Source organism: Eublepharis macularius, chromosome 14 (genome assembly GCF_028583425.1).
Source record: "Eublepharis macularius isolate TG4126 chromosome 14, MPM_Emac_v1.0, whole genome shotgun sequence".
NCBI lineage: Eukaryota > Metazoa > Chordata > Lepidosauria > Squamata > Eublepharidae > Eublepharis > Eublepharis macularius.
In genome coordinates, this window is record NC_072803.1 from 42,702,320 (window position 1) to 42,843,618 (window position 141,299).

At 45.3% G+C, this 141,299-nt stretch overlaps 3 protein-coding genes across 3 annotated transcripts; 2 read left to right on the forward strand and 1 right to left on the reverse strand.

Annotated features, from left to right (window-relative positions):
- Positions 1–18,483: 18,483 nt before the first annotated feature.
- ENTPD2 (ectonucleoside triphosphate diphosphohydrolase 2) lies at positions 18,484–58,478 on the forward strand. The gene is made up of 9 exons (XM_054998092.1): positions 18,484–18,627; positions 43,935–44,052; positions 45,809–45,959; positions 47,690–47,849; positions 50,559–50,786; positions 51,531–51,800; positions 53,369–53,488; positions 54,070–54,204; positions 55,096–58,478. The coding sequence occupies exons 1-9, from the start codon at positions 18,493–18,495 to the stop codon at positions 55,297–55,299; spliced, it is 1,521 nt and encodes a 506-aa protein (XP_054854067.1). The 5' UTR covers positions 18,484–18,492; the 3' UTR covers positions 55,300–58,478.
- A 3,833-nt stretch (positions 58,479–62,311) lies between these two features.
- NPDC1 (neural proliferation, differentiation and control 1) lies at positions 62,312–107,676 on the forward strand. Its single transcript, XM_054997874.1, has 9 exons — positions 62,312–62,511; positions 93,265–93,405; positions 97,742–97,837; positions 98,137–98,313; positions 98,888–98,954; positions 100,577–100,661; positions 101,560–101,639; positions 102,934–103,030; positions 105,990–107,676. The coding sequence occupies exons 1-9, from the start codon at positions 62,412–62,414 to the stop codon at positions 106,065–106,067; spliced, it is 921 nt and encodes a 306-aa protein (XP_054853849.1). The 5' UTR covers positions 62,312–62,411; the 3' UTR covers positions 106,068–107,676.
- A 19,037-nt stretch (positions 107,677–126,713) lies between these two features.
- FUT7 (fucosyltransferase 7) lies at positions 126,714–127,739 on the reverse strand. Its single transcript, XM_054997254.1, has one exon. The coding sequence runs from the start codon at positions 127,737–127,739 to the stop codon at positions 126,714–126,716; it is 1,026 nt and encodes a 341-aa protein (XP_054853229.1).
- Between the last annotated feature and the right edge of the window lie 13,560 nt (positions 127,740–141,299).

Here is a 141,299-nt window from a genome sequence, read left to right on the forward strand (position 1 = left end):
TGTTTGAAAACATTCCATGGCAGCTCAGCTGTGAAATGAAGATCAGGGCCGAGGGAGCTATTGCCCTCTTTTTTGTTTTTATAGTCTTCGGATACAGGATTGAGGAGGCAGGCATCTCCTATCCTTATACCTGAGGAAGGGAGCTTAACTCTCAAAGGAGTATAACTTGGAAATCTTATTAGTCTTTAAGGTGCTATTGGACTTGAATCTTACCCTGCTATCCTTATATATTTGGTTCAAAATCTCTTATTTCGGTGCAAAGATCAATGTGAAGTTTCATTTTTGGATTCCTCTCCACACAAGCTGTCTTGTACCTAAGTACTAATATGCTGTATGAATATTTTTCCCTTTTCCGGCTGCTGTGCCCTATTTTATACTTGGAGCGCTCCAGCTAATATGTTTACAGTCTGAACTTCTGTATGTAGCTGTGATCTTACATGTAGCATTTTTAACGGTTGTCTTTTATGTTTTTAAATATACTTTTTGTATAAATGTGATTGTGGAAGGTCATTAGTCTTCACTCCAATAAAAGCAGAACTGAAGCTCAATGCATTTTTCTGGATAAGTAGAGACTGAGCAAGAGTTTGGCTTTGAACAGAACGAGCAACAGCGGGAGCCGACCCCAGGACACAGTTTGGTATTGTCTTTATGTGGGTATGTAAATTGTATTTTTATTGTACTTTTGTATTGTACTTGTAAGTTTCTTTGGGTCCTGTTAGGGAGGAAAGTGGCTAATAAATACAATTGTGGACGAAATGTCGTAACCCACCTAAGGTTTTCTGACCTTGCCCTTGGATTGCTGAGGTTGCCAAGGAAGAGATCCTGGTTCCTGCCACCAGAGGGCACTGCTGTTGCAATGAGAAGAATTGGCAGTTTGCAGAATAAATTAGGTGAAGAGGATCGACACAACCCTCTGGCCAGTTCCGTCTGGAGCCTGCCCAGCTAGTAACTCACAACTTTCTTAAACAAAAGCTTTCACTAGGGCTGCCATCCAATTGTGCTAACTTGCTGGTTCGGTACACAGATCCCTGTTTCTCTTGGGGGAATCAAATGTGAATTTTTATTTTCACTCCATTTTTCTGTTTCTTCCCCCTGAATCTATTCAGCAGAGTGTATATCTTTCCCAGTATTATCGGTGCATCAGTAATTCAGCACTGTACATAATATTATGCATAGAAATGATATACATTATAACCTATAAACACACACTGTTAAAGAAACACAGGTATGAGCTATGCAATTCTGTGGCAGCACAAAATTTGCGGTTGTATATTCAAGCTCGATTCTGCTCCCACCGAGTCAGGCCCCTAGTCTATTGAGGTCATTATGGTTTTCTGGCCTGGCAGTGGCTGTGCAGGTTATCAGGTGAATCTCTTCCACGTCATTTACTTGATCCTTTTAGCTGGAGAAGCAAAACAGAGCAGGAGTTTTGTGGCACTTTCTAATCCCATGTTAACTGTGATGTGAGCATTTGTGGACTATAGTCCGCTTTGGCAAATGTGTGAGGTTATTATTTTTGATATCACTGTGAATGAGGCTCCAGAACAATTATACATGAAAGAGGTCCTGGTCTGTTTCCCTCATCTTCTGAAGTGAGGTGGGTCTCCACAAGACATCGGGATCTTGTCTGCTGTGGCACCATGCCTCTGGAACTCCCCCCCCCCCACCACCACACATGTCTTGTCTCTTCTGGCACTGAGTTTTTAAAAAACGTTTCAAGTGAAAGCACTTTTTATCCCACCTCCCCTTTTCTGATTTATGTGTTTCAGTTTGCCATCCATATTTTAAGCATCTTTATCACTGCTGTAACTTTGTGAAATTATTTTTATATTGGTGTGACATTGATACGTACCTGTTCTATTGAGCTCCACTTCTGATGCTTATCAATATTTCTTTCTGAACCAAAGAACTGTAGTTTATATGGAACTGTGGCTGTGGTTTGTTTTTGTTAATAGTTTTTTTTTTGTAAATGACCACTGGATTGCAACAGCCCTCTATCAGGATTTGAGCTTCTGTGGTATAACTTTTATTTAGTTACTTCATTTATACTCCATTTTTCTCCCCAGGGGGCACCCAAACTGGCTTGCAACATTCTCCCCTTCTCCATTTTATCCTTACACCAATCCTATGAGGTAGGTTGGGCTGAGAGTGTTTAGCTAGCCCACCGTCACCTAGCAAGCTTCTGTGGCCAAGTAGGGATTCAGACCTTGGTCTCCCAGATCCTAGTCCGACACTCACCACGGCACTATTTGCTGATCTCTCTCCAAGCTGGAGCATTCTTCCTATTTCAGTCCTCTGAACTTTTGCTTGCTTTCTAAAGCTGAGAATTCTTTTTTTTTTTTGCAGAACTTTCATTTCCTTTGTGAGACCCTTTTCTTCAACCCCAAGGAGGTCACAGGGTGATTCCTTCCACATATGCAAGAATGGGCTTCCTTTGTCCCCTGCTCCCATCCAACATCTAGGGTGTTCTCAAAGATTTGAATGGATTCGTTTCCCCGTTTCTCCCCCTCCCTCCTTACTTGATTCTCCACTTCTCTCAACAGTCTGTGCCTTCTAGAGGGCAAAGAACGCGTTCAGTTCCTTCTCAGTCTAATTCACAACTGCATACTTTTCCTGAGTTCTCTAAGTCTGTGGAACACTCAGCCTGTCTGGGTAATGCTGTTTTGTTGCTCTACTAAGAGGTATTTGATCACTAGGCTTCCTGTTAGTGGAAGCAATAAGGCTGGTGAGGGGAAAGAGGGGCATAAGGAACACCGGCGCGACTTCAGTGGATTCTGCTTAGGACTTTACAACCAGTGAGCTCGTTGCAAAAGTAAGATTCGAACCTGTGCCTTTCTGGTTTCCAGCTGCCATGCGGGTTTCCTCAAAGAGCAGTGGCTTGCAGTCTGGACTCTTCTCAGTGCCTTCATCTGTGGCTTATTTAGTGCTACCCACACGTGATAGGAAAACGCCTGAAAGATCTGGCTGTGTGGGAACATCTCCCCACCCCGGACAAACTGAGGGAGCTGTTGATTAAGTATTGCACAAGTATTTTGGTGCAATCCCCTCCTTGGAATCTACATTAGGATTGGTGCGGTTTAATTTGTTCATAAATAATCTTGAATTGGGGGCAAGCAGTGCAGAGATCACCTTTGTGCATGGCCCAACAACGTTACTCCTGACGGGAAAACCCAGAGTGAGTTGTGAAAAGTTGGGGAAGTGGGCAGCCACACAGCTTGTGAAACGTGTGTTGAGGCAAAAAAACCCCACGACATTTACACTGGTCGTCTCTAGCCAGGAATGTGGCTCTCTGAAAATGTCAGCTCATTGGGCAGCACTGGTAGCCAAAAACGCAGAAGAATAAAATGCAGGGAACAGACCCCTCCCTCAAGCCCTTCATTCTGTGGGGCGAGAATGATCCCAGAGGCACGGAGCTGGTCAACACTGCAAAGAAGAATACTGGCTGAGATGATCCAGCAAGCGGCTTATGCTTTTTATCCATACTCCCCTCCTTGCTGTTGGGAAGTTCTGGGATCCTGCTGGCAGCTGTCCACACCTCCCTCAGGAGGGGATGTTGCACAGGTCAAGAACTAAGTGTCGATAGGAAAGAGCAAAAAGGGGCTTCATTCATTAGCAGGTCCACGGAGACACGCAGCTTCTGCCCAAGGCCTGAAACAAGATCTTTTCCCAGAACTGTTCTTGATGCCTGTCCAGTCCTTTTTTGCAAAGTTCCTCAGGGAAGATTTCATAAGCCTCTCTTGGCGGAGGTGCTACTAGCATTTGGAAGTTGAGACACTGATGCTGTTGCCACCTGGTGGTTTGAAAATGGCAGCTTTCCTCGAAGGAGTGGTTGAGCAGTTATGGCCCGCTCTGCTTCTGGCAGCTTATCTATCTACCCTTTGAATTTCTTTTCTAAGTTGAGCATACTGTCTCTCGGCAGCGTGTCATAGGATGGAGACAAGGGAAGGGCTGAGCCTCCGGGGATGGAGAAGCACTTGCGCTTTGCATGCAGAAGATCAGTCCCTCGCAACTCCAGTTAAACCATCTGTCAGAAACTGCTGCAGAAGGCCTTTCTCTGCCAGCCAAGAAAGACAACTGAGATCTTTGATGTGGTGCAATGGTTAGAATATTGGACTTGGATTCAAGAGACCTGGGTTTAAATCCAAACTCAGCCGTGAAGCTTACTGAGTTACCATGAGTGGATTGGTCTTTATCTGCCTAACCTATTTCAGATGGTTGGTGTAAGTAAGGTTGCCAATCTCCAGGTAGCAGCTGGTGATCTCCTAGAATGACAACTGGTCTCCAGACTACAGAGATCAGTTCCCCTGGAGAAAATGGCTGCTTTGGCGGATAGAATCTATGGTATTATACCCTACTGAGGTCCCTCCCAATCCTCAAGCCCCATGCTCGCCAAGCTCCACCCTCAAAATCTACAGGAATTTCCCAACCTGGATCTGGCAACCCTAGGTATAAACCACAGTTGTCACCATGAGAACAAAGTAGTTAGTTAGGGGCTAATGCTAGGTCATTTCGTTAAAGAAATAGAAGAGGGAAAAAAGAAGATAAAACAGCAAATTAAGATTAATTTCTGTCATGTTTCGTTTCCTCATTTTTCTCTCTCATTTTGTTGGAAAAAGTTCATGCTGGTTCCATGTAAAGTGAGAACTAAGCAGAAGACGACACCTAAATATTTTTATATTTTTATTTATCTTCAATTTCTATTCCGCCCTCCCCAAACTGGCAGGCTCAGGGCAGATTACATTCTATAAAACAGCACATTAATGACTTAGATTTTACAATTTTGACAGGAAAAATATGAATGTTCTCTTGAGTTATCATGCCTACAAACAATTTAATTGCCTTCTTGGATCTTATCATCAAAGGCCAATCAGATACCTCTGGGAAGGCCAAGTGTAAGTCACAAGAGATCTCCCTGTCCTCCACGCCACTATCAGGTACGCATGGGTGCACTATTTATGACTCTGGATGTTTTAGCACATCTAATAACATTTGACATAAAAGTGTAAGAAGATCCCAGCTGGATCAGGGCAAGGTGAAATCCTTCTGAGTTGGTATGACTAATAATTGCTCTAATAGTTCAACCAGCTGCTTCTCTTGCAAGAGTTGCCATCTTCTTTTTGAGTCATGCTTCTATGCTGGGAATGACAGGCTACCATGCAGAAATGGGAAGAGGCAGTTTTTTCCAGCACAGAGCAAAAGCAATGGGAAGAAATTCAGCTCTTTAATAGCTGCATGTTTAGAATCTGCATCTGGTTAAAGGTGCAAGAACCAGGATGGAAGAGATTGGCAAACACAGGTTGTGGCAGCAGTTGATCCACATTTGCAGATACATCTTTACACCTACCTAAATAAATAAGCCACCTGCAATTCACTTGTAAGTCCTCCCTCCTTTCCTCTGAGATGACCTTTGTCTTTTCCTGTTGCAGTTCTGTCCTTAAAAGTACAAGCACATCTTGGGCAAAGACCCAGTTAATTAACAAACAGTGCTTTGGGCATAAGAGATCAGTGAAGCATATTTTCCATGGCTCTCTTCTTTTTTTTAAATTCACAACTCAGAAAATCAACATACAAGATGGAATGGGGAGATGACCCATAATGAAGCCTGGATGTTGTTTTGCAAGCTCTTCAAAATCTGTATTCTTCTCTCAAAGATCCCAATTAAACATAACCGTTCAGCCTCATTTGGGAAAGATTAAGTCACTTTGTATTTCCAGGAAATCTGGGTGTGGCATCGAAGGGCTTTTATATGCAATGTAAATGTGTTGAGCATTTCACATGCTGGCAAAAACAGGCTCTGGGGAGCTGTATTTTTTAAAAAAAACTTGTGGGACAAATTTGAATCCTGTTTCATATAGAAAGGAATGTACTAAAGCTTTCAGTGATGATTTGGTGGGGTCCAATTGTAATGGGTGATGGTCAGTCGAAATTGATGGCTCCGTATCTTGGGGAGAGGTGCCAGAACTTCATTTGGTGAAGCTGCAGGTTGGGGTGTCGATTTGTTGGCCACACAACTGGACTTGCGTAATTGTGATTCAGCCCCTCTTGCTCCAGCCGCTACCATCTGCTTGCCTGCTAGTTGAGTTTGTATCCCACCCTTCCTCTCTGGAGCTCAGAGCAGGGTACATCTTGTTCCTTCTAAGAGGTGGTGGCTGGCCCCAGGTCACCTGATGAACTTCATGACTTTGGCAGGGATATCAATCCATTCAAAGCCCATGAGAACAACCCTGCTGGATCCAATCAAAGGTCCATCTAGTGTGGTGTATCAGACTATGATCTGGGAGACCCAGGTTTGAATCCCCGCTCTGCCATGGAAGCATGCCTGGGTGACCTTGGGGTAGTTACTCTTTCAGCCTAACCTACCCCACACCGTTGTTGTGAGGATAAGATGAAGGAGAGAACAATGAAAGCTGCTTTGGGTCCCCATTGAGATTAAAGGTGGGGTATAAATGAAGTAAATAAATAAAATATGTTTCTGAGATGCCTCAGAAGGCCTATGGATATGGAGACAATAACCGTCCCCTCTTTGCACCCCCAGCAACTGGAATCCGGTGGTATATGCCCTTGGAACTTGTAGCATCATGGCGAACAAGTCACTTGCCACTGTTGTGCTGGATCAGATCCTTAAGATGCCACCCCAAACTGCCAAGAAAATTCTTTATTTTCATTGGGTCTGATGAAGATCACAGTGTGTCTCCAAAGCTTGCCAGTCTTTTGACTAACCATTGTCATGCTTCTGGGCACCGAGAATAGGTTGACAGGCCAGGATCCCAGTGACTTTTGTCTTCAGCTTGGTGGCAAAGTTAGCTGCACTGGAGGGGATGAGATACTGTGGAAGTGAAGGAGTTGGAGCACAATGCCTCAAGGGACAGTAGGAGAATGGTGGGAGAGCTATTGATCTTCTCTGGAATGAGAAACCTTCCTTGCTTACTTCACTGTGTCCGTGCAGGAATGTTGCTAAGCCAGAAGAAGTCTGGCCTCTTTTGCCGTTTGTTTTTAAAAAATGATCTATTCTCACTCTTTCTCCCTCCCTAGCCCCGTCCTTATTTATAATTTCTTCTCCTTCCTTCTCTTTCTCCATCTCTGCCCCTCAGAGGGCCAAAAGACCTCACCACAACTAAGGATAGGTTTATCAAAGTGTGCCAGGAATGGAGAAACTGGATGGAAAAATTTCTTCTCCAAATACTAGAATTTAATGACACCCATGAAAGTTAATGGGCAGAAGTCCTGACAGGAAAAGGAAGCGCAGTCAATACATAATTAACTTGTGGAACTCACTGCCACACGATTTAGTGTTGGTGGCCAGCAGCTAAAGCAAACAAGATATTGGGAGGTGTTCCATGTAAGAAAGAGCCCCATGGCACAGAGTGGTAAGCTGCAGTACTGCAGCCCAAGCTCTGCTCACGACCTGAGTTCGATCCTGGCGGAGGCCGAGTTCAGGTAGCTGGCTCAAGGCTGACAGCCTTCCATCCTTCCAAGGTCGGTACAATGAGTACCCAGTTTCCTGGGGGTAAAGTGTAGATGACTGGGGAAGGCAATTGCAAACCACCCCATAAAAAGTCTGCCAAGAAAATGTGATGCAATGTCCCCCCATGGGTCAGTAATGACCCAGGAGACTGACTACCTTTACCTTTACCTCCATGTAAGAAGCTCCCAGTGCCTTTTCTTTTAAATATCTGATATACTTTGCCCTTATTTGAATCAAGACCATAGAGGGTATCGGTTGCAAATCAGCACTCTCCTGGTTCGAATCCCACTACTGCCATGAGCTCAGTAGGTGGCCTTGGATAAGCCACTCCTCTCAGCCCCAGCTCCTCAGACTAACTTGTTTTCTGCTCTGAGTGGTATATAAGCACAGTTATTATTATTGTTTATGTTCAATCTCAGCATTCTTTGAGCTCGGTTGGATTTCTGCTGGTATTCAGTTCTCTGCAACTTTGCACTCCCTATTGCGTTGTTTATTGACAGTTCCAATTGTTGATCATATTGACTCACATTGTGTCATCCTGCCTTGAGTCTTAATGGGAAATGTGGACTATAAATAAAGTAAGTGAAATAAATAAATACCCAGGGTATCCCAGACCCTTTTAAACGGAGGGGTAAGTCAGAATGATATTTTCACCATAACTCGCAACAGCCCAAGCTATCTCAGTGAAGAAGCCTGTGACTCTTCACTTCCCCGATACATCAGATAAAATCTACACTTCTGGATGAATCAAGGGGAGTGGGTCTTACTTTTGCACATCATGCGCAGGCACTGCAGTCGTGATTGTGTAAATTAAATTTATGCCTCCAGGCAGTAAATAATTCAGTTTAAAAAAGCAACGCGAAACGGGATATAACCAAGGCTGGCACACCCGTTGCCAACTGCCCAGGAGATTTTGCCTCCACTGCTTTCCTCCTGGATTGTTCTGCCTGTAAAGGAGAAGAAAAACAAGCTGCAATCGTTTTGAATTTTGGACATGGATACTTACCTTATACTAGGATTCAAATAGACTTCTTGAATGAATAGATGGATTGTGAACCGGAAAATCTGCAATGTTTGAAACGGTAGTAATATAATGCACATACACATGTGCATTACAGCACTTGTACTTTGTTAAAAATAAAAAAAAACATATTACATATTTATTTGGGTTTCTTAGGACTAGTTGGGTTCTTCTGGTTGTATTGCTCTAGTAAGAGACTCTCCTTTTTGGTTGCCTATATGTGACTGTGTAAACGACAACTGGTCTCAGACTTAGATACCATGCGGGCCAGACCTGAACAGCCTCAGCTGCTGGTCATATGTGGAGGGCTGGAGGTTGCCCAAGGCCTCTTCTGGCAGCGGTTGGTAGAAAACAAGTTATAAAAACATCCGTGCGAAGGCACTGCCAAGCGGGTGTGGAAGGCTGTGCTGAGCTCCGGCCAGCTCCTGCACGTGCAACCCCTTTTGTGCACCCCTTCCTTCTGAACAGCCCTGTCTCCTGTACATGTATCTCTTTGCTGAACTTTTATGACCTGCTCACCCATCACCTCTCGTTTGGATCATCCTGTTGACCTTGGCTTAGTGCGTCCTGCTGTTTGGGACAGGGCAGGAAGGCCCCAAGAACTGGTTCTGGATGTGGCAGGCCTGGAAGAAAGAAGCAAAATGGAACAGAATGTGGGCCAACTATCTGGGTTCTAAGGCTGCCAACTCCAGTTTGAGACATTCCTGGAGATTTGGGGGTAGAATATGGGGAGGGGAAGGAGATCAGCATGGTATAATTCTATACATTCCATCCTCCAAAGCAGCCATTTTCTCCAGGGGCACTGATCTTTGAAATCTGGAAATTAGTTGTAATTCCAGGAGATCTCCAGGCCCACCTGAAGGCTGGCAACCCTACTGGGTTCTCCGGGTTGCCATTTTTAAAAAAAGTTTTAAAAACTGGAGAAAACAGCTGCTTTGAGGGATGGACTCTATGGCATTATACCCTGATGAACTCCTTTCCCTTCCTAAACCCTGCTGTCCTAAGCCTCTGCCCCCCAGATCTCCAGGAATTTCCCAGCCTGGAGTTGGCAACCATCGTGACCACGCTTCCCCAGAGCTCTGGTTGGTCAGCAGAACGCTGGCCTAATGCACCATTGGTCTCATTCAGCAAGACTTTTCCGGCATTCGCCCTCATGGAGTCTGGAGTTAGAGGAGAGGGTTGGGTGTATTCTAGGGCGGGAATTAGATTTCACTGGGCACGACGGCACCTTGTGTAAACTCAAGAGTGCATCCTAGGACACTCCCTTAGAATTTACAAGCTGCACAATGATAGCATCCTGCCCCCGAAAGCCAACAATCTGAAATTTGACATAAAGGAGATAGCAAAGGAGAAGTATGCACAAGGAGTCTGAATGGGGCTGCTACGCTACTGTATGGTTGCCGATGGGCCTGGAGAAAAATGTCCTGCTCCATTTTAACAAAACAGAGGTAAACAATATTCCACTATGTTTCTCTTAAAGGAAGTAGCCTATGCTACTTTGGTACTCGGAAGGTATAAGCCCATAGCTGCAGTTTGAGAGCAACAGCTGAATTGCAAGCAACGGACTTGAACCCTGAACCTGAAGGGAAGCGCAGCAGCTGCTGTTCAGAAGAAGCACATTAACTCTTGTCTTTAGCTTCCGATTCACTGCTTGGCCGTGCCCTGCCACTCACTTGCACCCGAGGTCCTGCCTAGTCCTTTGCTTTGGACCTGGTCCTGCCCAGCCACTCACTACACACCGATTCTATATTCTAAAGGCTAGAAATTCATACGTTTGGAAGTGGCTGCTTCTGCCTATCACGTTTTAATCTCACCTTCCTCCAAGGCACTCAGTCAGCTTCACAGCTGAGTGGGGGTTTCACCTGGGTCTCCCCAATTCTAACGTGCTACAGTACCCTGTAGACCAGTGCTTGAGAGCCGAAATCTTTTGAATCCTATCTGTATTGGAGTGATGGAACGCAAGTGATTGCGTGCACACTGGTTCAGCTTGGGAACGGCCCTTCCTATTTTGCTGTGTTCCTTCCATCTGCTCCTTCTCCTCCTACAGTTTAAAGCAACAGAGGCCCCGCTGAGAATTCAACGTCTTATATATATATCTTTCTTCTAAGGGAAACTGACCTTGTGTTTAGGGAAGGAGCAAGACAATGTGTTTTGAGACTAAGGGAAAATTCTGTTGCTGTGATGCTGGGAGCAAAGCCAGGAAAATGGACGGCAAGGTTATGCGTGTACAGACTCATACACAAACACACACACACACCCCTTTGCAACAGGGACCACACAACCACAATCATTTCAAAGTTGAAAAAAGGGACAGACATGCAGTGACCAAGTTCTCACATGGAGGCTTACTGTGCCCCACACCTCACAACTGCAAACTGTTAAGGGCCCCACTCTGTCCATTGCCTGCTGTATTTCTTGACTGAACCTTTGCCAGTCCTCAGTGGTCTTAGTGATTCTGGGCCCCCAGCCTCACTGTTTCCCCCACCAGAAGCAGCCTGGCCCCAGGCAAGGATGGGTTGAGCCCCCTTGGGATTTGGGTGTACGGTGCTGTGTGGGCAGCCTGAGCCCCAACTGGGCTGCTTGCCACCAATGTGGTGAACGGGCAGAGTGCTCACAGGTGCAGTGAGGTGGTGGTGCTTGCCAGAGGTACAGTGAGCAGGCAGGTGAGTGGGCTGCTTGCTGGGCCATCAGCACTGCAGTGAGAGGACTGATAGGATGCTTGCTGCCAGCACAGCAAGGCATTTGCTGCCAGCGCAGTAAGGAGGCAGGCTGTTCACTGCTGGCGCAGCCAACCAGCCATCCCAACTGTGGAAGCCTGCTTGCCTCTTCCTCTTTTCTCCCTTCCACAGGGTATTGTCATTTTCAGGCCCTTTTTGCCTCCCATCTTGCCCTTGATTGGTTGCAGACCCAGCTGCTGCCTTGAGGCCACCACTATCCACCATGGCTACAGACAGGCTGGCCAGCGGCAGTGTTGTGGCCACTGGGTGGTCAGGTGCCCTCTGCTATCCCCCAAGTGTGGGATTCGGAGCAGCTAGGATTGGCTAGGACCACTCCTGCCAATCCTGCATTGTTTCAGAATCCAAGAAAGAAGGTGTTTGTAGAATGAAGATACTTGAGAAAAGCATAATTGCCCTACAATCTAACATCAAATATATGTCTCAGTGGCTGCACATTGCATGAAATGATAGGCTGTGTGCACCAGATGGCACCTTACTGTCCATGCGCAGCCATTCACACACATGAATTAGAGACAAAAGAAACCCATCCCCATTCAAAGATGTAACAAGACTGCAAAGTGGGAACTGGACCCTGAAGAATGACCACTCCAGGAATTTATACTAACATGACAAACCTAGGGACAAATTCTGGACAGTAATTTTCTAGGGGACCAAAAATAGGGATTGGCCGACAATACATAGGAGGAGTCGCTACAGTGAAAAAGGGGGATTTGTTTCCAGTGGCATCTCAGAGACCCGCCAGATTTTCAGGATGTGAGCTTTTGAGAGTCAAAGCTTCCTTCATCAGACATATGAAGAAGACATGAGAAGCAAAATTCTGCATCAAGGAAATTCTGCATCAACCTGAATAATAATTATGAATGGCGTGAAGAGAACAGACACTTCTGCTCTCGTAATCATAGTACTGGCTTTGGAGCTGTGGCTGATAAAAGCCGTAGGAAGCAGAGTGGAGGAGAACAACATTTTGCAACCTTTGGGCACTGGAGTCCGCATCCCTTTCTCTGTGGTCTAGAAGAAGCCTGATCAAACTGGCAGCACAGAGGGGAAGTGGCCGAGGCGCCTGATAGGCTGTTGCTCTTGAAAAGCATTTATGCATTTCTATTTTTTAAAAAATCCAGCTCTTGCAAGTAGGCAATTCTCCCCTCCCCTTAGGAACAACTTGTCTACCTTTAATCATAAAAGTGTCTGTAAAATGACCATGCGCTCCACGCATCTGAAGAAGTGAGATCTGACTCATGGGAGTTTATGCTGGAACACAGTTTTGTTAATCTTTGAGGTGCCACCAGACTTCGGTTTAATTTTGCTGCGACAGGCAAACATGGTTTACCCCCTGAAATTAGTATAATTAGCCTGTGATAGCTGTACGAATCCACCATGAGCAGAGGCAGTATATAGGCAGTACAAGCAAGAGGACAAGGTTCCCCTCTCCACGCCTATCCTGCAGGTCTCTCGGAGGCGTCTGGCTAGATTTTTGTCTTAATGCCCGCAGGGAGATTCTGATGTTCTTATGGTGGGAAAAATCTCCTGAGCGAGCCTTCCCAGGCTCTGCCATCTTTGCTGCAGGGCACAGTTTGCCAGATGCCTCTTCTGTTTTCTGTGTGGTCAATACATTGAGACCCATTGTCTCCTGGCCCTGACCATCCTGCCCCTCTGGGCTTGGGTCCAAGACAAAAAGCCAGCTGTGGGGCAGGCTGCACAAGACTGGGGGAGTTTTCATCAGCCAGTGACAAATTCTTTCCACAAAAGCCAAATCCAGTGAATTGGGGATATGTGGTTGGCAGGCTAATTATGGAAGATCAAACTACAAACCAAGATATTATGGAGGAATTGCTATAATTAGCCCCTTCATTATCAACCAACCGGGAGGGAATATTTAATTGCTACAAAGACGGTTCTGTTCTCCTTCCCTGTTGGCAGTGTTTGGGCTCTCTGGTGATGTTTGGGTGTGCCTTTTGTGTTCCAGTTTGAAATGCTGTAGAAAGTGCAGTGTCCTGGAGGTTAAATGAGTCTGCCACCATTTGTCCTTAACAGATTACCAGGACTTGTGTGAGTTTCACCCTCTGCTCAGGTTTTTATAGGAGGATTTGCTTCCCAGTTTCCACTGAAGTACAACAGGCTGCTTTAACAAGCAGGGCCTTCTCAGTTGTAGCACCTTAGATAATTCTCTAAAGAGGCCCAGAAGGGATTTGGAATGTGCTCCCCGTTCTATTCTTTTCTGCATCCCTGTAGGTGCTATCAGTGAGCTGGTACAGCATGATGGCTAAAAAATTTAGCTGTGATCTAGGAGGTTCCCATTTCGAATTTTGTCTCTGCTACCAACTATCTAAGTGGTCCTTGGCAAGTCCACTGACTCTGTTATGCAATACTTGAGATACAATGCCTTTCAGGGCTGGAAGGAGAACAAACTGAATTTGAATCCAGGTAAGATGGCAACAATGCTGGCTGTAGGGGCAATGCTTTAAACAAGATTGTTCTTCCTCCCATGGCAGGAAGCTTTCATGGAAAAAGTGCTTGAAAGTTCTTGCTGAAACCTGGTCTCCTGTTCAAGAAACAAGTATGCATGATAGAATTTTTTTTCTCCCCAGCTACCTCTAGTTAGGAAGCTGGCCTCCTGTTTGCAAACATCTGATCCGGCTATGCTGATCCATGCTTCAGTAAGGCTGAGGCCAGATTACTGTAATACAGTCTACATTGGGCTGCCCTTGAATAGGATCCTGAAGTTGCAGCTTGGGACTAGCCGACAGGACCATTTTGCTCCTATTCTGGGGTCTCTTCACTGGTTGCCCAATGGTTTCCAGGTCTAGTTCAAGTTCTGGGAATCACCTTTAAAGCCCTTCATGATTTGGGGCCCACATACTTAAGAGGACCACATTTTCATGTGTGCTCCTGCGTGGCACTGGCTACTCTTCCCACCGAAGTCTATCATCAGTTCCTCCGTTGTCTAAGAAATGTTCCGCCAAAGTCAGGCACAGGCTTTACGCTGGCTGCCTCAGTCCTTTGGAACAGCTTCCTAGAAGAGATGGGGGGGCAGGTTCCTACCCACCAGGCTTTCTGGGAAGCATGGGATAGAGAGCTTTGGGGACAGCCTGAGCCCACACCAAAGAGGAAGACCCTGCTGGCTGAGGCATATTTTGTTTTTAGTCTTGTTTTCAATATGTCATTTTAATGTGTTTTATTAAATTGCTTTGTATGATTTTTACTGAGGTCCCTCCCTCCCCAAATCCCACCCCCAGGCTTCATTCCCAAACCGCCAGGCATTTCCCAAACTGGAGGTAGCAACCTACCTGACATGCCTGGGAGAAAAATGGGTATACAAATGTTTTAAGTAAATAAATGTCTGCAAAGCACTTTTGAACACTGAAACTATCAAAATGCTAAATGTTGTGAACTGTTCCCCGCTGATGTAAATCTTTTCAGCCCTCCCATCACATCTGGAGAGGTGGGGGGGGGAAATGTGTTTTCAAGATATTTTAAACATTCTGGAAGATATATCCTGTCTCAAAGGAAGTCCTAGGAAGCATCTTTCAATGGGAGAAGAAAAGGAAACCAGCTGTGTTGAAGCCTGCCAGGGGAGTGTCCCAGGACTGACTATAAGATTTCTCCAAGGACAGCTGGAATATCTGAAAGCCTCTTATTGTATTTCATTCTTGCGTTGGTATATTTCCAACATTTCTCCTCCCTTGCCTCTTCTCTTCCAAGGAGCTCAATACAGTATAATAGAGAGTAGTATGTATAGTGGTCAGTGGTTCAGACTGGGAGACCCAGATTCAGATCCCCCCCTCTGCCACAGGCACTTGCTGGGAGACCTTGGGCCAGTCATTCTTTCAGCCTAACCTACCTCATTGGGTTGTTTTGAGGGTAAAATGGAGGAGGGGAGAACCATGTTCCACCACCCTGAGCTAAGTGTGACAAGATAACAATGTACTAAATAGACTAGGTTAGTCTCAGCGTGGCTGACTGGCCAGAGGTCAACCAGGGAGCTTTAAGGCCGAGCAGGGGCCTCAAGGCAGGTCTTCAAATTTAGCAAGCCCTGCCATGTTTACATCCCCCCTTTGCTTTATCTCCAAGAAGCTCAGATAGCATACATGGCAGATTAGGCTGGGAGGGAGGAAAAAAGGCTGGCCCAAGGTCCCTTGCGAGTAGAATTTGAACCCGAATGTCTCTGATCTGTCCAATATTCTGTGTCTGGGGCAGGCTGGGAAGTGAACGCGGCCCAGAAGCAAGCCCAGTTGAGCAGCCCCAGATTATATACATAATTTTAACTGTGTAAATTGGATGTTTTTAGAATTGTTAATTATAACAACTATCTTATATATTTTAACCTTTTCTGTATTTTGTAATCCGCCCTGAGCCTGCTGGAAATGTGGGGAGGGTGGAATAAAAATCAAAAATAAATAAGTGCTGCACGCCAGCACTCAGGGGAGGGCCACTCAGATGAAACCCGGTGAGTTGACTGCCATAATGGCTGCCACTGAGGGGACTGAGCCAAGCAGCCTCCACTGGCAGAGCTGCTGAGTTTTAGCTCTGCTTGCTTCTGGCCACCGGTGGCCCTCCAGGGCAGTGACTTGCCAGGACTTTTCAGTGAAGCGGGCAGTCCACCCTTGTCCACTTCCCAAACTGGCTCTCCGATTGCATTGACCAATTGAACCTGATTTTGCTTTTATTCACTTGTATTCACCCAGCTTTGGGAATACACTGACCTGGCTTGTTTGCTGCCTGTTTTCCTTGTTAAATCATTGTTGCTTTTCAAAAATATTGTTATGGTATCTTGTATCAGGGAAAGTCTGTGTGGGGCTCAGCGTTAGAGCATCTGCACTGCATGCAGAAAGCCCCACTCCCGTTATCAATCCCTGGCACCTCCCGATAAAAGGATTGGGCCGCAGGTTATATGAAAGACCTGGACCTGAAACCTTGGAGAGCTGCCACCAGTCAGAATAGGCAGCATTTTTATTTCATTCATTCATTCATTTATTTATAGTCTACCTTTCTCATTGAGACTCAAGGCGGGATTACACAGTGTGAGATTAGTACAGTCAATATCAAGAACATTTCCATAAACAATGTCATAGGGAAAAGAGATACAAGTTCACAAAGACATAGTATTAACAGGAATCCAGTACAACATAGTGTTGAAGTCTATGGTTCCTAATTCATTAGCGGATCATATGAGATCCCCTCCCTACAATACAGCCCTCCTCTTAAAAAGCCTTTTTGAATAATTCAGTTTTGCATCGTTTGTGGAAAGCCAGGAGAGGGGGGCTCTCCTGATCTCCTCAGGCAGGCCATTCCCCAGGGTGGGGGCCCCCACAGAGAAAGCCCCTGTACGGGCTGCTGTCGATTTCGCCAATGTTCAGGGTGGCACCTGCAGGAGACCTTGTTCAGAAGAGCAAAGCTGCCATGGAGGAGCATAGGGAGGGAGGCGGTCCCGTAGGTATGCCTTGAAGGGTATGACTAGGCATGAAGGCAGCTTAATGCATTTTTAGCATATTCAAAGCCACTCTATTTTTAGGGAAAGGGCAGGGGTTAAAATTTTAAAAACAAAGACAAAATAAATTAATAAACATGTCTGTAGTTATTGGAGGGGATGTGGCACGGTATAGCCTGTTCTCATCCAATCTCAGAAATTAATCAGGGCTGGTACTTGGATGGGTGACTGCCAAGACTCTGCAGAGGAAGGCACTGGTAAACCACCTCTGCTTCTCATTTGCCTTGAAAACCCCATGCTGGGGTTGCCTTAAGTTGATTGTGACTTGACGGCACATACAGACAGTTATTGATTGGGCACTGAAGTGGACTCCTGCCTTTTGGATTCTTGGAGGAAGAATCACTCCCAAATCAACCCCTATTGTTTTTTTAACACAGGCTCAGAACCTCTGTCCAAAGAAAGAGTTAATCCTACATGGAAGGTGCAAGCAAGGAAGGATGGCATGTCACAATTTCTAAGCCGAAAGTTTTTTGAAAAACTCATAAAAAATATGGTTTATATGAATGTTGCTTAATCTTTGGTTTTAAAGTCTCTGCTGCTCTGTTTTTGCTGTTAGGTTTATTGTTTTATTCTTGGCAACGTTCACTTTTGACCTCCTCTTGCTGTAGAACTCTTAGTGCCAGAAAAACCCTACAGGGCCTCAATCAGCTAGGTGGCAGGGTTTAAGTTTTTCATGGGAGAAACCTCACCTCAAAACAATGGGATTTTTAAAAAAGATGCTGGTGATTCTTTTGTGAGAGCCAATGCAAAGCAGCATGAGACAGAACAGTGAATCAGGAAGGAGTCCAGAGTTCGAATGGTGCCCCTGCTAGGAATTCATGAGACAGAATTCATGAGAAAGCATGAGACAGAATTGTGAATCAGGAAGGAGTCTAGAGTTCAAATGGTGCCCCTGCTAGGAATTCATCAGATAGCCAAAAGCAAACTAAGTACTCCCAGCCTCCCCAATTTCCACCTAAAAACACAATAAGTTAATATCAGTTGGCCTACCCAGGGTTGTTTTAAGCATTGCTGAGATGGTGTACATGAATCCTCTAAAATAGTAAAGGGTCCAGTAGCACCTTTAAGACTAACCAACTTTACTGTTGCATAAGCTTTCGAGAACCACAGCTCTCTTTGTCAGATGCTGTGGTTCTCGAAAGCTTATGCTACAGTAAAGTTGGTTAGTCTTAAAGGTGCTACTGGACTGTTTTGCTACTACAGACTAACAGGGCTAACTCCTCTGGATCTATGAATCCTCTAAAGCGCTCTTTGGTTGCCTGAGATGTGGGGCCTGGGTGTCTTGACTGCAGGGCTGTTTTTCCCTTTGTGCAGACTGAAACAACAGCGACGCTCACACAAGCAAACAAAGTGAAACCTTCCAAAGACCAGCTGCCATTTTTGAAAAAAAGCCTCAGGCAAAGGGGATCCAACCCCAGGGCCAGCACCTTGTTTCGCACAGCGGCCAGCCAGATGTCTCAGGAAGGGTCACACAAACAGGGCGTGAGGACAATAGCCATCCCCGTGGAGTTTGTCTCCAGCATCTGGTATTCAGCGGTAGACTGTCCCTTCCCAAAGAGGCTCCGCCTCATCCTACGCTTGCCGGGCGGCGGATCAGCCGGGGCTTTCCTCTTCTCTATTCAGGCTAGCTGGCCGCCTCTGCCCGGAGGAGGAGCTCACCTGCCGCTTTCCCTGCGGGACCAGCCCTGTTCCGCCCCGCCGGGCCGGAGGCGGAGCCGCGGTAGTGCTGCGCTTCTCAGAGCCGCAGCCGCGGCAGAGCCCAGGCGCTCCGCGTTGCAGCAGCATGGCCGGCGGCGGCGGCGGCAGCGGCGACAAGAGGGTGGCGGCGGTGCTCGGCGCCGTCTCCTTGGCGGCCGCGGCGGGCCTCCTGCTCCTCTGCCTCCCCGCCAAGAACCTGCGCGACGCGCCCGCCTTCAAGGTAAGCCGGGGCGCGCCTGCAGCGCCCAGCGCCGCCAACCTGAAGGCAGCCCGGCGCGGCGGAGGCGCAGAGGGTTCGCGCGCTCCCCGCCTGGGGCTGCTGCACCGACGCCCCCCGGTTCGGGGCTGGCCGGTGCGCTCTGGAGGCAAAGAAGAGCGCCCTGGAGCATGTGCTGAGAGGCCGGGTTTCTCCGCCCCCTCCGGATTCAAACCCGCTTTCTCTCTACCCCACTTTCTTAAGCCTTGAGGAGGGGGGATGCACAGCCTTCGTGTGCCGATTCAGCCCTCAAACTTATTTCCTTTGCTTGGTCTTTTGGAGCATGTGGGAAGACATGAAAGAAGGAGCGCCACAGAACATGTGCAAAGTGCATCCCCCACCCCCGCGCAATGTAGAAATGGCTTGATGGGTAAGAACAGAGGGCTGCTCTGCTGACCGTCCTGTGTCTGGTACTGGCCAAACAAATGCACCTTGGCAGCCTCCAAGCAAGGGACAAAGGCACAGACCTCCTGTTGTTGGTTGCCTGTATGTGGACTTCAGAGGTATATTACCTCTGAACACGGAGGTTCCATTTCGTTATCCTGACTTACAGCTGTTGCTAGACCTCCTTCCATGAGTTTCTCTAATCCTCTTATGTTATTTGTCTCAATGCATAAAGCACAGTTCACCACGTTACATCTCCATTGGCGGCGGGGAGGGGAGGGCGGGAATTGTGATTGCTTAGGAGGATGCGATTTTTAGGCACCGTTGACCCAGCATCTAAGGCTGGGGATGTGACAATTTGTTCAGAACCTGAAACAGAACTTTGATTTTCTGCCTTTGCTCTTTTGGGGCCAGCCACTCTCTCCTTTTTCCTCGGAAACGTATCAGAGGAGCTGTGGTTGAATCTGGAGGTCTCTGCATAGCTGAAAACTCCGTAAGGCTTTGAAGGGAAGGGTTTCATCTTTTGCTCCCTTCCCCAGCAAGTTTTGGGCTTGCATGAAGGGTAGGGGGACAGGGAGAGCACTGACTCCCATTCCGGGTGAAATATGAGGGTCCCGTCTAGGATGTTGAGTTGGCAATATCCGTGGGGGCTTAGGCTGCAACCTCCCCATCTGGCTTTCTGATGAACAAGAGTGGGAAAGGTGATAGAAGGAGGGGGGGTTATTACTGGGAATGATATTCTAATTTTCTATCATGCCCCTGTTGGGGAGGGTGGGCCCTCCAACCCCCATAAGTTGTCTGTTGCAGAAGTCAGCTTCAACCTAGGGGCTTGAGCTTATAAAGATGCTTGTGGTTTTAGGTGGGTAGCCCTGTTGGTCTGCAGTAGAAGAAGAAGAAGAGCTAAGTCCAGTGGCACCTTAAAGACCAACCAGATTGCTAGGGGATGAGCTTTTGTCATCAAATGGTTATTCTAAGGGGCAGAGGGTGGGGAGGATATTTTCCAGAAGAGGACCGCTGAGTCAGCAGCTCTGGCCTGGGGGCGATTGGATGTTCAAAGATCCTTCCCAAAACAATTTAGCACAAAAACACATTCCAGGGGCTAGCAGAGGGGAGAGCCATTGGCTCTGCGATGAAGAAGGAATTCAATGGGAAATGGATCTTGTTCCTCAGTCCCTAACACGTGGCTCCCATCCCCATTCCTGGCACCCCAGGCTGTTCCTACCCTGGGCCACTTACTTGAATATGGGTCTATGTACAGTTGGTACCAAGTCAGTTATTTGTATATTCAGTTATTCTTACAAGTCAAGTCAAGTTAGCCTTTATTGGCATATATTCTTACAATGAAACGCTTCTATAAGTTCAGAGAAAATAACTGTTTTAAAGTTTATTTGTGACACGAATACTTGCAGTTTTAAGGTCTTTAAGATCTGATGGGGTAAATCAAATATACAAATCGTGTGTCGATGTTGTAGACTGGGCTGTGCATACCATTAAAAACAACAGGGTTGGATCTGATAATTCCCTTTGGCTAAGTGGCTCCTTCCTCCCAAGATTCCATTCCTGGGAGAAGGGAATTGTTAATCGAACCCAAGTTGAATAAATGAAGGCAGGGATTGTGAAGGTGCTCCTTGGCTGTTTGGTCTACACTGAATTGGAGCTATAGTGTTGAGATGCCCCCCACCTGTTTTTTAATTCTGCATCTCAGCTGTGCTGCAGAACAAGCAATATTTTTTTTAAAAAATGAGCACCTTTGAGCATATGCAGAGTGCTTTTCACCTCTGAATAATCACAAAGAGCCCACATTCCTGTATCGTAGAAAAGTAGTATCTTGGGATTTGAACTTGGAGCCTGCCTTGGGTGCAAATCTTTCTAGCTGCAGTTCTTCCACTTCAGATGCATTTAAAATCTGGCTTGCATGTTTGCAACAGACACATATTGGTATTCAAAGCCAGAAGAAGAAGAAGAAGAAAAGATTGTTGAATGGGCTAATATAAACTCAGAAAGATGTGAGTTATTTAAAAGGGCAAATAGGAACCTACAGGGGTCATCTTGCTTGGATTTGAGAACCCTGTGACATAGCCTCATTCCCTGAATCAGAGGAGGGGTGGATGGGAATAAGCAAAAACATATAAAGCCAGCGTGGTGTAGTGATTAGAGTGTCAGACCAGGATATGGGAAACCCAGGTTTGAATCCTCACTCTGCCATGGAAGGTTGCTGGGTGACCTTGGGCCAGTCACATGCACTCAGTCTAACCTACCTTATAGGGTTGTTGTGAGGATGAACTGGAGGAGAGGAAAATTATGTAAGTTGCATTGGGTCCTTATTAGGTATAGTGGGTATAAATGAACGAAAGAACCTGATAACAAGGTATTTCCCCTGTCCCCTTCAGTGCCATTGGGTCTCAGCATATCCTGAAGGAGTAAATTAATTTAGAGAACTTGCAAGGAGGACAATGAGATGACGTTGCCTAGGAGTTAAATGGTTTGCTCTGGGAGAACAATATCTTCTCTCTGATCATTGTGGACTTGCTGATCAGCTGCTTCTGGCCTCCTTTTGCTGCGGAGTCTCTCTGCTTGTGAAGTGGTTTAGGCTAGAGGTGACCCACCTGCCAACAAAAGGGGAGTGAATATGGCAGGAAAGGGGAGCCAGCTGAGGATACAATATCCATTATCCAGATCTGTTACAGATGTTTATCAGCAAAACCTCCCCCAGCTCTTTTCTCAAGGTTTTTAAAAAATGTATTATTAAATATTTGACTTCTCCCTAAAATGATGAGCAAGGACGCCAGCTCACGCCAAGAGAAAACTATACTAAGGCCAGCACATTGAAGCAGTAGCAATTAAGCATTGCAGCTAATATGGCAAAGCAGGAACGTTCATTCCAATTCAGCTCGGCCAATCCCTTCAGCCTTCCTTCGTAAGAGTCTTGCGGCATCTAAAAGACAAATGTCTTTGTGTAACTCTGCATTGTGGCTGGGTTTGGAAGGAAATGTACAGTTCTGGTTGTCTCATTTCTAAGAGGGTATGGTAGAGCTGGACAAGATTTTGAAAATAGCATCCAAAGTGATCAAGAGGTTGGTGCACCTTCCCATGAGGAAATGTTAAGGGGTTTGGGGCTTTTGGGTGTAGAGAGATGACATGGGGGAGATGGTACCTGAAGGACTGCCTCCTCCTGCACTGTCCAGCTGGCCAGTTATGCTTATTACTTTTCACAAGCCCTGGTCTTTGAGCCCTTGCCTGCAGACGTGAGGTGGGTGATTCTGGAGATGAGGCATTTTCAGTAGCCTTGTTTGGGGAAGCCGCCTCTGTGATGCTGGCCTGGGACCTGCCTTACTCTGTTTTAGGTGAGAACCCAAGATGTTTCTTTTTATCGAGGCATTCGGGGCTTGATCTTTTAACATTGTTCTTACAGTCTGTCTTTAGCCTGAGGAGTGTTTTATGACAATTATTCTAGGCCGTTAAAAGTTTTATGCAGTTTTTATGCATAAAACATTTTATGCTAGGTTTTTAATAGCTGTTTAATTTTTCATGTTTTATGATTTTCAACATGTTTATGTTGTAAGCTGCCTTGAGTAGGTTTTCTGGAGATGGGGCACATACATTTTCCAAATGAATAAATATATAGGGGAATTATAAAATTATACATGGGGTGTAAAAATGGTTAGAGGGAGATTCTTCTCCCTCTTGCATAATATTAAAACTCAGATGCACCCAGTGAAGTTGAGTGGTAACAGGTTCAGGACAGATTAAGTCCTTCTTCACACACAGTATTACTAACTTGTGAAAGAAAACTGGCTTAAGTAGCTACAAGACTGGACAAATTCATGGGAGATGCCATCTACCGGTGGCTTTTGGCCACAATGACTTAATGGAACTTCCATATTCAGAAGCAGTGCCTCTGGCAGTTACTGGTGGCCAGCAGTAGAGGGGTTCTTGACTTAGATGCTTTGGAAGGCATCTGGCTGGCCACCATAGCAAGCAGGACGCTAGACTAGATGGACCTGTGGTCTGATCCTGCCACAAGGTGGATTTTTGATTTGATCTTGTGGGGCTTCTCTATTCTTCCTAACAGAGATATTGCAAGAGAAACTTCTCTGGAAGAACCCCATTTATCACAGGTAATGTAGCTGTTGAGCTGTGTTCTTACTCTGTTTTTTCTTTCACTAATTATTGGGGGTAAATGGCCATGAAGTTTAGCTTGTGGCCTTTCTGCTCAGAGCTCAAATATGTACAAGATAGCATTCCTCTTTTGCTTTGAGGTTCCCTTTGCTTCTGCAACTTCCCCCTTCCATCTGGGCCACTTCCTTTTGTGAACTTGTGTTACGACACTGCCTTAACCCCACAGCATCGATCTATCTTCTCTACTCTGGCTCAGAGTAGCTCTCCAAGGCTTTAGCAAGGAGAGTCTTCTGCTGTCCAACAGCCTCGGACCTTCTGCATGCCAAACAGGCGTTCCAGCACTAGGCCGAAGCCCTTTTGAGGCAGGACGATACTGTGCTTTGCGCAATCAAATATTTGTGTTGCTCCAGATAATGTTCCTACCGGGTGAGTACCTGCAGAAAGAAGGCAGGCCCAGGGAAGCCCTCTGAGTCATAGTGATGTAAATGGCTTGCCAAGGTCTCTTGCCTCACTTTTTCTTGCCACAGTAAAGAAATCCTGTGTGAGGAATTATGGGAGTTCTAGACCTACCTCCTGTTTTTTTAATTTTATTTTGGCTTGGAGTTGTCTCGTCACCCCTGTCTTTTTCCTAGAGGGAAGAAGTTAGAGGAGGGAGAAGTGGCAGCCATTTGGAAACATGATTGATAAGGAAAATACAATAGTTGTGTCTCGTGGACAAATTTAATCACAAATTTAGATTGATTTGAGTTGAATGTTGGAGACTGTATGGCAGGGAGTTCAGTCTGGATCTGGAATTGGTTATGAAATCTCCTTCCTTGAAGGTTTTTAGCAGCAACATCAACATCTCCCATCTACTTTTTATACCCATACAGGCTGATTTTCCATATGCAATAAATTAAGCATATTTGCCAACGTGTCCTTATTTTGTGAAATTTGTGCTAGTTTTACTAGCCGGTGGCTAGTAAATGCAGTTAAGTGTAAGAAGTTCACTGTATCTTTCTGTATTTTTTCTCACTTATCCTCCAGGGAACACCTTGCAGGAACATACCTCTTTCCACTTTTATCCTCACAACCTCCCTGTGAGGTGGATTAGGTTGAGAGAAAGTGACTGACTCAAAATAACCAAGTGGGCTTCATGGCTGAGTAGGAATTTGAACATGAGTTTCCTCAGTCTTAGTTGAATACTCTAACCGCTACACTACACTGCTGCAAGCGTAATAGTCACTAGTGTTTACATGGTGCAGGAAGTGTCTTCTGACAGCTGTTAGCTATGATTCTGAAGTGGAACTTCCATGTTCCGAGGCAGCCTTTTAAGTAATGAGTGCTGGGAAACAAACAGAAATAGCCGCTGCTTGCCTGTCCTTTCTGTGGGCACTGGCTGCCAACTCCTAGAGGGAGGAGAGTAGACTAAATGGACTCCTATTTGATCTAACAAAACAATTTGTATCCTCTTAGGAGCGATACAAAGCACTCAGTTTGTGTTTATTATCAATCTTGCTTGGCCCTGTTCTCTAGAGCCAAAGATTCTACGAGACATTGTTTTCATTTTCAAGCCAATCTTTGTAGTCAGGACTAGAAACTTGCTGTAGTTTTTTTTCCAAAGAAAAGAAGTGCCAGAATGTGGACATGTGATATGTAGATGGTTTGGTGCAGCATGACTTGAATTTAAGACAGTGTCCTAAAGTAGCTCACCGAGTCAGGGCAATGGCTGACAGGTTGTGTTGTGAACTGTGTTTGAATCTTGCATTTGCCACGAAAACCTTGGAAGGTAGCCTTAGGCAAATGACTATCCTTCAGTCTGCATATACCTGAAGAAGGTATCTGAAAAAGAGAATGCTGACTCTCGAAAGTTTATACCCTGGAAATCTTGTTCATATTTAAGGTGCTACTGGACTCAAATCCTGCTGTTCTACAGCAACCTATCTGAAATTATCTGGAATGGGAATAATAATACTTGGTCTGTCTTTTGGGGGTCATTGTAAAGAATGATGAGATAATGTCTGGTGACAAGGAGTCTTGCAGCATCTTAAAGGCTTAACAGGTTTATTGGGGCAGAAAGTCTGCCTGGGGAAGCTTCTGGCTCAGTAAATCTGTGAATCTTTAAGGGTCCATAAGTCTCCTTCCTGCTGTGGGTGACGCACACCTCTGTGAGATCATGGGGAGCCTTCTCGGACCCTTAAGTGCTACATAAATTCCCAGCCTTAAGAGCAATCCCTTCCCCCTCTGAGGTTTCCCCCCCCCCCCCAGCTAAATTTCTGTACTTAATTATGCTCACAGTTTTGGTTGCTAGGAGCTTTTGGGGGCTGTTTTCTCTTTTAATTACTCGTTGTGTAAAGTACTTCTTTACACAACAAGTAATTAAATTGTAAAGTGTGAAATTTGCTGCCAGGGGAGGTAGTGGCGGCCCCTGGCACAGATGGCTTTAAAAGGGGATTGGACAGATTTCATGGAGGAAAGGTCCATCAGTGGGTGAACTCCATAGTCAGAGGCAGCAGCAGACCCCCGAATAGGAGTCAAGCAAAGGACCTTAGCCCCGATGCCCTATTTGTTGTCCCTCCAGGTTGATCACTGTGTGAAACAGGATGCTGGATGGTGTGGGCCACTGGTCTGATCCAGCAAGCCCCTTTTATGTGCCCCCTCCCCACTTCCCTTGGTGAGAACCGTGCCTTCCCTGCCCGCCCCCCCTTGCTGAAATCTCCCTGGTCTATGATAGTGGAATTCAGGGGCACCCAATGAAGCTGAAATGTAATTTAAGGGGGGAAATAACCTTCTTTGGATAGCACATATTGATACTTCCTCCTGTGATTGGCACGTAAATCCCTTGGGCACTCCCTGGCTGGGTTTGGAAGTCCTGATTTGCTGGTGCAAGGAGAAAGAGAAAGAGATCTTTCAAAGTCTCGGAGAGGAATCTTGCTTAATCCAGCTGAAGCCTGCCTGGCAAGCTGGTGTCAGGGAACCAGTGCTTTGTGTGGAGGAGGAAGGACAGAGTGCCAGCTTTGTGTGGGAAAGGCCTCAAGCTCCGTCCCCAGATATAGGATCTTGAGTGGCAGATGTAAAGAAAGACCCAGAGAGCTGCTGCCAAAGTCCTGAGCTAAATGGGCACACTGGTCCAGAACAAGTGCTTTTGCTGTGGCTGAATGATGAATTCTGGTTCTCTGGGCACTCTTGCTAAGATCTTTCTCCCAGGCATATCTGCTCAGAAGTAAAGGCCATTGAGTTTAGTAGAATGTCTTCTCCCAAAGCAGACTGCAGCAGAGTGCTGTTTAGAATTGCCTGGAAGTCTATCATCACAGAGTGGAAAGTTGAAGACCCTGATGTGCCGGCATTCTGCTGTCTAGTTCTAACATTGGAACTAGACAGTGAATAGTCTTGGATCAGCACACACATCTCAAAGTGGCAAAAAGTTTTTAATAGGAGTTCTCACTCTGTTCAATTGCACAAGGATATATAAAGAGTCCAAAACATGCCTTTGTTTATTTAAATTATTATATTCCTCCTCTTTGTGATTATATTCTGTCCAAACTAAGCCATAGCACCCAACAGTGGTCCCAGTAATGGAACATTGCGTCCTGCGGCAATAAAACCGCCCATCAATTAAAAATCCATAGCATAAGGCAATAGAAGTTAATTGAGGAAAAAGAAATGAAGGAAATGGTTTAAAGTAAATCCTAGAACAGGGAGAACCAAAAGTTCCCCACAAATAATTCACCAATGGGAAAAACCAAGTCCTCAAAGATCAACAAAAGGCCTGAGGAAATAAAAATGTTTTCATGTGATGCCTGAAACTTGACAAGCTAGGCTTTCGGGCAGGTAAGTTTCGGTGGAAAAGCAGTTCTAAATTTCACTGCCACAGTTAAGAACACCCTGTCTTCAGTGCTCATCCCCCTGACATCCCAGAGGTGTGTGGGGGGGACACAGAGCAAGACCTCTGGAAGATGATCTTAATAGATAGGGACATTGTCTCTTCCCACTGGCTCATTCTTATGTGGACCAAGATGAGGGCAAAGGGTTCTTTACCTCCTTACTTTTCACCTGGTATAAATAGCAGCAGAGGTTTGGGCAGGCAATACCTTGCTTTCCTTTGCTCAGGTTTTGATGGACGAATCGGTTGTTGAGGTATGTGATGGGAGAAGTGTGCCAAAGCCTCATTTGCAGATCATGCAGTGGGTGGTGGAGGGTTTTTAAAGAGCCCTTTGTCCCTCTTAGGAAACAGCTGGTTTGCAAAATGTACAGAAGAACCTTTTGCTCTCCAGGGAAAGTGGCTGAGTTGTCCTTTTGATTTAATATCTATAGTGGATTTAGATGGGAAGCACCGGGGGGGGGGGGGCTGGACTGTGCCCCAGAGTTGCCCCTTCATTATCCAGTGAGTGATCTTCTACCTGTTCCCTTCTACTTCTTACCAGTCCGGAGGTTTCTCTGCATGCTCTATTCCTTCCTTCCCCAGATTAACATTCAGTAGTTGCATACATGTCACATACCCACCCGCCCCAGCTGGAACTCTTATCTTGGTTCACTGATATCACTATAAATATCCCAAATTTGAGTTCATACACTCCCCTCCCAAGGGAGAGGTCTTGAAACAAGACAACGGGGGATTAGAATATGCTGCTTGGGGGCAGAGGGGGTGGAAAGCAAAATTTGACCTTCATCAAGGACTGTTTATAGGGGGCGGGTCTTTTCCATGCTTTCCCTATTGGATGGAATTAGTGTTCCTCATCTGTGGAAAGGGTTGCCTTGGGAATGAATAAAGCCTTGTCTTTAAAAGCATCTCTCTCATCCCAAAATCTTTCATAGGAGTTTTTTCTGTCCTGTGCTTCCTGAAATTGCCCATTTAAATTTTTTTTTAAAAAAAGTCCAAGGGAGCTGCAAAAAACATTTCCCCCCTCAATTTTCCTGTTCCCCACCTCCAGGCCTCCATGTCTCTGCACTGAGCCAGTTGCCTCAATGACTTGGTAAAATCCAACCCCTGGGCTCCTTATAGGAAGCTTTCCTCTCATCTCAGAGATTACCCTAAAGGTGTTCAGTGAAAAAAAAAACATGAACTTGGGGAGATACTTCAGAACATTTCTGGAGGAAACATTTGCATAAGGCCCACCTTATGATTCATCTTAAAGATGAACCCCCTTCTTCCCAAAACAACCCTGAAATATGGTCAAGGGACGAGTCTCTTTTTTGATGTTCCACCACCTTTGCTGACCTTGTGAGGTTTCAGCTCTGATTGCTGATCTGACTCATCTCCCCTGGGGGAAGTGTAACTAACAGATTATTCTTGTAAATGGGCTAGAAACCGTATTTTCTTTTAGTTCCTCCTTTCTGTGCCCCCGCCTGCCCCTCCACTTGCTGATTTGTTTAGTCATAAACCTTTTGAACTGGATCTTTTATTTTGCAGCATTTGCTTTGTTACTCCCCCTCTCGTGCCATTCATGTTCATCTCCCAGGAACTCTGATAAGAAGGCAGAAGGTTTGCCTCTTGGAGATGAGGGCTGTCGGTAGGTGGGTGGTGCATGGGATGGGAACTGCGCAGAGGCCCAATCTAGGACTGTGGCACATGGGGAAATAGGGCTCAATCCTTCGCCCTTCTAGGAAAACGGTATCACCTGAATTGGCTCGGAGTGGGGGCAGGACATGATGTTATTTGCCCTCCATGAGTGCTGATAGAATACTCTTTGGTTTCTCCAGCAAGACAAATAGTACCCCCCAATATCTGGTCAGGGAATTTTGGCAGGTGAACCTAGTCAAGTACTGTGGGTTCTACTTGGCTGTGGGATTGTGCACAAACTGCCACCTTTGAATCCTTCCAGTAGCTCCAAAGATGAACCTGGGGACCCGTTCCAGGTATTTTGGTGTCCCAAGGAAAGTAAATGCATCCCCTCTTGGGCCTGCACCTCCACTGGCACAGGAAGGGATGCTAGTCTCCTCCTGTGCCCATGATGGCAAAGAATGGGCAGAGCCCCTGCAGTGGATTGGTGCCCTCTTAATTGTGCTGGCCCAAGAAGTCGATTGGTTGACTTGGCTGGAGAGCTAGTCCTGCCCTTTCAACTCCTTACCCTGATTGTGAGGTTAAATCGGGACAAGGAATGGCTACAGCAATATGTTCTGGGAACCCTGGAGCTGTTCTTTGCAAAGACCATTCAGCTGCTGCCAGAACGATCCTTCCCTGTGCTTGGAAAAACCTGCTTTGCAGCTGATGGTGTGCCAGGAAATCTCTAAGAGATCAAGAGGCTGGACTTGGGCTGTTTAGAAAGCAAGAGGCACCATTCTATTGAGGCCCTTTTGAATTCTCTGTGTGCCTGCTTCCTTTCAAGTGGTTTAAGCTGAGGAATGTTCTCTGTTCAGAGTCTTGTCCCAGTGCTATCAATGCAGCTACAGGAGTCTGTTACATATTGTTCAGGGTTGTAGGGCTGGAACAGATGAGTCAGTGCAATTGATTGACCAATGCAGCCATTTACAAACTGTGTGCTGCAAGTGGGATGCTTATGTGCTAGGAGGGAATCAGAATGGCTCTGGGGAGATCAGGGCCCAGGAGAGGCTGCCTGTTGCATCTATGCATGAGTCTTTCCAGTCAGCCTATGCTGGATGTGGGAAATTCTGACCTACCTGAATAGCAACAGAATAACTTGCCCACTCTGGATGGGGGGGAGGCTGTTACATTTATGTACAAATAACTGTTCTGAGGTTGAACATTTTGTATTACGTGAACCAGGATTAATCTCATTTTACTGGATTAATTATATATCAAGGTTGCCATCCTGGGGAAGGTCAAAGTTGTGGCCAAGTAGACCTTGATGAATGAGTCAGCAAAAGCAGCTTTCTGAGAGAAACATTGTTGAGGTTCTGTTTTCAGAGCTGAAACTCTTCAGTGAGTGATGCGCCATGTGCATACACAATGTCTTCAGTGAATCCTGGTGTGAACATGCTATTCTGCATGTAGTGGGCCTCTTGCCAATGTAGTGTTCTACTCACAGAGAAGGCAGAAAGAGATGCCTCCAAGGTGCATCCCCCCCCCAAAGACAGAGGATTTGGCAAGCAATATATAGATCAGAGTGTCAAACAGTTTGGAATTGTGCCTCCACTCTTTAATTTGTTGAGAACCTCTCTCTCCTTTGCGCATCTTGGCCCCTCTTCTGGGGAAGGTTGTCTTGTTAATTCTCCAGTCCTCATGAAATTTACTATACTGCTTGCCATTTCTTCCCACTGATCTCTGTGACTGTTTCTATGAAGCCTCATTTCTTGAGTCAGCAGCCTTTACCCGCTAAGATATCTTGCCTCAACCTCTTCCACTCTCCATAGAGGAACATACAAGCCAGGTATTGTCCACCTCCTTGTACAGAAATCCCTTTCCCAACAGTGCTACCCATAATCTAGGTCCGATCCACACCACCTCCAGTTAAAAGGATTATGGGTAGCGCTGTTGGGAAAGGGATTTCTGCATAAGATCTTGGAGGTGGACAATACTTGGCTAGATGATTTAAGGCAGTTCTGTCAGGTCTAAGAAGCGCTACTCCTGAGATTTGTTTTAAGGAAGTTGGACTTGTTGATCTAGGGATATAATCCCCACATGGGGTGCTAGAGGCCAAACTTCAAGCTTGCTGGGGTGATGCGGTAGGGCAAAGAGCAGTGCATCTTCGAGGTTTAGGGGAGAGGCTGTGGCTCAGTGCAAGAACACATGTTGTCCGTCATACAGGAGATCCTGGGTTCAGTCAGTCTCTGGCACCTCCTGGTGATGGAGAAGACCTTTCTCTGCCTGGGACCCTAGAGAACTGCTGCTAGTCAGAGTAGGCTGAGCTAGGTGGATCTGTGGTCTAATTTGGTATAAGTCAGCTTCATATGTCCTGCAGGAGAAAGAGAGACCAGAATCAGAAAGGAGAGTGGTACATTGGAATATTAAAAATGGATGGTTTTGTTACTAGTTGCATATTGAACTTTTTGGAAGTCTGAAAGAGTTGAAGACCCCGAGACTAAAGCAGGCCTGAAAGTGACCTTCTATCCGCTCACCTCTGGCAAGCTAATCTTCTCTGGGCGAGAATGCTCTGGTCAAGAAGAAGGAAGATGGTTTTCTTTTATCATTTCAGGTAGCTAATATTCCATAAGTGGCTAAGATGAGATGCCTGACGTGGCCAGTTTTTAACTTTTGTTGTGGGCTAGTAACTTCTGTAGATTTGTTGGTAAAGCTGCTTTAAAGCTTTCATTATACATTAACAGCCCCTGGTTGATCAGAGGGGCTGACCAAAACCAAAATCTCCTAGTAGGCATTCGAAGATGCACAAATGCATCATGTTCTGCCTTGCTAAATATGATGGAGAAAGAAATTTCCAGGGATCTGTTGTGTCCCAGTATATATCTAAAGCCAGCAGAGCTTGTGCTTGTTGAAGTGGAATTATTGCAGCAATGCTTTGGACAGCAGAGACCATAAGAAACTGAAAGATGGTAAGGAACAGATGAATTTGGGTGTCACTTTTGAACTTGGATCTTCGATTAATACTGATGTGTATTGAACTCTTTTTAAAGAATTTCCTTGTGGCTCTGTTGCTTTAATATGATAAAAAAGAATTTTTCAGATTGGCTATTCCTTTTACTAACCAGCAAAGTTTTACCATATTATGCAAGGATTTAATGTATGGAAATTGTAAATTATTTTACACTGAGGGGAAACTTTTACCCTTCTACAAATGGAGTAACTTCAGAATCTATACTGGTTTGTCAGCAATACTTATGAAGGTGTATTTGGGAGGTGCTTGTAGGACAGCCCAAACAATTCTGTATTCCAACCTCCCCCCTATCCATTTATCAGTCTCTCCTAAGACAGTGCCATGGAATGTTTAAGAACATTCCACATTCCATCTGCTCAGGATGAATGTGTTAGAACTGACAGCCAATGTGGTTTCTGAGAGAGAAGTGAAAGCTGTATTTGATTCTGGTGAGGCATCTTATACTGGAGGAAGTGGTCCAGTGGCAGTGGGTCACTTAACCAATCCTTGCATATTTGCGGAAGAGGAGACACAATTTTTGGGCTGGAGTTTTGAAGACCAGTTCCTCTTGTTTTTGTAAGTAGGCTAGCACGTGGCCCTTATTAGTGCAGAAATGGTTAACAGCATGGATTTTGAGCGGTAGGAAATACCAACCAGTATGCCAAAGAATGAAATCTTTGAAAGGGAAATGGGGCAGAGTTCTGCAACTTATTTGATTACTGATTAGGGTTTCAATTCCTTCTTTCTTGTTAACCTGAGCAGAAAGAAGCTGTCTGAGATGCAAAGCAGAGCAGGGTGGCTTTTAAAAAGGTGTTTAATAATTGTAATGGCTTTCTCTTCCTGTGCACGTGTTTCTGCTCAGTGGGAATCTACTGCAGTTTTACAACCATAGATCCAAACCATTGAAGCTAGGAGAGTTAAGTGCAGCCTGTGATCTGCAGTTGCCCATTTCACCCATCACAAGAGTGTGTCTGTAAGAAACATTTTATGTAGTTAAAGACTCCTGTGAGTCCAAGAAACCAGCTGCAGAGGAGGCTACCTGCTGCATCTCTGCACTTATGTCTTCCAGTCAGCCTCTGCTGGAGCAGGTAATTGAATGCATTTGGAACATTTGTTTTCACAGGATTCAGAGATGTAGCAGAATGGCTGACCCTCATAGGAGGCTGTCTGTTGCTTCTCTGTATGAGTTATTAGGTACGCGTCAAACCCAGCTGCAGAGGAGGCTGCCTGCTGCATCTCTGTATTTATATATTTCACCTCTTCTAGTCAGCCTCTGCCGGAGCAGGTAATTGAATGTATTTGGAACATTTGTTTACTCGTGATTCAGAGATGTAACAGAATGGCTGACCCTCAGAGGAGGTTGCCTGTTGCATCTCTCTATGAGTTACTAAGTATGAGCTTGCTTCCCTCTTGTATAGCATGTGTATTTTTAAAGAAACAATCTATATCAGAACCACACTTACAGTGCAGTCCTAAGCAGAGTTACTCCAGTCTAAGCCCACTGGAATCAATTGGCTTAGACTGGAGTAACTTTGTTTAGAATTGCCCTTAGTTAGTTTCCATGACTTCTTCCTCACAAGGAAGTTCATCATGTAAAAAGCTATGTTAGCAACTTCTCTGCTGTTGGGGAAGCTGGGACCATGAAACTGCAATATAATTAGGACATAGACTAGTAACAAGAACCATGTGTCTGTTATGTTTATGACCTTTGGTTCATTGGCAGTTTCCACTGAGGAGTTGGGCTGCTAGTCCTCTTTCTTGAAACTTGGCTTGCAGAAAAGTATTACATTGCACACAGGAAGGTTCCTGTAGCTGAGCATTGTTTCCTTTTCTTTATCTGTTGCATCTGGCAATCTGATGTACATATCATCTTGGAACACGGAGCTGCATGGAAAAGTCCAGCTCCACCCCTTTGAGGCAAGCTGTAGCAGGGACGGCTCCTCTGGAATCTCCACGAATTGCTGTGGGAGATGGATCTCATCTCTCCCTTGCGTGGGCCGTGGAGGAAGTGATGTGGTGGTGGGGAGATCTGGCAGAGGTTTCGGCTACAGATGCAACATCTGAGAAATAGACTGTCATAGCAGAGGTCCCCAGACACTATTTAGGGAAACATGAATCCTGCAGGGCTATAGCTGAGTAGCTCTAAGGAATTAAAATGGAAAAGAGGTATGTGTGTATTCATGGATTCATCAATTAATATTGGATGTGCCAAGAGAATGAATTGTCGTTTTGAATGGCCCTTTGTTCTGAAGTGCTCATGGATTGCAGGAAACTGTTGTGACCCTATTTCAGCAACTGGCATAATTGACGCAGGTCGTGGCGATGTAACAGAATCACCTCTCCTCCTTGCTTCTCCTTTTATGAATGATTTTGAAAGGAAGCAAAGACAAGCAAGTCTAACCCTGTGTCAGAAGTCAGTACTGTCCATCCACTCTCATGCACAAAGCCACCACAGTCCTATGGATTGTTCCCAATAGAGTTGTTGACCCACCAGTGCACTGTCTGTCAAGGAAGAACAAATTAAGTTTGGACCAGGTTTGGAAATCCACAGCAGGCCTCATCAATCTCAAAAAGCCCTAACTGTTGTGTAGAAGAGGGAATTAGTGATGGAAACTACACCTGCCAAAAATGTCCTCATCCACAAATGAGAGCCAGTCTTGTAGGTCCTGGTCTACAGATTTCATACCATATTTGAACGCACCATGTTTTTCTATTCCCTGCAAGTAGAAAATTAGCACAGCTAATAACAAGCTGGATTATATCCTCCCTCTCTCCATGATAATGTTAATTTTTTATTTGGAGGGGATTTAAAAATGGCATCCCTCATCTGCTAAAACAGTGCCTTGTGCACTGCCACACAGAAAGTGTGGTTTGCTGCAGAGTACCTGGCAGAGGCATTGGGAGGCAGGATCTTGAAAGATGGGTGGATGCTCATGTGTATGTTGGCATGGATGAAAGAGACCTCTGGGGAGGATGGGCTGGAGGAGGTGTAGTACTGAGCCAAGGAGGAAAGGGGCTTGGAGTTGTTGTCCCTGGAGCTTAAAGAGAGGAGTACCTATGATGTGCTCCAGGAAGAGTGGAGAGGTATAGGGGTCTTGCAGATAGTAGGGCAAGGATTGGCAATGTGGAACTTAAGATGCATGAAAAATTGATGGGAAAGTGTTCATGGTATCCATAGTAGAGCTTGCTTACACTTAAGGTTGTCATCTGTTTTAGCCTTTCAGCCACAGAGGCTACTGTGATGCTTGGTTCTTTTTAAAAGTTATGTACTGTGCGAAAACTTCCAAGATACTATTCCAGTCTCCAGACATTTATGATGCATTTAAATCTCCAGGCTCCACCAGGGATCAGGCTTCTGGGATGTTATCTAAAATGACAATGTGGTTTTTTTTCACATGCTGCAATACCTGCCTAGTTGGCTAGGCAAGTTTGGAAGTATGATCCGGTTTTAGCTTGAATGTGAACTGGTCAGTCTCACCTTCCAAATCACTCTGCCCATGAAGTACAGGTTAAAATAATTCTGGAGCACTGAGGAACAGTAAGCTTCATCACCTTTTTGAGTAGCAAATGGATTATCCCAAGTTTTCTGTATAGTGGAGTTTAAACTGTGTGCATTACTTTGTGCAACTGCTAAAACAGAGAGCGAGTCCATAAAGCAAAATTGTACGTGCATATGCATGCACAAACACACAATGCACATAAAATGAAGCAAAAGCCTGGTTGGCCAAAAAAGTTCATAACCTGATGTCAAAATGTAAATATATGTGCCAATGGAATGGGTAGGGGAGTCCCGTAGTTGCAGTGCCACAGCAGAAAAGGGCTTGTCCGTGACAGCCACCTGCTGAAAGCATGGGCACACTGAACTGGTGCTGTCTGGGGGAGAAAGGTCACTATCAGGCAGACTCCTGTGGGAGAAGATGGTTGTCTTAGTATGCTCGTATTGGATCAAGGCTTTCCTCAAAAACAAACAGCTGAATTTTTTTTGAAAAACTGGTGAGAGATGATCCTAGGAGAGACCCTTGGCAGACCTGCTGCTGCATTTTACACTAAGTGCAGCTTCTGCACAGTCTTCAGAGGCAGCCCCATGTGGATCACATGGTAGTAGTCCAGTCTGGATATATGATTAGAGTGCAGAGATAACTTAAACTGTAGCTGCTGGAATTCAGACTCTCAAGGAAAGGCACAAGTTATGGTTAGGAAATGAAACTGCAAGCCAGAAGAGAGACTCAAACCTCCATCTGTAGATTTGGATCTAATAGTATCCCCAAGCTGCTGGACTCACCACATAACCTTTGCTGGGTTCGCACATGGCTGGTTGCGGTTGGGTGTTAAAATCTAGCAATGGCTTTTTGGCATTTGCCCTGGGATGTTTCAGGAAGAGTGAGTAAAAACAAACATACTGTAAAAAGAAGACTCCCTTGCATTCTTAAGCCCATGAGCTGAGATAAGGCAGCAATGAATCTAATGCTGACCATAACCTTTCCCCTCTTCCCTTGCTTTGGACAGACAAATTGCCCATTCTTTTTAGAAGTTTAGAGCACCTTATGTGCACATATTCAATTAAATGTTTGTCTCCCATGTTTTGTATAAAGAAAAAAAAGGCAAGCTGTTTTTGTTTTTAAGCTTCTAAACTGCTTAATTGAGATGAAGGAAGAGGAGACAAGGTGATTTCATAAAAACATAGTGGACAGCCAATCAGCACTGTGCATTGCCAGCCTCATCTACAAATTGGCAGAACGTTTTTTAAAAACTCTGCTCAGCCCTGGAGTGAGCCAGTTTGGTGTAGTGGTTAAGAGCCCGGGACTCTAATCTTGAGAATTGGGTTTGATTCCCCACTCCTCCACTTGAAGCCAGTTGGGTGACCTTGGGTCAGTCACAGCTTCTAGGAGCTTTCTCAGCCCCACCCACCTCACAGGGTGATTGTTGTTGCGGGAATAATAACATACTTTGTAAACCACGCTGAGTGGGTGTTAAATCATCCTGAAGGGTGGTATATAAATTGAATGTTGTTCTTCAGATTGTCCATCCAACAGCTCTTTGGGGAGTGTGCTTCCACAATGCCTCTAGTTATACACAAGTACTTGCTTGCCCATAAGCTAATTACTTGAGTCCTCCTGGATAGAAATAAGTTACCGAGAGTACCCTTCTCCAGGGTATTCTTCTGTACTAGATCCAGGGAATATAGAATTCCTGCTCTTCTTTTTTCCTTGCAAAGAGAACAGCAGGAGTCTCTGTATCAGGCATCTGACGAAGAGAACTTGATTCTTGAAAGCTTATGCTACAATAAAATTGGTTAGTCTTAAAGGTGCTACTGGACTCTTTTTGATTTTACTCTGAGATAGTGTATGCAGTGACTTGGAGCTGGGAAGATTCCCAATTCAGGTCCTGCTTCTTATATGAATTTAGCCAGGTGGCCTTTGGCAAGTCATTGTATGCCTCGGCTTTCTACCTACAATATGGAGCTAATTGGTACCACCTTAGTAAGAATCGCCTACATAAAACATGGGAGGCATTCTGAATACTCTCAAGGGCTATAGGCATGCTTAGTGTTATTGCCAAAGCAACCATGTAGGTGGAAAAAGTGAAAAATGTCTTACTGACAGTGTTTTAGAGTATAGATGGCGACGTATCCCTGGGAAACAGAGAGACAGAGAATCCCGGCTTCAGGGTAGAAAAGCAGCGCACAAGCTCTGACAAGAATTGGTGTTTGTTGATGGGCTGTAGAACGCAAAGGAATGAAATCACGTCTGCCACCTTGGCACCGAAGACTGGTTGGCAACTGTCCATCTTTGCTGGATGATGAATTTGCAGCCTTGGAACTAAGGACGAAGGGGCCTTCCACAGACAATTGCAAAAACCTGGAATGATATGGACTCAGCCTTTGTTAAACAATCATCCCCCTGCCACAACTGGAATTATACAGAAGGGCTGCTACGAATGTACCTGGAGCCCCCTTGACTAGACCAGCACATGGTCCACCTCTACCACGCACGGAAGGAGACTGTAACCTCAAAAGAAGCCCTGAGTCAGGAGTCATGTTTTTGGGTCACCTGCATGACCCAAACAGACAGTTATTATCTGTTTGTTGATTTTATGGTGAACTGTTGTTTTATGAATTGTTTTCATATTTGTATTATATTTTTATAACTGCTGTACCTCGCCCTGAGCCCGTTTGTGGGAAGGGCAAGTTAGAAGTGTAGTAGTAGTAGTAGTAGTAGTAGTAGTAGTAGTAGTAGTAGTAGTAAATGACTTTTCTGGTCATGTGCTGCCTGAGATTGCAGGAGGGAATTCAAGTCTGATATTGAAATTGAGAGATTGAGACCAGGCTGCAGGCAACAGGAAACAGTCTCACCCACTGGGAAATAGCCAGATTCCCCTGGGGGCCAGGGCACTCTCTTGACAATAGTTTTCTTTGTTGGCTTCCTGAGGGTTTGTTAAAATTCAGTGCACCTTTAAAGATCAAGGTTTGCTGGACAATAATTGACCATCTCGGACCATCCAGGAATCTGCCTTACAATGCAGAGTTCCCTGGAAATCTAATCACAAGTGAGGCCAGGGCCATCGGCCATCTCGTAACCTTTATAACCAGGATTGCCAGCCAGGTAATTCAGTCACAGAACCAGGGAGGGTGAGTTTTCAATGGAGCTAATACAAGCAAGCCACACCAGCTAGAAGACAAAGAGACCAGCTAGAAGACAAAGATGCCAGCTAGAAGATGCCGCCTTGTAACGTCCCATTCAAACCTTCCCATTGTCCCCAAATTCCCACCAAAGGGCTGACTCATTGTCATTTCATGCCTTCAGTTTTCAAACTTTGTTCTGGTCCCTGACAATTCAGTCAGTACACTCCCCCATTCTACTGCCTGTCTCCAGTAATTCAGTGAACATACGCCCAGTTCTACAGTTCTTTACCAATAATTCTCCCAACTGCCAAATCATTCCTTTATCCTCAGTTGCAATCCCTTGCTTTCTAAAATGATCCCATGTTATCCAACGCCCACCAAATCCTATAACTAACTTGTTTTAGAGCAGAAATCTGTGTCTGATCCTGACTACAACTTGGGCTGCAATTCAGGCTCCCAATGCACTAGACTCTTCCTTTTCCCGTCCTGATTTCTACACAGACTAGGACAGATATATCTTTTCTTCCCATTTTAATGCACCACAGAGAGCTGGCATTTGGGCCGTTTCTGCCAGTTAAGGCCTCATACCTGGAACACCGGGCACTTCTGTCCCAATGTACTTACTACTCACTTCTCTATCTTGCTCCCCGTTTCTCTGACATCGACACTTCTAGCTTAAACGTAACTCCTGATCCAAATTGGAGTCGCTGTGATTAATTTCTGGTGGCTGTTGTGACCTTGGCCGATTCCAGACGACTAACCTTAAGTCGCCTCATGCCGCCCTCTTCCGGATCGCGACGGGGAAAATGCGAAATATCGCGTTTCCTCGCGCGAGTTTTGCGCGTCGTCGCGCAAAACTCGCGCGAGGAAACGCGATATTTCGCATTTTCCCCGTCGCGATCCGGAAGAGGGCGGCATGAGGCGACTTAAGGTTAGTCGTCTGGAATCGGCCCTTGTTAGCATGGATAAGGAATGTGCTGTTTGTGCTGTGATTTAGTATTGCTAATATATGCTCAGGATAAGTTTCCCCCTCCCTAATATTGCACCAAATCCTTCAATAAAGTCCATATTTCTTTTTAAACTTTGAAGCTTAGTCTCTCATCCTTTTCTTATTAAACATGCGACCCACAGCAACTCCTTTAGGTAAAAGGTCTGTTTTCCGCTCCCTGCACAAACACGCAACCTAATTCCTCATGCCAGTCTGCATGAATGCGCACATGTCCAAGTAGGGTGGGACCCCCTTAGCCTTGCTGTTCCCATTGCTTTGGGGGCTAATCTCTGGTGAAATGTGAGCATCCTTATGGCTGCCTGTGCTTGCCAGGGTTATGTGGCCGCTTGGTGAAGGTAGCGGTGCTACTCTGTTGTCTTCACACCTGCTAGCATCTGCTGCTAGCAATCTTCCCTTGACCCTTGGTTGGGTCTCCCAATTTATTTTCCTGAAGGCTGTTCCGCTAGCTGCTGTCCATGGATATGCTTACAGCACTGCCCGAAGATCTAAGATGCATCTGAAAAATACTTACACGGGCTTTACTGTAAACTCCTTGGGCAAGGGATGGGCGTCTGCCTTATTCTCTGTAAAGCACCAGGCACATTATAGTGATGATCAGTACTAAGGATCAGTCTGATGGCTGACATTACTTTAGCTGCCCCGGGTCTTACGATCTTGGGATGCTTCGATGCATGCTCCTTCCAACTTGGTTTGACTCCTGCCCAGAGGAATTTGCTCCTGAGTTGTATAGTTTGGCAGTGTCCTAAAGACATCACTGGTTTTGTGTCGGGCTAGGATCTGGGAGATCCAGGTTCACATCCCCACTCAGCCATGGAAACTTGCTGGGTGACTTTGGGCCAGTCACACACTCAGCCTAATCTACCTCAAAGGGTTGTTGTGCGGATAAAATGGAGGAGGGGAGAACAATGTAAGCTGTCATAGGTGCCCACTGGGGAGAAAGGCAGAGTGTAAATGAAATAATTTTTTTAAGGTGATTAATATGTCCAGTATTTGCACCAATATTTGTTTAGGTCCCTTATTACCCCTATGGGTGGTTGCCTGCTCTGGCTTCTTTCCTACCCCAGAGAGTAGTTACCCATTGTGGTGATATGGGGCCCAGATTAGCACTCCCCATCCTGTTGTTGGGTGGTGGGGGAAGGAGAGGGTACATGCTGGGCTGTGAAGCAACATTCTCAAAACAGCAGGGGGGTTGTGGAGGTTGTTAATAATGTCTTGCGCCCTCTGATTTACACAGACAGGTCAAATTGCTGCATCTGAGGGGCTTAAAGTCTTTATTTCAGTAAACACTGTCTGGGGGACGGGGAGGCAAAGGGGACATGGAAAAGGTACATCCAAACCAGGGCTTTTTTTCAGCTGGAACGTGGTGGAACGGAGTTCTAGCACCTCTTGAAAATGGTCATGTGGCCAGTGTCCCCGCCCCCTGATCTCCGGACAGATGCCTGGGCAATCTAAACTCCTCTCTGTCTGGAGATCAGGGGGCGGGGACACTGGCCACGTGACCATTTTCATCGAGGATGTTTTAAACTTCAAAAAACTCCCCCCTTAATGTTTTAAACTTCAAAAAACTCCCCCTTTAATAGGTAAAATAAGTTTGAAATGAGTAGGGGAAAATAGATAAGGGGTTGGAAAACTGTTGGAAGTCAACAAAAGGGGGGAAAGGGAGGGGGTTAGAATTGGAATATTTAAAGGAAATTGATTGTAATGGACATTAAAATATTTCTAATCCAATAAAAATTTTCCAAAAAAAAACTCCCCCCCCTTGTTCCAGATGACCCAAAGTGATGTCATTGTGCGGTCCTGAGTTCCACCACCTCTTCCCAGAGAAAAAGCCCTGATCCAAACTACCCAGCTGGCTAAAAAATTTGCTGCTTGGCCGATATCAGTTTGTATTTCTTATTTCTTTAAAGTCCAGTGCACTAGGATGATGTTGTGCACACAAAAACCTAATGATTTCTTTTCCTACGTTGTCCAAGATGCCAGTCATGCATTCAGGACAAAATCTTAAGGGCCATCCAAACCACACCCCTGTGGCAATGCTAGAATTTCCAACTCTTAGACTGGAAAATCCCAGAGATTTGGGGGCTATGTCTGGGTAGGGTGGCAGTCTGCAGGGATGTGATGCCTTAGAGTCTACCCTTTAAAGTAACCACTATCTCCAGCGGAACTGATCTCTGTCACCTGGAAATCAGTTGTAGATCTCCAGGCCCCATCTGGAGGTTGGCAACCCTAAGTGATGTCACAAGCTGCGGAGGGGATACCAATGAGCTCCTGGGCTGCTGAGGACTGAAGGAGCCACTAGTGCCCTCTTTTTGTACCCCCACAAGTAGTTGCTTGGGTGGCTTGGATAGAGAAACAGCCTTGAGAAGGGGGGGGGGGGAAATAAATGCATTTCATGAATGCATTAAAACCCTCGTACATATTCTGTATTCTTTGTATTTTGAGGCTGAGTTAGGCTATAACACAAGGTGGGGGAGAAGGAAGCATTAAGAAGGGAATACTCCTTGCCCTCCCACTGCTCTGCACTAAGTAGAATCCTGGGGGAGAAAGTCCTGCCCCGCTCCCAGTTGACCCCAAATTGATGAAAGATCCATGTGGTCCACTGACAATGGCTGGAAATAGCATTGGGGGGTTCTGTGCTCTGGTTACCTTAACCTTAGAGTTTTGGAAGCTCTTGCTTCTATACTCCTTAAAATTGGGCTGAACAGGAGAACCTAGCAAGGTTCTCCTTTTGCTGGTGCCAGTGGAAAAGGAGAGGGGACCATGGTCCAGAGAACCCTTGGGCTCAAGATTCCTTCCACTGCTGTGAGCAGCATTAACCATGTTGCTTTCAAACATTCCCTCATCTTTAAAGAATCAGATTTCATATGCTGCGTCCAGATCACCAGCTAGATCTTTGCCTGCTGGCCTCTCGTGGCAGTTGTTGACCGCTTTTAAAACTGTACAGAGTTTAATGTAATTGATGGATGATTTTTAAAAGTCAGTGCTGGGATTTAAAATGTGATTCTTTATAAGCAAATACAGCATCAGAAAAATTGTAATGCTCCCCCCCACACACACACACTTGAATCAGGTGTTCCCCTTTTCCTCTTGGCTTGGGATTGCTGTGACTAAAATCCCTTCCCCCCTAATAAAATTTCCTTTGGTGTCCTGATCTTAGCAGACCTACGGTGGGACGCTTGGTAAATAAAAGCTCTATTTATAGAATGTGGCTGGTAAATCCCTAGACGGTCAAAGGAACAGGCATGTTTAGGAACCATGCCCTTCTTTGGTGCTTTCTGTTTTCGCAAGAACTGTGAGTCTCCTCCCAGGTGATCTTTTCCCATCAGGCCTCCTTTGCCAGTTGTGCCAAGGATATGGCCAAATCCTTTTTTGCTCTCCTGCAAAGGGCAGCGTCTGGAAAATTAGCCTGGATAGTCCAGCTTTACTATAGAGTGGTCCTTGCATCCTATATTTCAAAGTGTGGCTTGCATGATACATAAAAGAGCACTCTGCACATACTCTGAGGTACTCTCCTTGCTCCAAAATATTGGTGGTTCTAATCCTGGACATCCAGTCTTCCTAGTGTGCAGAGGGCAGAACTTGGTATTTCTGTTGTAATGCTAATGCTGGAGGGAGCACTTGGGGGTGAACATCAGAAGGGGAGCAGCAGCTAAACCTTCTTTTGCTTGCCAGTTTTGAGTTTATCTCCCTACCCCCCCCCCCACAAAGCTGGCAAACAAAAACTGAGCCTGATGAGGGGGGCGGGATGATGTGTGTGTGTGGGGGGGAGGAGGTGTTTGCAGGCAAGAGGTGGGGGACATGAAGGGAGTTAAGACCCCCCCCCCATGCCACCGCTCACTCCTCCTTTGGAAGATACTGCATACTACCTGTGCATTTGTGTTCTGCCAGGGGGTGGGTGGTGGCTTTCATGGAAGCCAAACTGCTCCCTTCAGTGCCCACTCATTCATACCTGTAAACACCTCTCCCCAGCCCCACCCGTCAGCAGAATTCACTTCTGATTTCTGAGCTTTTTCTGTCTGGAGGGGAAAAAATTGGAAAAGAGGACTATGTTTTTGTGAGATGTGATTTAGTTTCTCCAGCATGCATGGAGCTGACTATGCAGGCTGCAGTTTAAGGATTTATCAGTCCTTAAAAAATGTTTTTGTGTGTGCGTATGCAGGTAATTTTTAAAAAAAGTTGTATGTGGATGAGTACTCTTTTCTCACTCTGGTGCTTTACTAACATTGATATCACACCAGGATCCCATCATACCACCAAGGTAGTAGTGGAAAACTTGTTATGCCCTTAGACCATGTGTGTGGGATACACTTTCTCCTGACCATGCAGCTCCCTGCCCCGGACACTTTTAGCCTTTTTAAAAAGCATGGGCTGTCCTAATCTCAGATCTTCTCTGATCTTGTTTGGCCTTCTGGTTTATCTAATCTGACTGCAAGTGGTTTTCCAGTGTCTCAGTGGTGAAGTGGCAGGACAGGGGAGCCTTTGCCAACACCTGCTACCCAAAGCTTGTAACCTTTTCTGTGCAAAGGAAGAGCTCTGCCATTAGACTATGAACCAACCTTGTGAGGCCAGGAGAGCAGGTCATTCATATTTTGATCTGTAATCCAGGTATCTGCTGAGGGGACTGGCAGGTCAAGTTAACTCCTCTCTTTCTTTCTCTACATGGGTGCAGTATGGAATCGTTCTAGATGCTGGATCTTCCCACACAGCCATGTTTGTGTATAAATGGCCAGCAGACAAGGAGAATGATACAGGAATTGTCAGTCAGCACAGCATGTGTGATGTGAAAGGTAAGAGTGATTAAGGTGCTGCTTGGCATCTGTTCTAAAAAAGGGTGTTGGGTTGGAAATCTAACAAGGACTCCCTTCTCATCTTGCCACAGCCAGGAGTGGAATGGGAAGTAAAAACAGCCCTGGAGCAAGGAAGTTGAGTGGCTCCTGAGGGGCTACAAGCCAGCGCTGCAGGGCCACTTGGCTAAGTGGGGCGGACAGTGGGCAGTGATTGTCGGACTAGAGCGAGAACCTGGTTTTAATCCCTCACTCTGCCATGGAAGCTCATTGGGTGACCTTGGGCCAGTCACACACTCTCAGACTAACCTACCTCATAGGGTTGTTGTGGGGGTAGAATATAGGAGAGGAGCCACCTTAGCTCCTCACTAGGGAGAAAGGTGGAGTATAAATAAAATAGATTAATTCCTGTTTTTAATGAAGAATCTGCGTTCCATATGACATCTCTGTAGGTGGGCATTTTGGGTTCAGAAGCCTGATAGCTTCATGCTTGATCTGTTTCTCATGGTACTTTGGCAATTCTTTCATGTACACAAAGGAATGCCATTGCAGTATGACTGCATAATGGGCCTGTTTGGTTTAGTAACATGCCTTGTAACATGTGTTTGACAGGGCACACTGGCGGCACCATGAGAGGGTACCTGGCTTGGTGATGAACCCTGCCACACCTTCCACAAAACAAAGGAGTTTGCCAATGCCCACCTCATCTTCCTTTGTTTCCTTCCCTTTTCCCATGGAGTTTGAGACAAAGAACACATCTGGTAGTGCCAACTTAAAAGAGAGTTCTCTGTGACCTGGAGCTGGCATAGGCTGGGCAACAGGACACAAAAGGCCTAGATGATTATTTGAAAGACATAGAATAGAATGGGAAAAGTGGAGAGGCAAGGAAGTACCAGCCATACACCCTTAGATGGGCACATTGCCCTTCCTAAGCTGAAGGTTGGCATCAAGATCTGAAAAGTTGCATCCTCGGGGCCTGTCTCGGCATTGTCTGTGGTGCAGTTTAATCCTGACTCAGTCATAGCCTTTGTGAAGCAAGGACTTTATTAACAGAAGGTTCAGTCTCTTGCTTCCTGGAAAGGCTACCCTGGGGCAGGCTGGAGGCAGGAGAAAGCCACACAGCAAGAACTAGGAGCACAGCTGGCAGTGAGGCTTTGACCTAGTTCAGGCATGCTGGGAAGACGTCACGGGCAGCAGAATGTGTGAATGTCCTAAGTGGGGGGTGGGTTATGAAGGTTTACTTCCTCATTAGGCTGGCATCCCCTCTTCCTCTAAGGAACTCATAGTACTGTACTTTGTTCTCTCTTCCACCATTTTGCCCTTGCCACAGCGCTGCAAGCTGGGTTGGGTTGTGAAAGGGTGTCTGACCCAAGCCCCCCTTCCCCCCCATTCTGCTTCATGGCTGAATGGGTGTTTGAACAAGTGTCTCCCTTGTTCTGTTCTGACAGTCTAACCACTAGACTACATTGGCTGTATTGAGTGTCATGTTGTGTCTGACTGTGGCCCCTTCACACATTCGAGACACCACTTGTATTTTTGCAGTCTTCAAAAGATGAATTAAACATGCATGAACCAGCCCTGTGTTCCAAAACATCCTGGGACCGGCCATTCAGATTAGCAGGGTCTGTGCTTGTGGCAGTTCTGTTTCCACTGGCAACTGCTGCAGAACCAGAGAATCCTAGTTTGCCACCTGGGTCCACCTTCTTCACTCCCCACACCCTGTTCAAGAATGATCCCCTTTCTCTCCTTGAATCTTCAGGAGGCGGAATCTCCAGCTACGCCACGGACCCCCCTCTTGCTGGGAGGAGTTTGATGACTTGTCTTGATCAGGCGATGACGGACGTCCCAAAGGAGAGGCACGCAGCCACCCCACTCTATCTTGGGGCCACGGCTGGCATGCGGCTGCTGAAGTGAGAACTCACAGATTGACTTTGTATCAATGTGTCAATGTGTGCAAATGATCCCCAAGGTTATATATCATGGCACCCTCTTTTAATATCGAGACCTTATTCTCATGCACCAGGAGCAGCATCTCTGGCCTGACTGCTCTGACAGAGGTCCAAAACTGCTCAGTGGATTTAAGAGTATAAGAAGAGCCACCACTAGATCAGACCAAAGATCCATCTAGTCCAGCTTCCTGTTCCCCACAGTGGTGAGCCAGATGCTTTCATTAAGCCCATAAGCAGGATAGCTTCCCCCTTTTGTTTGTTTCAGTATCTGCTATTCAAGGGTATACTGCCTTTGAATATGGAAGTTCCACTTAGCAATCATGCTTAATATAGATAGATAAGACCCAGCATTCCATTTCCCATGGTAGGCGATCAGATACCCCTGGAAAGCATACAAGAAGGGTAAGAGGGCAACCATCACACCCCCCACTGCTGACTCATGACAGCTGTTGTCCAGAGCAGGACTTTTTTTCTGGGAAAAGAAGTGGTGGAACTCAGTGGGTTGCCAGCACAGAGGGCAACTCTTGGCGGGAGGTAGTGCCCCTGGTACCACATGCATGTGCGCAAAGTGCGCACATGCTCCCAGGACTGCACAATGACGTCACTTTGGGTCATCTAGAACAAGGGGGAGTTTTTTAAAGTTTAAAAGCGCCAAAGTGGCGTGGAGGGCAATCTAAATTCCCCTCTGTCTGGAGATCAGGGGGCGGGGCCACTAGCCATGTGACCATTTTCAAGAGGTGCTGGAACTCTGTTCCACTGCGTTCCGGCTGAAAAAAAGCCCTGGTTCAGAGGGAGAGACCATCTGAATTCAGAGGCTGCATTTTGCCTTCACGGCTACCAGCCATTGATGGACTTATCCTCCACAGATTCCTGCATTCCCCTTTAACGACATCTGAGCCAGTGGCCGTTATTGTACCAGCAAATTCCACAAGTTAATCCTGTGTTGCTGAAGAAGTTTTTCCTTTCATCTGCCCTGAATATATTACCTAGCAACTGCACTGGGTGTTCTGGTAGTGTGGGAGAGGGAGGAAAAGTTCTTTGTGTCCACACTGTGCGTAATTTTATCAGGTACCATTATACACAGCTGTGTTTATTGATGTTAACAAATTTCTCAGAGCGCATTCTCATTGTAAGAAAAATTAGGTGACAAACACCAGCAACCTCTAAACATCTGGCTGCATCTGCCAATTTGGCATACAGTTCCGTTCCACTCTGTGGAAACACAGGGTCTGAAACCCCTTCCTGATTGTGGTCCAGATTGTCTGTGGGATTGTCTGCTGCCAACTGCTGAAATCATCGTAATGGTTGAGTGTGAAAGGAGCATTCAGACATGGTCTTTGCCCCCATCCTTTCAACAGCAAGAGATGACATTGTGTGTGTGAAATGCCCACTGCTGATCACATACTGCAAGTGGGGCTTTCATTTCTCCTGTTCTGGTGCAGCTCCAGTAGTTCTTTTCAAAAGCACTTGAGCACAATAATTTTTGGTGGATTGTGCCCATGCCAAGTCAGGTCTGTCTGTATCCCTCGTGTCCACCCTTACTGGCCCCAGAAACTGGATGCCTGATGCAGCTGCTTCCGGACTTTCCAACAAGGCTCAACCCATATTTATTTAGTACTGAGACGTCAGATAATGTAAGTGAACCTCAAAACAGACTCCTGATCCAAATTGCTGTGTCCAATTTCCTACAGCCTCACTGATCCTCAGGCCTCAGACAGTGTCCTTGAAGCCGTGACCTCTACCCTTAAGCGATACCCCTTTGACTTCCGAGGAGCAAAAATACTATCTGGAGAGGACGAGGGTGTATTTGGTTGGGTCACGACCAACTATCTCTTGGAGAACTTCATTAAGGTAAAGTCTCATTCTCAATCTGCCTATTTCTTCTGGGGGTGCAAAAAAGTTGAGAGACTAACTAATGGGGGTGGTTTGCGGTGGGAATGACAAACTGGTCATGTTTGCTGCTTGCAGTGTGTGGTTAGGGATGATAACGACTCCACCATAGAAGACATTTCTGATAAACACATTTATGCAAAACAGCTTGAAAATGCATGGTATTACAGGTGAAATTAGGCAGCAGAGGTCCGGTTTGTGTATGAATTCAGCCTGGTTACTCTTTCAGTCCACTCAGCCTTGGTCAGTAGGTCCATCCATCCATCTATTGAAGTGTTCCCTGTGCATGCTGTGTTTGTACCAGGACCTGTAGAGTTGTCAAATCCGGTGCCAGGTGCCTGAGCCACTGTTATCTGATTAGCCATTCCCTTCACAGTGCTCAAGCCATGTCCCACCCCCATTTCAATGGGACACAGAGTTTTTTGCAGTACTGTTGCCACCATGTTTCCCCCCGCAACCATGTGCTTCTGCGAATTCTGTTGGGTGAGCGGCTGGCTGGGTGGGGCCATAACCTGTCCCCGAAACAACCAATACTTGAGCTCTCCTGCAGCCTGGTGGCTAACCTTTCCAAACTTCCAATGGAGATTTCAGTGGTGTTGGAGAAGTCAACTTGAACATCAAGGTGCTGATTCCCTGCTGATAAAGGCTCACGGAGGCGGTTCCAATCTTTAACCAGGGCTAATTTACAGCATTTAAAATGGTTACAGAACTAAAATAAGTGTGATAAAACTTCTAGCATGCAGGAAAGGTATATTATATATATGGAATATGATTATTGCAAACAATTTTGCAAAGAGGGAAGTGAGCATAAAAGTTGGTGGGGTTGCAGGTACATGTTACAAGCTGTCCATTTGGCCATATTGGTCTTGCAGTGCACGTTGTAGTCACAGCCTGTGGATGTGCTAAATAAGGTATTGGGTACATGGCTGAAGCTTTTTTTTGAACCCATTGCTTAGAAAGGATTGCGGGAGATATGATAATATAACACCTTCTTAAGAAGCTTTTTCCTTAAGAGAAACCCTTACCACACCCAGAGAAAAATGTGTTAGCAGGGCGGTCGGGCAATCTCTTTCTCTAAGATACAGCTGCCAAGATAACATAACAACCTAATAAGAGCCCTGCTAGATCAGACCAGTAGTCCATCTAGTCAAGCATCTCGTTTCACAAACCACATGATTAGAGGTATGCACCTGCCCCCAAATCTGGGTGATCCAGATCCAGGCTTCAGGGACACCAAAAGAATTTGGTATCCCTGTCATCTGGGTCAGATTTCCTAATCTGGTTAGAGAATCCTGAATTTATCCTGCCATTGTTGCGTATGGAGAAAACTGTCTGGTGTGGCCTGGGAGGCACTTTTCAAGCAAAAGCCACTGAATTTGCAGGGAACCTACTCCTGACTATCCACCAAAGACCCTTCAAATTACAGGAAAATTGCACCCCCAGGTGAAATTCTATGGGTCCCTGGACAAACTGTCCCCAGCCACTCTCCGACACAGCACAACAGAACCAAAATGAAGCAAGGGAATGGAATCAGCTTCAAACCAGAGAACCCCAATGTTAAACTGGAGAGTCCCAGACCCAAACTGAAATAGGGAGGTGAGGCTTGCTGGAGTCCTGGAGCTTAAAAGGCAGCTGGCAGTGGTGACTTTAATGGCTCTTCCGGAGCTCGGGTAGGGGTGGAAGGGTAAGATGGGAATCCGTTGGGCCTGCTGCCTCCTCCCACACCCCGTCAGCCTTAGTCTGTTCTTCTGCCACGGTGCAGAGCGTGCCTCTGTTTGCACCACTGCCCTCTTGCTTGCACTGCTGCCTCTCCCTCACTGCTGTTTTGCCTCTGCTGTGGCTGCCTGAGTCCGAATAATCTGGCCACAAGCATAGTTGGATTATGCTGGATTGGCATGAATCTGGCTATTTTGCCAGTTCATGAATCCCAGCATTCACTGATGTTGCCTTCTAGCCCTGGTATTCAGAGCTTTACTGTCTCTGAGAGTGGAAATTCCCTTTAGCTGTTGTGGCTAGTAGCCACTGATGGACCTCTCCTCCATCAGTCTATCCAGTCCCCCTTGAAAGCCATCTATGCTTTTGGCTATCACTATGTCCATTGGCAATGAATCTCACAATTTAAATGGATTTAAATAAATGAGTAAATGAATACTTCCTTTAAAGATCAACTGAGTCCAGAGCTAGCAGTCCAATGTTTTATTTTTCAGATCTAAAATAAGCAGTAACAAGAGATCTGGATTGGGTCTCCCCGTTCTTAGGATGGTTCTAAATTAGCTGCAAATACTTTGGATTCTGATTGGAGTAGCTTCTGAGAGAGGAAGGGATATTTTGAACATTATCCTGATCTACCAGGAAATCTTCTCCTGTTATTAGCTCTACATGGGGGAAAATACAAGTGCCTGTGTCATGTAGGTATTTCCCCTCCTGAATTTTGTTGGGGAGAGTGGTTTAGATTAAGAAAAACACATAAAAGGAACGGTTAAAACCCACTTCCTAATGCTGCTGCTTTGATCAGGTGGAATGGCCCCCACGTGGTGGTGGTAATTTTTTTTTTATTCAGAAGGGCCAGTCAGAGATATCCTTCTAATTGTTTTGGTCTAATGAAGTGCAGCTTTTACTGACTGTTACTGACGTGTGCTTCTCTTTGCCCCTGATGCCACCTTCCCCCAGTATGGCTGGATTGGGCAGTGGGTCCGTCCAAAGAAGAAAACCCTTGGAGCCATGGACCTGGGGGGAGCCTCCACCCAAATCACCTTTGAAACGCAGGAGGAGATTGAGAGCCCCCTCAATGCGATGACACTGCTGCTATACGGGCAGAAGTACAACGTCTACACGCACAGTTTTCTCTGCTATGGCAGGGATCAGGTCCTCAAGAGGATTCTGTCCAAGGTGCTGAAGGTAAAGAGAGATGGCCGCCAGCCAGGAATAAACAGTTCGTGAATGGAGTGGGTGGGAAGATTCGAAGTTTAAGCTGCCTTATAGCTAGTCAGACCATCAGTCTACATACCCCAGTACCATCTCCTTTGACTGGCAGTGGCTTTCCAGGGTCTTAGGCAGAGAAAGGCCTGTCTGATCCTTTTAAGAGGAGACGCCAGGGATGGACTCTAGGACTTTCTATATGCCAAGAATGCGCTGTGTGGTTTTTCTCCCATTACATACTTGTACTTTGTTTTTATGAATTGTACATACGAAGCTGCCTGATACCAAGTCAGATCATTAGTTACCTCTCAAGGGCAGTACGGTTTACTCTGACTGGCAGCAGCAGTTCCAAGTTCCCAGACTGAAAAGGACTTTCCCCAACACTTGAGATTCTTTTAACAGGAGATATGGAGGACTGTGCATGGGACCTTCTGCGTGCAAAGGAGCAGCCGAGTCTCTAAGCCATGGCCTCCCCTTCAATGAAGTTTATTGCAGGCATTGATGTGGAAGAAAGCTTTCCCCTTCTCTCTTGTACGCAGGAGGGAGTGCCTCTCGTAAAGATGATGCTTACTGTCCGTCATGTTTATAAGTGCTTATTTTTAAAATAAAAAGTTTTTTAAAAGCTTCTGTCTGATGGATCAGGTGCATCTTTTAATCAGTTGAAATGTTTGTTTTTAATCAATCACCTGTTGCAGCCCTAATTATTATTTCCTCTTGCAAAAGGCTGAAAGGTATGCCCTGAGAGTAGAGAACCCCTGCTGGCCTAGAGATTACAAGAAGAATTTTGCAATTGAGAGTGTCTATGACTCCCCGTGCACCTCTGCGGAAAAGCCTACCAACTACTTCCCCATGGCCTACGTGAACATGACGGGCTCTGGAGACCCAGACCTCTGCCGCCAGCGTGTGAGCAGCCTCTTCCGGTTCACAGACTGCACCTACACTCGCTGCTCCTTTGATGGCATCTTCCAGCCCAGCGTCAAAGGAAACTTCATTGTGAGTAGCTCAAAATACCTGGGCCTGGCTTAATGATGGAGGCCACATGGCTTTTCTTGAACCCAGGTTCAGCCACTGGACTGTTTTCATTATAGATATTTATACCCCACTTTTCTCCCTTCGTGGGGACCAAAAGCAGCTTGCAATATCATTCTCTTCTCCTCCCCGTTTTATTCCTGCAACAACCACCACCGTGTGAGGTTGAGAGAGCACAACTGGCCCAAAGTCTACCAGGAAACATCTATGGCAGGGTAGAGATTTGAACCTGGGTTGCCCAGATCATAGTCTCACATTCTAACCACTATGCTACACTGGCTTTCTGTGTAGTAACATTGGAAGAAAGTGTCTTTGTAGGTTGGTTGTGGGTAAAAGGCATTTCCCCATCCGGCAGGAAGCCACCACCCATTCCAGCATATCTGGGATTTAAATATAAGACTTTTGGGGTCAGAGGGTTAAATGCACATTACAGCAGTTCTAGGAAGATGACAACTCTTCCTTAATATCCCGAAGCAATTAATCACCTCCAAACTTGCCAGTGTTACAAAGCAAAATACGATAGTTGGTGTAAGCAATGAATGGATGCCAGGCCTAGTTTTTCACACACGGACTAGCGGGACTGAAACTAGGACTTTCTGAAGGGAGATGCTACCAAGATTAAGGACGTTTCAGGTGGGTCGCCATGTTGGTCTGTAGTAGAAGAGCAAGATTCGGGTCCAGTAGCACCTTTAAGACCAACTAGATTTCCCCTTTTGAGAGTCAAAGCTCCCTTTTGTCATATTAAGGAAGTGACTGCCCCCTTGTGGAGAGTTTTCCTGACAGAGGTAGATTTTCGGATCACACTGGATAACTATAGTCTGCCCTATTCTGCAGGCTTTGCAGCGGCCCGTTCCACCGTTGGCATCTGCTTGGATGATGTTGATCATGTATCTTGCAGTCTGTTGGTGTTCCCTGGTAGAATTTCAGGAGATCTTTGAGACCCCAACCATAATATTGAAGGAAATCACTGAGTGTGTTCCCCAGATCACAGTGGCACAAAGCTAGCTGTGGTGAGACTGTCTGTATGGACAGACGGGACAGAACTCGGGGCAAGTAGAGGACTCTTGACTGGCTTGGCGGGGCAGGTCTGGCATCCTTGCCTTGTCTGTTGAGCGCTGATCACTAATATTTGATAGACTTCTGAACCACTTTAGGGCCATCAAGTTCTCCAAAGCAGTTTGCAACCTCTTGAAATATAGTTTTAACTTCTTCTTACTCCCTCCCCCATTCCCAACAGGGTAGGAGATGGGCCCACTGCAAGCTCACCCTGCCGCTCAGGAGGGATGCAGCCAGTCATAAGAACTTAAGTCCTTGCTGGATTGGACCAAAGTTCTCTCTAGTCCTGCATGGTATTTCTCACTGTAGACAACCAGCTGCATCTGGGATGTCACAAGGGAGGCTGAAGGCCCAACTCAACAGTGTTTTGTGAATGTCAGCAATGGTAAAGTCTGACCCCAAGGCAAGACCTTAGCATAGTTGGCTGGCAGCTCACCTTTTCTCACCCTCCTCTTCGTATTTTTAATGTTTACTAGGCCTTCTCTGCCTTCTTCTACACCGTGGATTTCATCCAGTCTGTGATGAAGAGACGCGTCACTTCGCCAGGTGACCTTGAGGACGCTGTGGTTGAAATCTGTAACTCGTCTTGGCCCGAGGTGGGTTTCTTGTAAACTGGCCTCTGCTGGTACGGCTGGGGTGAATAGCAGACTGTGAAGGACATGAAAAGGGCAGGGGGGGATTTTCAAAAGTAGAGCCTGAAGACTTGAAAACTGGGAGGAACTGGGAGGCTAATTCAGTGTCTTCATTGCCTCTCTTTCTCTGCAAGAGGAGCCGGATCACTGGCCCTGAGATGGAGTCCTGGCATGGGGTAGCGATCTGAGCATCAGACCAGGATCAGGGAGACCCAGGTTCAAAGCCCCAGTTCTGCCTTGAAGGCTCACTGGGTGACCTTGGGCCGGTCACACACACTCAGCCTACCCTATCTCCCAAGGTGGTGGTTGTGAGGATAAAATGGAGGCAGGGAGAATGATGCTTTAGTCACTTTGGATCCTCATTGGGGAAAAAATCAAGGTATAAATAAACAAATGAAATCCTTATTCTTGGGCATTACCGGTGGTATGGAGCAAGTGGGATCTTCACTGCATATGCCATTTCTTCCCAGCGATCTTTTCCAGATCCGCCATCTTATCTTTCCTTTTGTCCTTTCTTTCTCTTTTGCTACTTTCCACAAATCCAGCTGCTTGAGAAAGCACCAGGCCTGGAGAAGAGGTTGCCCGACTACTGCTCAACGGCCATGTTTATCAGTCTTCTGATCATGAAAGGCTACCGGTTTGATGAGTACACGTTCCCTGACATTGCCTTCCAGAAAAAGGTACGTTCTTGGCAGAGGGAACCTGTTTTGCTGCTGCTGTGAGACCCTGCTTCTGTCAAATTGGTTTGGGGCCAGTCGAGGTGGCAGTGGAGGCACAGGAAAGAGGGAGGCTGGAATAATTTCCAAAAGGCTTTGCAGTGGGAGGGCAGAATTTGTTAAGGATAACCCCAGGCAGAAATTGATGGGTAGGTATGTGAGGGGTGTGGAGAGAGGGAAAATGGGAGGAGACTGCTGGGATCAATGAAAGAGAATGGGAGATGAAGGTTGACAGTCAAAGGTGGGAACTTTGCTTAGAAGAGATGTATATATACTCTGTGTATATATTGCTCTAATTAAGCAATTAACCCTGATTTCCTACTTACCTCTGGAAACCTGCTTCTTAGCATAAAAATGTTAAGTATCTTTTCCAAAAGGAAAAAAAGTTGAGATTCACAACTGAACTCAGCATCTGATATAATAGTAATAGCTGTACTTATATACTGTTCTTCTAGACAGATTAGTGCCCCACTCAGAGCAATGAACAAGGTCAGAGTTGTTTTTATCCCCACAATCCAGCTGGGGAGCTGGGGCTGAGAGGAGTGGCTTACCCAAGGCCATCTGCTGACCTCATGGCAGCAGTGGCATTCAAACCAGCAGAGTGCCGATTTGCAGCCCAGCCACTTAACTGCCTAGAACTGTGGCTTCTCCACAGCCATGACTGAAGTCTTGTCTGAGAGACCTTGAGAGGGATCTAGTTGCTGACCAAGGCACTGGTATGAGCGCTTTCCATAAGCAGCCAGCTATACTGGCTGCCTGCAGCTCTCTTTGTAGCTGAAGCAGCAGCCAGACAAGGGTTGTGGGACGAGCCTGAATGCCTGTATCTGCCCTGAACTGTTTCCCTTGTCTGGACAGGCAGGAGACACATCCATCGGCTGGGCCCTAGGCTACATGCTGAACCTTACCAACATGATCCCAGCTGAAGAGACCGGCTTCTGGAAGGGGACGGCATACGGCTCTTGGGTGGGCCTCATCCTCCTCTTTGTCGCCATCATCTTGGTCACGTTGGGGGCCATGTTCTGCCTGCTGCGGTCCTCCAAGGGGCATGGAACAATATAGGGTCAGCCACTGAACAGATGGGAATCCAGGCCGGTGGGCTGGCACATGGATGGTGGGAGATTCCATCCCTGATATCCCACCATCTTCAGGCCAGCAGATGTGTTGGCCGTTCCAGGAGCTCAACCTCTCCCTGTGGCTTGTTGGCCTAAATTCCATTGTGGAAATCATGAGGAAGGGGTGGCAGAAAAATTGGACCCCGCCTAAAAGAGCCAGGTCTCCACAGGGTTTGAAGATGTTGCCTTACCAGTGCTGGAGTACATCATCTTGTGAAGTTGCACCTTCTTTCTGTTGTGGAGATCACAACTTCAAAAAATAAGGGTGTTCCTTTTTTAAAGCACTCCATTCACAGGAAGGGCTTTTGTGGGGGGGACACAATCACCTCCTTTTGGACTGCCTGTATCTGTTACTTTTTTGGGACTCAGGGATGTTGAGTTCAACTGATATTCTCAAAAATGTGACAAACGTTTTTTCCTCTGCAAGGCTTTAGTCCTCGTGAAGGAGTTGTGTGTTCGTATTTGTATGGGGGGGGGGAGCATTGCTCTTGATCTCTCTGGATGGATGGTGAGCACTGGAAATGGGGGTGACAAAATTTACAGGGTATGGCTGTTTTCCAGCTGTGGAAAGCCTTCCTCCAAACAACAGAGGTGCCTTTTTAATGTTTTGGGTTATGAAGAAATGCATCCTGGCAAATTGTTTTCACTGTGGGGCAGACCGGAAGCCATAGTCGATTTGAGACGTCAATGGGGAAAGTGACTGCTGGGATGTCAAAACTGGGTACCGCTGCCCTCAGAAACAACATTGTTTACCTCCCTGGGTAACTTTAAGGTCAAAAGCCCATCCTCTCAACTCGGCAAATGTGAGACAAATTGATAATGGGCTTTATACCCTTCTTTCTTAGGCCCATCCCTTTTGTACCCAGATGTGAGCATTCCTATCACCTGCTGGACCCACAGGCTTAGGGATGTGGGATCTGCCAGCTGGGGCAAGGACAAGCTTGGCTGTCCATCACTGGCAACCTGGAAAGTAGTCCAAGACTTTGGGAACAGCCTTGATCCTCATTTGACTTTTGTTCTGCCTCAGGAGAGGTTTCCAGAGATTTCCCTCTTTCTTGCATTTCCTCTGGCTACCTGTACACCTGCCAGCTTCTCTTGTCCCTTACTTCAGGGTTCAGGCAGTTCATCCACCCCCCATCCCCAGTTCTCACAGGGGCCCTTTCCTCCTCTGCAACTGCAGCTGATGCTCCTGGGGGAACAGCTAGTCTCTGTTGCTTCTGGCCCTGCACTTCTGTGGCTTCCCAACCTGGTGTTCCCTGAAATACCTTCCCCAGTGGTTTCCTTGGGGGAAGCACTGGGGACTTATGGAAGTGGTGAGGGGAGGGGGCAACTGCCTGCATCCAGCCACGCTACAGTTACCAGCCTCCAGGTGGTAGCTGGAGATCTCCCGGAATCACAACCAATCTCCAGGCCACAGAGATCAGTTCCCCTGGCTGCTTTGGAAGGTAGACTCTATAGCATTATACCCCACTGAGGCCCCTCCCCAAACTCCACTCATTCCAGGCTCCACTCTCAAAATCACCAGGAATTTCTCAACCTGGATCTGGCAACCCTAAGCCACTCCCTTCTGCCTTCCCCCTCTCCATCACTGGCTGGCCTGCCTCAACAGAGCTACTTTAAACCTATCCCAAGTTTGCTTGGATTCCTCTCTCTCCAGGCTCATACTCTGAAAGGGAAACAGCCGCAGGCCTTGTTTTGCCACTTTTGGAGTTTTTACATTTGCACCTTTGCAGGGAGTCCCCTTTCTCTCCCTCGACACTGGGGAAACCAGATGTTGCATTACATTGGCTCGTGTAGCTGTGGTAGCAACCATGTCACAATGGCTGCTGATGTGATTCGCCCTGGGCACTGGCATCTTTGCAATGGCTACTATCCATCCCTCTGTGTTTGTCCCTCCCGGAATCCCTCCCCACATCTTTTGAGCTGCAACACTCAACACCCCTTCCTGGGTCATAAATCCCATTGAACTTGGAGGGGCTGAGTAAGCACACGTGCTCTTCATTGACAAGGTGTCAGTTTACATCCTGCTGATCTGTTTGGCGAGCAAGCAATGACCTCGTACCAACCCCTTGGAAGAATATATTTGGAGCTAGATTTTTATGGGTGAATCTGGTTTCTTTGCTGTAGGAAGAATACAAAAGGTCATTCTGATGTGTTTCTTGTACTTTTTCGTATTCTTTCTTAAGACGGACAGTTGATTGTACATGCCAGGAATAGTGAATATACTGCCTTTGGATCTTAATTTGGCTCCCATGTCACTGAATGTTGTTTGTCTGTGTACAGTACAGGAAGAAGGTATAGTTGCCAAACAGTTGTTGATTTCTGAGGAGTAAAGCAGGTAGGAGATGGATCACCTAGCTGCCACACTGTTATCTTTGACTCTTAGAGTGTCACACCAAAATCCCATTCAAATGTTCTTCAAAATGAATGTCAGTTGCAAGATGCTGTGCTCTGAATTTGGTAGCACTGGGATAAATTTCTCCACCAGAGAAATAAACTGGGTCAATAGTCATCCTATCTCCCCAACTACAGATAGAGGAGGAGGGGGAGGGGTGTCTGACATAGAATTATCTCTGGAGGAAATGGCAGCTTCATCAAACTACAATTCCCAGTGTTCTGTGCAGAAGTCACGATACTGTTGAATACAGCCATTTTCCATTTGGATATGTCCCATCCTATTCTAGTTGGAACAAATGAGAAATGTATTTAAATACATAAACTGGGGCAGGAGAGAGAAATCTCTTATTTTGTTCAGGGCTGATAGAGATAGAAGACAGATTTTTTTTTTAAGCCTGCAAGATTGTGTGCGTGGTGCAAAAGTCAGGGGCTTGATATTCCCTGCTCGGTGCCTCCCTCCTAGCTTTTTCTTGAACCATTGCAAAAATTTCTGCAATGCAAAATCTACACACACACACACACACACACACACACACACACACAGACTCACAGTTTGTAGAAGCTTGTTTTGTGCTAGCATTTTGTGTGTTTCAATGCAGACTAACCTCCACTGTGCTCAGAAATTGTATATGACTATCAAAAGGAAGACATTGTGTGCAAACTATTTCCTGTATAAAAGAGAGAGAAGAAACTTGCTTTAAAAATTAAAAAACACACATGGATTATCAACGTTTGTCTTGTGTTTTTTTCTGAAGGGTTATTAATCAATTTTGTTGTGATGATCTCACTGCAAGGCCTAGAAGGGCTTTAAAAGGCAAGAGAACAGCTTCAAGAAAGGCTGTCATTTGCTGACAACTCCTGGTTGGATTGCTAATAAATTTTGCATTTTGCAAAGCTTACTTTTTAGTAATTAAAATCAGAAGTTTATTTTCCCTATATCTTCCCAGGGCATAACATCCAACGTTATTGTTATATATTATCTCCAAACATACGAGATGACCAAGTGTTCAACTTGATGCTTGTGCTTCTATGCATCCCTGTGGCTGAGTTGTATTTCAGGACCATCGACATTTCCCTCAGCCCTGTAAAGGGTTGCCCTTCTCCTTCCTGAGTTAGCCCTTACTAACATTGCCTGCTGTGCTTTCAGTTCCTATGTGGGTAATGAGGCTCGCTGGAGGCACCACTGCATGAGCCGCCTCAAGGAATCCTGATGCGCCCCTTCTCTTTCCTTCAGGGAGATGGAATTATGCATATATTTGGATGGGAGTGGGGGGTCAAGGGTGCTCACCTAGCTGCCACTTTGTCATCTTCGACCCTTAGTGTTGCACCAAAATCCCCAGCATCTGACCTGTTGGCTTAAGATTCCAAGGCCCTCTCATGGCTCCCTAGTGTGCAAAACGTTGGGCTGAAAGAAGCTGGTGTGCAGCCTCAGTGGGGTGGTGGCGAAGTAAAGACATGCAGGCAAATTTGAAAATAGTGCCTAGCAAGAAAGGCGTGGGCTTCTGTGCTGTACTCCCTTCTGGGGATTCACAAGAAGCACCTTCAAGCTTAGCAGATATTTATCTATTTAGTGTAATACCCCTTTTAAGGACCAGTCAAAATCTCACTGGTAGTGAGCAAACATTCAAATGCTCCAGAATTCTTAATGAGGCTGCATGTTTAATTTTTTTTTTTAAAAAAAGGAAGGAAGAGAAAAAAAGATTCTTCTGGATATGATGGAGAAGCCCCCGTTTACAGTTTCTAAAGCACAGTGGTCTTCAACTTTTCCTGATTTGGGATCCCAACTTGTAACTCCATGAGACAATAGAGAATCTATTCAGTTGCAAACACATGATGGGAAGCCACATGGCATCACAGTGCTGAAACAAAGCGCAGGAGCCAGACTCACAGGGTTGCCAACTCTAACTTGGGAATTTCATGGGGAAGGTGGAGTTTGTGGAGCTCAGCAGGGATGTGCTGCCATAGAGTCCGCCCTTTGAAGCTGTCATTTCTTCCAGAGTACTGATCTCTGCAGTCTGGAAATCAGTTTTAATTCAGAGGAAACGCTAGGCCTCACTGAGAGATTGGCAACCCAATCGGTCCCCAACACTTCCTGTGCTGTTAAAAAGCAATGCTCTCCATCCCTGCATGATTCCCTTTGCGTGGATACAGAGAGGCAAGGCTCTGTGAATATATGTGGATGAGTAGCAGCCGCAGGTCCTTCCAAAAAAGAAAAATGGTAGTACTAGGAGGGGATTTAAGGCTCAGCACTGGGGCTCCACAGCCCACCTGAGTGTCCTGACCCATGGCTTGAAGACCAGAATTGTTCTGACTACCACAGGGGAGATGCCAGATTAACCGCTGGCTTCTCTTATTGTTTTGTTCTCCAAGGGCCAGTGACCTTCTTTTCTGCTTGTCTCTGCCAGTAGCCTGTGTGCATCCTGAAGCTTCTTTGCACCTAACCCCCCATAATTCCATTAAAGTTTGCAACACAGCCGCCTATATTCTCTTTTAAGCAGCTGCAGACTCAGGGTCTCTCCCAGATGACCTACATTTGTTTTCTCTCCCTCCACCTTTTTTGTTTTTCGATCGTCCATCCAGATGGGTTTGCATGTAGTTTGTTGTTTTGGATGGTTCTAATACAGGTTGCTTCCACTCAGAAGGCTTGCTCCATTTTAGCAACCAAACTGGAGCAGGTTTCAGGGGAGGTGAGGTGGGGGCGGACCAGCCACATGGAGTCTTCCCTTAATTGTAAATGTCCTGTTTTTTTTCAGCGTTATTATGTATTATTTGGTTTGTTCGGGTTAAAGGTAAAGGAGCCCTGTGGCGCAGAGTGGTAAGCTGCAGTACTGCAGTCCAAGCTCTGCTCACGACCCGCATTCCAACCTGGCGGAAGCCGGGTTCAAGTAGCTAGCTCAAGGTTGACTCAGCCTTCCATCCTTCTGAGGTCAGTAAAATGAGTATCCATGGGGGTAAAGTGTAGATGACTGGGGAAGGCAATGGCAAACCACCCCATAACAAAAGGTCTGCCAAGAAAATGTCCTGATGCAACGTCCCCCCCATGGGTCAGTAATGACTCGGTGCTTGCACAGGGGACTACCTTTACCTTTGGGGTTAGGGCTATTTCTTGGTACATCAGCATGGCTAATTTCAAGATGTCTTGTGTAATCAGGTAATGTATCCCCGGCCTTTCTATTTCTCTTTATCCCATCAAAGTGGCCTGCAACAATCTGAAATCCACAACCTACAACACAAGTGATAAAATGCAATTCCCTAACCTCCAATACAATATGTATTGTAGACTGGAGCCTGCTTTGTCAGACACACTCGGTATTATCCCATTTTGTAATCCTTCTGCCCTTTTTGCTGCCACAGACAATGCATGTTATTGTTATTGATTTATTTATTGTCATTAATTTAATCTAATTTTTCCCCATTTTAATTCTGCTGTCGGAGCTCTGGGTGGTTCACGTGATACTACCACAATGTTATTTATTTTCTTTCCAAACCGTTCCCCCCCTTTCCCCCCAATGAACATGCAATTTGAAATAGAGTTCTGCGGCATTTGAGAATTTGTTCACTATTTCATGAGACATTGCCTGGTAATGGTAGCATCTTTTATGCCTCTAGATTCTGTGAATTGATTGGTATTGGCCACCAGGTGCCAGTATTCAACCATGGCAGAAAAACGATCCTGTATGGACACAAGATCTAGATGCCTGTTACCTAGCTGGCTGCGTGGGAACAGAAATAATGTGTAATCTGAATTAAGCAATGCCATGTTTGGCCATCGCGTATGGATGGTATTTTTTCCTGTGTACCTGTGCAGCCAGCGACCCCACCACAATCCTGGATCACAGACCACTTCTCCCCTGGTTCCAATTGATTCTTAGTAAAATAATCCACCCCCGCAGATCGCAGCTTCCTAGGCACTCAGCCCCAGCACAGATTTCGAAAACAAGAGCGCCTTTCGTGCGCGTACAGAGCGCGTTTCCTTTCTGATTTAGTGCAGCCGAGCCACGCCCTCCTGTCATCACGTATGTGCCCCGCCCCAAGAAAAACGATAAGAATTTGCTAAAAAAAGATCTAAACTAAAAAATTAAATTAAAATAAATCAATATCGATAAATGGGAGATTCAATATACCAATCATACTACTATTCTCACTTTGCAGATAATTGTCGCTTAAAGGAGACTAACAGCTGGGAATGTTGGTGATGCCCAAAGGCTAAAACAAGATCAAACAGCATTTAAAAAACTGAAATCAATAAACGAAATCACAATTAATTTTTAAAAGGCCATTAACTGCATTTAAAACTAATTTTCAAGCCAACAAAGGCTTTCTGAAATAAGCGGGGATAATAACGGATCACGACTGAATCCCCCCAACAATACCGAATCGCCTTTTCGACATGCAGGTTCCGGGGCCGGAGCGCAAGGCGCAGGCGCCCTCGGCCGCGGCTCCCTATGCACCTGCAGGGATGCCCAGGTGGGCGTCGCGGGGCGGAGCCTGCTCGGGCGCTGCGCTGCCATTGGCCCACCAGCCCCCTGGGCCCGTCCCGCCGGCTTGCCTCCGCTGAGCCGTGCCGCATCTGCGCCTCCCGTGCTGCGAGCGAGCGAGCGAAGGAGTCGCCGCGGCCGCCTCTCCGACTCGGCCATGCCTGGAGGGCGCCGCCGCTGAAGGATGAGCGAGGCCCTCCGCCATCGGCCCGGAGCCCCTGCGCTGCTCCCGCCGCTCCTCCGCCTGCTGCCCTTCGCCTGCTGCCTCCTGGCCAGCCAGCCCGGTAAGCGCCCAGGCGGACCCCTCCCCTTGGCCAGGCCCCCGGCGGAGCTCTTCACGCGCCCCGCCGCATCGCTCCTTCCCCCGGCTCTTGTCGCCTTTGGACTTGCCTATCCCCTCAGCAGCTCCCTCCCCGCCTTGCGTCGCTGTCCCTTCCCAGCTGGCAGACCCTTCCTCCGGCCTTCCTCTTGGCTGCGGTTCACCTTGGATGCGCCTCTTGAAATCAGCGCTCTCCTTTGGGTCTGGCCATTCATCCCCACCTCTTGTCTTTCCTCGCCGTTAACGATGACTGTCTCCCCGCACCCCCCCCCCCCCGGCTGGCTTGTTAAGCGCCTTGACTTCCCTCTCCTATCCTTGGTCGTGGCCCCTTTTCCCAGTTTCCCCTCTTGGCCTGTGTCTGCAGAAGGGAGCGCTGACTCTTCAAAGCTCATACCCGGAAAATCTTGTTGGGCTCTAAGGTGCCCTGGACTCAAACCCTGCTGTTCTACTGCAGACCAACACGGCTAACCCACCTAAAACTATCCTCTTGTCTGTGATTCATACTTCAGTCATTCCTCCCCTTTGGAGTGATGTCTCCCCCTCCCCATCCTCAGCAATGATCTTTGCTACGTTCTCTTTGTATTTCCCCATGTTCTTCAGTTCTTGGCCTCCAGTTTCATTTGCCTCCCTCCTATCTTTGCTTCTGTTACCTCTCATTCCCCCACCTCCTCTCTTCTGTTTTTTTTTTCTGGGACCCAATCCTCTTAGATCATAGATCCCCATGGGGTTGTAATTCCAGCCCCCCATATCCTAATTTAGTAGAAATTTTGTATGTGTTGCTTAGAAATCATCTTGTGTTTAAAGGTATCCTTCATGGTGAATAGTTGTTGGCGGTGGATGTTTTGCTTGGTCTCAGGACTTGTCCTTTATGCCTCTGTCCACAACTGATTCTGTTTGATATTATTGTGACATGATGATCTGGGGTGCATATCATCTAATGTCCCCTCCTCTCCTCCCCCCCTTGGAATTTACAACCTAAAATGGATAAGAGGAATGTGGTAGTGGAAGGTAACAGGAAGAATGAGTATCGAAGAATGGATGTCAACAAATGCAATCATACATTTTATGACCACTGTTTTTAGGAAAGCTAAGGTGGTGCATACATATTGTCTAGAATTCTTTTATTTGGGGGGGCTGTGGAGGACATTCACAATTGGCTGGTGTTTTGTCCACAATCAAGTTTGGGTGGTGGAAAGTGCTATGAAGTCATAGCTGACTTATGGAGACCCCTGCTGGGTTTTTCAAGGCAAGAGTCTAAGAGAGGCAGTTTGACATTGCCTTCCTCTGCAACCCATGTCTTCTTTGGAGGTTTCCCATCCAATTACTAGCAAAGGCTGACCCTGCTTGGCTTCCAGATCTGGTGATGTTCTTGTTTAGCAGTAGCCAAAGGGTATGGGCTGGGGTATTTCCAAAAGCTGTATCCCATCTTTGAAGATGGCAGTAGCAAGGACATTTGGCTGTGGAGCAGAGTGCCTGCTTAAGTGGGTGACCTCAGGTTCAGTCCATAGTGTCTCCAGTTAAAGGCTCTCTCATGGCAAGTGTTGAGGGAGACGCCATCTGACCCTGAAGAGCCTTTTCTGCTTGACCCTGGAGACCTACAGCCAGTCAGGGTCAATGGGCCAGTGGTCTGATTCTGTGTCAGGCAACGTTTCATGTTGATGTTCATGACAATATTTGTTCTGTCCTCCCTGGTCCCTGGGATTCAGCCATCGTAATTTAGAGCCAAGCTACAAGTGACGCCTGACACAGGTTGGACACTTGTCAGCTTCCCTCAAGTTTTGATGGGAAATGTAGGCATCCTGGTCTTGCAGCTGTAATGGAGAGCCAAACTGTAAAACTAGGACGCCTACATTTCCCATCAAAACTTGAGGGAAGCTGACAAGTGTCCAACCTGTGTAAGGCGTCACTTGTAGCTTGGCTCATAGTCTTTGGTTTTGTACCTTTGGAACAGAATCTCTGAGTTTTAGAAACCTATCTGATGTGACTTGCCTCAGGTTGCAAATTTTGGTAGGTTTTCGTCTTCGTTTATTCCTCCCTGCTGTCCTCCCTCCACCATGGTGTTCGCAAATGGAATGGGTTGCTATTTTCCTGTCTTGGTGTGGTGGGTGGAACTTGATTGAATGACAGACGCAGAAGTAAAGGTGGCTATTTTTTCTTGATAAGTTAAAGGCATTATCAAATCGTTTTATTGACAGCCCAATTCAGTGACTTATGCAGAGGTGCAATAAGCAGCCTCTGAATTTGCATCTCCATCAGGAGTGACTGCTCCCAAGCAGAGCTATGGCACAGTTAACCATTCTCAGTTGAGACCTGTTTAGAAGGAGGCAAGGCAAGAGCAGTACAGCATGCAGAGGTCCAGCAGGCATCTTCATCTGAGAGCAAGGCCTCAAGCTCAGCTGGAATTTTTGCACAACACAAACGTACTACTAATGCAGTATAAACTTTTTGCCCTCGGGCTGTTCTGTGTTGTTGACATTTTGCGTAGTTTGGTATTTTCACGGAAGGAGTTGCTATTTTCAAGGAACAAGCAAGGCTGTGCTTTTCCCTAGATTGGCATCTCTGGTCAGATTGAGACTCTGCTGGCAAGAACCAAAGATTTTTCTTCTACTGTCCCACCTGATCAGAAGTTGCCTGAGGGAGCTGATGTTCGCTGGAGGTATCCCAAGGTTGTGGGCTTTATCATTGTACAAGCATACAAGGAGACTGATCCTTCCTCTTTCTCTGCTGTCTCCTCTGCTGTTGATGCTTGGATTGTAAGCTTTTGGAGGCAGGAAAAGCTAAGAGCAGTGGGTGACTAGCCTCCGAGTGCCAGTGGCTGGGGTTGGGGGTAGAATTAGAAGAAGGCTGTTGCTAGTCTCCTCTGCCTGTGGGCTTCATGGACACGTCTGGTTGACTATGCCCTGTCTCCCTGTAAAGTTCTCAACAGCCTTGTAAGGTGGGCCAGTGTTGCCCCATATTGTGGATGTGGGCTTGAGAGAGCAGAGACTGGCCAACGGCTGTGCAGTGAATTAATCCCAAATTTGAATAGGGGCTCAGTTTTGTAGCCACAGGACTCCAGCACTAATTCTGGGTAAGAACTGTGGGGAAAGGCTTTTAACCATCAGCGGTGTCGAAGGATAGAAGAGCCTCCTTGGGATGCTTGTAAGGAGCAAGAATGCCTTGTGCTCCTCAGGCAGTTGTGGTTTGTTTGACTGGGGGGGGGTCGCAAACCAGGATTCCCCTCCCACCTTATTCAGTAGTAATAGCCACAGCCGTTTCTCAAAGCCTGCTTTATTTTCGAAAAAAATGGTGCATGTGTTAGAACAGCATCTCACCACACAATCGTAATATATGGATTCTTTCCCTTTGTTTTTGCTTTTATTTCCCACAGGTCCCTTCACTTTGTCCTGTTATTATATCTGTGTGTTTTCTTTCACTTGTTCATCCAAGCTTCCCTCCTTGTCTGCCTCCTGCTGTTACCTACAGGGCTTCAGCAATTGGTACATGTGCACCCTATGGACTTCATTCCCCACAGTCCACGGAGGTGCATCATGGTGAAGAAAGAGTCCAGGGTGATGCAGAAGAGAGGAGACTCTCCTACTATTTTCTCCTTGCTTGGACTGACACGAAAAGCTACAGCATGGTGCAAGGAGAAAGGAGGTGGAGGAAGGCTCCAAGGCCAGGCAACATGTCGGTGTGCTCATATGTTTGCTTTTTCCATTTGCTTGTGTTATTCAAGCAAAGGAACTGAAATGTTTTCTTTTTTTCATTCATTTGGAAACAAGGGCGCATCCCTCCTATGCTTACTTCTTGCGCTATTTAGTTCCATAATAAAGACGATGCCGTTTTCATAATTGTGGAGACCGTATACTTGGCTGTTGGTGGAGAAGTTGCATACAGAATTCAAGATAGATGCACCATTAACAGCCTGGAATTACTTTTTTGGACCATATGAAACATACTTTTCTCTTCTTTGAAATATGTTTAGGTTTAAACTTCATTTGTTAAAAAATCTATCTTATTGACATGGTTATCTGCTGCCTTTGTTAACCACACCTTAATTAAAAATATGGTAAGCATGCTGAGACTGGACCCAATTGTGGTGGGCCTGAATCTGGTTTGTGATTGGAAATCTTTGTAGGGGCAGTATGGGATCTTCCTACAGGCAAGAATTGAGTGGAGGATTTCCTTGAGGTGCTTTTGTGATGGTCTTTGAAAAACTAACTGCCAGTGTTGACCCTATACTGGGCTCCTGGCCGTTATCATTGCTAAGTATTGCTGTAAAAGGTAGTTAAGGTCTGGGAGCTTTTCCTTGAGAGCTCTGTTCTTCTAGGTATGCTATAGTCCTTGCAAATAATGTGCTGAAAAACTGATTGCACTCTGTAGATGATGCCCATTTTTCTCTCTGCCTTGTCACTCTTAATCTGAGCTGTGTTTGGACCATATGTATTGTCTTTGCATTTGTGTGGCATTCCCAAATTAGACAATTGGCTGGAAGCAGCACTTATTCAAGTCATGGGCAAGATGTCATGACACACAACATGAACAGAATGTCACATGGTTGTCTAGGCAACGTGATGCTTTCCTCCGTGCATGGACCACAGTTCCCAAGCAGCGATGTAGGCACTCACATGTGCAAAAGTGCTCGTAATCCATTCAGGAAACTTGATTTTAAAAACCTGGGTATTTTCTGAGTATTCAGAGATGCTGCTCACAATTGGTGCCGTATGATTCAGTTAGAGATGTGATCACACATCACTACTTTCTTTTGAGTCTGTTTTTGAGGAACAAACTGTCTTGGCAGTGAGATGTCTTCAGTTAGTGGTGAAGCATTTTCAAAGGCAAGAGACGGGGCTTTGGCTTGCTATATTAAGCTAGCTTTGCAAGCAGAAACTCAATAGCTTTCTGTGAAAACTTGGTAAAAGCAGAAGAGGGGGGAGAATTGGCTTGCATGTGTTGGAATGCATCTAAGACTACGTGTGCACTATGCTATAAGGAAACCAGAATTCTGCATCAAGGGCTGAATTCAGCTGTCTGAACGAAGAACAAATTTTGTAGGCTTATTCTGCATAACTTATTGGTTAGTTGTTAAATCCCTCATCCCTATGAATGGCCAGTAGACCTGCTCAATTCTCTTTTTTTACCAGGTATTACCCACATTCCTCCCCCCCCCCAAAACAATATTTCTGCTAGAAACTTTTTTTTTACACATCGTAGCTAAATATTCTCTTTGTCATGTACTTGTTATCTGATGAATCCCAGATTATCACTGCTAAGGTAGCCAAATTCTGTGCTGCTTGCTACATAACCCCAAAAAATCACGTAAATGCTAATGGATGGGGTTCAAAGTCTCTCTCTTAGGTATTTTAACACTTTCATATGTATTTACCTACCATTTTAATCTGTACATAGTTTATTGTATAATTTTTAGCTAGTTTTTATCTTTTTGTAATGACTATTTTATGGTCTTTTGACTTTTAGAGAGATGTTATACTGGCACAGTGCCGTAATAATGAACTTGAACTGTTCTCTTTTATATTTTCTGTGCTGCACTGTCATGCAGGCTAAATCTAGACCTGATCATACTGGATGGTAGTTTCCACCTTCAGGAATGGCTTGCATTTAACCCAAGAGTTTAGCTTTGAGTTAATGACACTTTTGTTCCTGAAGAGGTGGCAGGTGTGTCCTTTTGTAGCTCCAGGGCATTGCTGTCTTGTCTTTTTTTAAAAAAATAGGGTATAACGGAGATCTGCTTGTTCCCACCAACCCCCATACCAGTGTACGTTCTGTGCCTATGGATCAGTAGCCTCTTATGTCTGAGGACATTGTGAAGACTAACAGCTGATTTACATACTCAGAGTAATGAGATGGTAGCATCCATCTTGGATGTTACCACTTCAAGAGGAGGACTGTGTGTGAAAGACCTATTTGGATATAAAAACAAAACACACTAGCATATTAGAAGGCTAGACATCATATTGAGGTCCTAGTTTTCTGCATGCAGAGACTCTTTCATGCACATGGCACTGTGCATTTTACTATGCAGTTCTCTTCTTCAGTTCAGAATAGCACCGTCTGGAATGGGCTGTACCAGAGATCTTTTGTAGATGACATTCTAAAATGTCATAAGTCGGCTATTACAAACTGCAGTAGCTTTCACTGAAGGAATATAGAGATCTCCAGCCAGGCTCCTTCCTCAAGTTATCACTGCAGGCTTTGGGGATGGGGGGAGGCTGAGCAAGCAGGTCGCTTGAGTTTGGCAGTGCAGGAATACTTTCTACTACGTTGGCGATGTCTTCCCCACTCCACCCCCTTGCTTTTGGCAGTCATGGTTCACAGAAGGAGCTGAAAGTGCTTTGTTGAAGCTCTGTTTAGCTCTTCATCACAGTCACCTTGAGGGCTAGGTTGGGGACTATAACATATGATGACCAGTTTAAAATGGGTTGATGTGTTAGCATAGATGGCAGAATCTGAAGGGGAGCGGAATCCCCTTCCTCCACCAACATGGAACCTTTTAAATAAAAATTGCTTTATTGCCAGCTCTTCCAGAAAGCCCTGGGGCAGGGGGGGGTGGGGGTGGGGGAACTGCTTGCTTTCCTCAATCGAGTCTTCAGAGCACTTTGTGGCATCATTATCACCTTCCATCAAGTAATGCTGTGCCTTCATTTGTGGGACATGAAGATGTGTGCCAGTGTCTCTGGTGCTTTCAGACTGCCTTGTGGGCATCTTCTGAGAAGGGAGTGTTGTCATGATTGGGGTGTGTATGTGTCACCTGGGGAACACATTCCTTCCACTCCAGATCTGGCTGTGGCTGCAGGTGTGGGTGGCTTTAAGTGCAGGGGACATTCTTGTGAACCTTCCAGTTAACTTGGAGGGACAGGGAGGATCACGGGGATGTGTGCTAAAACTGGCTGTCCTTTTTGTTCTTCTTTGGCATCAGCTCAGTCTGTTCTTCTGGGTGGGCTTTTTGCTTGTGTGGGAGAACGAGTGATGGCATCGGGGGAGAGAGAGTTGATTGGGGCCTTTGAAACCATGTCTGTTGTGCAGGGAGTGAACAGATGATATACTCTCTCAAAACCTGAAATGTATTTATTTACTACATTTGCACCCTTCCTTTCTCTCCAATGGGGACCCAAAGTGACTTACATTGTTCTCTTCTCCATTTTATCTCACAGCAGCCCTGAGAAGGTAGGTTAGGGTAAGAATGTGTGATTGACCAAAGGTCAGCCAGCAAGCTTCTATGGCAAAGCAAGGATTTAAACTTGGGTCTCCAAGATCCTGGTCCAGCACTTTAGCCGCTGTACCACTCTGGCTTGCTTGGGTGAAACTTGGATGGTATTGGGTGTGTGTGTGCTCGTGCACATGCATGCACACACACATGTGTGTGCATGCACACATGCACGCACGTGCATGCGCACACACAGGAACTGAGTTCATTGTTCATTTACATAATTTATACCGCACTGATTCATGTGTCACCTCTGCCCAAAATAAAAAGGTCAGTCAAGACATACACATTCTTGACCTCAGTCACTCCCCACTAATCTGCAACATGCGGGTAATACTAGTCTACATTAAGGCACAGTTGCAAAGTTTATAGTGAAATTCAGAATGTTTTGCTTCGTGTGGTGCTGTGGTCAGAGAGAATTTTGAAAAAGCTTGTACATAAGGAAACGTAGACACATGTCTCTGTCTCTCTTCCTCCGTTTATCCGGATTTCTGAACTTGAGTACTGACAAACCTGCTTTTCCTGAAACGCTTTGCAGGAGGCCAAAGGTTTAGAGCCAAAGAGACACCATGCAGGCTCACATGTGACCCAACAGGATTTGAGGACAAGGAAAATGATTTTTTTATGGCTTTAGTTCAAATGTTGGCTTTTTTCTTAGTGTTCCCTGCTTAGCCCTGATCTCATGGCTTAGAAAGAGATTGGAGGAGATGACCCAGACCATATTCAGAAGAACAAGGTGACTGTATGTGAATGTGCATAAAGGTGCATTATGCAGAATTGAATCATTGGTTCATCTGGTTTCATATTGTGTCTTCAGGCTGGCATTCTCTCTCCAGGGTCTAGACAGGGCAAGATTTTTTTTCAACAAATGTTTGCTGGAGGTCCTTTGATTGGAGATGCCATGAACTGAATGTGGGACCTTCCATTAGCAGAGCAGGGTTTCAACAATTGAACATAAGCATCTCTCTCTTTATATGGTCATACCGTTGCTCTCTCCAGCTCTGTATTGTCTATATACTATGGCCGTTTCCACACTGCCCTATTTTAACACATTTCTCCTGTTTCGAAGCCGTGTCTTGCCAGCTCGCTTTGAGTACTCACTGTACACATGCAGCATCTACAGGCACGATTTGTGCATTCGCATCTTGCTTCCAGAAATCCATACACCGAACGGGCCTTTCTTCGAAGGGGGTTCTCATGTTCTTTCATCACAATCATTGCAAGCACATTCTCGATTCCTTTAAATTGGATTGGGTAATGGGAACTGCAACGGGCATAGATTGGCTAGTTGCTGGAGAGGCGGGATTTGCATGCTGATTTGAGAGTGGCCACCCATGCTCAACAAAATCCATTATGACCATTATGATTCTGCTTAAAACTGACTGTATCTATTAATGCCTATGAAAGAAGTAATGGAATAGCGCTGTTGCACCATTCTCAATTTTTCAAAAAAATTATTGGGGATGGCATTCTACTCGCCAAAAACGGAGCATAGAAATCAGTGATAATTGACCTAGAAGTTATGGAATAGAGTTTCCGGTGTTGTCTCCATTAACAAGGTCAGGATTTGAGTGCAGTGGCACCTTACCTGTTTCTCATCGCAATAGCGTAGATTTAAAGGGGGGGGAATCACGGGTCGTTGTTAATTCACTCACCAAATGCAGGGTGGATTGCAGTTCAGAAGGAGGGGAAAGCATGAGAGGAGGAGTGGTTGGATATGTGTAGGTGGTCTCTTAACCAAGCGCTTTGAAGCATTCAAGTGCATCACAAGAAGTGCACAGAAAACCAGCAACCCAAAAGGAAAACCAGTCCAAGCGCATTCTCAGAAGAAGTGCGACAAAACGGGAATGATCACAAGATGTGCACAGCTGGCTAACGATGATGCGGGGATCAATGAGAATAACACCTCAGAATTCCGAGAGTGTACCATTCCGATAAGGACATGTGGAAATGGCCTTTGTCTAGCTCAGAGGTATTCACGCCGCAGCTTGTGGGGAGCCACATTTGTAGTTTCCATCACCCCCCAAAAGCATGTTTACTTCCTGTCATGACTCTTTCTGACCTGCCTTCTGACGGCCCCAGTGACTCTGACTCAGAAGGCGCAGAGGAAGAGCCTGAGGAGCCAAGGCCAGGGATCCAGAAGGGCCAGCGGGACCAGGGAGGGCCAGATGCTGCAGAAGCATCTACTGACCTTATTTCAGCAGCACCAGAGGCCACCCTGCCAGAACCTGCAAAGGAGATCTTGCCACCAACCCCAACGTTAAGCATTAAGCCTCTGTCAGTCAAGACGTGAATCCAGGACTGTGGCCCTTCAGGACCTGCTCCCACTCCTCAAGAGTTGGTGGAAGGCCTGGGCTGAAACAGAACAAAGGAGGCAACGTGCCAGACAGCCAGACTGGCAGCCTTGACCTAGAATAAGGCTCTGCGAATAGCGCTGCTTCACAGATGCAGCTCAGTCTCAGAAGCGTAGAATATGCAGCTGAGCCAGCTTACCTCTCAACCTATTTAGGCTGAGGTTTAAGAAAGCTGCGTTGGTGGACCAACTGGTCCACTAGGCGCAAGCTCTGTGTTCCGAGCTCGCTGCCTGCAGCTCCTTCCTCCAGTCTGTGCTCCCAAGTCTAGCCATCCAGGTCAGCAGTCCTTCTCCAGAGGAGCCCTGACCTGGCCAACCTGCAGACCACAGGACACTTCCACCCTTGGCATGAGGCCTGACCCTCATGAAGGCTCATAGTTTACTCATTCTCCAGCAGTCTCTGTTTCCAGGCGGAAACCATCTGCCCTGCTGCCCTTGCCCACTTTCCTGAAACTTAGGAGAAGTGTCACATTGGGAACAGATGGATGGATTGTCTGCCTCAGTGAGATCCAAGGTGGATTACACAGTGCAAGCAAAAATACAATATAATCAAATAACTAGTACATTCACTGAGCAAAGTACAATAATGAACAATAGTTATGACAATCAGGGCATAACTAAGTTGCTAGGTGGCCTTAGCAGAGCAAGGTCTTCCCTAGCATCTGCTGCCTGAAATCTTCTAGCTGGAGATGCTGTTGAGTTATGGACTCTCCTTCCAGCCTGTCCCACCAAAACTTTCCCACTAGAAAAGTCCTCCAGTTTGCTTCGGACTTCTGTTTAATTTTCACGTTAGAGGACTCTTAAGGAAAAAAAAACCTGAACCAAATGGCAGTTTCCTGAGGACTCCAGTGTGCTTTGTAGACTCCTGCAGCATTTTCACACGCATCTGCTCCAAGTAAAGGATTTATTTATTTTATTAAATGTATAGTTCGCTCTCCCCACAAGAGGGCTCAGAGCAGATAACAACATATATAAAATATGAACCACATTAATAAAATAAAATAAATACATTCAAATATTTCAATACCAGTAAAATAGTATCTCAGTGTGGCAATCTTCTGTATAAAGACTGAAATCTTTATAAGTTGTCTGTGCTAGAGGGAAAATTCTTATTCTATTGGGACACTCTCTTTCATAACAGAAGTGAGTGATCAGATCAGCCTAACAAATACTCTGAAAAATCTGTCCATCCGCCCACATGGCTGCCTCCTCCACTTCAGTGTACTGGAGTGATGTGGTGAAGGCATGCCTTAGGCAAGAGATTTTTTTCAGCCTTCATCCCTCTATCCCAGCAATCTATAATATGGTGGTAAATGATACTGGCCTACCTTAAAGGATTGTTGCAAGAATGAGAGGTTTATGTGGAGGAAATGTGCAGTGAACAGAAAATGCTGTATAAAACTAAGTATTTCCACCTCTCCTTCCCTGGAGTACAACAAAGGGAGCTATGAAGAAGGGGCGGTAAGGCAGTTGATAGGGGGGCGAAGGAACTAGAGGAGATGCTGGCGGCTCTCCTCCCAGCTTCATGAAAACTGGTGTGTGGCTGGCCAGATTTGGATGGATATAAAAGATGTGCATCATTCTCCACAGTGAAACTGACCAGCATTTGGCAGTTTACAGAGCTATTGTGGCCTTGAGGTACCTGTTGCTAAAAGGTGTATACCAATATTTGCACAGAATAAGGTCAAGTAGCATTTGTTTGACTTTAATTTGTCTACTGCTTGCCAGCAGCACTGCGGGAAAGCTGAGAGCCAAGGGCTCCTATTAAAGTCTTTTTCCTCCCCCCTCCTAACAACAAACTCCTCCTTTATAGCTCCATCAACTGGCAGATCTCTTCTAATAATCCCATAAGCAGGCTAAGGAGAGTTGCTTTTCCTGGCCTTCTTCCAAATACAACTTCCAAATACAAACAACTTCCAAATACAACTTCCAAATACAACTTCCAAATACAACTTTGTGTTGCGGAATTCTTGAGGGCTGATAGCCATGGTGAGTGATACTGCACTCACGGATTGTGAGATCCACCACACAGGTACATCCTCTGGTGACACAGGGGGTCTCTAAGCTGGCGTTTCAAGTGGAGAACAGCTTCCACAAAAGTACACAGTTTTTTAGTAAGATGGTAATTTTACAAGGAGCTCTTTACCTGCCCGTTTGCATTGTGCCAAATCAGATTTGGGTCCATCCAGCTCATCGTTGTCTCCTGTGACTTGCAGTGGCTCTTCAGGGACAGAAGAAAGCTGTCCCTAATACCTGCTGTTTGAGATCCTTTAACAGTGTTTGCATGTCTTATGTGTCCATCTCTGACTGCTTCCAAGGAACAAAAAAGGATCCCTCCTCCTGTTGTCTTCACAGCAGCCTTACAAGGTAAGCTAGTGACTGTCCCGATATCACCCAGTGAGCTTTGGAACTGAGATGAAATTTAAATTCAAATCTCCCTGACCCATGTCTGACAATTCATTATGCTGAGCATGTGAAATCCTGCAATTGGTGTGGAAAGCCTATGGAGTGAAGAAGTGCAGATCCTGGCTAGTCTTACAGCTCAGTTGCTTCGGTATGCTGCTGGGCCAATTCCTTCTGGCTTCTCCTTCATCCATCCTCTCTCTGGCACCTATAAAACCCTGCTGCTCAAGTTGCCTTACCTGCCTCTCCCACTCCACACCCCCAAAGGAGAGGTTGAGTCACGAGGGGGAGCAGCTGTACGAGGGCTCCTGAGTGGGTGGTGGCTTGTGATTTGAGCATCTGCTGGAGGGGAGTAGGGCGTGAGGGGGTGGCCGAGCCAGACCTCTTCCTGGCACACTGTGTGGGAGCCGGATTCTGTCACCACACGAATTCCGCGCTAGCAGCAGCCCACTCTTTATGGCTCAGGCAAGCAGTGGTGGCCCACTTCCCAGGCTGCCTCTGGCCACAGCTTTTTCACTCACGAGCTCTCTCACACACACACACGGTTCACATTCTCCTGTTGCAGGTGGATCTGGCTGACAATTTTTCGTGATTTGGGATGAGGTTGTGGCATCTTGGAGATCAAGGAAGCCTCAGCAGTTAAGTCAGGCCTGGCTGGCATGTGTGAATGGGTGATCGGATTCTATAAGTGTTCCCTTTATTGGAAAAAAAAAGTTTCCCTATTGAAGGAAAAAGTCACTTGAGGGCAGATGAAGTACTACTCCCAGTCCATAAAATTCTCTTAGGGCCAAATGTCCTATCATAATGTCCGTACATGTTGTCATGAAACCTTCTGCGGGGGGTGGGTGGGTGGGGTGGATTTCCTTTGCTTGTAGGAATTTATTGCTGCTTTACTTTGCTTTGGAGAGCCTCTGAGCCTTTGTAACATCAGCTGTCACATTGGTCTCCTCTCTGTATGACCAGCAAGCCACATTGTTTTCTTGGAGGAAAGGAACAAAAAGTGCCATGGCCTAGAAGTAAGGTCAAAGGACGGCTGTGGGCATAGAAAGGTGATTAACAACCAAAAAGTGCCATGCCTAGAAGTAAGGTCAAAGGACGGCTGTGGGCATAGAAAGGTGATTAACAACCTACCCAGCCCCTTCTGCTAATACAGCTTAAGGTGGGAATAACTTGATGTGGCCACCTTTGTGAAACAGCTGAAAGGGATGGTGCAAATCTGACTTTTTCCTGCGACAGTTATCATCTCGGGTGCCTCTGCTCTCTTGTTGAGAAACACCCCTTGGGCAAAAGATACATGCTGATGGATAGGGAGAAAGAGAGAACATTGCTGGCCGAGTTTCCTGGGCATGGGTGGAGAGGAAAGAAGGCAGAGCCCTGCTTTGTTTTCCCAGGGGATAGCAGGCAGAAGTCTCCTCTCCTGCCTTGTTTGGAGCATTAGAGGAATAATCGGCTTCTAAATCTCTTTCTTGCCAATTTAGTTCATAGACACTCTTTAGGGCAGGGAAGACTTACTATTTGGCTTAGGGTTACTGGGAATAAACTGTTGTACTAGCTAGAGTATTGACAGAATCGTCCAGAATTCTTTCCTCCATTTACACCTCCCCACCCCCCCGCATACAATGTATTTTTTATCACATTTTGAATGTTTTCTTTGAACATCTTAGACTCTCAGTAATTCTGACAGAGATGGGGGGCAGTTGGATGCAATTGGTTCCTTTAAGTAATGGCATTAATGTGTGCTGTGTGTATGATGGAACACAGGATTAATTTTCCTGGCAATCTGTTTTCATTGTTTGCTTTATTGGTGATAAAGGTATACTTTGCTGTTTGTGGATGATGATGTGGGAGGGGGGTTAAGCAAGAGCTCTGGAGGCAAAGGTGGTAGGAAATAAGTGTTCTGCAAAGCTCCTTGTCTGTCCTTATTAGTAGGAAAATGAGAACAAATGATGCAGGCTGGTTTAATTTGAGTAATATATATGCATCTTACAGTTCAGCTTGGTTATGATGCAGAGGGCATGCTTAACTGCAAATGGGCTTTCATTTACTTGGAGCACAGTGTGTCCAAAGCTGCAGCTGCTCTCAACTGGAGCTAGGATCTGAAATTAACCCCAAAGACAGTGTGGTCAAATGCAGGTATTTTTGCACAAGCATAGGGCTGCAAGTTGTGGAGTTGTACCAATAACAGCGCAGCTTCCTGGCTGTGTCATTTGTGCAAGTGCTTAGATTAGTTCAGTTGCCCTGTGCGGGTTTTTGCACCAAGTTGAAAATGGTTTGAAAGGAAGTGAGCACGAGAGGTGCCAGATGGGGTAGTGGGTTCCCCATTCTTACATCAGCAAGACCTCCTGGGCCTGGTACAACGTTGTGAACTTCAAAATGGATCCATTCATTCTAAAACATGAATTAATAGCACCCGGATCTATAGCCCAGTGACATTTGGAGGCTTCTCTGGGAGGGTCTGCCGTGGGGTGTATAAAACAGTTGTCATCTCAGGAGAATAATGGCATACTTTGTAAACCGCTCTGAGTGGGTGTTAAGTCATCCTGAAGGGCGGTATATAAATCGAATGTTGTTGTTGTTGTTGTTATCCCTGAACAAGCCCTCATGTGATTCTTAGGAATTAACTAAGAGCACGGAGGCTGCAGTACCTGGCAGCCTGAAAGGTTAGTGGCGGGGGGGGGGATTCTTTACAAGTGTAACTTGCAGTGCAACCGTGCAAGCAAAAAAGATAGGATCCTGCTCCAGAAAGCTTATAATCTAAAGCAGGGGTCCCCAACCTTTTTGAGTCTATGGGCTCCTTTGGAATTCTGACAGAGGGTGGTGGACACAAGCACAAATGGCTGCTGGCTGCAAGAGGTGGAGCCAACCACAAAACCACACATTTATTTAAAATATTTACATCCTATCTTCTCTCCCTGAACCAAGGTGGGTAACAAAGCAAACCTCAGGTATGTAACTATTTCAACAGTGCTGTTAAGGAAGTGTGGCCTTGATTTGCATGTAAATCCAAAGAGGACTCCAAGTAGATTTCCCTTTAAACTCCCCCCTTTCCCCCTCCATTATAATCTGATGTTAACAGTCTTGGCTTGGATGGGAGGGGGAGAAGGGCTCCTCCCCAGTCTGAAGGGGTGGGAAGGAGGGTTATGGCCTAGCATCCATGCTGTGGGCTATGTGTTGGGTACTTAGGGTTGCCAGAGCCCCCTACCCCCCCCCCCCCGGGTGGGAGGTTGGAGGCCCAGCACCTACCTTTTGATGTCTCTCTTGTGCTCGTGCTCCCGGCATGCATGATGACGTCACTTCTGGAGAGTGACCTCATTGTGCAGGCCACGTGCCGCCCTGGGAGCACTCCTGCACTCTGCAGCGGGCTGAATCAGGCTTGATTTGGCCCAAATCCAGTTGCTGCGGAGCCCAGGAGGCGTGTCCCCCCCCCACTGGCCACATAAGCAGGGGCAGGTGGTGTAGGATGGGAGCGGGGGACTGGCAACCCTATAGGGACCCCAATATAAAGTTTGAGAGGTGAGAAGAGAAGAGAAAGGTCAGTGGGGCGAGTTGAACCAAAACAGGTTAGAATTATCAATGGAGTTAGAAATATCCATTCGTTATCCAGCCAATGAACAGAAAAATTTCCATTGGTGATGTTTGCTTGGGTAATGAAAACGGAATGGGAATAACAAGGAATACCATTTCTTTCCCTGTGTTTTGCTTTTAGTAGCCTATAAAGCAAGGGGCCCTTTCTCCTCTGTATTGAAAAGGATCACTTTGGACAGAACCACAGTCCTTGAGAATTTCATCCACGTTGAGTGGAAACGACAGTTACAACCTCAATGTTTCCAATGGAAATGAATATAATAACAATATCAAATGAATAATAGGAAAAGTTTGCAGTCCTTAAATCGCTGCTGTGACTGGATGTTTGGGTGTGTGTGGGGGAATTAAGCCACCCTCGGATCATGTTGGGTAGAACTACTAACCCAGCTATCCGAGCGGCTTGGTTGTAGGAGGGTCTGGTTGCCCCTTTCTCCAGTGGCTTTGGGCAGGTCTGACTATCATGAGATGCTTCTTGAGCTACCATCTGCAGGATTTCCGATTAGCCCCGATGACGTGTCCTCCTCTGTAAGAAAAGCCTCTCCTAGTTTCTGATCTCCTGCAGCAGCTGCTAAAGTAATGGCGGGCACTTAACAGAAGGCCCGTAATTAGCAATTTCTCCCTGTAGCGATTCCCATAATGAGGGAAAACATGAGTCTCCCCAGGCCTGTCGACTGGATGCAGGCCCCCGTTTCTTGGTAAGAGGTTCCTGAGACGGAAGAGCTGCAGGCGAGGGTGTGCTCTCACTGGCTAGCTGGAGTGCAAACAACATTGTGAGCTTAGCCAAATATTTAGCCAGCTGAATCAAAAGGGGAGGAGAGTTTATGTATAATTTTTGCTTAACCAGCTCACCTGTAGCCCAGTCTAGGAGGCTAGTTAGAAATCGGTGGCCTTTCTGGCTCACAAATTAACAGATCCTTTATTTCCCAGGTGGAAATGGGGCAGCCCTCTATCACTGCTCTTCTCGTACCAAGGGAAGGCTCTGCTTTGCCTGCTGAAAACTGGCTTGAACAGAACCAGCTCTGCTCTCATTTGAGAGCAGCTTGTTTGCTGAAAGATAAATTATTTATAAAATGCAATTGTGTTACAATCAGTGATCTGTTGATAGTTCAGAACAGGCAGGATTTTGTGTGCAATGGCAGGCACAGCCATAGCGTCCACCCACATGGTGACTGCCCCTGCCCCTGCTGCCCACTTGGAGACTTAAACATCTGTGGATCCAAAGGAGGGAGCAGAACCTTGCAGAGTAACAGTGCCACCATCTCGTGCTAGCAAAATTTTAACAAGGCATCAGCAAAGGACAAAAATCAGAGATCGAGATAGAAAGCAGAAAATAGGGTGTGTGCTTGGTAAGCGGGGTGGGGGAGGGATTTGGAATGCATGAATTAAGTCACAATTATTGGGTTAATGACTCAAGTATTGGGTAATGTTAAATTGCTTTTTTCCCTCAACCCCAGAACTGTTTGGAGGAAGCATCCAATCTTTTCTCGTGATGTCTAGCTTAAGAAAATGATCACTGGGGGCCAAATAATATGTAAATGCGAGGATATTGGAATGCTAGGATATCAGAATGAAGCATTTGTGTATGTTGAGGTGTGTATAGCATATTGCTGATCCTGTATACTTGGTGGGGTGTTAAAAACACAACAAGAGCCCTGCTGGATTAGACCGGCCCATCTAGACCAGCAACTCGTTTCACACATTAGCTAACCACTTGCCTGGGAAGGGGGAAGCAGAGCGTAGCAGCCAAGGCCGTTCCGAGTGTTGCTTCTTGGCACTAGTACTCAGAAGTTTACTGCACTGGAATATGGAGACGCCCTTTAGTCACTTTAGCTAGTAGCCACTGATGTACCTCTCCTGTCTTAGCCTGCCCCCCACCTCTGCAATGGGAAGATAAACCCTACCTTATCTTGCTGGGTGGTTGCTAGAATAACCAGACATGCATTGTATGAACTGCATTGAGTACATAAACAGTTTTTGCCCCGGCAGAGATTGATGGGCAGTTGACCCCCTGGACTGAGCCTCACAGCTTTGTTCAGTGCCAGAGCAGAAACTCTGATTTGTGAGTATGAGCTGTGCCTCTAGGCATGTACACGGTGCTGTTCTTTTGCCACTAGAGAGTATTGGGGGCATGCATTCCACTGCCGCATCCCTTGAGCGTTGAGCTCCAGCCCCTTTAAAAGTAATTGACTACTTATTAGATCTTCCTGGGCATGAGTTAAGAACTTGCCTAATGCAGAAATCTACAAATCCTGAATCTCTGGTAAAATGCAAGAGAGTTTCTCTAAAATTGCAAGGGAATGCAGCCGAACCCCTTAGCAACCTTAAGTGGCTTATTGCCTTTCAGAGCACTGAGCAAGCTGACGGCTTTCAAGGTTAGCTTGCCTTTCTTGCGGCCACCCTGCGCTGCAGAGAGCCCCATCAATAATTCAACACTGCTTACGTGACAGGGAGGCAGTTTCAGACGCTGGTGGCAGGCTTGAAAAACAGGAGACTTTCAGTAGCTTTTAAGAGCTAAGGGGAGGCTGCAAATCTGAGGATGTTTGAACCAGATGGTCAACTTCAATGTGTCGCTTTAAACAGCTAAAAAGCAAGAAGCCTGTTGAACCCAAGCAAAGGTCCCCCTCATCCAGTATCCTGTTGCATATGATATATTCATTGGCTGTTCACAAGCAAGAAATGAGCTACAGCCCTTCTCTGGGTTTTGCCCTCAGCAGCTGGAACCTGTTGCCACGGAACATGGAGATTCCATCTTATTAGCTGTTGAGGCTGAGAGCTGTCCCGTGGCCTCTCCTCCATGAATTTGTCTAATTTTTTTTGTTTTGGTTTAATTCCAGCAAAGCCAGTGGCCATTTCATGCTCTGCAATGAAAAGGGCTTACAGGGCTTGCTTTCTGTTTGGAACGGCATCTGAGAATTCAGAGGAACTAGGAGTCCATGGCATCCGTTTGTTGTAATACTATAGTGATTGAGCATTTACATATATGGTTGAAAGCCCTTCAGTGGTGGTGGAAGAAGCAAAGAAATTGGTGCCAGAGGTCAAGGACATCAGAAACGTGTGCCTTCCTAGCCACGACTGCGGTCTTTATAGAAAGATTATATTGAAGCAGGGGAATAACTAGAAAGTGGGTAATTAGGAAAATTGTTGTGTGGATCCTTAAAAAAACAAAACACCCCGCTCCACTCTGGATTCCAAACTTGAGCCCAACCTTCACACAGAAGCAGCCTTTCCCTCCACTTATAAAACTGAAATCTCTCGGGGTGGGCTTCTGATGAGCTGACCTGATTTCTGATTACGCTGTTCACTGGCTTCGCAATATTATAATCTTCCTCTGCAGAGTCCGGGCTGTTTTTCACTTATGCAGGCCAGCTGCTAAGGCTCTTTCGGCATCTGTCCAGCTCAGTATTTCCCAAAGGTCTAATACCTGGGGGAACAGCCGCCCCCCCCCCACACACACATTCAAACTGGAGGCTGGGATCCGCATCAAATGTTGGCTTGGTTGGACACCGGCCAAGGCCTGAAGACTAATAGAAAGCTCCTGTCTGGCTGAAGATGCTGGAGCTGCAGTAGTGACAGCCCAGCGTGGCTCTGCTGACTTCTCCAGGCAACCTTTCCAAAGACTCAGAGGCCCCTGCAGTGTTGCAGGGACTTCTGTGGGGGACTCTAGTGCACTGCAGGGAGTGGGTCACTGACTCTCTTGTACTCTCATAAAAATAGCTACCACTGGCAGTGCTAAAAGGAGTATGAGAAAATCATACTTTGTTCCCTGCAGTGAAGGGGGAAGATGATGGCCACAACTGTATGGAAGGGTAGAGTCACAATTGGAGTGAGAGGGACGGCCCAGTAATAACCTGTTGCCAGCCCTACTAAGGGCAGGCTTCATTCTTATAACAAAGCAAGATCCTTTTGGAATAAAGAGTGTGAGTGGAGGGGGGGGGTGACCTCAGATGACCCTGTGCTGTTTTTGTGTGAGCATTGCCGATCTGGGCAAGCTCAGAACAGTGACTCATGAAGAGATACAGCCAGAAGCATCCACTGGAGTGGGTAAGTCTTCTGCATCTCTGCATTGACCCAACTACATCTGATGCTGAGATGGGGCAGAAGAATCCACTGTAGTGTAGGCTGATTGTGGAAGGAGGCAAATCCAGAATAAGAAATTGTGCAGAGAGACAGCTGATTCCTGCGGGCATATGCTTTGGACTGATAAAAGCCTTTAACAATTGGGGCTAGATCAGTTGATCGGAGGAGTGGCTCTATCAGTGATGCTCAGCCGTGGTAGCCAAATGGAACCTCCATGTATAGAGGCAGAATATCCCTAAACAGTGCTTGTTGGTAGGGGGCAACAACAGTCAGGATAGGGGGGCTAGAGCTGCTTTAGCGTAGTGGTTAAGTGGTTGGAAGAGAGGTATATAAGTATTATTGTTATTTTTATTGTTATCCCCTTTCAACAACGACCCCGTTAGGCTCTTCTTACATTAGGCTTCTGTCTGTCTTGTGGGTGTCAGATTGTTTATCTGCTTCTGTTAAGCTGGAACACAGTAGGAAGAAGGAACAGATTGTGGGCGGTAATGCGACCCTTCCTTCTGGCTCAGGTCAAAGCCTAGCCGTAATCTGCTCTGGGCCTTGGAGATTTCCCCAGATCTTGTTTCGCAGCAACCTGTTTGCAAAACGTGCCTCCCCCCCCACCCCCCCTGCTCCCGCACAGCTATTTTCCTGTGGATTTTTCTGCAGCTGTTTGAGTTTCTTTGCAGCTTGATTCCTCTTTGCATTTTCTAACAGACATGGCCTTGAGAACTGTTTCATGTTGCCAAACTGTCCTATGGAAAGGAATTCTGGCTTGGAGGTGACTGTAAAGCTCTGTGGATAGATTCTTATGTGATAACTGCAGAGAAAGCTGTGGTGGGTCCTGCAGAATTCTTCCACCTGGTGAATGTGAGCTGTCAGAATCACATGGCTTTGAACAGAATAATATTCAACACACATCGCAATACTCTTGAATAAAAAAATGGAGATTACCTAGGAACCAGATGTGAAATGTAGTTGAGCGGTTAATGCAGTATTATTGGCTTCCTTCTCCAGTTACCACAAGAATGCAAAGAGGTCTTAGGAAGGAGGCATGGCTCAGTGGTGGAGCAACTGCTTGGCATGCAGAAAGTCCCATGTTCAATCCCCAACATCTCCAGTTTTAAAGACTGAAGTAGTAGTTGATATATAGGTGATGTTTCTCTGCCAGAGACGTGGAAAGCCACTGCCAGTCTGAGTAGGCAATATTAACTTTGATGGACCTGTGGTTTGATTCAGTATAAGATAGCTCCATATGTCTTAGAAAGAACCCACCAAGAGCTAGCTGGCAGCTAGGCTTGCCAGGTGCCTGCCAGTGTCAGACAATCTCTTGGCAGTTTGTCCCTCTGCCTACCAATCCTACCAATCGGTGTGAGGTGGTGAGCCACCTGGTGATCGCCCAGCTCCAGTAGGCGATCCAGGCAAAATTGGCAGTGTGCACATTTCCAGCCAGCATGACGCCATCATTCTGAGAAGTGATGTTAACATGTTGTATAGCAGTAATTCTTCTCCTTGATGGTCTTGTCTGCACAGAAAAATCCAGTTGTAAATGATGTCTGTAACATAACAACGGTGCAGGATCCAGTGACATGTAGATGCAGCCATAAACAGGATTGTTTCTTCTTCTGACTCTGTGACCAGGTCAAAGTGAACCACTCCAGCTGGCAGTGTACTAAAATGGCAGCCTGCTTATTACGCAGATTTCATGGGCATGTATGTACCGGAATGCTCTTGAGAGGCAAGATGCATATGCACCCTGGTTAGATGGAAACAGTGCATTACCTGCGCAATATACTTGGGTGTGTTGAAGAAACATGAATGTAAGAAAGAATTAGCACACAGAAATTTACCCCTGCACCCATTTATCCCTGTAAATGCCTTCTCTCTCCCCTCTTCTGCTTGCTGAGTTAATTCTGCATTCATTTCTTACCCCATTGTTCCTCCATATCTGCACTTTCTATAAGTATCCCATTGTTTTGGGAATGATGTCTGGTTGACAGCATGTTAGTCACTGTGGTTTCAGATTGTGTTCTTACGTTATTTAGTGGGTCACTTTGGTAAAATACCAATAGAACATCACCTTTGTGATACTGAAATAGTACGAAGTTTGTGTTGCTCCCCATTAGGTCAATTCCTTTTATTTAGACCTAAAGGGAAAGTTTATTTTGAGCCTAGTAAGGGATATGTCCAGTGCCAAAAAACAAATGGTAACTGTATTGCTCTGTACCCTTAAGGTTGAATGAACAGCTAAATTAGGCTGCTCAGAAGTTGAAGGGAAAGTTTATTTTTTATAATAATCAGCGTGTTTTTATGTTGGGACCATAATTCTTAAAATAGTTACATACTTTTAGTCCTGGAGCCCAACTTGTGGTGGAGAAAAATGACCTACAGGGAAGAATCAGCAACACAAATGCTACCAACCCTCATGTTAAGGGGAGCCTCCCTCTGATGCTCGGCATAAACCATTGAGGAAGAATGATACCTCCATGGCCTGCTTTTGACTTTGAGCTTCTCTGAAACAGCTGGCTGACACTGCAGGAAACCTGTTGCCGGATTAGATGGTCCTTTGATCTTATTCTGCAAGACTTTGTTGTATGTTTTCTGTGTAATGATGATGTCAGCACAGGGGTTAGAATTTCATCTTTCACTCAGGGCCAATGCCTGTATTATACAAGTCTTCATCTTCCACATGGCCACCATAGATCTTGTTGATCACATGTGTGCCTGCAGTTCTGTGTTCGGAACTCAATTTGGATTGGGCCAGCAGTGTGCAGGATGGTTTAAGTCCTCCTGCATTGTCTTTCCTACCTGAAAGGGTCCCAGGGAGCTGCTGTTTGCCCCTTTAGAATAATGTGAACTTACTAATGGTTACACTTCAGTTTCCCCAGTGGATGCAAATAGCAGCTCTCTGGGGCCGTTTCAGGTAGAGGGAAGAGACTTACTCTGTCTCCCTTCAATCTTGTTCTGAATTGGGCCTAGGGTTGCTGGCTCCAAGTTGGGAAATTCCTGGAGATCTGGGGGGTGAAACCTGGAGAAAGTGTGGTTTGGGGAAGGAAAGGAACTTGGGCATGGCATAATTCCATAGAGTTCACCCCCCAAAGTAGCCATTTTCTGCAGGTAAACTGATCTCTGTGGCCTGGAGATCAGTTGTAATTCCGGGAGATCTCCAGCCACTACTTGGAGGCTGGCAACCCTAATTGGGCCCATGCACGCTCCTGGGAATTTAGTTCTGAGCACAGACCTTCCAGGCTCACTTTGGATCAACAGGGCCATGGCAGTCATAAGGAGGCCACAAGGACTTCATAATATGTCTATTGCCCCCCCCCCCATTGTGTAGTTCTGTTTTCAGAGGTTCTGTTTCTGAACATACAGGGAGGGGTCTGATAGCTGAAGACCTGCAACTCTTATTACTCCACACTGACAGCTCTTAAAAGGCAACCAATATAAGGATGACTTTGAGAAAATCAGAATTCTCCCTAGTAGGTATGGCTGACTGGGGTTTACATGGCCACTGATGCCTTAACATTACCAGAAATGATGGACTCTGTGGAGAGCTTCTCATCAGACACTCCATGTCAGTTTTGAGATGTCTGAATGTTGCTTTGGGTGAATCCTTCCACACTTCCATAAATGGGTTAGGTTGATTTGTAGGTGCTCTCTCTTCCAGGCTGTCCCTGATGCTGAAATGGGGCAACCGAGTTTGTGTGTGTGCACGCGCTTTTTATATAATTCCACCCAAATCAATTATTCAAGAGACTGGGAATTTCTTAGAAAAACCGAGCTGCAGTTCTTTCTGTGCACTGAGACACCATGTGGATCTCTGTGGTCTGTGTGTGTGGGGGTGGGGGGGCTGAGCAGAGGTTCGTTTCTTCTCCTATAGCTAGCAATACTAGAAAACCTGTGCAGGTGTTCATGGTAGGTGCAAATTGCACTATCCAGCATGTAAGCATAGAACAGAAGCAACCGTGTGTTGTGATGGCTAACTTTTTTTTTCACTAATGCAAAAATATGTATGCTCTGCATCCACGCCACCATGCGGAGGGTGCAAGCTACAGAAACTACAGTGAAATCTTTTAAAATTATTTAACGCTTTTCTAACTCAGTTAGCGGCATGGGGGATGATCAGCATCACTTCCTGGGCCGGTGCCACCCATGTGGTATAGTGCCTAGGGGGGCCTGGACTAGGATTTGGATGTCCCTGCTTGGAATCCCCACTCACCTTTGGAAGCTCGCTGGGGGACCTTGGGCCAGTCACACTTGCAGCCTAACCTACTTCTCAGGGTTGTTGTGTGGATAAAATGGAGGAGAAAAGAATAACGGTAAGCTGCTTTGGGTCTCCACTGGGGAGAAAGGCAAGGTATACGTGAAATAAAATATAACCTGCGTCTAAGCCAAGCCTCTGCAGCGTCTGGCTGGCAGCTGGTTGGGAGGCGGCAGCAAAGGCTGTTTGTAGTTTGGGGTGACAAAATACTTTGAGCCCATTCTTCCCTAACTTTTCCTTCCACCTGCAGTGATGAGAGAGAATTCCCTTTCTGAGGCAAAATAGCCTCAGGCTGTTGTTTACTCAGCTGATGTAACAGTTTCTACCGAGGTGTTAACTGTTTGGCTGTATCCTATTTTGGATCCCACAAACGGACTGTTAATTTCTCAGCACCTTTAAAATATTGGCTCTTCAGCACTCTTTTGGTGGTGTGAAGAGTGACTAGTCACCATTTGCTGTGAGAGCATGTTTGAGTTTACTATTGATTGGCGCTTGGTTTTTTTCTTTTAATAACACGTTTGGTTTAGTGCTGAGTTGGAGAATGAGAGTGGTTGGCTCTAACAGTGCCATGACCCAGTGAGGATTTGAACACAGGGCACCCTGTGGGGGAAAACTGTGTTGAAAATCTGGCTGATGGGTAGTTGTATCCCACAGCCAGGTAGAGGCCTGGCATGGGAGTGGGAGGGAGGGAGAGTTGAACTGGCCATAGAAACCCACAGAGGTTTTGTCAATGGATGTGGCAGTGTCGGAGCTGAGAGCTGAGGAAGAATCTCCACTTGGCTCTGACACTCCTGGCTGACTTTGGGACAAACGCTCTCTCTTCTTGGCCTCACCTATTTCTGAGGTAGTTAAAATGGAGGAAAGGAGGGCCATGAAAGTTCCTCTGCGCTCATTGGAAAAGCATGGTCAAGGAAATGGCTAACAAATGTAGTTTTCGTGTGCAAAGGCAGTCAGTCTTTGGCCAGATGTTGGGGGCAAGCAAGGCAGCGTGATTATTCCCTTGTGATCATTCCAAGGTATATGTCGGTAACAGAGTTCTGTTCTATTTTGGTGCTTGGTCACATCCAGCTGTGTTCCTAAAAGACAGGGAAATGGCTGTACTTTGGGCTGGTTGATACCACGATGGGCACAACTGGGGTCTGGCCCAATGGGGAGTGGACTTACATGTGATTCTTCACAGGCTGCCATCGTTCTTGTCTGTCCCTGCTGGCTACTTGGCTCTTGTAAAAGGCTTTGCACAAATTGTTTGACCGCAGGCTTCCTGGAAAGGCAGCACCCTTGATAAGCTCTGTGGCTGAGCTGGAGAGGTGTGTTTGTGTGTTTTTCATGTTGCTGACGTGGCCTGTTCCAGGGAGCTGTGGTGATTCTGCCCCCATCTGGCCTGGGCAACTTCACCTCCTCTACTTCTCTACACCAAATTAGTATAGTGGAAGGTAGGCTGAGAATTTGCTAGGCCTCTTTTCAAGAATGGCTCTGATCCTTATGTTGCAATTCTCAACAGCATTACATCTGTTTAACTCTGCTTAGGATCGTACTGCAATTCATCTTAATTGTATATGAAAACTGAACGGTTCCTTTTGACCTCATCTTCATTGACGTGTGAAGGAGGGAGTCGTCTAGAAAGAGGTGGCCCTTTATGTTTGCGGGTTCCAGAATTATTGTGTGGCAGGCCTTGAAAAGTTAAATCCAGCAATTCAAAATGGGCCTGGAGACAACCCTGCTTCTGCCAAAGGGCAGCCACAGGCAAGCCTGTCTAAAATAGGAACTGTAACCAAAAGGGATTTGACTTTTGTCCTTACTTAAGTGACCCTTCATTTAACTTTCAAATGATCTCTGCTTACAATGAATTGTACTGTGTGTGCTTAGACAAGTGACCCCCTACTCCATGTTTTCTGCAGCATTGTGGGGTAGTGGTCTTCTGAGACACATTTCAGATTGCACGCTGCTTTGTAGCTAGTGCATTACTGTGGCCCAGCTTTGAAGCTGTGTATCTCCTGTTGGCAAACCGGGAGCTTTCTGGGGGAGGTTGTTGTGCTTCAAACTCAGTGTGTGAGGTTGGGCTGCTTCCAAGGCTGAACAGCTATTGTGCTAGAGGTCCCTGCAAACAATGGCAGGATGGGTGGCTCTCGCTGCTTCCTGTGGCTGTCCTTACAGCCCTGGAGCTTACAAAGTAGAAGTTCCTAGGAATTGTGCCTCTCCCAGCAAAGTGGTCAGTGGCAGCCACTATTTACTTTATGCTCACAAGCCAGTTATGCTTTTATTTGCAAACTGCCCCTGCCTCTTCTCCTCTGCCAGCTGCCCAGTCTCCCAGTCTAAGCCTTTGAAGCCTGCTGGGTTCTCTGCTGTTCTCTCCAGCTGAGGAAGCGAAGTCGGTCACTCGCACCCGTGGTGGAGCAAAGAATAGAAGACTCGGGCTTGAATTTATGCTCTGTTGCTGTGTTGATTGAGTGGGAGGCCTCAAGCCAGTTGCTTCCCTTTCAGTCTGTTTTCCCCTTCTGCAAAACAGGAATATTTTATTGCTTCGTGGATTTATTAGGACATTAACCCTGCTAGTTCAGACTGAAGATCCAAAGGGCCCTGGTTCAATCCCTGGCAGCAGCTCCAATTGTAAGAACTCGGAGAGCAGGTGATAGCATAAACCCTTCTCTGCCAGACATCTTGGAGAGCTACTTCCAGTTATATTAGACCCTCACAGATTACATGGACCAAAGGAACCTTAATAAGGATAAAGACTGAGAAAGTACAAACCAATTCTGCTCAAGAATGTCATCCTGCCGGATCAGAGCAAAGATGCACTGAATCTGGCATCCTCTTGCCACCAGCGGCCAGCCAGATGCTCCCAGAAGGCTCACATGTAGAGCATGCAGGCGATAGGCCTTGAGTGGTTGTCGTGTGTAAAGAACCTACTGAAGTCCAGGCTCTGTTTAGGAGTCCAATCAAATGAAATGGCTGTGGCTTGGTGGCAGAGCACCTGCTTTGTTTGCAGAAGGTTCCGGGATCCAGCCCTGGCATCTTCCAGTTAAACACATCCAATAGTAGGGGATGTGAGACCTCTGCCTGAGATCCTGGAGAACCACTGCCAATGTGAGCAGACAGCGCTGACCTTGATGGACCAATGGTCTGATTCAGTATCAGGCAGCTGCCTGTGATCCTTGCCTGCAGGCTCATACAGTGCCCCCCCCCCATCTAGACAGCGGTAGACTGTCTCTGAAAATGGAGATTCCATTTAGCTAGCACAGCTAATCACCGTTAATAGAACAATCTTTCTCCATTAATGCGTCTAATATTTTTTTAAAAGAACAGGCTATGAAGGTTTGGTGTTTACAAGGAGAAAACTGATCCCTTTTCTTCCCATAACCCCTGCCCCACTCATTTCCAGCATTGTTAGTCACTAATGTAGGATGCAAGTTTAATTGTTTTGTAAGTAGTAGTGGAATGATTGTACTAATTACAAGCATGTGTGAATGGTCATTGATTACCGTATCAGAACCTTAATTGGGTTGATAAAAAAAATCAATTTTGCTTGCTGAGGGGCGGGGAGAGAGAGCAAGAGTGATGTTCTGGGAAAATTTCAGACTTGAGCTCAGTGAGGGAAGTAATTAAGGCAGTTCAAGGATTTTGTTAAGAAGATCACACGTATTTCAGTTTTTTTCTCATGTGCCCCCCCCCCCCCGGTTTTAAAATTAATGGAGATTTTACATCTCTGCTCTAGATGGGGCCTCCAGCTCTATCTGGAGGATGCAGTGCTAATTCCCCATCTCTTCCTGGCCTGACAAAGAGGAACTCTGGACCACTGCCTCCTGAGTCACTTCTGTGCCTGCCAGAAATGCTCAGCCATCCCTAATGTTTCCTGTATCTTCTCTGATGACCAATTTTCCACCCCCCCCCCAGGTGCCTATGTGGTGTAATTTGCATTCCAATTTGCTTCTGCAAAGCCAATTAATTCTCCCTTTTGTGGCAGTCTCTGCTAGAACCAGTAAGCCAGGCATGAGCTGTGAGAAGAATGTGGCTAGATCTGAACTCGGCCGGTCGGTAGAACAAGGACTGCTTGAGCTGGTAGCTTGTTGTTGCTCCAGCATTGTGCTAACCATCTATCACACTCTGTTGGCCCGAGAGAAGTGAATGGCCCCATCATCTTTCATGGCTGACTGGGGTTTGATCCCAAGGATCTTCAGTCCTACTTGGACACTCACAACACTACACTGCGTTTTAGACTTGATTTCACGGTAATTCTGCCCGTCCAGGGAGCCTTTGAAAATATATATCTGTTAGAAATGCCTTCCGCTCTCTTCACATTCAGTACCTGCACCAAAACTACAATTCCTAGGAGCCTCTGGGGAGAAGGCACGACAGTTACTGTTTTAAAAAAGGATGTAAGTTGGCTGTGTACCTAAGCCCATAGAGTCTGAGCTGGTTGTTTTCTATCCCAAACTCATCCTGAATTGCCCCCCAGGAAATTTACCTAAATTGTATTGTGTGAATTAAGATGAAATTATTCCCTTTTGAAACAGGGTGCCTTTAGAGCACGAGCCAGAAAAACAGTTCCATTCTTCAGCTTTGCAAATGTTAGAATGTCATTAGATGCTGCTGGCTTAAAACTGGGGAAGGTTGGGTTTATATCTCATGAACCTCACTCACAGCCTACCACATGGGTAGAAATAGTTTATCTCTATAGAAGGTTTTTTAAAAAGTAGTTCCACATTTGTCCTGCTGAGATCCAGGAGATGTGTGGCGTTAGGAGATACTAATGTGCTAAATTATTCTTCCCTCCATGACCCCTCCCATATGCCAAATTTGACCTCTGTATATGCCTTGGGCCAAGAACATGTCACCTTTGCACTCTGAGTCACCAATAGGATTGCCAGATGTGGGTTGGGAAATTCCTGGAGATATGGGGGTGGAGCCTGGGAAAGGTATGGTTTGGGGAGAAGAGGATACTCAGCAAGGTATAATCCCATAGAGCCCACCCTCCAAAGCACCCATTTTTCCATGGGAACCGACCTCTGTGGTCTGGAGATCAGTCCTAATTCCGGAAGATCTCCAGCCCCCCTCCCCCCAACCTGGAGATTAGCCACCCTAGTCATCACACAGTGGTGGTGGTACATGAACAGGCAGTTGTGTGCCAGCTTCCTTATGAGTTTTGGTGCCACCATGTGAGGTGAGACCTCAACATTGTTACCCTAGTGCCGGGCCCTAGCAATGTACCGTTGTCCTCATGAAATCTGTACCTTGCACAAGACTTCAGAGCAGATCCAGGTGACAGGCATGGGGTGGGGAAAGTATGCTAAGCAAGCCACACAACTTTCCCTTTTATAACTCTGCCCTTGTTAGCAGGCACTCTGCAGCTTTCCTGTGGCTTCTTTTCTCTTTCCAAAGCTGCTGCGCAAAAGCTTAAGTTCTTCTGCCCTGTTGTTGTGCCCATATAGAACAGACACTGCTGTCTCTCCCATTCCCGAGCCCATTGCCTCTGTTGAAGCTGTCTTCTTTTACTTCTCTAAATGAGCAAAATATCAGGATCTAGAAGTAACAGAGCCCTTTAAAATCTCTTCCTTCACTTCATAGTTCCCTAATGTTCTTACTGAAAAGCATTTAAGAGATCACCTCTCCCTTCCTCCCATCCCTCTGGCGTGTGGAATAATATTATGAGCAAAGCTCATCAGATTAAATCCTGCCCACTAGTAGGCCAGGCATCATCAAATTGAGCTTGTTTGTCTAATGAGAGCTAATGTGGGGGGAGGAGGGGGAGGAGGCCCACCACCTGGCAAAAAGCAAACGGTTCCGGGAACACACAAGGACGGGGGTGAGCTCTGCTTCCTCTGAATTGCTTCTCGGTACAGCTAGTCAAGGGTGCAGAACATTCTGGGTTTCTCTTCCCCACAGATCCTGGTTTCAATTTTGCTTTGCTGTTGTGTGAATCATTCCTGCAGTTCTTTATCTTTGCACCATTTTTCTTCCTTACACTGACCTATAAAATGTATGCTTTTTCCAACTTTCTTTGTGCAAATGAAAATGAAGGCAGTAGCCTGTATCTTGCTACCTAGTTGGTGACATGGCTGAGGTGAAATTTGAGGCTAAGTCTTGTAATCCTTGCATTGCATTCCAGTGGGCACTCCAACCATCTCTTCATCAAAGTGTGAACCCCTCTCAGAAATACTTACAAATCTTTTTTCTAGTATATCTTACTCCGCTGAGGGAATGTTGAGGTTTATGCTGAAACTTTGAATAGGCAGGAGCAAACTTTGCCCTGATTTGAGCATGTCATGAAGAGGAAGAATTGGCTTTATACCCTACCCAAAGGAGTCTCGGAGCGGCTTACAATCACCTTCCCTTTCTCTCCCCACAACAGACACCCTGTGAGGTAGATGGGGCTGATTGAGCTGTGACTGACCCAAGGTCACCCAGCTGGCTTCAAGTGCAGGAGTGGGGAATCAAAGCCGGTTCTCCAGATTAGAGTCCTACAATTCTTAACCACTATATGAGAGACCCAGCCCAGGGTAGTGGTTAGAGTGTTGATCTAGGATCTAGGGGACTTAGGCTTGAATCCCTATGCTGCCATTGAAGTTCATTAAGATTCATTCTCAAATATTCTTTACAGGGCTGAAAGGATAAAACAGAAGAGGAGGGAACAATATTGTAAGGTGCTTTGGATTCTTGTTGGGGAGAAAAATGAGTTATGAATAGTTAAATAATAATTTCCTGATTGACATTTGGAATACATAGTGAAGATTTGATTTGATCTGCCAATTTTGGAAGCCAATTCTGTCTCTGCTAGCAAAGGAGAAAGCGTCTGAAATTGGATTTTTACACACACTCACTTCTCTGATGGCTCTTCTCCTTTGTTTCCTGACAGACTCCTGCCCGCGGAGGTTGGATTGCACTCTGAAGAAGCGGGCATTCTGCCCTCCCAGATCCAGTGACTGCGGACCTTGTCTCTCTGGGTTTGTGGAAGATGAATACGGTAGATGCATCTCAAAGACACAAGCAGGCAGAGGTAGGTAGGGGTGATGATTGCAAGACATCAGTTTTTATATTCTGGGTTACTTTCAGGAATTTTGAGCCCAATTCTACATTTGTATTCTATGTATGTTCTAGTATTGGGGTTTTTTTCGTTTCACAGACTGACAGCCCTCCATAACAGTGTGTGTGTCTGTGTGTGTGAATTGCACTGCATCATAGGTTTTTTAGTCATACCTATTTTTGCTTAATGTTGCGCAACAGCATTGCAAGTGGAGAATTGCAAGTGGTTTCCACATCTTGGTACCAAAGGTGATTAACTGCTTGAGCAGAGGAGGAGTTCAGGGGCGAAAAAGCTCATAGATACTGCAAGAATATCGAATAAGGTGGCCTCGTTAGTACAGTTGCAAGGATACAGAAAATGGCAAGAATACAACATGTGAGTTGCAGTAGCATCAGGAAGGTACTGGAATTTGTGGCAGAAGTAGGCAGGGAGTCTTTAATCATGACATTGCAGACTTGGGGGAAGCAATCCTGAATTCTTGGAGTAACTCTTGGGCTAAATATGAACTGAAGTTGTATCTCCTAGTGGTGTGTTAGCCCGTAAAAGCTGTTGCAGGGGATGTGGCACGCTCAGGATCACGGCCATGGCACTTACTTCAATTCCCCTATCCAAACTGCCCCTCTCCAGGACTGCTTTTAACCCCAGCGGGCAAACTTAATGGGCTCAAGATAAGTCTCCTCCCCTCTTTCTATCAATCCCTAGCATGCTGGCCCCACTCTGGATTGGGGTTTTCCCCACAGAGACAAATTTCATGTTCTAGAGTGCCTGGATTGGCAATGTGTGTAATTTTCCCCTTAGTAGCTCTCTGTTGTGCCTGCCTGTTACTATTTTGAATTTCAGCACCTCTAGTGAAAAGCATCAACTCTAGACAGTTCCCTGGCAGGATTGCAGTCCCTCTATTGCCCTTTTATTAAACAACTACCACCCGTTGACAGCTAAAAGAAATAAAACCCTGCCCCAGACACTTCAGTGCACTTCAGTGCTGATCAGTCTAGCCTAGTGCAGTAAAACATTCTGAAGGTGGACAGGAGGCATTGAATCAAAGCCTTAAAAACATTGCCTCCATGGAATGCAAAGAACACATCTGGCCCATGTGAATATGCCTATACTGTGGGGCACATCTGGGTACCATCACTGGCCTCCTTATTTTGAAAGCGAGCATTATTTCCTTGCTTGTGAATTGGTGACGTGGTATTTGGAGGTGGACAAAGGCAGCCAGTACGTGCTTTGGGGGTTTTGATGGTCATTTTATAGAAAACGATACTCTTAATGAAGGATGGGCTGCTTATATAAGAGCTCAGTGAAGGGATTGGCATTTGAACTGCTTTTCAGCCATTCTGGAAGATTATCTGTAGCCTGCCTTTTCTTCAATACCCTAAAGTATATTAGGCCTTTCTTTGCTCCTAGACCGTGATACATTCATCTGGATCCACGGCTTGATTTAATTAGGCTCTGGTTTGCTAGTGGCCAGTGAGGTACATGCTGCTATTATAGAGGATGCCTGGAAACACGGATCGGAAGTAATTTCTCCTGCTCCACCCCCCCCCCCCGGCTTCTTCTCCTGGAGCGACCAACACCATTTCACAACAAAAGAAATAAGTTTATTGCCTCTTCTTTAGAAGGGCTCATGCTTAGTGGCTTGGGGGTAAAGGAAGGATATTGGATATTCTCAACAAGGGAGAGCAGAAGTTCCGCTTTAGAAAAGTTATAATTCTGCTTTGCACGCAGAATTCTCTCTCTTAGCCTAACCTACCTCATACAGTTGCTCTGAGCTTAAATTAGGGAGCCATATACTCTGCCACAGCCTCCTTGGAGCAAGGGGGGAGATTTTTAAAAAATGTTGGCTATGAGACAGGTCCATATTAAATGTCTATGGGAGAAGCTGCTGAAATCTGCGTGGGATCCTCCCTTTAAACCCCGGCAGGGCAGGAGAGGCTTGCTTTTGCTTGAGCTCACAGACGCCATTTATTTATTATTTATTTGATTCGATTTATACCCTGCCCTCCCCACAAACAGGCTCAGGGCGGCTTACAACATGAAATATACATTAAAACATCATAAAAATATAAAACTAATTTAACAAGCCATCTTCCTTTTATTACTTAATGTAAGATGCATCCTGGGCTTGGAAACACCTTATTCTGAATTTAAGACCTGGCTCAGATCTGTTACTGAGATTCCTTTTTATATGATTGTGGTGGTTTCTGTGTTTTTGTTTTTTAAATCACTGCTTCCTGTGATGAAGAAGAGGGCTAACAAAGGGCGAAAACTGAGTAAGCCCTGGATTCATTGGTGGTCTTTTTACTTGGGCAAAGTCTTATTTCCTTGCAAAGCCAGAAAGTCTGGGTTCCGTTTTGTTGTTGCACTGTGCATTGCATTATTGAAGACGTTTTCTGTGTTCTGCATCATAAAATGCTGTGAAAGTTGACAGGGTCATGAAATATTTACTGAAGTTTTAAAAGAATTAGGCTTAGGAATATTCATGAGTTCCAAAGAAAATGGGATAGTATGCTCTGGTTATAAAATGAGGCAGGCAACTGCCTAGCTAATGGGTGCACACCATCTTCTTGGGTTGCTTCCTCTGGGAGGTTTTGCTTGCATTGCAGTGGATTTCTGCTTGTGTAACCTCTTTTCTGTATAGGTTCTATGGCTAAATTAGGAACCAAACTTGCAAGACAAATGTAAATTAAGAAATTAAATCAGAACCTTTCAATACTCACATTAATACAACTAGATTTTTACAACCAGACACATAGGTATAACAAAGAACAAACTTGCAGCCAATAATGTCTTTGAGTTAAGCCAAGTAACTGGTTTTTTTCTTGGCACCACTTCAGAGTGAGCAAAGTCCAACTTTTCAGGTCCACCAAGTGCCAGAGTCCCTTGCTACAGTGCTCTTGATTATAGAAAAAAACCTGGAACCCAGGCTTCTGTCTTCTATCAGTTGTTATATATATGTTCTCAGGTACACTTCCCAAGTGGTGCAGCGACGTCACTTCTGGGAAGTGATATCATTATGCAGCCCTCAAGAGTGCTCCTGTGCTTTGCAGCAGGCAGATTTGGGTCCCAAATGGCCCAAATTGGGCTTGTTTGGGGCCCAAATCAGCCCTCTGCAAAGAGCAGGAGCACTGCCAAGGCCAGTACAATGACATTTCCAAGAAGTGATGTCATTGTGCTACCCAGGGAGCATGCGCACACCTTGCACACGTGCAAAGACAACAAGAAAGGTGAGTACCAGGTCCCCCCCTCCTGCCTGGAGGGTAAGGGTATCTGGCAACCCTATCCCTAAAAGATTGTGCTCAAAGTGCACTTGGTTATTCAGATAATCAAGCATAGGGTAACCACTAACTACACATGATCATGTACTCAGAGCTTCTGCATTTGTTGGGTGCAAAACACTTGACCACATGGTTAGAGCCCCAAGGCATATTGTGGTTACAATAGTACTTACCTTCTGAGAGAGTAATATTTTTGGCACTATGAAGTGGAACACAAATTGGCGTATGTTGCATACTGCAGGGTCTACTCTTGGTTTCAGTAGTGTAAAGCACTGAAGCAGATGCTATCCTTAATGGTATTTCCGAGCTCTGCAGGCTTTTGCTGTCTATGAAATTAGATACTGACAAGATATGACCATTAGATAGGGCCGTGCGTATGACTAAGTTGTAATGAGGAGGTGCAGTGCAATTGAGGGTAACTGTGTGTTCTTGGCAAAGCTCATAGTTTTCAATCCAGGCACAAATGTGCTAATGACAGGTCGTGAGTATGTGCAGTTTTTGCAAGCACAACATAATAAATAGAGGGAAACTTTGCATTCCACATGATCCATTGCCAGCATCTCTTTGGTGCTAGTAGCTCCCATAAGAACCTAAAAAGAGATTTGCTGGATCAGACCGAAGTATACCTAGTTCGCCATCTTGGTTCCAGAAATGGCCAATGACGATATCTCCACAAAAACAACTAGGAGAACATGAAAGCAATGCAATTCCCTTTTCCCAGCAACTAGCTTTCAGAAGTTATTGCCTCTGAACATGGAGGTTTTGTTTAGCCATCTGTGGTAATGATGAACTATTCCTCTATGAGTTTGAGCTTAGATGGCTTTAAAAGGAGATTAGATATTGTCATTATCTCTCTATTGTGGCAGCAAGTTCCGTGGGTTAACTATGCATTGTGTGAAGCACTTTCTTTTCTCTGTCCTAAACTTGTTGCAAAGAGCCAATTAATGGATGCATGCTATAGATTTAAGTTTACTATGTGTAAACGAAAATTGATAATCATTGCTTGGTTTCTCCCTCCCCCCCCCTTTCAGGGAGAGCTTCTATTCCCAACTTGGAGGAAGAAATTGATTTCCTAGCTGACACATTGTCCAGACAGGATGCTGCCCATTTGCGTCACAGTCAGGCTGGTAAGCTCGACACTGCCTGAGAATGGATATCTCACCTTTCTTCTGTCATAGAACTTATTTCTAGACTTCCAGGAAATCTTCTGTCCTGGCCCTGGCTATACCCAAACCTGGTTAGCTTCAGCGTGGTCTCTCATCCACTGTCAGTATCCTGTATCATTTCTGACCTTTTCCTTGGTATTGGCATCTTCTCTTGTTGTTAAAGTTGTAACTGCTTATACGATAGCTGGGAAGATTGTTCTGCTTTTTAATCTCCCCCCCCCCTTCTCTCTCTCCTTTGTGATGCAACTTGCCTTCCACAGCAACCCCAATCCCTGCAAGTGAACATCCCAAAGACGGCATGGTGATGGCCAAGTCCTCACAGAGGGGCCGGGCAAGACCCCTGGCTGCGACATCTCGCCCTTCTTCTTCCACCGAGGCTGTGAAGAGCTCTCCAGTGGATTCTTTGCACATATCTTCAAATGATGCCGTTATCCTTGGTAAGGGATGGACTCAGTTGGGTGCTCTCTCATGGAGGCCATTGGGAGAAGCGGGGAAACCTTGACTTTCCCCACCATCTTTCTGGGACAAAAGGGACTTGAGTTTCTGGAGGCCAGGAGGAAAGCCTTCTCATCCTCTGCGTCTGTGGCTTCGTGTGTTCACAATCCTGTATAACAGTTCAATGGTGTCCTGTGTTCCATTCCCCTCTGAGTGCCATTGATGTGTGGCCCTTAGAGAAAAATCTGTGAGATTAAAAATAAGATTCCACATTCTGGAAAACTGAATTCTATGACTGGAATCGTGCAGATTAAGCAAATCGGGTGATTTACTTCCTTAGCATATTCTGCTTCCATTGTTAATATTATGCCCATGGTTTTTTTGCACCTTTCAGCAGTTTGTTTTACACAGGCTGGTAATGCTTCCAGTCCAATAAATAGAAACAACTCAAATACATACATAAGCTTTGGAAACAAGGTCAGTCCTAACTGTGATCCATCTAGATCATTGTAAAAAGACAGCACTGATATCATTTTCTCTTTCTCTCCCTCTTGTTTGTGTCTTTTTCATCTGTAGGTATGATAATAGTGTGCACCATTGCAGGGATCTCTGCTCTGGTTGTGGCAGCTGTTTGTTGGTGCAGGTAAGCTTGCAGGGAGCCTTTCTTATCGTGATTCCAATGGCTATGCTTTTGACATTCAGTGGAACTCTTCCAGGAATCCTCAGCAGGGCAGGTGGCATCGGGGGCCTGAAGTGGCTTGGTCTGGAAGTAGTGGCAAATGTGTGCACTGTCACACCCTGGAAGCAGCAACAGAAGTTGCCTCTTTGTTGCTTGGGCTGTTCTGTTAAGTCTCCTGTGTGTGTTTCCTGAAGAGGCCCACCAAATCTCGAATCTGTAGAGGATTCTGATAACTGGAGAACATCTGATTTTGGCCACATGTGGCAAAATGAGCTACTTGTTCTGCCCCTAGTATTTATTTGTGGCTTTGTTGGCATTGAGGTGAGGAGAATGGGCCATGAACCAGGAAGTGCCTGATGCAGATGTTTCTTCCACCACAAATTTGTTAAGGTTGCCTTTAAAAATACTCTCTTTAGCCTACCATGTGCAATATGTAGGTAAGAACAGTAGCTGACCTTCCAAGCCAGCTCTGAAAATACATGGAAAACCCTTTGGGAAGCTCTTAAAGAGTGTTGTTTAAAGACCAAGTGTGATTACTTATTAACAGCTGTGGGTTGCGTTATGTGGAGCTGTTCTGTGAATGGGCAGGTTCCTTGTGCTGGAGGGAATAGCAGCTGTTTGTAAAATCTATGTACAAGATCAGAGCTTCTTTTGTGGGGGTACTCACTGGTACTGTGTACCAGCGCTTGTGAGGGGGGGGCTCTCCCAAGTCCTGAGGGGTGAATTGGTAGAAATCACTCAACCTTATGAGTACTGGCACTTTTTAAGCCAAAAAAAAGCACTGTGCGGGATCCAGCCTGAACTGTTAACATATACATAATATGTATACATATGTGTGTGTGTATTACATGTTAAATCTGATCTACTTATCTGCTCTTAGATAAGAAAGCAATGTAAAAATACAATCAGTAAGAGTTTAGGCCAACTAAATTGAGTCTGTGAAAGCATACACCTGTGTATTTTTTAAAAAATCATTTACAAAGTGTGGTTATGTTTTTGTTGTCTTGCCGGCCCTACAGAGGGGGATTATGTCCAAGGAGACTATATAGACCAATCTTTCATTATCAATACTAACATTTATCAATTCCCAACATAGTTAGTGCAATCATACATGCAATTCAATGCTTGTGTCATAGAAGTAGTCAATTACAAGCCAGGCCCTCACAACAACCTTGGGATGAAAGCCACTAAAATTCCAGTTCACAGAGGAAAAAATGGATGCTGAGAGGTAGCTGTCCTTCTTGGAAGTCCGTTACGTGGCTATCTTCTCCCAGTACTGTGTCTCACACACTTTTCCCTATTAGCAAATAATGTAAAGAGAGGGATGTATAGGGATTTGAATCCTGTAATTCACCTGTTCTGCCTTGCTCTCACATAAAACAGAATTTCCATGTTGACAAGCTGTTTACTTCTGAATGTGAGAGACGAGCAGCAGGGGAGGCTGTTGGCCTCGTGCCCTGCTGAAGGACTTCCTGGAGGCATCTTTCTCGCCATTGTGGGAAACAGGATGCTGGGCTAAAGGTGACGCTGATCTCAGGCAGCAGGGATTTTCATAGCATCTTGCTTGCTTCTTTTCTTCTCCTTAGGCTGCAAAAAGAAATACAGCTTGCCCAGAAAGCGGACTACCCAGCTCACAATCTACCAGGCCCTGTGTCGTATGATAAGATTTCGGTATGCCGTCCCTCTCCTGCACCTTTTTTTTCCTGGTTGTGTGCTAAACTTAATGAGGTTCTCTTTTGAAAAGGAAATGCTATTTTGCCCTTAGTAATTTCAGACTGATTGCCTTGAGTGCTGCAATAAAAAACAAAAATTAAGTAAAGGCTCCCCGAAGCCAGAAATTCTTCCCCACTGAGGGATCTCTGCATAATTCATTGCTCTAGGTTTATCTTCCCCAAACACTCTCTGCTTGTGTGGCTCAAGGCCAGGCTAGTAGGTTTTGGGTCTGGGTTACAGCTTGATAGGGAGGCATATCATTTTGGCCTAGGAAAATGGTACAGGGGACAGGTGAGACCCTGCTCCCCCACGCCACAGTCCTGAGCCAAACTGGGTTGTTGCAAGCTGTGTGGCCACAGGGAAAGAAAGTTGGGTCCGGGGAAGCCAGACCCTGCTCATTAAAAACTGTATCGTCTAGCTTGGCCCTCAGTCATTCACAGTGCAGCAGAATTACCAGCCCTCAGAAGAGGCACGCATGATGTGTGTCTGCATTTAGAACTGGCAGTAATTATCTTTGAATATGACTTACACAGAATCGGACCACCAGTCCATCTAACTCCATATTCACTTATTTTGGGGGACGGTGGCTCTCCAGGTTCTTAAGCAGAGATCGGACTTTTCCAACTCCTGAGTTAATTTTGCAATGCCAAGGAATGGACCAGGGATCTTTTGCATGTAAAACAGGTGCTGTACCTATTAAACCTTTTTGAATGAAAGAGTGAAGCATGCCTCCAATTACAAGCAAATCTTTTGGGAAATACTCTTTTTGATGGCATTCGTGCTTTGATGATCAAATCAACACTATAATTTCCATCATGCAACAACATGCACTCATTTTGTGTTTTTTCTCTCCCAGCCTGGAGACAAAAAGTTGGCACAGAGTGCTCAGATGTACCATTACCAACACCAGAAGCAACAAATGCTCTCCATGGAGAAGTGAGTAGGTCGCTCTTCCATTTCTTTTTAGTATTGTGTTTGGACTCAGTTGTTCAGGTTTCCTTCAGCCTTGGAAGATTAGCTGCCTTCATGTAAATAGTGGAAAATATAGAGAAGTCCTGGTCCAATGCATGTTAATGCTTCCAGTATTAAAATGCAGCATGGTTACCTTTTCAGTTTTCAAATCATGGCTTGTACCATAGAGAGGCAAGGGGTAAAGCAATATCCCTGTCTATGAATGCAGCAAGTGTATGGCCAATGATGAAGTTCTGTTCTGGAATTTCAGACTATGTGGTACTTAGGTTCTCTTCTGGTAGGGTTGCCAACCTCCAGGTGGGGCCTAGCATTCTCCCAGCATTACAGCTGATCTCCAGATTCTAGAAATCAGTTCCCCTGGAGAAAATGGCAGTTTCAGAGTGCAGACTCTATGGTATACCATAGATTTTAAGTGAAATCTTCTCTACAAATTCCCTCTCCAGAGATACGACCCCTCCCCCGCAAATCTTCAGGAATTTCCCAGACCAGCCCTATCTTCCTATGGTTTGCCATTTGTACAGGTCTCCTTTTCCTCATATTTATAGCAGGAAGAGGATCCCAAAGTCCTTTGCAGAGTAAAGTTACAGAAATACCTTTGTTCCTTAAAGACACTCAAGGAAAATAACTGCTGTCTTGGGGAACCTAGATAGTTTACATCCTATAGAATATACACCAACCCTTGTTTGGGTGGGGGGCAGTAAATTGTTGAGTTCCATTGGAAAGTATTGGAAATAACATTTGCAGAGGAAGGGAATGCGTTTTGTTTGTGCAGTTTAGCAAGATGTGGTAATTGGTAGTTAGACAAATTCACTGAGGAGTGGCAGGTTGGTCAGTATTAGCCATGAAGTTCCCTGTGATTAGAAGCTACATCACAACTGGTGGCCTTCCTCTTTAGGACCTGCTGGTGATGAGCTGCTTGGGCTGGTTGTTGCTGCAAACAGAACAATGGCCAGGGGGGCTGTGATCTCATCCAGTGGGGCAGTGGTACGGTGCTGAGCTTCAGAATGCTACAAGCTTGAGTGCCAGAGTTATGTAGGCTGGGTGGACTAACAGTGAAATCCTAAGCAGAGTTACTCCAGTCTAAGCCCATTGATTTCAATGGGCTTACACTGAAGTAATTCTTCTTAGGATTTCACTATACATAATGCAACCAGATTCCCCAAATATGTTATTTCACTACAGAAGCAGCTATAGAAAGTTGGATGTTTTCATGCCTTCCCCCACTCCCCACCATCATCTGTGAATTTTCCATCTATAGGCATAAAGAGGAGCCCAAACTGCCAGAATCCGCCTCATCTGATGAGGAAAATGAAGATGGAGACTTCACAGTATATGAGTGCCCGGGGCTTGCTCCTGTAAGTACCTTGGCAAGGGGCAACCCGTCTACCTTGAACTTTTTAATGCACGTTCTGGCATTGACCTTGCTTGCTTTCATGATGAGGATTTATTACCTTTCCCTTCTGCTCCAAGGTGTGCTTTCAAAAGCAGCTTACCACAAAAGTTACAATCAGTCTAAAACAAATAACTGAAGTAAAATACATTAATATTTAAAATGCAACTGCCAGTATAATCCCAGAAGTGGCAGGTTACAACATAATGTTTCAGATAAAAAAGTGGCAAAGAGACTAAAGTTGTCATATTTAAAACATCCCAGCAGCTGCCTGGATGCTTTACCAGCATGGATGTCTTCTAGGCCATTTTTAATGGCCTTCTGGGAAAGGTTGGCTTCTTTTTTTTTACTCTTTATTTTAAATTTTTCCTGAAGTTCTACAGCACATGTTGACAAAAGATAATGAAATCCTTGGTCATTATACAAGATCTTGCGATATATGAAGAGAAGCAGAATTTCAACAGGTCTATCAAATGCAGCAAGAAGTACCTAACACAACAGGCTTTTAAGTTGTGCCAGAATAAATGAACATACCTCCAGGGGGAGGGAGTTCCACAGTTCGGGTGCTGCAACTGAGAAAGACTCTTGCAAGTGCTTGTAGCTGTTGCCTCTGACATCAAAGGCTCTTGTTATAGGGCACCATTGGCTGATCTCAATTCCTGGGCAGTGTGGACCAGATAATGTCACTGGGCTTCACTTTCACCTATGAAATGAGTCCCACTTTCTCTGCCTGCTGTTGTTTGCTTGGGCATAAATAGTGTTACAGAAGGGGTCATCCATATGCTAATAGCTCTAGGGCCTACAACAGAAGAGAGTCTGCATCAACAGCCATTAAAAGGCTGTTGATTCCCTGCTGGCCATTTGCTGAATAAGCTAGCCAATTTTGGCGTACAATTTTATTAAAATAAAAACTATATTCTTAACTTTAAAAAACCCCTCTGAAACAATTGCCCGTAAACAATTAACATGTAACTGTATTTAAAGAAAACAAGATCAGCAAATCAAGTTGGATCAAAGCAGCAACAATTAAAATACTTAGATACAAAGCAGGGTAGAAACGTTGGTATAGGAGCCACAGAAACACAACAGAATAAAGGTAGACAGACTGATACAGTGTCATATAAAACATTCTGTCTGAAGTTGGTGGCTTTCTGCAAAGCTACCCCTCCTAGCTATGCTTTGTGCCCCCCAACAAACTGCTGGATGACCTTCAAATAAATGTTGAAAGAGGTCAGGCAAAGGATCCAGGGAGGAAGTCAGCGGGTGCCCCCTCCCCATTGTACATGTTCAGTGTTTGGAATTCCAGCAGCAAACTTTCAGGCTGCTCAGGACTTTTTTTGCCAGGGTATATGACATGATTGCACAGGAGTGAAAGACCTCTCTTAGAGTCTTTCTACACAAGACATCTGGCACATGAAGAAAACTTGTCAAGAGTTGCAGCATTAGCTGGGAAGGGTAGTTTAAAAAGACGGAGCCCATGGCAGAGCAAAGGCTTTGCTATACACTGGAGCTGTGTGAAGGGGTTATGAAATGCCAGAAGGGAAACTTCAGCCCATTATAACCTCTCCTGGCTCTGGAAGGCAGCTGCAGCCCATTTCCATTCCTCACTGCCCTCTGGTTGTGATTCCACGCATTTTTAGCCTGGAGAGATGAAATTGACAGCCCGGGGGAGGGGGGTTGCGAAGATGAAATTAACAAACCCTCTGAAAAGCGATCTCCACTGTTCCGTCTTTTTAAACTATGCTTCCCAGCTAACAATGTATCTCCATACACTTGATGAACATGTATCAAAGCGTCTCGTGTAGAGAGACTCAGCTCAGAGGTGGGGTTTATAAGACCCGATAACACCTCAGGATGCAGTTTTTCCCCAGCAGTTTACATGGTTGGCTGTGAGTTTTTCAAACTGTACATGTGATTGAATAAGTTCTGAGGTTTGCCTACATCTACGAGCAATGTTGAGGTTTCACAGAACTTCGCAGGTCAAAATAGAATTCTGTGTAACTTTAAAGTGTTCATCAACACCAGCCTAACCTTATACAGATAATTGGTTTGAGTTGCACTGGGTTGTTTTTTAAGAACTAGATGGTGGCAGTTGTTCAGTGTCTGCAGATTTCATACTGACAAGAGTTCAGTGACACCCTAAAAACTAAAAAAAAAAAAATCCCACTTAAAAACTTTTATGATTCAGAGTTATGCTGTGACTCTCAAAAGCTTATGCTGGAATACATTTTGTTAGCCTTTAAGGGGCCCTTGGGCTCCTGTTTAATTTCATTGCAACAGACTAACATGGTTACTCACCTTGTCCAGACTGGCCAAGGGAGCATCTTGTCCCTTGAAGGAGCTCTGCTGGTAAGCAGCTAGCTTCTGTGTCAAGTTAGTTTCTGATCTGCTGTAAACCTCAAAACTCAACTTTGTCAGGAATATTTGACGAAGTGCCTTCTTCCATATCTTCACCACTCCTCAAGACATAATGATCAGAAGGTCCTTAAAGCGAATCCTTCTTTGAAGTGTTGCCGCTGTCGGAGATTAAGCTGGCCATTCCTAGAAGCAGGCCTTTTCAAGGGTGGCCTCTGCGCTGTGATATTCTCTTCTTCGAAAGAAATATACCAGGTGCTGCCAACTTATAAGGAAAGCTGTAGATATGTTTTTTTTTCTTTACCAGATATTTTGGCAAGAGGGAGCTGAAACCGCTTCATTATTTGTTTTAGGATACATGTGTGCTTATTGTTTTCTAGTTTCTTTTTTATATGTTTCTTTTAGCATGTCAGTGTTTTAAGCTTTCTGCTGAAATGCAAGTTTTCAAAATGGATAACTGCTGAATCAATGGAAGGGTTGGGTGCAGTTGCAGACTCCTTTGGCAATATGCTAATCACATCTGTCTCATCTCTTCCCCCAATCTTTCTTGCCCCTGCCCATTGCTGTAGACTGGTGAGATGGAGGTGAAAAACCCACTATTTGATGACTCCTCCTTGCGTCCTCCGCCCCCGAAGCTGCACCCCTGACCTCCGGCCGAACAAGCTGTGGACTCTGTGCACCAAGCACCCTGCATAGGAATGTTCCTAAACTGCAGACCTCATACAGAGAGAGCGCCCATTGCAACATGCCCTGACGCCTGACTGTTAGACCCCCTGCAATGAATCTGTCAAATGAACATGTGTCGTTGGCTTGGGGGGGGGCTCGCTTCACTTGCCAGATCTTGTTTGCTATCGCCTCCGTGCTCTCTGCTCGGTTTTCCGCCTCTTGCTGTTCAGGTGGCACCTGGATAATTACTGCATTTGTGATCTCTGATTGGCTTGCTTATTTCCAGGGGGGCGTGGAGGGGAGAAGGAATAGGATCAGTGGCTGCTGCCTTACCCTTCTAGTTTTCCATAGTTTTGGGGGGAAACCCATCTCATCTGCCATTGCTCCGAAAACCAAGAGAAGCATTCCTTATCAGCTTTTTATGAAAAAGGATCGGAAGTGGCGGAAACCAAAATATTTCAAATCTGAGTTTTCTGAATTACTTTCAGCCTTGCTGATCATTTGTTGCAAGTTCCACATGTTAGATTGCAGCTGCCTAGGCTTCTAATTTGTGTCTCTTCACAATGTGTAACCTTTAAGGCAGCAGCTTGAAGGGGAGGGAGATCCTGCTTTGTACCAAATAGTACAAAATATACAATTCTTGCATTCTGTCACGGTAAAAGTCCTGGGTGGGAAGTCATTTTTTTATTAACAAAATATAGAAAAAACATGACATAAAACTTAGTATAAGACACAGAGAAATACAAACCACTATAGAATATAATACCTCTATGAATTCAACAAGGAACATCAACACAAAGTATCATGAATTGAAAAAGACAAATGTACACATATGGGTACCTTCATACAGTGGTCATCTCACTGTACAGTTGTCTGATTGGGTATTAGAATTTCTGAGACTTCTACACCAATGTGTTAGTTTTTGAAGGTTGTTGCTCTGTCCATGCATGGGAGAGTTGTGGCATGGTGGGACTTTGACAGGCAGGGAGAGGCTTGGATACTGGGTGGGTTTCTGATTTCCAGCCCCCCCTCCCCGACTCTTCAGTCATAACTGATCAGTGAGTAGGTAGGAATAGGTAATGGCAGAAGGTTCAGCTGTTGCCTCTCATTAAATGTGGGTGGGATAGAACTGGAACCCATTGCAATGGGTCACATTCCCAAATACCTCGCTGCTGGTGGCAACCTGGAGTTGAGCATTCCCTAGCTATCCAGCTCCACTGGATGAACGTTGATATTATTTATGCAGTACACATGTGTATGCCCCACCCCCTGAACATTTCTTTCTGATTTTATTCCTGTTGTAACTTCAATGGAGGCAGCTTTGCTTCTTTGAATTACACATTGCAGTGAATGCCAGCTTCATTGCTCCTCTGTGCTCTTGCATCTTTCTTCCCAAGCATACCCGATACAATTATTTGCTACAAGAAAGGGATTATGGGGAATATTTTCTTTTTAAGCTTTAGCTGGTGGGTCCATCTGGAATGGCTGAAGGGCAATTTGTGCCCAATTCTGAAATTGTCAGGACTTCTGATAATAAAACCTCTGTGCTGCTGTATCTGTGTTGAATGAGAGTAAAAAGAGTCTCACATGGTTTTTGCCAGGTCTGTCGAATTTCTACTGTCTTTGCAAACTTTCCTTATACCAATTGAGGAGCTTCAAAATGAAAAGGTTACTTCTTACGCTTCTAACTTAATGTGGTTGATCTTACCCCTATCCTACCATTCCACTGAACCAAATGTGGTCCCTTCCTCCAGCCCAAGAAGCCCTCCTCCAAGTTAAGTGATTCTTCCTTCAATGGCAGAAAGCTCCTTAAGCTGGAGGAAGGCTAGATCCACACCATTATCTTTTCCCAGACTGAGTAATTTACAAAAAAGGGTGCAATAAAGCAGAGGGAACAGCTCCTGCTTTACAAGCAGAAAGTCCTGGGCTCAGACTCTGGCACCTCTTCCAAAGAGGATCTCAGGGATCGAGGTGAGTCTCTGCCAGTTATAGGAGATGGTACCAGGCTTAGATTCAGGATAAAGACTTCTATAATCATATGTACATGCTGTTTTTCCAAAACCCTCAAAGACATTCCTAACCTAAATAGTATCGGCAGTGGTCTTTTACGTTGCTTTAAAAAAAATCCTGTCATGAGATCTAGTAACTTCTGTTCCAAGAAAAGCAAAAACAAGTAAATTTTACCTGGTCATCATTGTGAGGGAAGCAGCCAATTGACTGTGCATTTATTGTAAATCAACTATGTTTTTTTTAAATGCATGTATTCTCATGAAGCACCTTGAGGATCCTTTAAGCTGTGTGGCACTCAGCCCATACAAAGACGATCAAGGCATACTGCAGACTGACATTGTGTATTTGTTTTCTGGTCACATCTGTGGGTATTTTTTAAAGTGCTTCTCTGGGATATTAAAAATTTACACATGCATGTTCCTGCTGCAGAACTGTCCCTGTGGAGTGAGATGCAAGTAATACGCGTGGTGTTTACAGAACTCTCGATGTTTTAGAGAACCCGAAAGTGTTTCGCTGCACCAAACCGCAGTGGAGGGACCAATCCCCAGGAAATTTGGGAGAAGTCATTCAGGGTCATCACATGTTTGTCGATTGAACAGATGATCCTTAAGGAGCTTTCCTAAGCTTCTTTTGGATGGCACCCTACTGCTTTCTTGTCCTTTTCTTTAAATTGGACAGAGCAGGTTTTAACTTTTAAATTCACCTTCACAATAACCCATTGAGATAGTTGACTGTTCTCAAATAATTTTCTGGAGGCCACACAGTGACTTGATGTGGGAGGTGGAGATGGGGTGGTCAGCTCCAAGTTGGGAAATTCCTGGGGAGGGCAGGGTTTGGGAGGGGAGAGGCCTCAGCGGGGTATACTGCCATAGAGTCCACCCTCCAAAGCAGCCATTTTCTCCAAGGGAACAGATCCCTATTGTCTGGAAATCAGTTGTAATTCTGGGAAATCTCCAGCCACTATCTGGAGGCTGGCAACCTTAGGGACCCTGGTCCAAGTACATGGACTATGCTACACAGGCCGTAAAGGGAGAAAAACTACCCATCCAGTCACTAGCACTTTGAATTTATGATGCTAGCATATTCTTTTAGCTCTGGTGAGATCTAAAGAGGAGGTTCAAGAGAAACCCACTTCTGGATGCGAGTGTTGGACAGTTTCATTGTGCTGAAAGCAGGTCTGTTTAAAGGATAGTGTACGCCCCAAACGGCACTGTTTTGTTGGCTAAATTTAATCTCCCACTTCCTTGAAGGAGCTCAGGAAATTTGATGGGAAATGTAGGCATCCTGGTCTTGCAGCTTGGCTCTCCGACTGCTGTCCAATGGACTTTTCAGCTGTCACTTGTCCAACATTCCGCCAAGCTGCCTACATTTCCCATCAAAACTTGAGGGAAGCTGACAAGTGTCCAACTAGTGTCAGGCATCACTTGTAGTTTGGCTCTGAGACACCAACCCTAAGGTAGGTTAGGCTGAGAGAGACCATGAAAGTTTCATGGCAGAGTGGGGATTTGAACCTGGTTCTCCCAGTTCCTAGTCTGATACACTAACTCATGGGTTACTAATGTGGTGCCCATGGGCTCTATGGCACCCACTGACATCTTTCCTGGCACTGCCAAGTATTTTTAGAAAGTAGGCAGGGACAAGATGGTCTTCTACACAGCAAGGCTTCTGATTGTCCATTGAAGATTTTTAAAGATGTTGCTTTAGCAGCAGCTCCCGCCACACACAAAGATCTCTGTGTGGCTGAATGTAAGCTACAGCAGCCATTTTCTGGCTGGCTTTGCCTCCCGTGGCAGCCATTTTGTGGCTGTGCCCAACATGCTGTGTCAGAATTCCCAAAGGTTCAGGCTCAAAAAGGTGGTGAACTCCTGCTCTAACTACTATACCACATTGCTTGTCCTAGCGGTCTTAAATTGGCACTATTTCTCTCCCTAAACATGTGGACACTAACAACATAATAGTTTAGGCTGAAACCCTTGTCTTTACTGGAATTAGGATTAATCTTGCCTGTTTTATTTTTTTGTTCCTTCTTCCCTACACATGACTCCCTCTCCAAACTAATTGTTGTATGGTCTGTATTTAGTATTACTTTAAAGAGAGAAATTTTATTAAATGACCAAAATTTCAAACCAGTTCATAATGATGGCTATTGTTTTTTTTCCTCTGTCTGCCACCTATGTTCGAGACTAGCTGTCTTCTTTATCTTGGTTTAAGTGAACCAGGAATTGACTTTCAAACTTTCTTGGATTAAGGAATTTTCTACTGTGTGGATGTATCTGCACATGGCAGAAATTTCAAGAGTTGTGCTCAATGTGTGTGCATGCAATTTAGTCAGAGTGCTCTCTAAACCAATCAGTCCCTTTGTATAAACTCAATGTATGCCTGGTAGGGATAGGTGAATGACCTATATTTATGTATGTTTTGGAAACAACTAAATATAGTCCACTTCCCGTATTTCCCCAATGCGTGCCTGTCTGGTTTAGCATTAAAAAAGCTTTGAGGGAGGGAAGAGGGAGCCAGGGGAGATTGCGAGATGTGTAACTGACATCAAAATTTTCCAGCCATTGAAGTCAAGCAGATCTTTCAAGAAGTGATGTTACAGTGTTTACCCCAAGTGGTGTTGGCTTAGAAACTAGAATAGAAGAGATTATCTCTGGGGAGAGTTCCAGATATTGAACAGAGGTAGGAGATAGCTTTGGTATTAATTGCCTAACACAACCAGCAATTGTTTCCCTTGAAATGAATTAAAATAGTAAGAACCAAATAAGCTTTTGTAACGAGTGCCGTACTCCACTGTAGCTGCATGTTGTAGCAGAAAATTGGTGGTGGTAGGCAAACTGTCCGTTGGTAAAACTTGCACCATATGGCTCTCCTCATTTAGGAGCACTTTATAAGTTTCTGAGGAACTTGGATGGTTGTCATATTGTGATCCTGGGGTCCCAGAGGAAGACAGTAGGGTGATGTTGGTGCTGGAAAACATTTTTTGTATGCATAAGATTGGTTATTTGATATTCTGCATATCAAGCACAACATGAGAATGTTTTTTTTAAGTTGTGAAAGTTATGGATGGACTACACAGTCATCTGCTTTCCCCAAAGTGTTGAAGACATTTGAAAAAACAATTGCATGATGATTGTACACTAGAGATGGGCACAAACTGGGAAAATTCTGAACGGTGCGGTTTGTAGTTCATTGCGTTTCATAAACCGTGAACTTTCATGAACTTGCCCCGGTTCACGAACTGGTTCTTTTGGTTCATGAAAATGTCACTTCTGGGCCAGCAGAAAGTCTGCAGAGAGCCCATCCCTCCCCCCGTTGCCTAGGAAACTGATCGGTGTCAGGTTGTCTGTAGTGACAAACCAAAATACAAACCGAATGAACCGGGCTAAAATTCGTCACGGTTTGTGAGAAATGAGCTCCCACGAACCACCGATTCACAAACCATGAACCGGCCTGGTTCATGACAAACTTCGGTTCATATTTTGGTTCATGCCCGCCTCTATTGTATACTAACCCCATTCTTGGCTTTTGAACAACAGGTTTGGCCCCATGCATGTGTGCTTCAAATCCAGTTTTGACAAGAGAAACTCAAGGTACAAATAATAGGTTAACAACATGGGAAGCAAGCTGCACTTAAAAATTGTCAGTCTCCAGCAGCCTAAAGGATGCACATTGAAGTCCAGTCCAGGTGCAGTGAGTGATTCAGCACACCAGGTCCAAATGGCTTCCAATACGGGTTAAAGGTGATGCAAGTATAGGTAAAATGCTCAAATACCTGCCTGTTTGTCTTGCCACTTGAGAACAGGAGGATGACTTTTTGGTTGTTTTCAAGGAGTTCAAGCCTGTTCATCAGGTTACTACTTGTATATTCAGAGTGTACAGTGCAGGCACATTCTCCCACAGCCCAATGAGAATTGTAGTTTCTCCTTCAGGTTTTTTCATTTCTGCAGCCACTGGGCCACCAATCATGTAAATGGAGAATCTGGTTGAATCACTGTTCATTGTTAGAGTTTGTGGCAAATTCAGACATGCATGTTGACGGCAGCTGCAATCACAGCAGGTGATGAATGTATGTGTGAATGAGCATCTGAGCATGGTGGGAAACAGGATGCTGGACTAGATTGACCTTTGGCCTGATCCGTCAGGGTTGCTCTAATAGCCTTGGCCTTTATCTCCATTATCCTCACAACAGTCAGCTGAGCAGAGCTAAGAGCATGCTTGGCTCAAGGGCACTTAATCCACTTTACAGCAGAAGTGAACCAAAAGTGGTTCACAGTTAAAAGTGAACCAAAGTTTCCCTGGCTGTGGATGGGGAAAACATCACCTGTTAAGTGCCTGTTACATAGCTACTGATGGGCCGTTTTCACGCTGCTTACCAGCCTTGGAACATCGTGCCAAGCTCCTGGAACGACAGCGCCTTCCTGGTGCGATTTCGTGCAAGAACGTGCGAAATCGCACCAGGAAGACACTTGGCCATTTCCACACACGTTGAATAATGCACCTTCAATGCACTTTCACAATCCTTTTGAAGTGGATTTTTTGTTCCACACATGGAAAATCAGTTTCAAATGTTCACTAAAGAGTATTGAAAGTGGATTATCCAATGTGTGTGGAAGCAGCCACTGTCATTCCAGGAGCTTGGTGCAATGTTCCGTGGCTGGTAAGCAGTGTGAAAACAGCCATGGTTAGAAGAGCCTTCCTCGTTTATTTTTTTAAGGTGGCAATGATAAGAAGGCACTGAGAAACCCAGTCCACCTCTGAGTGAATGGTATGATGTGGTGCCATTCTGAAAGACTGAAGGTGACACTTGCAGTCATTAGAGTGTCAGATCTGGGAGACCCAGGATCAGATCCCTGCTCTGGGTAACCAAAGAGGGTGAAAGAATTAAAAAACATACATACAAGAACCAAGAACAACGCCCCCCTCCCAATAGTACCAAAATCTTTAATAAAATTCCAAGAATTAAAACTGTATGATTAAAACAACATCACTCCAATTCTAAAAGTACCTCCCCTGCTGTAGAAATTCTTGAAAAATTGCACCTGTACACATGAGGATGTCATACATTTGCAGACATCTTAAAATGACCAGGTACTTACAATCATCATTGTAATGATTTCAAGAAATGGGTGCATGTGTCTTTAAATGTTTGGTGAGATAGGTGAAGAGTGGGGGGTGAAAGAGAGAGATGAGTGAGTGATATGATTGGTTAATGACAGAGAGTGGGCGGAGTGAAGGCAGTTTTCAGTTACTGAGGGAGAGGAAAAGATTCAGTTAGGGCAAGAGAGGCGAGCTGTGTGCAGCCTGAGTGTGTTCATGTATTTGTGAGGGAAAGGCAACCTGAGTGGAAGCCTGAACTGAGTATGTCTGTGAGACTATATATTCACTCTATTTGAAGCAGGCAAACTGTGTGTGCGCCTGAGAGAGAAAGAATTGAGAGTGAAAAGAAAACAGGCTAGCTGTGTGCTGTCTGAGGAGTTCTCTGTGAGAGAAATATAGAGCCTAGAGAAAGAGGCTAACTGTGTGTGAAGCCTTACAAGAGATCTGTGTGAATGAGTTTGGATGAAGCAACTAGAAGAACTAAGAACGACTTTTATGTAACCAATACGCTTCTTAAAAAAATAAACTTTGTTTTGTTATATCCCAGAGTTATCTCCCATTCCTATCCTCAGGGCCACATAGAACCACGAAGGAGCCTGACGTTCAAACACGTTACAAAAGGGAAAATTTAAATAAAACATTTTGGAATAATATATTCCTGGTGGCAGCAAACTACCCAGAGGGTGTAAGGGGGAGATTTAAAGCAAAATCCACCCTAAAGAAAGTGAAGATCATAACAATCATCATTATATACATGTAACCAAATATGGTTCAGCCATGAGGACTTCCTCAGTAGTTTTTATTTGTTTTATATACATAGGGTTGCCAGGTTCCTCTAGCCTCCTGCCAGGAGGGTTGGGACCTGGCACTTACCTTTGTCTGCCCCGTTTCAAATCTTCCTGCACACGCTCCACCAGTGGCGTGATGATGTCACTTCCAGAAGTGACATCACCACGCCATGCGCGTGGTGGCGTCACTTCCGTAAGTGATGTTATTGCCTCTGCCGCAGGAGTGCTCCTGCGCTCTGCACGGCTCAGATTCAGCTGCTTTGGGGTTCAAATCAGCCCCAAACGGAGCCCCAGGATGCTCCCATGGCCAGGGTGACAACATCACTTATGGATGAAGTTGCCGCATCGGGTGGGTGTATGCTCCTGAGGTGCCTGCCAGTGGCAGGCAAGCTCCGGGAGTTTTCCCCCTCCCGCTGATTGCTGAGCGATCGGCAGATGAGGGGGCAAATCTCAAGGAGTTTGCCCACCACTGGCGGGCACCTGGGAACCTTATTATACATCATATATTATAGAATGCCTGACAAAGCACTAAATAAACAACAAAACGTTAAATTCTCAAATAGAACAGGACTTCCAAAGACACATTAGTGTAGATGATAAATTTTCAGTATTCTAGATGCTTCTGGATCTGGAATATAACTATATACATAGTTCTTCATATAATTTATCCTGTCCTGGTTTATAGCAGTCTTAGACACCTGGACTGCTGAAAACTTAGCAGCTACGCTCATGTCTTTGGTAGTTCCAATCTATTTGAATGGGAAATTGGGACCTACTGACTTCGTGAGCATCCACATTTTTTTGTGTTTATTGCTTGCTTGGTCAGATGTTAATTGATAAGTGGTATGTATAATACAAAACCTATTGAAGAAGGCCTCATGGCTGAAACACATGGAGTTACACATGTATAACGATGATTGTAACAGTACCTGGTTATTTTTAACCCAGAGGAATTAGCCATGTTAGTCTGTAGTTGCAAAATAGTAAAAAGTCCAGTAGCACCTTTATTTGGTTATTTTTAAGATACCTGTAAATGTATGATATTCCTATGTGTACATGGGCAATTGTTCAAGAACTTCTACACTAAAGGAAGGTACTGTTTTACTCATACAGCTTTAATTCTTGGAATTGTATTAAATATTTTGATACTTATTTGTGGGGGTTTGGAGGGCATTAGTCTTGGCACTTGTATATATAAGGTTTTCAACCTTTTTGGTTACCTAGTTCTTTTGGGGTTGAAGTCCCCCTCCTTTTTTTTTCAAATCCCTGCTCTGCCATGAAAGTTCATTGGAGTGACATTAGGCCATTCACACTCTTTCAACCTAACCTACCTCACGGGATTGTTGTGAGGATAAAACAGGGGAGAGGAGAATGATATAAGCTGTTTTGGGTTCCAATTGGTGTGAAAAGGTGAGGTATAAATAAAGTGAATTAATCATCTATACGACCAGTTTTAATCTGCATGATCCTTAAATTGCTGGTTTGGACAGCAACAGGTAAAATGAGTGCAAATAAGAACAAAATAATCCGTCAAGTGCTCTGATTCCTTCAGGCTATTCGGGGTTCCTCCTCAGACAAAACTTCTTCAGGAATTTAGACAGATGTCCACAAAGTCTAGATAAGATTTGTGGAATGTCTTGGTGATGGAGTGCCACTCCTTGTGTAGTGAAGAGGGTTGCCAGCCTCAGGTAGTGGCTGGAGATCTCTTGGAATTACAACTGGTCTCCAGGCCACAGAGATCAGTTCACCTGGAGAAAATGGCTACTTTGGGGGTGGACTCTATAGGATTATGCCATGTCAATCCTTTCCCTCTCCAAACCCCACTTTCTCCAGGTTTCTCCAAGTTTCACCCCACAAATCTCCAGGAATTCCCCAACTTGGAGTTGGCAACCCTAGTAGTGAAGGTGTATTCCTCTTGTCCTTTTTAGTTATGCCTTGGGAAACAAATTCTCTTCCCGCCCCAGAAGCATGGAACAAGCTTGTTTCAGCCTTTGGAACAAGCATGAAGAGGGTTCCTGAGACTTTATCAGAGGGCTTCTGCTTTAAATGTCCCAAAGCCAGGCTTCAAGTGTTCTTTCAAACTATGGGGAGCCTCTTGCCTGCAGAAAGAGATGCATTTGGCTTCCTCAGTAGGCTTTCTGAATTTTCTTAACTATCCTATACTGTGTGGAGGGGTCGGTGAGTCCTATAAATGAAACCTAAAGGTTATATAAATATATTCTCCCCACCACCACCCCGCCAATCCTTGCCAAGTCATACTCATTCTGCAATAGAGATGTTAATCGTTCTGTGATGCTTCATCTCCTCACTTATTTTCAGGGTTTCACTGCAATGGTATTGGGGTCTCCTCAGTCTCAATTATAATGAATGAAAGTAGTGAAATGCCCAGGGCTTTTTTTCAGCTGGAACGTGGTGGAATGGAGTTCTGGCACCTCTTGAAAATGGTCACATGGCCGGTGGCCCTGCCCCCTGATCTCCAGACAGAGGGGAGTTGAGATTGCCCTCTGTGCCAGTGGCGTGGACGGCAATCTAAACTCCCCTCTGTCTGGAGATCAGGAGGCAGGGCCACCGGCCACATGACCATTTTCTCTCAGGGCAATTTAAACTTTTAAAAACTCCCTCCTTGTTCCAGCTGACGCAAAGTGACGTCATTGCGCGGTCCTGAGTTCCACCACCTCTTTTCCCAGAAAAAAAGCCCTGGAAGCGCCACATGACCAATATGCTGGGCACATGAGGATTCCCAACTTAGCCAAAGTTCTTCTCACACAGCATGCAAGCTATTTTATGTCCCAGCAATTAAGAGAGTGTGAACTTGACATTTATTATCTGAATTCAAGTCCAAAGGAGGTTTTGAGTTTAGGGGGTGGGATGCATGGAAAAGGTGTGGAGGGGTGAGCTAAGCTCTATGGGAATAAAAGTTAGGAGACATTAGACCTACACACTGTTCCTGTATTTTGTACCCCTTTACTGTAAGAGTAATCATGAATATAGTTTCTATATTATATCGAAGCATTTGATGCTGACATTTTAATTTTTTTTAAAAATAGCCTATTTGACCCTGATGCCTGATTAACCCAGCAACGTTTCTGCAAGCATTGAGCAGGTTCACAGATGCTGTCCCTCAAGGCTGAGCGAGAGCCACACTCTTCTGTTGTTAGAGATCCCAAGATTTAGTTGAGCACGCACTCACCACTACTTAGCTCCCTGGACCATTATGGAATCTAAAGAGACTTTGTGAGGTGACGGTGCCTTTGGACACATGCAGAATGTGCTTTTATCATGTTATAAGTGTCAGGAAAGGGGGGAGGGGCTTTTCCAGGCAGTGTTCGGTTACAGCACCTCTTGGTTTAGAACTACAGTGTCTGGATCCAGGCAGATAGTTTTGCTTCCTGCCATTATAGTGGCCAGACCCAGGCAATTTGCATGCACTCAGAAGCTCTTATTCTGCATACAGCATAAATGAAGCATCACACGGACCTAATCGAAAGCGTGGCATAAATGAGAGGTGCTGTTCAGAATATTCTTTAGAAAGATGCTTCTCAAAAAACATTCAAGTAAAGCTTGAATTGAACACAGAAGGCCCTCAATGTGTAATGAGTCACAGATCTCTGTCCTCAGGCATTGGCTGGTCCTGTAGTCTGGGCAGCAGGACTCTCAAGATGCTCAATTGAATGGTTCCTTGGTTCCCACCCTTAGACTTTGATGTTGCCTTTAGATACTTTCCATGAGTCATTTCAGCAGCAGTTAACAAGTATAAGAAAATCCGGGATGGGTAATCCTGTGTTCATTCTTGAAAAAGGCCTTTTAAGGACATGAGGTCAATCTAGACAAGCAGCTTGCTTCCCAGCAGTGGCCAGCCAAGTGCTCCCAGAAAGCCTTTAAGCAAGGCAGGAAGACTGAGGCCTCTCCCTAATACTGCCCCCTTCTCCCTTAACTGGAGTTCAGAGGAACACTGCTATTGAATATCAAGGTCTTATTTAGTCATCCTGGGAAATAACTATTGAAGGACCTTTTCTCCTTCATGATTTTGTGCATAAAGCTACTCAAGCTCGGGGCCATTGCGTCTTGCAGCAGTGAGCACCTCAAGTTATAAATTACGTAAAGAAGTATTTCCTTTTATCTGCATCCACTGCCCATCAGTTTCATTGGCTGCCCCCAAATTTTGTAATTGGGGAGTGAAAGAGTTCTGTTCATCCACTTTCTCCATCCCAGGCATTACTCTTCTCTGGGATATTCTCCCCCTGCCTCATGTCTTTTTTTCTAACCCCCAAAGCCCTGCAATTTTGCCTCCTAGGAAAGTTACTTCAGTCCCCTGATCAATTTTTTTAACTTTGTCCAGTTCTTCAATATTTTCTTTGAGGTGGGCAACCAGAGATGGACAAAATGTTCCTGATGTGGCCACAGAACAGATCTCTGCACTCATTTTATATAAATTGGTGGTTTTACCTTTTCTAATAGGCTCCAGTGTGTGACATTATAGTGCCAGGCATTTAAATGTTAGAAAAATCTGTTTTAGTACATAACCTTTCCCTGACAATTGATGCATCTTCTGCAAGCGCATCACATTGACTTCAGCGTGGCTTTGCAAGACACACCAGAAGGCCAGCAAGTGAATTCCCACAGGATCAAAAAAATATGGATTTGGAAATGTCCCATTGTTTTCAATGCAAATTTGGAAGGAAGGTGGACTTCTGACACCACTGAGATTTCTGGTCACTAGATGGGGCTAGATGCTGTCTCAACAGGAGGAGGGTTTTAAAAATATTTTCATTTGAAAACAGGTCTTCTTTTCAAGTTGTGCAGCTCACCACTCCCATCTTGTGGCTGAGCTGTGGTACAGTAATAATTCTCAAATAAATTATTTTTATTGGTTGATTTTACCCCCCCCCCTTCTGTCTGAGACTCAAGGTAGATGAAACAGTGTATAACCATGCAACCAAATAGCATGAGTCATCCAACAAACACTGCAATAGGACTAGGATTACAAACATCAGAAACTACGCCCTCCTCAAAAGTATCAGACATTCATTCGTTCGTTCGTTTATGGTCCTAAGACCATCAGACAAATTAATCAAGCAAAAGGAAAAAAGAGCAGACAGGAGACGTCACAAGCAATGGAAAAAAATAATAGAATTACAAAAGTTGAAAATAATGTTCAAAGAGCAATGCATAAAATAAACAGTGGAACAGACTACAATCCTGTTCCTATTATAAAAGCGCCTACCGTGCTACAGCCTTATTCCCTTTATAAAACTGCCCTCTTGAACAATTCTGCTTTACAGAGTTTGTGGAATAACAAAAGTGTGAGAGCCAGCCGGTCCACAAAGTGAGGGACACAGTAGAGCAAGCACAAGTTTGGGCAGGTCAATCTTGCCCATTTGCAGGGTAGCACCTTCAGAAGGCTTGGCTCAGATGAGCAAAGCTGCTGCAGCTAAGCATAGGAGGAAGGGCGGTCCTTCAGATCTGAGAGTCTGGGGCTGTGCAGGAGTTTGTAAGTGACAACCAGCACTTTGAACTGAAGCTGGTAACTGATAGGCAGTCAATGGAGTCATGGCAGAATTCATGCAATATGCATGTTTCGCCTAGCTCAAAGCATGCATTTTCCCCTCTTCACTCTGAAAATGTTTTTGAATAGCACTGATATCTATTACGCTTCTAAATGTTTCTGCTTGAATCATTAACCTGAGCATGGCTCTTGATTGCACAGAGGCAAATCTAGATCAGTGACTTATGCAGAGATCCAACAGGCAACCTCTGTGGACAGAGAATTCTGCTATATGTTTGCCTGGGCAGAGATTGAATACTACCATCATACCTGATGTAGAGAAAGGGATGCTATTCCTTACCCTGTTGGTGGAAGTTGATTGGAAGGAAGGAAGGCCACAGCTTTGAATCATGCAGAGATACAACAGCTATTCTCTTCTGGTGGCAGGTGCTTTAGGTTCATAGGAGCTTCTAATTATATAGTTAATTTCTTGTGGTGTGTAGGTTAGGGATTACTGGTGTGCAGACTCAAGGTCCTAGCATTCCCCTCTTATCATGGAAGGGTTAGGGATGAATACATGAAGTTACCATAGTCAGAGTATTGGTCTATAAAGGTCAATATTGTTTGCTTTGAATGATGGCAGTTCTCCAGGGTTTCACGTAAAGGACTTTCACATCACCTACTATCTCTTTCCCCTGGAGCCTAGCTTTTTACTGACCAAAGTTCAACTACAATAAATCTGGAGGTCTTTAATGCAATTCTGGACTCCTTTTTGTTTTTGTTGCAGAGGATTTAAATTGGTTTACCCTTCTTAAAAAAGCAAACCAAACATGAAAGGAGCTTGGAATTATGTGTAGAATGAATCCATAATCTTGTCCAGAAAATTCTAGTAAATTTTGCAAATTGGAAAGAAATCATGGAATTAAATCGCAGCCAGAAGGCTCCCACATAGATTGCTGGCTTTTGTTCCTCCAGAATGCTGAGCAATTGCAGATGGTCCTCTTGGGCACAAAGGCTCGGCTAGAAAGTCCTTTTCAAAATAAGCACCATTTATAGAACTTGACTAGCACAAGGAAAATATGGCCAGGCTATTCCTTTCCTTTCTGGCTTACAGTTGCTCTGCATGACATTCAGTCACACATTTGACAGTTAGTACATGAAAGCTCGCAATGTCTTGGTTTTCTGTTTGGTGTCCTTTTTGTTAAAAAGCATCAAGAAAAGGAGGGAGGGATCATTTTTCCTGATTCTTCTTTATTTTCTTGAAAGCCAAATAGCACAATAATCTGTCCATCAACTGGTCCTCCCTAGTATAGACAGTTGTGAGCATTTGTTTATGTCATTTATAGTCCACATTCGTCACTGAGATTCAAGGCAGATTACATAGCCTGAGATTAGTGCAGTCAATAGCAAGAATCTTTTGGGTCATTAATAGCTGATTAATAGAAGTGATAGAAGTGATTAATAGAAGCGAATTCAGCTCTGTTTTCTCCTGCATTGAATCTCTAGCCAGAGTAGAAATCAGAGGTTAGATATCATGAGATTGCCGGACCGCAATTGTCACAGTAGGCTGTGAACCAGTTAAGGCTTGAAGTAAGGTGTATCTTTCCTAGATGATTCTGATGTAAATCATCTCTAACCCTTACAGCCCTGAAACAGTCTGTAGTATGCCTCCTTATTGTCATCACCTAGATCTAATTGTGAAGTGGCTGACTCCTGTCAATCAACCAAACCAAGCCACCTGCAGGTAAGGGAGGGATTTCTACCTATTCTGAATTTCTAATAGAGACACTTAGAATCATAGAGTTGGAAGGGGCCATACAGACCATCTAGTCCAACCCCCTGCCCAGTGCAGGATCAGCCTAAAGCATCTCTGACAAGTATTCATCCAGCCTCTTCTTGAAAACTGCCAGTGAGGGGGAGCTCCCCACCTCCCTAGGCAGCTGATTCCACTTTTGAACTACTCTGACCATGAAAAAGTTTTTCCTAATATCCAGCCGGTACCTTTGTGCATGTAGTTTTAGCCCATTGCTTCGCGTCCTACCCTCTGCTGCCAACTGGAACAGCTCTTTGCCCTCCTCCAAATGACAGCCTTTCAAATATTTAAAGAGAGCAATCATGTCCCCCCTCAGCCTCCTCTTCTCCAAATTAAACATTCCCAAGGCTCTCAGGCTTTCCTCGTAGGGTTCAGTCTCCAGAAAAATACAGAAAAAGAGGATTTTGTGAAGACTGAGCATGCTCCAGAAAACATGGCATTTTGAGAGCAGAACTTGAGTGTCTTGTGGAGAAAGATGAGATACAATGTTTTAAATGAATCTCTTAAGGCCTCTTAATTTTTTTTGTAATTTTTCCATTTTTATTTTTTTTTAAATCCTCATATATAATAGAAATAAACATATGATAACAATACTGAGAAATCTACACATAAGCATCAATAAAGGCTTTCCAAATATCTAAAAATAAGTCCACTTATATGCCATGAATTCAAATATAAATAAAGTTGTAAGGTCTTCCATCCATTGGATTACGGGAGGTAGGCATTTGTTTCTCCAGTACTATAATACAAGTCTTTTACCTACAGTAAAGGCACAGAGGGTCCATATCCATTGACCATCAGTTAGATTCCAGGATATAGGCAGGAGATTTGAAAGTATGTAAACATCTTCAAAGATCAAAGGATACTCGAATACAAAATTAATATGAGTAATAACTTCCTTCCACGTACTGGCTAAGTGCTGCAATAATAAAGAGAAAAACTTCCTTCCAGAAAGGTTGAATAACTGGACATAGCCAGATCATATGTTTAAGAGATGTGTCCTGTAAACTACAGAGCCAGCAATCAGACACTGTATTTAGTCCTTTACTATAAAGGTGTTGTGGTGTCCAATCTACCCTAAACATAATTTTTGGCTGAATAAGTCAGAGCCAAAGTAGTAACTGGTATAAGATTTAATGCCTTATCCCATTGCTTGGGCACAATTGGGCGATCTAGCTCCTTATTCCATTCGTTTCTAAGTTTCTGCATATATTTATTAAACAACATCAAATATTTATAAACAAATATTGTAGGTTTTGTTTTTTGCATAGATTCAATTAGAATTTCCAAAAGTGGGGGGAGATTCTGAAATACTCAATGCTACAGGGCCATACGTCAATCAACAAATCTTGTAGTTGTAAATATTGCCATTCAACCGAAGTTGAAGTATTGATATCGTATCTAGACCTCAGCTGAGAAAATGACAAAAACTCATCATCAAAACCTATCAACTGATCCAAAAATCCCCCTATATGTCTAAGCTTTCCGTAGAAAAGATTTCCTCCCAATTTTTAAATCTGGATTGGCCCATCATGTTGATTTAGCATGTGTCCTACAGAGAAAGATGGGATATGTTTTAAATAAATCCCTTAATGAGAATCCTGGAAGTGAAGATTTGTGGGTGTGTCGATCCCATATCACTTATCTCTTTCCCCAGCCCTGTATTAACTATTTGTTTTTAATTAATCTGGAAAAAAATAGCAAGTAGTTATAAACAATATTTCAGCAGTGATAGGAGACACCAGACAGGGAGACAAACCCTGTTTTGAAAACAAATGAGCCTCACTGTCCTGCAGCCTCTCTGCACGTCCCCCGTCCCATCTGAAGATTACAATCGTGGCCTACATTACAGAGTGGTTGTGAGATTTAGTGAGAGTGTATGAGAAGCACCCTATGTATTCTTAGATCTACTACTGCTTCTTTAAAAAAAAAGTGCAGAAGTTGAGCCTGGTAAAAATAAAATTTAGTTTAAAAAGCATCTGCTTAAAAAAACCCATGGGGCAAGGGGTGGTGGTGTCTCGCCTTCCTGACTAGCTCATGCCAGTCTGCCAGCATTGAGTAAACAGGAAGTTCAAAGTGTTTCATTGCAGAGCACGGAGCTCCGTATCTCAAAGAGAGGGCTGTAGCCACGAGGGTCAGATTCTCGCACTTGGATTTATCTCAATGATTTTATCTCTGCATCTGTCACCCACACAGAACTTAAGCATGAGCAACCACCCGTGTGCTGTGGCATCTGCCTTCCCGTCCCTCTCTTGTCTCCCCCTTTGTTGAATCTTTTAAAGTTCTTTGGGGCTTCTTGCCTGTGGCCACTAGCAGTCAAGAGCAGTTGCTGCATGCAGGATCAAGACTTTTGCAAGGGGCCAAGCATGTAGAAGGAAAGGGTGCACAAATGTGCATGAGAATTCTCCACAATATTCAAGTTTGATGAACATGCCCCTAAATGAATAGAGAGGACCAAGGCTATGGTTGGAAGGCACCTGTTGTAGCCCACTAAGCAGATCTGGTTCTGATCAGGGCTAGGCATGCTGCAATCTTAGACATGATCGCCAGGTGAACATACATTGTTTGAATTTCCTTTATTACACACAGAATGAGTTCCTGATTGTTTCACCTCAATGTTCTTTGGCAAAGTTAGCAGTGAGGATGGTTACATGCTGAGCAGCAGTGCCACCCGAGCAGTAGTTGCTTGGTCTTTCTCATTTCAGCTGTTTTTCTCCAGTTCAAGAACAAAATACTCTCATTGGAGAAGAATATGTTGTAGTTTTCTGGTCATTAAATTGGCTGCCTTGTATAAAGCATGGAGTTGCTTGTAGTTTGTTCCCTGTTTGTACCTGTGCAGTTAGCTGCATCTTTTAAATGGCCAGCTTTGGCTAGATCACATCATCTACATTTTGTGCTTGTGCAGTCAGTAGTATGTATTTGAGAAGTGATTGCAAGAACTGATAGTAAGGTTAGCTGGGTTCATGGGCAGACACCAAAGACACACAAAGAGACTAAGTAGTAAGTCTCCGCTCAAAAAACCTCAAATGTTTAAGCATCTTACTATGAGCCTTTTTAAAAATGGGAAAGTCTAGTTCTATGTGAAAACAATCTTAAGTATACAAATGATGAACTGCTGAGGGTTTGAGCATAACAAATCAGTGCCTGGATATGAGACTTCATAGGTACTTTTACCTTCCCCCTTTCAAACACTGTCCTGAGTTTCTTTATGAGAGGTATTGTACATGAAAGCAGACATCATGGATTAGTCAACTTGAAACTTAGTAGTGAATCAGTTCTCTGCCTCAAAAATTCCTAGAACCAAAACTCAGCACCACAATGAACAGTATAGCTACTGGAAAATAGTAGAGAGTTCCGTAGCACCTTCAAGACTAACCAACTTTATTGTAGCATAAACTTTCGAGAATCACAATTCTCTTCATCAGATGCATGGAGGGTATGCATGCATCTGACAAAGTGGGCACCTGACAAAGAGAACTGTGATTCTCGAAAGCTTATGCTACAATAAAGTTGGTTAGTCTTTAAGGTGCTACTGGACTCTTTACTATTTTGCTAGTACAGACTAACACAGGTAACTCCTTTGAATCGATAGCTACTGGAGCTTTCCCTTCTTTTCCTTCCCCTCCCCACTGCCAGGAGTACAAAGTGGCTCTGATATGAAGTAGATGGGGGTGGTTTGGGGGCATGTTTAAGATGAGATTTGCTCTTTGAAGTGTTGTCCACAGAAGCCTTCTTGAATAGTTCCCATCTGTCCATAAGGTTTGTGCAGAAGAATTCATTAGATCATGCCCCTTTTTAATTAGCAGAGTGTCCTTATAATTTTTACACTTTGGACCTCCATATGTCAAAATTTCCACTTACACACCCAATTTACACCCAGGGTGCACAAGAGCACAGGATTAGTTTAAATTGGATTGAATAGGGTATGGTTATGTTGGTGGTGCTTTCTGCTACATTGCAGCTCAAAAAAGTAAGAGGTTTGGCTGCGAATCAGCACTCTGCTGGTTTGAATCCCACTACTGCCACGAGCTCTACAGGTGGCCTTGGGTAAGCCACTCCCCTCAGCCCCAGCTCCCCAGCTGTATTGTGGGGATAATAATGACACTAATTTGTTCACCACTCTGGGTGAGGCACTAATCTGTCTAGAAGAGTGGTATTATTATATATAATAATTTATTATATATATTAAAATGAAAAATTTATGATGCATGTAGTTTCTTAAGAGGCAGAACAAGTCTCCATGCACACTGACTTGGGCTTCAAGGTTCAGGGCAATTTGAATGCAGGGTTTGGGAATGAGCATAGAGAATAACACACATACATTCTGGTTTCCAAGTTGTTTTAAGAGATCAATCCATCTCTGTCTGCTAGGCAAGGCCTGCCCTGCTCACAGCTGAGGAGGAAAGAAAGAAAGAAAGAAAGAAAGAAAGAAAGAAAGAAAGAAAGAAAGAAAGAAAGAAAGAAAGAAAGAAAGAAAGAAAGAAAGAAAGAAAGAAAGAAAGAAAGAAAGAAAGAAAGAAAGAAAGAAAGAAAGAAAGAAAGAAAGAAAGATGGCACAATATTTGGGGGTAAGGTATGCCACAACTGGTGGTATATATTGCAAACCTGATAGTGTAACAACATTGCTGTGTGATTCTGATGCTACACTGATGCAAGAGCCCCTAAGATGAAATCCTGTGTGCTGGCAAACAGAGGTGCATGGAGCAATTTAAGAAGCTTGCAGTACCATTGTTCACATGAATCCTCAGTCCCAACCATAGGTTGACCATTGACCTTGGTCCCCTGCTGCTGCTCAGTAAGGTGAATGGGGGATGTAAAATGGCATCCTCTGACTCCATGGCATCATGTCCAGCTGTGTAATCAGAACTCACATCATCCCATTGTCGGATGCTCTAAGATTCACCCCAAACTCTGTGGTTAAAACCATAGAGCTTGGGGTGATTCCTAGAGCATCCTGAAACCTAGTAACATCACTGTGAAACTGAAAGTGATGTTGTGGGATGCCTTTTGGGTAAATGCTACCTCTCCCCACACACTTTCCCAGTGATTGTCAGCCAAGGAAGGATTTATCATCAGTCCAGGCCAAAGAAAGTCAATGTGCTACCTGCTGGCTATAATCATGTTGGTAGCATGGCGGGACAGTGGCTCAGAGGTAGAACATCTGTTGGGCATGCCAGTGGTCTCAGGTTCAATCCCTGGCACATCACCCTGTAAAGGATCAGGTATTAGGTGATGCAGAAGATCTCCACCCAAGAGCTCAGAGCGCTGCTGTCAGTCGGAATAGACAGTACTGGCTTTGAGAGACCAGTGGTTTGACTCGGTGATCAGGCTGCTTCATGTGTTCATTTCATAGGGCAACACTCTGAAGCACTAAGTGGCCCATCTCACAGGGGTGCTGTCATACAGACTGAGGGCCTCCACCTGACCCTGACCTCTAATTCCTGAACCAGTCCTCCAAGCTGGGGTAGACTTTTCCCCAAGGCAAGCTGGGATACTGATTGCAGATAGTGCAAAACCGTTCCTGCCAGTTATCATACAACTTCACTGTGTACCTTTGTCTCCAACTGAAGAAGCTCTGGTAGTGGCTGTCATTCATGGTCACCAGGAAGGTAGCAAGCTCCTTCATTGAGCCAAAATCTTCTACGTGAATGAAGGCATCTCCAGGAATAAACTGCTGGTAGTTGGCTCTGGGTGGGCCCATAACTACAGGTACGGTGCCAGCAAGCAGGGAATTCCTCCACAGCTTCTCCGTGATGTAATCTTGGTGTATGGAATTCTCAAAAGCAAGATAAAACTTGTATTGGGAGATGGTTGGCAAGAGGCAGGATGGGCAGAGAGGCTTCTTGCTTGCTTTTCCATATACATCGATCTTGATGTGCCTGGACAGTTCTTGGTACAACTTTGCTCTCTTTTGGGTATGGTGGTAGTTGCTGATAACCCAACACACTGAATGGGATTTCTTTGGGATGTCTACCCTGTCAGATGGGTGAGGTACAAGAACTCCATAAGGAACAAAGATATCGGAGTCCCGTCGATATGTCATGACCCAGTTGAAGGTTCTGTTCCAGCCAGCCAGGCCTTTGGTGTTGGTGGGAGACTCCAGTGAAACCCACACCCAGTTTTGCCCTGGATTCCTTTTAGCTCTTGGGAGACTTGACCTGCTGTGCTGCAATTCATGGTGATGGAACGCCACCACGTCTGCTTGGTCAAGTAAGCTATGGTTACTGGTCAACAAACAGCCCTTGTTGTGATGGTGTGTGGCACAAACGTTGCTGGTGAGGTTCAAAGCCCGGTTGAACGGCAAGTCCCAAATCAGAATGGAGAAAGGCTTATTATGGGTACTAACTCCACCCGTGGGGAAACGGAACTGCTGCAAAAGGAATTCAAAGTTCCATAGCGTGACCCCGAAGACCAATGCACTGGCAAATCTCTTCAAGGCAACTAAAGTGCAGGAGGTCATCCTCCTGAAAGGTGCCAGCTTCCTCCTTATCTGCTCTGGAAACCCTTAGGCTAGTCTGGGGACTGAGTACTTCTTTTTTTCCTGAGTCCCCTCTTTCTGTCTGGTTGTCTTGAAACTGGAACAGAGAGAGAGAGAGAGTGCGTGTAAACCCTGAGTCAGAAGCAAGGCACAGATTGAGAAAGCATCTTCTGATTTGTGACGTCTTTCCAGCTCAGAAGATAATGTAAAGGCTGTTACAACAAGGAGGATGTTGGCACATTTGTGAAAGAAGGCGGCAGGGAGGGGGGGCCCCAGCTTCTTCCCCTTTTATTTTTTCTTGATTTCCAAGCACAATACCTGGACCATCCTGATGAAGAGGCCCAGCAAAGCAGAGGCAGATTTGAACCACCCTGAAAAAGGGAGGGGTTATCAGTTGTTCAACTTTTATCTGCAAGTTTAAAAAAAGTAATCTTGTCTGTCATGTGCCCTGATCCTCTTTCCTCAGGAAGGGAGATGAATTGATCTGTGTTGTTGGGCAATCTGGTCGGAGCTGAGCACACATGTTCCAGGCGCATGTGGCCATTTCCGTGACATGGGAGGACAAGTGCCAGGAAGTCTGTGGACAGGGGAGAAAACTTTCAAACATAGATGTTGCCTGGCCCTCAGGAGATTCACTAGCATCGGTTAGTGAAACATCTACTAAGGGCCAAGCTACAAGTGATGAATGACACTTGAATGGCAAGTGAACATGTATTCCTCCCTGTTCACTTGCGCTCCACTTGCACTCCACTCAATCACATGTATTCCTCTCTGTTCACTTGCACTCCACTCGATCACTACGAGTGGAGTGCAAGCGGAGTGCAAGTGAACAGGGAGGAATACATGTGAGTCTGTTCACTTGCTGTTCAAGTGTCATTCGTCACTTGCAGCTTGGCCCTGAGAAGCACTGGTGTGAAGGATGGCGGTTTCCTTTTAGTTGTGGTGGTGTGGTAGACAGGCTAAAAGTCAGAGTGAACAAATCTGAATGCCCCCAGTTTGAATCTCATCTAGTGAAGCTGGGATCCTTGCAAACAGCATGCTTGAAAATTGAACTTGCCTTATTCGCAGTACCTGTTTTCTTTCAAGCTCAGCACCCCATACCCTTAAATTGCTGACTGCCCACAATTTAAATGAGTATATTTACATCTCTGCAATTGGTAGCATTCATCATTTCACAGGCAGGCAGCCAGTAGCTGTTGTTCGTCTATGCTCAGAATATGCTGGATTGCTGGAACTGATGGCGCAATGTAGTTTTCTCAGCTTTCCCATTCACTTTAAAAACTAAATGTCCTACCAATCCCTGTATCCGGGCAAAGGTTGGGAAAAACAACCTAGCTGTCCTCTGTTTAAACATCCATGCCCTCCCCTCAAAAGCAGGTTCTTTGACATCCCTCCTCTTTGAAACAGTAAGGTTTATAGTTTGTGAAAATACAGGTCAACTAGAAGGGAGGAGGGCAGGTATTTCCTTGTGTGCCCCACACATTTTGCAAGCATCCCACTGCATACTTAAAAATAAATATCCATTGAGAACTCTCAAGTGCCTGAAACTGATGTCCCCCCACATCTGAAAAAGAAGGCAATTTTAACACAAGCACCGGGGGTTTCTTCCATCAACAATCTCATAAGCTCACTGGGTTGCCTTAGGCAAGCTCTCCCCACCTTTTATGTGCCAGTATCAGCCCCCTCTCCATTATGGGGATAATACTCACCTCCTCACTGAGTTATTGTAAGATTACTGAGATACAGAAAATGATTTGGACACTCTAAGTCCTTTTATAATAGCTATATATTGTGATCTGGATGGTGAAACTCTCTTTTCTTGTTTATGGCAGTATCATTTGGGGTGCCCACCCTATCAGCATGCCCTCTTCTCTCTGCTCCTTTCCTGGGCCAAGGGGTCTGCGGATAGTCCCTTCTGTAGCATCACCCCAAATTGTGAAATAGGACTTGCCAAAATGGAAAGAAAAGCTGGTAAAGGCCTTAAAGGACGGGCTGAGGAAAGCTGCAGATTACCTTGAACTTAAAGGCAGGTAGGTTTTATTGAAAGGGTGCAGTGTGGGTGTTTGGGCTCAAGAAATCTTTACAACTTAAATTTCCTTGTGAAAACATTGAAATGTACAGTCTCCCATTCTGTACTTCTAGCATCATTCCCAGCTGTGGATTTTGTTAAGTTTAAAGGGTTTGGGAGGAAGAAAATGCAGCTTTGCAAGTTAACGATCTCTTTTATTTTGCTTTTTCATTTCCTCTCTAAAATCATATTTGAGAAATGTTTGTATCAAAATAAAGCTACAGATTTTGAAAAACGTATTAAATTTCCGGTATCTACATAATGTAGTTATTTTGGCTGGTGAAGCAGGAGGGAGTGACAGAGAGAAGGATTTGGGTCTGTGTGTGAGAACTGGGTGGGGTACAGAGCAGCAAAGATAATGGATGAACTTGAGAGAAAAGGAAACGAAATGAGCAGAGGGTAAGGGGGAGAAATGTCAGGGATCTACAGCATCTTGGAGCAGCACCAGTATGGGGGGGCAGTGGATGCACTGCCCCTCTTGGAGTAATGATATGCCCCCCCCTGCTTTTTGGGGGCAGGGTGACTTTTACATGTGTGATATGATCGTCTCTTTTAAAGAACGACAGCCTAGTTTTAGGAACGTTTATGGTGTCTGCAGTTGGTGTTGACAGCACTCCAAATGTCTCCCACCTGCCTGGCCTCTCAACGCTTTCTAAAAAGATGCTTTACCTCCCTCCTCTCCTTCTATAGGCTACTATCATTGTGAGAGCCGAGAAAAGCACTTGGGATGCCATAAAGGATCTTTTTTTAAAGGAAGGCATTTGTTATAAGCCAGCAAAAGTTTCTGAACTGAAAAATAACTGTTCTCATTCACTTTTCTAATACTAAGCATTAAGAGATGCTAATAAATATTGCCCTGGATTTGGCCGCAGGGTCAGAGAAGATGTGAAGGTGTCACTGCCCCCCCCCCCATTCTCTTCTGAAAGCCTTCTGGAAATGTGCCAGCCCTGTGCACTGTGGTAAGGCTGGCTCTGATCCAGAATGCCAACGAGAATTAGTGGCACACCAGCCCATCACCCCTTCCCTGATACTCCAAGCTGACCATCTTTTATAGTTCAGTTACCGTGTCGTTCTCTTGAGATGCTTTGGTTCTCCCACGTCCTTCCTCTGAAAAAGTCCCTTTGGCAAGATATGAATGCTCCAGAGTACGAGCTAGAAGCTGTGGTTGCCCTCTTAGAGGGGGGAAAACATCTCTCTTCTCTTTTCTTGGTTAAGATTTCATCATCTACCCTTTCCCGCCCCCCCAGTGCCTCGATTGTGCACTTGTTTCCTGAAAACCCTTTTCATACTGAGCATGGTTTGACACCCTCCCACGTAAGCTTCAGGCCATGTTTTGTGTGGCAAATTCTGAAAAGGGTGGTTAAGAACAAAGGAAGGAGGGCGGAGGGCGAGAGAAGCCGCAGCGCAGCATGAGGATCTATGGCTGTGATTTCTTTATTTTAAGTGATCATCTCATTGGTTGATACATTTACAGTGCAATCCTAAGGAGAGTTACTCCATTCTAAGCCCATTGATTTCAACAGACTTAGACTGGAGTAACTGTTTAGGATTGCACTGTTAAGAGTCCCAACTCTGGTGCAAGGAATAACATGTTCTTGCCCAGCTGCTAGACTGTAGATGACTTCATAAAGGATGCCAAGAATACTTTTTCTGGGGGTGGGTTGGGGATGGAACTGTAGCTCAGAGGTATAGCATCTATCTTTGTATGCAGAAGGTCCCAGATTGAATTCCTGGTATCTCCAGTTGCTAGTGTCAAATTGTAGGAGATGTGAAAGAGCACTTTAGAGACACTGGAGACCTGTGGTCACAGTAGGCAAGACTGACCTTGACAGAGCAATGGTCTGACTTAGTCTAAGGCAGTTTCATGTGCTTAAGGCATCATGACCAAAGGTTGCAAACTGGGTGTAGGAGATGGGACAATGATTTCCTAAACCCTCTGCTAAAAGAGGATGAAGTGCGAAGCTAGAAAATTAAGCCATCCTGTGTAGGCCATGGAGTGCCAGTATTGCAAAGGATTCTGGGACATGGTCTAGCATGCTAAGAGCCAAGCTACAAGAGATGAATTACACAAGGAGGAGCACATGAAGGGAGTCACAATGTTAGCTGGAAGCTGAGTTTTAAAAGAGATTGGAAGGCTTTGTCAATTTCCCTTCTCTACAGAGCCAGGGGGATGGCTGCTCAGAGGATTTGTTAATTTCCTCTTTGCCTCCCAAAGGCTCTGTCAGTTTCACCTCCCCTTCTAAGAGGCAAAGAGGAAATAAATAAACCTTCTGAGCAGCAATCTGTAAAGAGGGGAAATTGACAAAGCCTTCTGATCTCTTTTAAAACTCAGCTTCCTGGCTAACATTGTGACTCCCTTCATGTGCTCCTCAGCTCTTTTACGCAGGGAATGAGCCCTGCCTTCTGGGTTGCAATCTGAGAACTTCTCATAGAGAACGCCACATACTCTCCTTATAGATGGCTTATGATGGGTGAGGCTGCAGATCAGTGGCGGAACATCTGCTTTGCATCCTAAATGTCCCCTATTCTGTCTCAAGCACTTTCATTTGTTCAAATGGATTTTTTTTGGCTTTTTAGCCAGAAATCCACTCCTAAAGGTTTACGGCAGTTAAAAACAAACCCAAGCATCAATATTAAAATACAAAATTAAAGTGCGCTGTTGCTCTTATTACTGCTTTGAGGCAGTTTGCTTTTACGTTATGTTATTTTAGGCTTTTAAAAGTACTTTCTTAAGCTGCATAGAAGACTTTAGCTGAAATGTGGGGCAAAAATTATTTTCAATAAATAGGTATGGTGGTGAAAAGTACCATCAAGTCATAGCTGACTTATGGCAATTGGCAAGCCTCATTGGGGTTTTCAAGGCAAGAAACGAACAGAGGATGGTTTCTCATTGGCTGCCACTGCAACCCTAGCCTTCTTTGGAGGTCTCCCATCCAATTACTAACCAAAGCTGATCTTGCTTAGCTTCTGAGATCTAATGAGAGCAGGCTTACCCGGACTATCCAGGCCAAGGTCAATAAATTACAGATTTTGAACACTTGAAATATATTCTATTTATTAATAAAATATTTATATCCTGCCTTTCCCTTGTTACTCAAGGCAGTTTACAATACCAAAATTCACAACATTCATAATTAAATAAAGCCTGAGAAAATAAAGCATCTTTATAGAACCTCCTAAAAACTTCTAAAGATGGTGCCCCCTCCCCAGGAAGCCTGTAGCCATTGCACAAGGTGGGAGCCACTATAGATAAGGAACAGGTTCCAGCAGGTGTCAAACAGGTGACCCTAAGCTAGAGTTGCCAACTTTGACTTGGGAATTGCCTGGAGAATTGGGGGAGGTGCCTGGGGAGGGCAGATTTGGGAAGGGGAGGGAGTTCAGTAGGAATATGATGCCATAGACACCACCTTCCAATGCTGTCATTTCCTCCAAGGGAACTGATCTCTGTAATCAGGAGGTGAGTTGTAATTCCAGAACTCCTGGCCCTGCCTTAAGCAGGTGAACAACTAGAAGGCAGAAACTAGAAGACCACCCCTCATGCAGGGATTATGATAATCTCTCTACAACAACCCTGTGAGATAGGTTAGAGGGAGAGTGACTGGCCTGAGTCATCTGGTGAGTTCTTGAACCCAGGTCTCCCCAAGTCCAAGGCTGATGCTCTGACCACTACACCAACCTGGCTCTCTGGTAACATGATTACAGAAGACACAGACGAGGGACAAGCTTCAGTCAAACCTTTCATTCCAGCCAAATGTGAGTTTCATGCTTTGAATGTCAGGCAGGGGAGAGTGTAGGAGCTGCCCTGCTACGTTCTGGGAGCTTGTAAAAGATCAAAGGGTCTGTGCTTCCTTGTTGGCTGTCTGCACTTCCTTGCTCATTTGCCTAGGGGGCGCTCGTGGACCAGCAGCATCTTCTGCGAAAGGCTTGAATGAATGACTTGTTTTCACCGCTGACTCAGAAATATGCTTTTTAAATTTTCTCCATGTCTTTAATGCACAGGTAACTCTTACGTCGGCTCAAACTCTCATTGGACTTGGAATAAGTCCATCTCTCCACCAACTGCCAAATGATGTCTTCCCAATAGGGTTGCCAGTCTGCAGGTGGGGACTGGAGATCTCCTGGAATTATGACTGGTCTCCAGACTACAGGGATCAGTTCCCCTGGACACTATGGCAGCTTCGGAGAGTGAACTCTATGGCATCACATCTCTGCCAAGCTTCTTAGGGGTTAAGCGGCTGGACTGTGAATCAGCACACTGCTGGTTAGACTCCCACCAGTGCCATGAGCTCTGCTGTTCCTCTCAACCCCAGCTGTATTGCGAGGATAATAATAACACTTACTTTGTTCACAACTCTGAGTGGGCACTAATCTGTCCAGAAGGATGGTAAACAAGCACAGTGTTGTTATTCAATCTGCCCTCCACAGGGTCTGCCCTCTGATTTCCAGGAACTTCCAAACCCAGAGTTTGGAACATTAGTTCATGTTACAACATTTAATAACTACGCAAGAGCTGAAGTCAAGGATTTGGTGGGTTAGTTTAAAAGTATTTAGCCAAGCATAGCAGATTGGCTAAAGGAGATGTGATTTGCTCCTCTGTAGCAAAGCCATCGCAGCAATGTCCAGGAAAAAATATTTCCTTTAAGTTATTTCTATCACCAGCTCTAGAACATAGCTCTTGAAGTGGCTTCCAACATGATAAGTTAAAAGAATAAAACACACGACAGCACAATAAAACACCAGTATACTGTCCATTAAAAGGGTGACACATAATAATGATTAGCTGTGCAATCTTATGCAAAGTTACTCCATTCTAAGCCCACTGATTTCAACAGGCTTTGGCTGGTCTAAGTTTGCATAGGAGTGCAGTATAAAACCACCATCAAAATTGGCCATAAGAGCTAAAAATTAATGCAGAGGAAGAATAAAAATGGAGCCAGATCCAGGGCAGCACAAAACCTGGCCAAAGGCAGGATGCAAGTAAGTAAAAAGTGAACAGATGTACGAAGGCAGTATACAAAGTTATCCCTTGAGAGTGAGAAACAAGACACAGGTGCCTGCTATAATAACATAGCCCAATGACAATCAGTATATGGAGGGCTGGACAGGGTAGGCAGGCTTGCATTCCAGTCACTTGCACAACTTTGAACATGTCACTACCTCTCAGCCTACCTCACATGGTTATTGTGAGGATAAAATGACAGGACGAGCACCAGCTGAGCAGTTCTGAGTTCCTTGCAGAATATAAATGTAATATTAGGAGCTGGCTCCAGTGCTGTTAGCCTTCAGATGGGGGCTGGAGATCCCCCACAATTACAATTGATCTCCAGACTACAGACATCAGTTCCCTTGGTGAAAATAGCTGCTTTAAAGGGTGGAGTCTGTGGCATTATACCCTGCTGAGATCCCCAGGCTCTACCTCCAAAATCTCCAGGAATGTTCTAACTCTAGCCAGCTCTGCCACCCCAAAAGATATGAGAGTGGCATGGTGTAGCCCCCCACTTCATGCAGATTGGCTATGGCACAGTGGCACAGGCACCCCGTCCTATGCTCCCCGCTAACTACAAGGACTCTCTGCAGTGGTGCAAGTGGGAAAGGGGCGTGTGTGCCTCTTATCATGCTCTGCCAAGGTGGGCTGCAGATAGACTGCGCAAACTGCCTTTGACTCAGTCGGGGAGACTACAACAGGTGCAAGCCACACTGGTGGTCTCTTCCAGAGACAGAGTTGCCAACTTTTCACCTGGTCCCTCTTGCTGCCTCCATACTATCATTTTGATCTGCACCCATTATCAGGTGGTGATACTTAGCTCCATGCCCTGAAAAGCATCCATTGTCCATTTCTGCGTATTATACCTCTATTAATGGAATGACTTGGTATCCCACATGGTGAACTGGCTCTTGTAGTAATAAGCTGGGCGCTTGCGAGGAATCATAAGGAAACAATCTGGAAATCCCCCTTACAAAATTTCTCTCTGTAAGCACTCAGGGGGTTGAGCAGGCTGACCTCGCTCCTGCTGCCCCTTAACTCTCAACATTTTGTACCTCCTGGAACATGTTTGGTTTTCGTGCTGCAGGTTTGTGCATTCCAATTTTTGGAATCTTGTTTTTCTGCACTTGAGGGCAATGTCCTGAGTTGCTAGAGACACCCCTCCCACCCCAGAGCATTTTTGTCATCCACTCAGGGGCCAGGCAATTTACTGTTAGGTCAAGCGATTCTCCTTGGCTCATTCTCCTTTCATTTTCCATCCTCTCTCTGGCTGCCTGTTCTTCCAGTCATGCTGCGGCACTGATTTCTCACCCAGCACTCCTTTGCCAGGCTCTCTGCTCCCCTCTTCCTTTCACTCTTCTCCCTGCTTTGCCCCTTCTAGCTTTTGAACAGTAAGATCCACAGATTCTGTGGCTGCCTCATCTTACTGTGATGTAAGGGCAGCAGAGCTGATCATTGCCAGACGCTCTGCCAGCATCCCACAACTACTGATGCTGCTGCATTTAAAATGCACAGCATTTTTATTTTCCTTTGATTTAACCTAGGGTTGCCAACTTCAGGTTGGGAAATTCCTTGAGATTTGGGGGTGGAGTCTGGGGAGTCTGGGGTTGGGGAGGGGAGGGACTTCAGTGCAGAGTAATGTCATACAGCCCATCTTCCTATGCAGCCATTTCCTCCAGGGGAAGTGAACTCTGTGTCTAGAGAGCAGTCATTCCAAGAGCTTTCTAGACTCTACCTGGAGGTTGGCAACCTTGTTTTAGCCTGTGGTGGCAAGCCCATCCTGCCTAAATACAGGACTGCAAACTTTATTTTCCTGGCATGGCTCTCATGTTTTAACAAAGAGAAATATGGCGTATTTTAATTCTAGGAATAGCATGAATATGCCACAATAAGTTTAAGAGCAGCATTCCCAACTTTGGCTTGGGAAATTCCTGGAGAATGCCAGGCTCCACTTGGAAGTTGGGAACCACAATTAAGGTGGAAAGATACTACTCAACATTGTGAATGGTTTACTTATGTGGCTCAGACGATTATTGATTGATTTTGTCATTAACAGTTAATCTTATAGTTTTGTGAAAGACTGTTTCTGGTTGGAGGCCTTTTAAAAATGTACTCAGAGTTCAGTCAAGGTGACTGCATTTACACTGAGGTTTTCAGCACCCCTACTTTAAATATGAGAATGGCGGAAGAACCAGAAATCCAGCGGGAGCATCTCCTCCCTCCCCTCCCGTCCTTTGGGAGAATTTTTACCTCCTGAATTCTAGCTTCTGTTGCAGCTGTGATCTTCTTTGCAAATTTTCCAGTTCCATACCCTGAAAGGCTTCTTGCATTTTTAAAGTGTTGCTTAGATGGGTGATTTCTCAGCAGGTGCAGCTTCTCCCTTAGCAGACCTCTGGGGGGAGGGGGGAGCTGTGCTTGGACACGACCGTCTCCCATCCAGTTAGCTGCAGAAATCCAAAGGGCAAAATGACACTGCAGAGCTTCTGCAGCTGGCCTTGTGATGTCCCTATGAGCCCCAGATCTATCCGTCATTCTCCACCTAGGTGGGTCACTCTCCAGGACCCAGTTCCAGCTTCCTGGAGCACGAGCACCTTCTTCACGTGACCCACCCTGGCAGGATTTTTTTTAACACTCAAGGCAGCAGTCCAGTCAGGTGTCTGAGACCCAAGGGAGGGGAAGCTGAGATGATCTGGTTGCGTCAGGAGGAAATCCTGGGAAGGGCAGCATAGGTGAAGGTCTTGTGCAAATCGGACCTGCCTGCAGTGATATGGTGGAGTCATGTTCCAGGGCCATAGACATGAGAGACCGTTACTGGATTGGGTCAGTCTGCGGCAGTGTGTCCCGAGAAACTTGAAATGTCCCTGCTGGGAATCACAGAGGGCTAGACTACAGAACTGCGGATTTTCCAGACCTGGGGCCTGCTTTGAATCCCTAGGTGGCAGCAAGGAATAGTCTGACTTGTCATATGCCATCAGTGATATGACAGGAAGGAGGCAGAGTTATGACCTCATCAGTATCAAGGCCAGGAAAGTAAGCAGCCAGGGACGTGAAACACAAGCTGAGCACCTGCAGGTGTACCGCTTGCCCCCACTTAGCTGTATCTGAGGAAGGGAGGTTTGACTCTCAAAAGCTTCTACCCTGAAAATCTTGTTGGTCTCTAAAGTGCCACTGGACTCAAATCTACTGCAGCCTACCTACCTGATGCTACCTGATCCTTTCAACTGGGGATGCTGGGGATTGAACTGGGGACCATCTTCTTACAAAGCAAAAACCTTTACCACTGAGCTATAACCCTTTGTTGACTTTGTAAGGCAGAGATAACTGCCTTCTCATGAATCCCCTTCAGCATTTCACAGCTGGAAACCAGGTTGTGTTCATCACTAATGGGGGCTCAAAATCTCCCCAGCTGCAAATTCTCAAAGGCTCTATCTATTGCACTCTCTGTTCCTTTATTCTGCCCCAGCCTGTCCTGTGTCAGTTTAGAAGCTGAGAATTGTTTGTTTGGGAGGCCGATGCCGTCTGCCAGAAACCCAGAAGAGTCCTAAAATGTCTTATCAACAGCTCAAAATGAGCCTTCTCAGTATGTGAAGTGGCAGGCCTTAATGCGAGTGTGTTTGTGCACAGGAGGCATGACACAACCACAGCCACACTCAGAGATCTACTGCCACCACAGCACAAGGATCTTCATTGTGTGCCTGAAGGTATGTGGCACTCATTTTGTGGCTGTGCCCACCATGCTGCATCAGAATTCCCAAGGTGCCTGCAGAATGAAAAAGGTTGGAGGACCCCTGACATAAGGTCTCCATGCCCCAGCAGATGGGCTAGAATGGATTTTGCCCATCACTGGGCTAGATACTGACATCACATGAATCACTGTACATGAATCACCGCTAGCATGGTGCTGTGGTAGGCCCCCCAGTTACCGGAGATAAAGGAGTGCTACTACATGTGCCTGTGGGACTATATAATTTTTGACAAAATAGCAGAGTCAAATGTCCTGAATAAGTGGTACTCAGTATTGGAAAGACTTTTAAAGAACGAAGATTCTCTATATTCCTTCCACAGCCATTGTTATTTCAATTACATTTTGTTAACGATTAAGATTTGTATAGGGAAGTATGGTAATATGCTCTGCAAGAGAGCCATTTTGTTTCTATTGGTGTTTTAAATAATTTTTTTTAAAAAAGCATGGTGCTGTAGTTAGAGTGTCAGCGTAGGCTCCAGGAAACCCAGGGGTAAGTTCCCAGTCAACCATGAATCTTGCTGGGTGACGTTCTTACTTTAGATTACTATTCCCTACTGAACCAATGTGGTATAATAGCTAGAGTGTAGGACTAGGATCTGGGAGCCCTGGGGTTTTATCCCCTCTCTGCCATGGAAGCGTGCCAGGATACCTTGGGCCAGTCACACAGCCTAACCTACCTCACAGGGTTGTTGTGCTCTACTCTACAATAAGTGTACATACAGGGTAGTCACTAAAAGGAATTTTGAAGATCCCCCTGACAAAGCGGATGCAAAATGCATAGGGGTTACTTTATAGTAAAATAATACTTCCCTTTGCAGCAATTGCTGTTCCTCCTTCATTGTGTAGACAGGGCCTGAGGACCCATTTTTATTACTTTTTTATACCATGCACACCATTTTTCTTATTAATCTCTGTGGATCCAAATGTGTTCTCACTTGGCTACATTCCTGTTGCAGGGATAACAGTTTTTCTGAACGCTGTTGCACTTGAGAAAACGGCATGCTGGTCTCCAGGAAAGTACATTCATTGCTATTTAAAATTGTGAATTCCTTAGGGTGGGGACCTGTTCTTTTTTGCCTATGAAGCAGTGTGGATGGTTTTGTATAATGAACAACCATCGATGGTTTTGTATAATGAACAACAATAAAATGTTGGCTGTGTGGGAGTGAGTTAATCATCTGGCCAAGTGGCTCTGCCACTTTTTGAAGGCCTGAGGCAACCTGCCGTAACGTGGCAATTAAAAAACCCTTCTTCGTTTGGAATGTGGCTGCTTCGTGGGCACTTCCTGGATATTTCTTGTATAATTTTGTTATCAAGTTGGAGTCCGACAGATGTCGCCTATTGTATTAAAAATGCCTTTATTTACTAAATTTTAAAAAGAAAAAGAGACAACAAAAATTTTCAGCTCTGCTGAGAGGTGTCTGCCTTCAGAGGTTACCTGTTATTGACTGGATGGTGGGACCTTTTTGTTGGTGGTACCTCCTTGTGGAATATTGTTTTCAGAGACATTTGGATGGAGCCTTTTAAAAAGCACCTAAAAAGAGCCCTACTAGATTGGACCAAAGATCCATCTAGTCCTGTATCCCAAAGTGGCCAATCAGATACTCCTGGAGCAAGGGCACAGAGGTCAAAGACTCCCCTTGCTGTCCCTTCGCACCAGTCTTCAGAGGGTAAACTGCTTCTGAACTTAGCTGTCACCTTTAGCAACCATGGCAGGTAACCATCAGAAGGCAGAGGTACTGAGTTTGTATAATCCCTGTTTAAAGCCATCATTGATAGCCACAATTGCTTCAGTCTCACTGTGGCAATGAGTTCCATTAGTTAATTATGCTTTGTGTGGAGAAATCCTTCCTTGTGTCTGCCTTGAATCTATTGCCAATCAATTTATCTGGGTTCTCCAAAGTTCTAATATTAAAGGGAACGGAGGAAAAGCTCTCTCCTCCAACCCCCATGCATAACTTTATAAACCTCTGTCTTCCCATATTTTGTTAATGTTTACAGTGATGTCTTTTAGGTTTATTTTTTTATCCTAGCATTTATTATTTTACATCATGATTTTTAACGATGCTGTTCTGATAAACTTCCTCTGAAGACTCAGCACTCGGGATGCTATAATTTTTGGAACAAACAAACATTGCTTAGTTGCTTTGGAAGATTAGGTTGTAAATCTTCTCTTAAGTAAACAAATTGGATGCCAAGAAATCTGTCAAGAAGGGACAGAGAAATAGAATCCGCAACCTGTAATTGCACAGACTTTGTACATGATGTAGGCAAAAATCCAACAGGTGAAGCCCCCCCTTTCCACAACTGGAAAAAAAGCATCTTTTAAAGCACTCTTCGCAGCTGCTTCAAAGCACAAGAGCCCTGTCAGGGGGAAAGGAAAAAATAGGGCAGCTATCCCAGCCTGTAGTTGGATTAGATAGCCCAGCTGCTTCGTTTCGCTCTCCCTCCCTCCTACCAACCCCCCGCCCCAGCTAAATCCGTGCTGCCACTTTAAGAGGCCGGGGCCTGACTGTAGGATGGGGCCGGGCTAACAGGCTTGCAACGAAATGCGATGCAGTGGCAGGGAAGGAGATCACAACAGACAGACGTGCACCTGGGAAGCGGGGACAGGAGAGGAGCACCCCGCAAAGCGGAATTGGCTAGAGGCGAAATCTTGGAGTTTGCAAACGCGGCCGCTGCACATTTTTTTTTTAAAAAAAAACAGGAAATCAATTTCCCTTTTGCATCGTATTATAGCGCCGG

Bases quoted from the DNA above. Each gene is read 5' to 3' on its own strand.
- FUT7 (XM_054997254.1), bottom strand. From the start codon at position 127,739: ATGACCTCCTGCACTTTAGTTGCCTTGAAGAGATTTGCCAGTGCATTG.
- NPDC1 (XM_054997874.1), top strand. From the start codon at position 62,412: ATGAGCGAGGCCCTCCGCCATCGGCCCGGAGCCCCTGCGCTGCTCCCG. The intron at 97,838-98,136 runs GTAAGCTCGACA...TGCCTTCCACAG, and splicing joins TTTGCGTCACAGTCAGGCTG to CAACCCCAATCCCTGCAAGT. The intron at 101,640-102,933 runs GTGAGTAGGTCG...TTCCATCTATAG, and splicing joins CAAATGCTCTCCATGGAGAA to GCATAAAGAGGAGCCCAAAC.
- ENTPD2 (XM_054998092.1), top strand. From the start codon at position 18,493: ATGGCCGGCGGCGGCGGCGGCAGCGGCGACAAGAGGGTGGCGGCGGTG. The intron at 44,053-45,808 runs GTAAGAGTGATT...TTGAATCTTCAG, and splicing joins CAGCATGTGTGATGTGAAAG to GAGGCGGAATCTCCAGCTAC. The intron at 47,850-50,558 runs GTAAAGTCTCAT...ACCTTCCCCCAG, and splicing joins TCTTGGAGAACTTCATTAAG to TATGGCTGGATTGGGCAGTG.